Here is a 144,179-nt window from a genome sequence, read left to right as displayed (position 1 = left end):
CAAGGAATACACATTACAACATTCAACCTGTGGTGGGTGACTTCATTGCATTATGTAACGGAGCTGGGCCGGCGCCAAACCCTCAGACAGGAACACCGGGGAGACGTTTGGGTGCATGTTACACTGCACGCAGCCCTCTCCTTCACCTGCCATATTTGGAAACAAAAGCTTGGACTGATTCAACTTGATAACCGCAGCAAAAACCTGCTTTGTTCTTGTTTACATAAAAACACAAAAGTGTTGATGTTGCTCTTTAGACACAACATGACATCAGAAAGATGTCACACTACCTTAACCTCCTGGTGTGGCTCGATTGCTAGAGCAACTTGAGGGTTCCGGGTTCGAACCCCGCTTACGCCAGCCGAGTAACTGCCAAATTGTGTCCTTGGGCAAGATACTTTACCCACACTGGTTTACATGTAGCTTAAAGGTGTAGACAATGGGTTTCACTATGTAAAGCACTTTGAGTCTCTACAGAAAAGCGCTATATAAATATAATTCACTTAACTTCACTTACAACTACAACAGACTGTATCTTTTTAAACTGTACCAGGCTAAAATAAGTTAATTACTTGGTGGACAAGAATCCAAAAGGCCACGATATTAAACACTTAATACAAAATGCAGTTTATTATGTTGACCTGAACATAAGATTACCATATTTGCCAACACCCGTCATGCTTGCTTCTGTTAAAAACGTTTGATCCGCAAGTGCAGTTTGTCTGCTGAAGTGCGAACGCTATCTACTGAACTTTGGTGCACACCAAACAGATCAAATATGAACACTCCACAGACCAAAGACACTGACAACCAGAGGTGTGGACTCGAGTCACATGACTTGGACTCGAGTCAGACTCGAGTCATGAATTTGATGACTTTAGACTCGACTTGACAAAATGTAAAAAGACTTGCAACTCGACTTAGACTTTAACGTCAATGACTTGTGACTTCACTTGGACTTGAGCCTTTTGAATTGACATGACTTGACATGACTTGCTACTTTCCCCAAAACCCAAAGATGAAAAAGTTATTCGGGAGCGCTCCGTATTTTTCATTGTGTACTTGTCTATCAGCGTTGCGTGTGTCAGCTGGTGTGGTCTCAGTACAACAGCCAATCAAATTAGATCTACTTTGTTTTCATCACACAGCATTCATCCAATCAAATTGCAGGAAAACCAACGAAGAAGACATGTCCAAACCACACGCCAGTGAACAAAAAATGATACCTAAAATAATTTTGTTTGGGTATAAAAATTACGAGGTGGTCAACATAAAACGGTTTGCAGTATGCAACACATGCGGTTCGAAAATTACTGATGGAGAGGCAACAACTTCCAACTTCGTCCGGCATTTGAAGTTGCACAAAGAACGGTAAGTTTTGAATGTAAGATAACGTTTATTGGCTAAGTAACGTGACTTTTATTTGCTGTGTAGTTAAATCAGTGAGGCTGTAAACTCACTGCTAACGTTATAACGTTATTGCAAACACGGGAATCTGTTGCAGTTCACTACCTTATTCATACTTTTTGTTCAGTGATTTTTTTTTAAGCAGGGTTACGTTAGTCAATATATCACACGTAACGTTAGACGGCGGTCAGCAGCACCGCGTATTTTAGCCACCTAAAAAAAGACAAAAATAGTAAAATAAAGGTCAGTTAAAATGTATACTATATTATGAATATGTGTACCGTTTTAGCTAGCTTTCTGACATACTGTTGGTTGTTTACCTCAGTGGTCCCCAACCACCAGGCCGCGGCCCGGTACTGGTCCGTGGATCGATTGGTATCGGGCCGCACAAGAAATATTTTTTTTATTTTGTTTTATTAAATCAACATAAAAAACACAAGATACACTTACAAGTAGTGCACCAACCCAAAAAACCTCTCTCCCCCCTTTTGTTCTGGGCATTGAACATGAAGACTCTTCCTTCACTGTTCCGAGTGGCCATGAGAGTCTTGGCAGTGCCTGCCTCCAGTGCTCCAGTGGAGCGAGTTTTCAGCCATGGTGGCATCATACTACGCCCCCATCGTGCACAAATGACTGACAGACTCTTGGCTAATTTGGTCTTTTGCAAATGCAATGCAGCATAGGGCCCTGACATATAAAAAGTACAACTTTTTTGTTATCTTCACGTATATGTCATGTTTTTTCAATGTTAACACTTTTGTACAAATAAGTACATTTGCACTTTATTTTTCAATGTGTTTGTTCTGTAAAGGAATGAGTTAATGTTTAAAATGACTGGTTAATAGTGCTATTATAAAGTGCAATGTCAGCACAATTTTCTTTCCTGCAATTTAAAATGCACTTGTTTTAATAAATAAATACAGCGTTTGAAAAGCATACACAATCTGTGTTAATATATTAGTCTGTGGTTAAAAGGACTTGAAAGGACTCGAAACTCAAAATGCAGGACTTAGGACTTGACTTGAGACTTTCCAGTCTTGACTTTGGACTTGACTCGGGGCTTGCCTGTCTTGACTCGGGACTTGACTCGGACTTGAGGGCAAAGACTTGAGACTTACTTGTGACTTGCAAAACAATGACTTGGTCCCACCTCTGCTGACAACACAGATGGCGCACAGGCGCATAGCATTGGTTTGCTGGTTTGCATGTATAAACCGCCAGACCCGAACTTAAAAAAAACTGCAAAAAGAACTCTAGGGGTACGTTAAGCCTATTCATAAAAACAACATTAAACACTGTAATAAGTTTATTGCACAATCTTTAAGTTGGAACTGTGCGAGCCTGTTTCTGTTTGTCAGCATGTTACCAATATACAGTAGGGAGGGTATTTCTATGGCCCTATTCGTCACGGTTTACCTGACACATGAAACGTGACAAACTGGGGCTTGCACTATCCACTTAAGCCGCCAGACAGCAGTAAAGTGTTGAATATCCTAAAATTTGTTTTGTGGCAATTCCAACTTTGACCACAGCATCAGTTGCTATGTACGGTGGCACTTTCCATCATTTTTTTTTTTTTTCAACAAACTGCATTGCAAAATGATGAACCCCTCACCTTTTTCTTACGTGAGATCTACCCAGGAATGGGTTAGGGTTGAATGTGAATCCCTTACCTACTGTAATGTATGCAGAAACATGTATTATACATCATGACTTTCTACAGTCTACTGCAGTGGTTCTCAAATGGGGGTACGCGTACCCCTGGGGGTACTTGAAGGTATGCCAAGAGGTACGTGAGATTTTTTTTTTAAATATTCTAAAAATAGCAGCAATTCAAAAATCCTTTATAAATATATTTATTGAATAATACTTCAACAAAATATGAATGTAAGTTCATAAACTGAACATCAAATCAAGTAGGCTATTCCATTCATTACCATAAATCCAGAGTTTCCCCCATGCCATGATGGTTTGACCCTACCTGGCGGTGCCACACGGCACCAACTGTCAATCAACTATCGATGTAGAAAACAATGGAGGCTTGGTTGAAGAAATGCAACAATGTGTTGACAGCTAGATTTTTTGTGGACATGTTCCATAAATATTGATGTTAAAGATTTCCTTTTTTTGTGAAGAAATGTTTAGAATTAAGTTCATGAATTCAGATGGATCTCTATTACAATCCCCAAAGAGGGCACTTTAAGTTGATGATTACTTCTATGTGTAGAAATATTTATTTATAATTGAATCACTTGTTTATTTTTCAACAAGTTTTTAGTTATTTTTATATATTTTTTTTTCAAATTGTTCAAGAAAGACCACTACAAATGAGCAATATTTTGCACTGTTATACAATTTAATAAATCAGAAACTGATGACATAGTGCTGTATTTTACTTCTTTATCTCTTTTTTTCAACCAAAAATGTTTTGCTCTGATTAGGGGGTACTTGAATAAAAAAAAAAATTCACAGGGGGTACATCACTGAAAAAAGGTTGAGAACCACTGGTCTACTGTATATAATGTATTTAATGTTAATGTGACATTATTTGTGGCACACAGTAGGGCTGGGTGATAAACAATGTCGATAGATTAAAAAAAAAAATTCCCGATAGTGTTAATTTGTTCACATTCTATTAGTTGTAAGAGTAGCGTGCTAAAGACGCAACATCAACACACAAAGATCGTATGTAGCCAAGGTGAAAAATAGGTCTCACTCTGTCATGAGACTTGGCAAAGGGAAGTGTGTGATGTTGCTTTTAAATAGTGGGGGTAGGACAAATTATTTCCAACAAAAGGTGTAAAATGTTCATAATAAACTTAAAGACAGTCAGAAGTCAGAAGTGAGATTAGGGTTTGTATAATAATGAATGTTGTCTTGTTTTTGGCGTATGGAAGACAATGCTCCTTTTTGGGGGGAGGGGTAACGTCAGCTATCTGCTACATGATCTATGAAGGAATGGATGTGTTTCGCCCAATATACAAACCCCGTTTCCATATGAGTTGGGAAATTGTGTTAAATGTAAATATAAACGGAATACAATGATTTGCAAATAATTTTCAACCCATATTCAGTTGAATATGCTCCAAAGACAACATATTTATAAATAAATGATAAATGGGTTGTACTTGTATAGCGCTTTTCTACCTTCAAGGTACTCAAAGCGCTTTGACACTACTTCCACATTTACCCATTCACACACACATTCACACACTGATGAGGGAGCTGCCATGCAAGGCGCTAACCAGCACCCATCAGGAGCAAGGGTGAAGTGTCTTGCTCAGGACACAACGGACATGACGAGGTTGGTACTAGGTGGGGATTGAACCAGGGACCCTCGGGTCGCGCACGGCCACTCTGCCACTGCGTTGATGTTCAAACTGAAAAACTTTTTTTTTTTTTTTTGCAAATGATCATTAACTTTAGAATTTGATGCCAGCAACACGTGACAAAGAAGTTGGGAAAGGTGGCAATAAATACTGATAAAGTTGAGGAATGCTCATCAAACACTTATTTGGAACATCCCACAGGTGTACAGGCTAATTGGGAACAGGTGGGTGCCATGATTGGGTATAAAAGTAGATTCCACGAAATGCTCAGTCATTCACAAACAAGGATGGGGCAAGGGTCACCACTTTGTCAACAAATGGGTGAGCAAATTGTTGAACAGTTTAAGAAAAACCTTTCTCAACCAGCTATTGCAAGGAATTTAAGGATTTCACCATCTACGGTCCGTAATATCATCAAAGGGTTCAGAGAATCTGGAGAAATCACTGCACGTAAGCAGCTAACCCCGTGACCTTCGATCCCTCAGGCTGTACTGCATCAACAAGCGACATCAGTGTGTAAAGGATATCACCACATGGGCTCAGGAACACTTCAAAAACCCACTGTCAGTAACTACAGTTGGTCACTACATCTCTAAGTGCAAGTTAAAACTCTCCTATGCAAGGCGAAAACCGTTTATCAACAACACCCAGAAACGCCGTCGGCTTCGCTGGGCCTGAGCTCATCTAAGATGGACTGATACAAAGTGGAAAAGTGTTCTGTGGTCTGACGAGTCCACATTTCAATTTGTTTTTGGAAACTGTGGACGCCGTGTCATCCGGACCAAAGAGGAAAAGAACCATCCGGATTGTTGTGGGCGCAAAGTTGAAAAGCCAGCATCTGTGATGGTATGGGGGTGTATTAGTGCCCAAGCCATGGGTAACTTACACATCTGTGAATTAACCATTAATGCTGAAAGGTACATACAGGTTTTGGAGCAACATATGTTGCCATCCAAGCAACGTTACCATGGACGCACCTGCTTATTTCAGCAAGACAATGCCAAGCCACGTGTTACATCAACATGGCTTCATAGTAAAAGAGTGCGGGTACTAGACTGGCTTGCCTGTAGTCCAGACCTGTCCCCCATTGAAAATGTGTGGCGCATTATGAAGCCTAAAATACCACAACGGAGACCCCCGGACTGTTGAACAACTTAAGCAGTACATCAAGCAAGAATGGGAAAGAATTCCACCTGAGAAGCTTAAAAAATGTGTCTCCTCAGTTCCCAAACGTTTACTGAGTGTTGTTAAAAGGAAAGACCATGTAACACAGTGGTGAACATGCCCTTTCCCAACTACTTTGGTACGTGTTGCAGCCATGAAATTCTAAGTTAATTATTATTTGCAAAAAAAAAAAAAAAGTTTATGAGTTTGAACATCAAATATGTTGTCTTTGTAGTGCATTCAATTGAATATGGGTTGAAAAGGATTTGCAAATCATTGTATTCCGGTTATATTTACATCTAACACAATTTCCCAACTCATATGGAAACGGAGTTTGTATATCATCTGTGCATCAATGTAGTGATATATTACTTGTATAATGATCACATTAAAATCAGAGCACACTTACTTACTTACAGAATAATGTTTTAATCACACCTGCATGTCATTAGGTGACACACACATGTGTGATGCTGAACCAAAAAAAAAAAGCTTTTAAATAGGTAATTTCATGTTTTTTCTCAGGCTGTCAAACGATTAAAATATTTAATGGCGATTAATCGCATTGTTCATAGTTAACAAAATTAATTGTGATGATCGCAGATACATATAATTTGTCATGTACCCTGTACAGATCATTTTCAAGTTTATGAGTAGACAAGTAATTTGCTTTAATGAAATGTGTTTTAAACACCTTAAAAACAGAATTTGTATTCCTGCTTTAGGAGCACTTGCATTCAGAGCAGGAAAGACACCATGTTTAGACACCAGTTCCTCACATTAATAACACAAAATGTGGATTGTTACGCTCATGCTTTGATTGTCAAAGATGTTTGCTAATGTCATCTGAAAAATGTTTCTGATACTCCGCACATTACATTTTTCAGCCAGCTAGAAAACTCTCGCCTTTCTACAGAGAAGAAAAGTGTAACTTAAATAAACTAAGGCGAACTCGTACAGCAAAGTGACAGATTGTCATGGGCTTTGGATACAAATGAGGTTAGAGCACAAATGGTTTCCCGTTTTCTAATAAAACAACAATTAAATGAGATCAAGAAGTAGTTGAAAACATTTAATTTTTTTAGATAAAATGAATGTTTTTTTACTTTTTTTTGTTGTCTTTTCAAATGAGCAACCTGTGTTACAGTGATAAGAGCATAATCATTTAAAATCTAAAAAATAAGTCAGTATACCTCACCAGCCATAAATCTCACTGCACGTCAGGACAGTAGTTGAAAAAAAACTAAAAAAAAAAATATATAATAATAATAATCTTATGATTATTTGACTAATACTGCTGGAGAAGTGTTATAGGCCAGTGTTTTTCAACCACTGTGCTGCGGCACACTAGTGTGCCGTGAGATACAGTCTGGTGTGCCGTGGGAGATGATCTAATTTCACCTATTTGGGTTAAAAAAAATGCTTTCCAAACCAGTAATTATAGTCTGCAAATGATGTGTTGTTGTTGAGTGTCTTCCATATCAGTAGGTGGCAGCCGGTAGCTAATTGCTTTGTAGATGTCGGAAACAGCGGAAGGCAGTGTGAAGGTAAAAAGGTGTCTAATGCTTGAACCAAAAATAAACAAAAGGCGAGTGTCCCTAAAAAAGGAATTGAAGCTTAGGGAAGGCTATGTAGAACAAACCTTAAACTGAACTGGCTACAAAAGTAAACAAAAACAGAATGCTGGACGACAGCAAAGACTTACTGTGGAGCAAAGACTTACTGTGGAGCAAAGACGGCGTCCACAATGTACAACGGAACATGACATGACAATCAACAATGTCTTCACAAAGAAGGATCAAAACAACTGAATTATTCTTGATTGCTAAAACAAAGTTGATGCGGGAAATATCGCTCAAAGGAAGACATGAAACTGCTACAGGAAAATACCAGAAAAAGAGAAAAAGCCACCAAAATAGGAGCGCAAGACAAGAACTAAAACACTACACACAGGAAAACAGCAAAAAAGCTCCAAATAAGTCAGGGTGTGATGTGACAGTACACCTACTATGAGACAAGAGCTATAGTGATGCATGCTTGGTTATGCTTTAAAGTCATATCCAACAATTGTGACAACGACTTTATTGTCTACTGAGTTTCATTTTTTAATGATTTCTGCTGGTGGTGTGCCTCCGCATTTTTTCAATGCAGAAAATGTGCCTTGGCTCAAAAAAGGTTGAAAAACACTGTTATAGGCAACAAAGCTGAGGTGCATTACCACAAGCAGTCTGTGTCCGTGCTTACACTAAGCCCTAAATACGCAGGCTAATGTTCTCTATCTTTACTATCAACACGACCGTTTTTGTAAAAAGAGTAAAAAACCCGAATGGCCGTGCACAAACAAATGGAATCTGTACACTTCATTACTCAAGTATAGCGCTCTGACAGCAGTGACTCTGTTTATTGCACTTGAACACGGCCATATTTTGCTGTTAACCAGAGCCTGTGGTGAAAGTAGAGGCATCCACAAACTCCCCATCAACAACCCTAAAAAAAATAAAAAAATAAAAATAAAAAAAACAGCGCCATCCAGAGCACACAGTCTCAGTAAGCAGAGTACTGCAGACAGGAGTCGGGGTGTCTGCTCCAATTCTCCAAACCGGCATCACATTGCAGAGGAGAACCCATTAAGTCAGTGCTGGACTTTGGCTGACTCTCCGCTAGCACAGGCGTCGCAGCATACCACCGCACCCCTCCCTCGCCTTTTCCTTGTACCCCTCCCACGCACACTCCCACCCCCTGCCGTGCTGTCTGCCAGGAACTGGGATGTATATATGAGCCTCCGATGTAGCCTCCTCTGCGCTGCCAGCGAAAACAAGACATTCTGCCTATTCTTCCTCTCCATCTTGCTTCTCAGCATCACAATGGTCAAAAATCTGCCAGACGCTGCAGCCAACAAATCCACTACGCTTTGCCCCAATTCCCCTTTTGGCTTCATGGACACGGCCCAGGAGAATGTATATAGAAAGAGGCCCAGCAGCGTGTACACACTGAAACACTTGTTGCCTGTATTGTTGGTAGCTTGGAAATGGGGAATTGCATGGCCACTAGGGCAGTGTTTTTCAACCTTTTTTGAGCCAAGGCACATTTTTGGGGTTGAAAAACACCACACACTACCAGCACACCAGCAGCAGAAATCACTAAGAAACGAAACTCAGATGACAGTAAAAAGTCATTGTCGCAATTGTTGGGTATGACTTTAAACCATAACCAAGCATGCATCACTAGTCAGTGACACTAAACTTTATGATAGTAAAACTACACTTAATAATAGTGACACTACACTTTATGATAGTAAAACTACACTTTTTGATAGTAAAACTACACTATAATAGTGACACTACAATTAATGATAATAAAACTACACTTCATAATAGTGACACTACAATTAATGATAATAAAACTACACTTCATAATGGTGACACTACACTTTAGGATAGTCACACTCCACTTTATGATAGTAAAACTACACTATGATAGTAAAACTACACTTAATAATAGTGACACTGCACTTTATGATAGTCACACTCCACTTTATGATAGTAAAACTACACTATAATAGTGACACTACAATTTATGATAATAAAACTACACTTCATAATGGTGACACTACACTTTATGATAGTAAAACTACACTTTATAATAGTGACACTACACTTTAGGATAGTCACACTCCACTTTATGATAGTAAAACTACACTTTATAATGATGACACTAAACTTTATGATAGTAAAACTACACTTTATAATGGTGACACTACACTTTATAATAAAACTACACTTCATAATGGTGACACTACACTTTATGATAATAAAACTACACTTTATAATAGTGACACTACACTTTAGGATAGTCACACTCTACTTTATGATCGTAAAACTACACTTTATAATGGTGACACTAAACTTTATGATAGTAAAACTACACTTTAAAATGGTGACACTACACTTTATGATAATAAAACTACACTTCATAATGGTGACACTACACTTTATGATAGTAAAACTACACTTTATAATAGGGCAACTACACTTTAGGATAGTCACACTCCACTTTATGATAATAAAACTACACTTTATAATGGTGACACTAAACTTTATGATAGTAAAACTACACTTTATAATGGTGACACTACACTTTATGATAATAAAACTACACTTCATAATGGTGACACTACACTTGATGATAGTAAAACTACACTTTATAATAGGGACACTACACTTTAGGATAGTCACACTCCACTTTATGATAGTAAAACTACACTTTATAATGGTGACACTAAACTTTATAATAGTAAAACTACACTTTATAATGGTGACACTGCACTTTATGATGGTAAAACTACACTTCATAATGGTGACACTACACTTTATGATAATAAAACTACACTTCAAAATGGTGACACTACACTTTATGATTGTAAAACTACACTTTATAATAGTGATACTACACTTTAGGATAGTCACACTCCACCTTATGATAGTAAAACTACACTTCATAATGGTGACACTACACTTTATGATGGTAAATCTACACTTTATAATAGTGACACCACACATTAGGATTTCACACTCCACTTTATGATCGTAAAACTACACTTTATAATGGTGACACTACACTTTATGATAACAAAACTACACTTCATAATGGTGACACTACACTTTATGATGGTAAAACTACACTTTATAATAGTGACACCACACTTTAGGATAGTCACACTCCACTTTATGATGGTAAAACTACACTTTTTAATAGTGACACTACACTTTAGGATAGTCACACTACACTTTATGATGGTAAAACTACACTTTATAATAGTGACACTACACTTTAGGATAGTCACACTCCACTTTATGATAGTAAAAGTACACTTTATAATAGTGACACTACACTTTAGGATAGTCACACTCCACTTTATGATAGTAAAACTACACTTTATAATAGTGACACTACACTTTAGGATAGTCACACTACAGGGGCCCAACAATTAACTGGCGATACAGCAAATCAGTGTTTTTCAACCTTTTTTGAGCCAAGGCACATTTTTTGCGTCGAAAAAATCCGGAGGCACACCACCAGCAGAAATCATTAAAAAATGAAACTCAGTTGACAGTAAAAAGTCGTTGTCGCAATTGTTGGATATGACTTTAAACATGCATCACTATAGCTCTTGTCTCAAAGTAGGTGTACTGTCTCGACCTGTCACATCACGCTGTGACTTATTTGGAGTTTTTTGCTGTTTTCCTGTGTGTAGTGTTTTAGTTCTTGTCTTGCGCTCCTATTTTGGTGGCTTTTTCTCCTTTTTTGGTCTTTTCCTGTGGCAGTTTCATGTCTTCCTTTGAGCAATATTTCTCGCATCTACTTTGTTTTAGCAATCAAGAATATTTAAATAGTTTTCATCCTTCTTTGTGGGGACTTTGTTGAATGTCATGTCATGTTCGGATGCACTTTGTGGATGCCGTCTGCTCCACGCGCCGTAAGTCTTTGCTGTCGTCCAGCATTCTGTTTTTGTTTACTTTGCAGCAAGTTCAGTTTTAGTTTCGTTCTGCATAGCCTTCCCTGAGCTTCAATGCCATTTCTTAGCGGCACTCGCCTTTTGTTTATTTTTGGTTTAAGCGTTAGGTACTTTTTTACCTGCACGCTGCCCCCCACATATTGTGATCATGACAAACCATGTTCCCGAAATCTACAAAGCAATTTTAGTGTGCCACCTACTGACATGGAAGAGTATTACACGGTTACTCTGCCGAGCTCTAGACAGCACAGACACTCAACAACAACACATAATTTGTAGACTATAATTACTGGCTTGCAAAAAATATTTTTAACCCAATTAGGTGAAATTACATAATCTCCCACGGCACCCCAGGCTGTATATCACGGTACACTAGTGTGCCGCGGCACAGTGGTTGAAAAACACTGCACTAGGGTATCTGGCTTGTTTGGCAGAAGTCCAAAGTCCCTTAAAACACGGAATTGTTCCGCTTTTAAAAACAAAAGTGTGCGTTCCGTATTGTGCTGTCAAAGGACGCACTTTGTCCCGTGTTTCTATGACCTTAAAAAGAAAAAAATGTCCGTAGAATATCAATAGATTCCATCTAATACAGCTTTGACGACGGTTTGCTGCAGGCTAAGGCTAAACCAATGTATGCCAGCATGTCTGATGGCTCACCTGTCAAACCCATTGCAGTTCCACATTTCTGGTATTTGTTAGTCTTGCCTGAGCTGCTGTCACTCTGCCTCAGCGTGGCAGCAGCTAACTAGAATGATCTGCCAAGCTTCTGGCAATCGGACTACAAAAGTGACTTTTTACCAAAATTAAATTTTTCTGTTAAAAAAAAAGAAGCAAATTGGGGAAACCGAAGATTGTTTTTTTCTGAGCTACATGTGGCTATCGCACCTACGAGGTACGTGCTAACTTAGTCGTATAGCTAGCTAGTTCTTTTAAGGGTGTTGTTTAGTAAGTCTGCTCTTTGGTTGTTGTTGTTATAATGTCTTGTCCTGAAAACATTAGTGAGGTATCCAAGTTGTTAAACATAAACATAATGTGTCTAGCTTTATGATAATGACACTACACTTTATGATAGTCACACTACACTTTATGATAGTCACACTACACTTTATGATAGTCACAGTACATTTTATGATAATGACGCTACACTAGGGCTGGGCGATATGGCCTTTTTTTAATATCGCGATATTTTAAGGCCATATCGCGATACAGGATATATATCTCGATATTTTGCCTTAGCCTTGAATGAACACTTGATACATATAACAACAACTTGACTCCTATACAGAAGAGTACATTTGCATCCATTAAACCTTTTTAGACTGTATAACCTGATGAAGTCTGACAATCTACACAAGCATATATTTATACTATTTGATGTCAACAAGAATTGAATTAGATGTACAGATTTTGGACGAATACAAAAATATGGAAATTAATTGTTCAATAATATTGTTTTTGTGCAAAATAACAAATTAACATTAACAAAATGAAAAAATGTTCCTAAATAGAAATGATTCCTGCGTAAAGGAGCTGTTTGCAACATTTACACAGATGCCTACAGGGCACCAACTTTCCAATGTATTGTACACAGTATTTCCACTCTCTTACGGCTTCTCATACGTAATGACGTAATTACGTACATACGTAAGACATTCACGAGCAATAGCTTTAAGTAGGGCTGGGCGATATGGCCTTTTTTAAATATCTCGATATTTTTAGGCCATGTCGCGATACACGATATATATCTCGATATTTTGCCTTAGCCTTGAATGAACACTTGATACATATAATCACAGCAGTATGATGATTCTATGTGTCTACATTAAAACATTCTTCTTCATACTGCATTAATATATGCTACTTTTAAACTTTCATGCAGAGAAGGAAATCACAACTAAAACAAATCCCTATTTTTTTTCATACGGTGTTGATCTGGAAATGTTTGCCTCGGCATTTTGATGGTGTGGACGTGTGGCACCAAACGGAGATGTTGACGTGCGGAGTAAGCACTGTTCATTCTCTAGCTAGTGTGTGTGTGACAATCATTGGTACTTTAACTTTAACAGGTGACTTTTCAAATGATGCTACATATTAGCAGTAATGCTACTTTTTATAGCAACGCTTTCGCCCCACACTTGACAAATTACGGTTGTCTGTTCGACATATTCCCACTTGAAGCCAAACCACCGCCAAACGATGGACCCCCTGCTGTTTTTGGGGGAATTAATTATTCCTTCATTTGTTACCAGATTCGCACCTTTTTTCTCTTGTATTACCGCAAGCATCACAGCTAACGTGAGCCATGCTGCTACCTCTCCGCTCGGGGAGGGCGTATACGTATGTGACGTATGACGTGACAGTATGTGACGTGTGTAAGAAGGTGCGCTTGCTGTCTGTGAGAAGGAGAGACAGGAAAGAGTGAGTAGAGCATGTAGTTTAATGCCCGCAGCTAAAAGCAACTGCGTGAGAACGCATACTCGAATATCACGATATAGTCATTTTCTATATCGCACAGAGACAAACCCGCGATATATCGCGCATATCGATATATCGCCCAGCCCTACGCTACACATTATGATAGTCACACTACTCTTCATAATAGTCACACTACACTTTATAATAATGACACTACACGTTATGATAGTCGCATTACACTTTATGATAATGACACTACACTTTATGATAGTCACATTTTTTTTAATTAAATCAACATAAAAAAAATACAAGGTTTCCTTTCAATTAGTGCATCATCCCAAAAAACCTCCCTCCCCCATTCACACTCATCCACACCCACTCACACAAAAGGGGTTGTTTCGTTCTGCTACCAATATTCTGGTTTCCACAACATAGACAACACAGTCTCCAAGGGACACAGTCCCTGAAGCACACATGATTACACTACACTGTATGATAGTCACACTACACTTTTTGATGGTAACACTACACTTAATAATAGTAATACTACACTTAATGATAGTCACACTACACTTTTTGATATTTTCACAGTGACATTTTCCAAAGCAAAAAATATAACAAGAACACCATTGGCTAACTTATGTTACCATTAGTGGTTTAACACAACACATTTGTTTGACAGTTGTCTATATTTTTCAAAATTACAAAGTTTATAAAATAAAAACTTTTACCGGAGGAGAATAAAATGATTGGTGTTTACAGCGGTCACTCAGCCCGTCTCGTAAACCCGTACAAAGCAGTTCAAGTGCCTCGGGGCATGCCCACGGGCGCTCATCTCCTGCACGCGTCACTCCGGCGGCAGCAAGCAGCTGCTTTCCATCAGCACTCAACGCACCTGCGCTAATGAGAGGTCCTGCCTTCATAAGCCTGCTCAACCTGCTATCCGACGCCAGAACGTAATCATCTGTCCCCGTACAGTAAGCCATGTCTAACTCTATGCGCACTCTTTGCTCTCTGTTACTGATTGTCTCGTGTCCTCTTTGTCGCTCCAACTGCAGACCTCCGTTCCCGCGTTGACGAGCTGTGTGTCTCGTCATTCCTTGTTCCTCTGCTTCCCGGACTGCCCCTTGGATCTCGACCTCCCGCTTGGACACGGACCTCTTACGCCGGCTATAGCCCCCGACTTCCTGCTTGTCTCACGGACATTTGAGCTTGCCTTTCCTCCTCCACACACCCACACTCTTGGATTTTTGTCACACTCCATTCCCTTGTTTAATTTATATTTTTGTTTGTTATGATATATATATTGTATATATATAATAAATCATAGAGCTAAACTACTCCTCCTTGTTGTCTGTGCCGTCCACTCCTCCCGTACACAACACTAAGAGAAGCAACAAACAATTTGCCGTCATGTTGTTGTTATGGTAGAATATACATTCAATGACAGCTAAAACTAGCTATCCAAATTGCTATTATTAGCAAATAACACTTAAAGCTAGGGCTGGGCGATATATCGATATACTCGATATATCGCGGGTTTGTCTCTGTGCGATATAGAAAATTACTATATTGTGATATTCGAGTATACGTTCTCACGCAGTTGCTTTTAGCTGCGGGCATTACACTACAGGCTCTTCCCACTCTTTCTTGTCTGTCCTTCTCACAGACAGCAAGCGCACCTTCTTACATACGTCACATACTGTCACGTCATACGTCACATACGTATACGCCCTCGCGGAGCAGAGAGGTAGCTGCATGGGTAACGTTAGCTGTGATGCTAGCGGTAATACGAGAGACAGAAGGTGCGAATCAGGTAGCAAATGAAGGAATAATTAATTCCCAAGAAAAACAGCACAGGGTCTATCGTCTGGCAGTAGTTTGGCTTCAAGTGGGAATATGTCGAACAGACAACCGTAATTTGTCAAGTGTGGGGTAAAAGCATTGCTACAAAAAGTAGCATTACTGCTAATATGTAGCATCATTTGAAAAGTCACCTGCTAGAGAATGAAGAGTGCTTACTCCGCATGTCAACATCTCCGTTCTGTGCCACACCATCAAAATGCCGAGGCAAACATTTCCTGATCAACACCGTATGAAAAAAATGTCAACAACAAAAGGAGATAACGTCCGCAGGAACCTACCACATAGCGAAGGACATACACTATTTGATTTCCTATTATGCAGCTCATTTTTATTTGACAGTTATTGAAATATCTTGTGTGACATCATGCACAAAAGTGCACTTTATTTGTTTTAAACTATTGTAGTGGCGTTCTGTAGAAAAAGTGCACTTTAATTTAGTGTTGTTATATGTCATCTTAGTGACATCATGCACAAAAGTGCACTAATAGCTTGTTTTAAAATGACTGACAATTTTGCACTTTCTGTTTTGGAAATGACATGAATGTTTGTGCCACTGCTTAATAACAGTTTGATAAATACAGTTTTGGTCAATTGACTTAGTTGTGATTTCCCTCTCTGCATGAAAGTTTAAAAGTAGCATATATTAATGCAGTATGAAGAAGAATGTTTTAATGTAGACACATAGAATCATCATACTGCTGTGATTATATGTATCAAGTGTTCATTCAAGGCTAAGGCAAAATATCGAGATATATATCGTGTATCGCGACATGGCCTAAAAATATCGAGATATTTAAAAAAGGCCATATCGCCCAGCCCTACTTAAAGCTATTGCTCGTGAATGTCTTACGTATGTACGTAATTACGTCATTACGTATGAGAAGCCGTAAGAGAGTGGAAATACTGTGTACAATACATTGGAAAGTTGGTGCCCTGTAGGCATCTGTGTAAATGTTGCAAACAGCTCCTTTACGCAGGAATCATTTCTATTTAGGAACATTTTTTCATTTTGTTAATGTTAATTTGTTATTTTGCACAAAAACAATATTATTGAACAATTAATTTCCATATTTTTGTATTCGTCCAAAATCTGTACATCTAATTCAATTCTTGTTGACATCAAATAGTATAAATATATGCTTGTGTAGATTGTCAGACTTCATCAGGTTATACAGTCTAAAAAGGTTTAATGGATGCAAATGTACTCTTCTGTATAAGAGTCAAGTTGCCTTCATTCATCCTTTGTGAATAATTTAAAACTCATTTCACAAAAATTAAAAAAATAAGTCCCAAAAGTGTCCTTTTTTTTTCAGGGAGTTAGCAACCCTAGTCCAAAGCAACACTTTAAAAAAAACTGACACGTGAGATATCGAATAGGAAAACGAAAATGCAGTATTGGCATGCAGAAACATGTCTCAGAAATGTATAACTAATAAATATAACTCCTCTGCCTCCCCTGACCACACGCCACTGCTGCATGGTTGCTGTCATTGTTTCTTATCACAATGTTTCCTATACCCCATGACTTTCTACAGCCTGCCCAGCAGGCACAAGACATTACAACAACGTTGAGTACTTGTTGAATTAGGTCCTGAAACATAATGTTGAAACAACATGTTTTTGACGATGTTTAATCAATGTTGGGTTCCGATGTTATTTGACAATAGGAATTTTGGTCATTTTCTAACCAATTTTTTACAACACAAATACAACGTTGAAACAACATTCTTTCTGACGATGTTTATTTAATGTCAGGTTGTGACGATGATTTGACCTTTGAAATTTGGTCATTTCAATGTGAACTTAACGTTATACATCAACGTTGTCTCAATTTACAAAAGCAACTATTTTGTAGCGTTTTTCAAAGTCAGTTTCAAAGGATATGTATGTATAATCAACATTGTGTCAATGTACAGTGCATGCTGGGTGTGTAATATCTTTCATGCACTGGCGGTTGTAGCTTTAATGGTGCCCTGGACGGAACCCCCTCTCTTCACCCATTTTAGTTACCGTTATCTCCGCTTGCTGATAATGGAAAAACCCATAAATGGGCTAACAAAATTAGCAATGCGATTGTGGTCATTGTAACTTTTTACAGGCATTTAACAATATATATGTAACTCCCTCCAAATAGCACAGACACAATGGCTTTCTTGAACTGATTTATTTGAAGGCTTCCTTTCCCTTCAAATTCACCGTGAAAACTGAAATAAAATAAAGCACGTTATAAACGTAAAAATAACAACATGCACAGCATGTGGATCGAACATTTTACCGAAGTAAATACAAACAGAAGTGACAAACAAATACCTCGTTGGCCTGCATGCTTCTTTTAGGAGGAAATTGTGATCTGCAGGCTCTTATAGCCCAAACACTTAGAGTCCTTGTGACACTTTTTAGTCTTTGAGACAGTCAGTCTCTCTCTTTCTGCCTTCACATGGCATCAAAATGTTTACTCATACCCGGAAGTAGCTTCCTTACATCAGACGACAGACCAAACGAGACACTTCAAAATAAAAGTATGCCCAAACTTAACAAAAAGGCATGAAATTACATTTTTAACTTAAATATAGCCTTCTTATGAACTTTTATGCATTTTGATTTGAATTCCCTTTCTATGAACTTAACTTATTCTGTGGTTAGAGAAATAAAACAAATTATATTAACTATTAGTAGCAACAGTTACAATATATATATATATATATATATATATATATATATATATATATATATATATATATATATATATATATATATATATATATATATATATATATATATATATATATACCAGAACAAGCTTGACACCAAACATCATTTGCATAAGTACTTTCAGGCATATACTGTATATTGATTGATACTGTATATTACTGTATACAAACCCCGTTTCCATATGAGTTGGGAAATTGTGTTAGATGTAAATATAAACGGAACACAATGATTTGCAAATCCTTTTCAACCCATGTTCAATTGAATGCACTACAAAGACAAGATATTTGATGTTCAAACTCATAAACTTTTTTTTTTTTTGCAAATAATAATTAACTTAGAATTTCATGGCTGCAACACGTGCCAAAGTAGTTGGGAAAGAGCATGTTCACCACTGTGTTACATGGCCTTTCCTTTTAACAACACTCAGTAAACGTTTGGGAACTGATGAGACACATTTTTTAAGCTTCTCAGGTGGAATTCTTTCCCATTCTTGCTTGATGTACAGCTTAAGTTGTTCAACAGTCCAGGGTCTCCGTTGTGGTATTTTAGTCTTCATAATGCGCCACACATTTTCAATGGGAGACAGGTCTGGACTACAGGCAGGCCAGTCTAGTACCCGCACTCTTTTACTATGAAGCCACGTTGATGTAACACGTGGCTTGGCATTGTCTTGCTGAAATAAGCAGGGGCGTCCATGGTAACGTTGCTTGGATGGCAACATATGTTGCTCCAAAACCTGTATGTACCTTTCAGCATTAATGGCGCCTTCACAGATGTGTAAGTTACCCATGTCTTGGGCACTGATACACCCCCATACCATCACACAGGCTGGCTTTTACACTTTGCGCCTATAACAATCTGGATGGTTATTTTCCTCTTTGGTCACACGACGTCCACAGTTTCCAAAATCAATTTAAAATGTGGACTCGTCAGACCACAGAACACTTTTCCACTTTGTATCAGTCCATCTTAGATGAGCTCAGGCCCAGCGAAGCCGGCGGCGTTTCTGGGTGTTCTTGATTAACGGTTTTCGCCTTGCATAGGAGAGATTTAACTTGCACTTACAGATGTAGCGACCAACTGTAGTTACTGACAGTGGGTTTCTGAAGTGTTCCTGAGTCCATGTGGTGATATCCTTTACACACTGATGTCGCTTGTTGATGCAGTACAGCCTGAGGGATCGAAGGTCACGGGGTTAGCTTTTTACGTGCAGTGATTTCTCCAGATTCTCTGAACCCTTTGATGATATTACGGACCGTAGATGGTGAAATCCCTAAATTCCTTGCAATAGCTGGTTGAGAAAGGTTTTTCTTAAACTGTAAACTTAAACTGAGCATTTCATGGAATCAACTTTTAAACCCAACCATGGCACCCACCTGTTCCCAATTTGCCTCTTCACCTGTGGGATGTTCCAAATAAGTGTTTGATGAGAATTCCTCAACTTTATCAGTATTTATTACCACCTTTCCCAACTTCTTTGTCACGTGTTGCTGGCATCAAATTCTAAAGTTAATGATTATTTGCAAAAAAAAAAAATGTTTATCAGTTTGAACATCAAATATGTTGTCTTTGTAGCATATATTCAACTGAATATGGGTCGAAAATGATTTGCAAATCATTGTATTCCGTTTATATTTACATCTAACACAATTTCCCAACTCATATGGAAACGGGGTTTGTATATTATAGCCTTCTCCCCCATTGCTGAGAGAGACCGATGCCACTGGAGTTTCCGTATATTCTTTCTCGTTTCATGACCCCCGCTAGCTGCTCTATAAAATAAATACTGCCATGTTTATTTCTCCACGACATTTGAGTCACTACGAAATTGGATTAGTCTACGTAAAAAGAGGGTGACAATGGGGACATTACGACTTGGTTTGAGGAAACCCAAAATGAGGTAGGATAAAGTATTATTTTCATCTAGTATCGTCACGCACATAATAACAGTAACGTGTGACATGAATTGACATGAATGTCGCTAAAAGACGTCTGATATTTATTTAACAGTGTACAAAAGATACATTCTGCTACTTTTGGAAAGTGCATGGACAATTTCAATCGCAATCTGGGAAGTTACTGTGGAGAAAAATTCAACTAAAATTCACACCAAAGCATACCCATTACACATTATTTGGACAACAAGTGTTAAATGTAGATAAAAACTGTTATAGATGCCATGTAAACTTAAATACACACACAAATAAGCAACGTTATCTGGATCATGATTTCCATGAGGGGGCAGCACATATATCACCATGCATTGACAAAACACAAAAAAAATGTATGCACTTTTTTTTTTTTACTTTGACAAAACCCCTAGACAATTCTGCCCTAGGAAATAGCCCACGTGGACCATAACCATAACCGCCACTGCCTGAATGTCAGTGTGCGACATCAGTATTCATATATCAGTATTCTTGCTGAACGGACACTAAACTGCTGAGACAAGTCATAAATGGGAGGCAGCCAGTAGCTACTCTGCCGCACCCTGAAGGGAGCATACCCGTAAATCCGACTATCAAGGAGTCAGTGCCTCACCAGCCCTGAATGTCACCGCACTTCAACCCTAACTACAACCGGAACCTAATCATAACTTTCTTCCAAACTCTTAATCCCTAAGCAGCCACTTTTCAAAAAAAATGACAAGAGTTTCTAATTTTGGACCAAATTTGTTATTCTTGAGACATGTGATCATTCCAATGATTGCAGAGAAAGGAAAAAACAACACAGAAATGTTGTTATGGCTCAACTGGGAAATGAAAGTTTTCCCCTCACAAAGCCTAAAGAAATAACTTCAGCATAAGATCTTCCAAAAGCAGCATTAAATGATTATGTTATACACACCCTATTTTACATCTGTTTTAGTAGTTTGGGAAACAAATAAAACACGTCACAGGTTCATAGTACTTTCAAGATTACAACACAATATTTTTGCTAAACAATTCACTTATGACGTCCACACTGGAGACTACAGATCCAATGAGAGCCATATTGAATCACTTTACTAACAAAATAATGGTTAGTTTTAATTGACACTCTCTGAAGGGTGTTACATTTAACAGTGTTTATTATTCTAGTTGTAGTTTGCATTGGCGCAGAAGTGTATTGCATCATACTCAGAGCTGTTTCAAACTAAGCTAAGTAAAGTAACCAAAATATTAGAAGCACCTCACAGTATGATGTGGTGATGTTCTCAACAAAAAACCACAAATCTATTTACATGAGCTGCATAGAAGTGTATTGCGGAGAGGAAGTGTCATTCTATTGATCCCTGGTGGATACATCCATGCAGCAGGCTCACTGTGGACATAAACATTTACGAGCCTGCTTGTGTCCTCCTGAACGGAGCAGCTGAGAAAATAACGCTCCCTTTGCAACGCGGCAAGAGAAAAACTGTGAAAACAATACAATTCCGGCGCTAACATCCCATAGTGCTCATTAGGTTTGTCCCTACACGGTCATCACACCAACTCCTCATTCCATAAAGCAGCGCACCAAAAGATTTTAACATGCGGTCCATCACTGATTTACGACCGAGCATAAAAAGTAGGAGAGATGGTGGTGTAGCATGTCACTTCTTTGTCGATTTCACGCAGAACAAATATACTCAAGACTGCAGTCGAGCCATATTTACTTCCTAAAGCCAAATGTCGTGGGTTCTCAACCGCTGGGTTGAGTATTTACGATATGTACTGTGTATCCAGAGGATTTTTTACTTCAGACTGGCCCACTACAATCTGCGAACAGATAGGGTGCCATTGATGTTCATAGAAAAACACAAGCCGTCTTCTGTAAACAAAGGGCCGTTGGACCAGGTAATCTTGACAGACAAGCCACCGACGGCCAATCAATTATCACCTCTGTTGTGTTGTGTCTTTGTTCCGGCCTGGGAGAGTTGCAGTAGTTACCATGTCGGCATACTTGCCAACCTTGAGACCTCCGAATTCGGGAAATGGGGAGTGGGGCTGGGGGGTGTTGGGGGTGGGGGTGGGGGTGGGGGGGTTGAGGTACAGGCAGCATACCCCTTCCCCTTCGAGCTTTGCTGGATGAAATTAAATTCTTTTTTCCAATCATTTTGGAACTGGCAAGCGTATTTCTTCTTCTTACTCGTCGTCGCAATGTCTCTTCTTCGTTCTTCTGCTTCGTCTCCTTCTTGTTGTGTGTGCAGGTGCACTGAGCTCCAAAAGCCGTAGATGTTATTGTAGCGTCCCGGAAGAGTTAGTGCTGGAAGGGATTCTGAGTATTTGTTCTGTTGTGTTTATGTTGTGTAACGGTGCGGATGTTCTCCCGAAATGTGTTTGTCATTCTTGTTTGGTGTGGGTTGACAGTGTGGCGCATGTTTGTAACAGTGTTAAAGTTGTTTATATACGGCCACCGTCAGTGTGACATGTATGGCTGTTGACCAAGTATGCCTTGCGTTGTCATTAAACCAGTTAGAAGATCGTACAACGTGTCAGCATTTCTTGACATCTTCGAGTAAAGACCATTGTTAAACCCGTCCAACGCTACATTATTATGTGACTGGGCCGGTACACTGTTTATGTGGAGGAAAAGCGGACGCCTGGACAGCATGCGGCTGTTAAGGGGTGAAGGTTTCAGGTGAGAGAGGACGTTAAAGCAGTGGTTCTTAATCTGGGTTCGATCGAACCCTAGGGGTTCGGTGGTCGGCCTCAGGGGTTCGGCAGAGCCTCCGCCGCAGCGGTCAAGACACACCAGACTCATGAATTGATTAACGTGGACCCCGACTTAATTAAACAAGTTGAAAAACTTAGTCGGGTGTTACCATTTAGTGGTCAATTATACGGAATATGTACTGTACTGTGCAATATACTATTAAAAGTTTAAATCAATCAATCGTGGAAATAAAAACTTCTCCCTATCGGTGTATCTGTACTGTAAAGTTAAAATTTGAATGACAATAAAAAAAAGAAGTCTAAGTCTAAGTATTATGGATACCCCCAAGCAATGTTCCCTATGTATATATATACACTATATATATATATATATATATATATATATATATATATATATATATATATATATATATATATATATATATATATATATATATATATACATATATATATATATATATATATATATATATATATATATATATATATATATATATATATATATATATATATATATATGCATATATAAGTATACACTATATATATATATATATATATATATATATATATATATATATATATATATATATATATATATATATATATATATATATATATATATATATATATATTCCTCGCGCACTAATTGACTGAAAGAGCGCGCTCGCCTGACACTGATGTCACGTTATCGAGAAAATGCATTTTTAGACAATATGATTTGCCTAAGTGGCTAGGAGACATCGAGAGTAATAAGCGGTAGAAAATGGATTAGAAAGGACATATTTAAAAAAAATAATAACTAAAAAAAATATATACATTTTTTTTTTAAACTCCGGACTTACCGCGGGCCGGATTTTGGACGCTGGCGGGCCGTTTCCGGCAAGTGGCCCGTAGTTTGGGAACCCCTGCGCTAAAGGTTTGTACAAAATTAGTTGGACAGAATCACACCCTCTGCACCAAACCAACATTAAAGCTGCGTTGACTCAACTACCCTCTTACTTTGCGTCATTTATCAGCCTTTAAACTTCACTTTTACTTCACACTCACTGTCCTCATCATCTGCCTCGTACCCAGCACTGTTACCTTGCCAACAACAACCCTGCAACCAAGATGATAATAAGCAATAAATTACGACAAATCCAGTCTCAAAGCAGCCCAACAAAATCACAATTGATAGTGCTTTGTACGTCAAAATACATTCTTATGACTTTTAGTTTGGAATCCAAGCATTGATTTATTATGTAGCTAACCAATATGGGTAATCATGTACAGTATGTGAAAAGGGAAATTAGCTTTCATCGGGTCTGTTGTATTCCACTACACATTTGCAAGTGGTTATTTCATTAAAAGCTTAAACATAGAAGCCAGCAAGAATGTATCTGCTTTATTGACCCATTAAAATGATTTGCTGAATTGGCGTTACTGTACGATACAGCCATAGAGCAGCTAAGCTACACTGTTTTCTGCATGAGGCTGAATATTGTGCAAAATTTGGCAAACTATGCATTCCTGATTATATAATATCCATCCATCCATCCATTTTCTGCCGCTTGTCCCCTTTGGGGTCGCGGGGGGTGCTGGAGCCTATCTCAGCTGCATTCAAGTGGAAGGTGGAATACACCTTGGACAAGTCGCCACCTCATCGCAGGGCCAACACAGATAGACAGACAACATTCACACTCACATTCACACACTAGGGACCATTTAGTGTTGCCAATCAACCTATCCCCAGGTGAATATATTGCTTTAAAAACAAATATTTTTAAGTGACCCCAATTGAATACAGTTTCTACAAATTACTGATGTATTTGTACAAAATTTAACAAAATGTATAAACAGTACAAACAACACATACAATGCAAGCTTAACAAATACTGGATGTAAACCAAATTGGCCTGAACATAGAAATGTATAATAAACTGATCTGCAACATTTAAGGAAAGGGGAAATAAAATTGATTGCAGCCTATTTCAAACATGAAAAATGGTTCACAGGTCATTTTTTTATTGTGTTGCCGAGGGTCGCCCCACCCTGACTGCCCCGGTCCGAGGTGAGCTGCGCTTTGCGTGAACAAGCGCGTGTAAAATATCTAATTTATTAAAGATAAAGTGCTTCAAATCAAAATTTTACCAAACATATTCCTATAGCTAATTCCTGCTTTGTCACTTATAACATGTTTTCCCGTGAATTTGTTTTAGTATGAAACATGCATCAAATTAAAATCTAATTTTAAGATTGTTAACAGTATGCAATTGCAGTGTTATGGACAACAAAAGCATTTGACACAATTAACCCATCCATCAATACGTTTTCTACTGCTTGTCCCTTTCGGGGTCGCAGGGGGTTTCTGGAGCCTATCTCAGCTGCATTCGGGTGGAAGGCGGTACATACCCTAGACAAATCACCATCTCATCACAGGGCCAACACAGATAGACAGACAACATTCACACTCACATTCACACACTAGGGCCAATTTATCTTTGCCAATCAACCTATCCCCAGGTGCATGTCTTTGGAGGTGGGAGGAAGCCGGAGTACCCGGAGAGAACCCACGCAGTCACGAGAAGAATATGCAAACTCCACCATATTCTCTTAATGAGGGGTCCCCAAACTTTTTGACTCGGGGGCCGCAGTGGGTTAAAAAAATTTGGCCGGGGGCCAGGCTGTATATATATATATATATATATATATATATATATATATATATATATATATATATATATGGGTTAAAAAAATTTGGCCGGGGGCCAGGCTGTGTATATATATATATACATATATATATATATATATATATAATAAGCGGTAGAGAATGGATGGATGGATGGATGGATATATATATATATACATTGTCTTTATAACTGTTTTGTCATTTAACATCAATTAACATTGATGTTCATCAACATTTAGATTGTCACAGTGACGTGCAGTCACTAGAGGCAGGTGAGGCGGGGCCTCACCTGCCATCATGGAAAGAAAAAAAATGTAAAAAGAAAAAATGTTTATTAAATTGTTATATGTATCCAGTGATTATACTATAAAGTTATTTTCCATTTAACTTCACCCGTTTTAGATTATTTTTATTTAAAATCGCTGAATTTTCACATTTGCCGTTCAAATACTGAGAAGAGACGGTGCGGTGAACAGCAGCCAGTTGAGGCACGTCACTCAGTTGTGCCTCAACATGGATTGCGGACTCGGTTAACTGCTGGCCTGCTGTGCAGTGAGACCGTATTGCTATTTGAATTATATTATACATTTCCATAGTTTAGTTAGCTGAGGTATATGATGTACAGTGTATTTTGTCAACAACTGTATGTGTGTAACGTATTTCTTGTGCTGAGCGATCATAAAACGGCTGCAAAAGACGCACTGGCTGAGGCTCGCCTCCTGCACCCCCTGACGGGAGTGTTATATCAACTAAAGCCCACACTTAAACTTTCCACGTGCAAGATTGAATCTATTTAAAAAAGTTATTTCATAAGAAGCCAAAAAGTGCAAAAACAATAATGTTCGTGTTGGAGGAATTGTGAATGACTGCAGGGCCACAACATTAGGTACACCTGCAGACTGCAGGTGTACCTAATTCACAACTCCTCCAACACGAACATTATTGTTTTTGCACTTTTTGGCTTCTTATTAAATAACTTTTGTAACCTATTTTTATGGGCTTTCCTTTTTGTGATGTTAAGTTCCTGTTATGCGCTGTTATACAGTATATGCCTTGAGCTCTTATTTTGAAGGCGCTAAGAGCGGAAGTTATGACACGTTAGAGTGGAGCGGAAGTTTTTGAGAGAAGGTAAATAAAGTGGTCCTCGTGTAAACTGGAGCCTCCGTGTTTGTTATTTTGTAGTTTCATACAGTATAGGCGACATTTATAAACCCTCGGTTACACTTTTTTAAATAGATTCAATCTTGCACGTGGAAAGTTTAAGTGAGGGCTTTAGTTGATATAACACTCTCGTCAGGTGGTTCATTAATCCAGCACAACAGCGGCTCATGGACTTATTTTATAAGTAAAGGTAAGACCATAATAACGTTTTTTTTAAATTAAATGTGCTTTTTTGTGTGCTACAGTTTGTATGTGTAAAGTTAAAGTTAAGTTCAAGTACCAATGATTGTCACACACACACTAGGTGTAATGAAATTTGTCCTCTGCATTTGACCCATTCCCTTGATCACCCCCTGGGAGGTGAGGGGAGCAGTGGGCAGCAGCGGCGCCGCGCCCGGGAATCATTTTTGGTGATTTAACCCCCAATTCCAACCCTTGATGCTGAGTGCCAAGCAGGGAAGAATGCTGGTATGAGCTTTTAAACATAACCCGTTAACTGCTGCCAATCAAATGGTGAATAAGATACTCTTTAGGGTTCATATGTTTGTAAATCTGACTGTGATGAAGTCAGTGCCTCACCAGCCATGAACCTCACCGCACGTCACTGGATTGTCACGTTATCGATGGGAAAATTCATTTTTAGACAATATGATTTGCCTGAGCGGCTAGGAGACACCAAGAGTAACAAGCGGTAGAAAATGGATTAGAAAGGAAATATTAAAAAAACAAAATAAATAAATAAAAACTTTTTTGTTTTACTTGGGACTTCCTGTGGGCCGGATTTTGGATGCTGGGGGGCCGGATCCGGCCCGCGGGTCGTAGTATGGGGACCCCTGCTCTTAATTAATCAAAGAAAACGCTATGTCATCAAAGCCTTGAACTGGGAAGAAAGATACGTCACCAACAGGGAGCAATATGTGAAACCAGGCCAGGGGTCAGCAACCTTTTGCATCAAAAGAGTCAATTAAGCCTATTTTCACCAAATCAAAACCCACTTGGAGTATGGATTACTATAAACACTATTGATCACTACATTGACATTAATGCTACACCTACAGTTCATTTACCATATTGTCAAGTTATAGTCCTGTCTTGTTATTTTTTCATAGTTTGCATGTTATTTTGCAACTGGTTTTTTTCCTAGTTTTTCCCTATAGTTTCCCTAGGTACAACCCACACCTGTCTCCACCTGACAATTAGTCAAAATCCAAATTTGCTGGATTTTTGTTTTATGGTCTGTTGTGTTGTCACCACTTGAAAAAAAGAAATTAACTATAGTTAATGCAGGGACTGAATGTTGTTTGGTGGCTGTATCTCTCCTTGGCCACAAACAGGGTATTGTGGAAAACATAATATCACTTTGTTAAATTGTTGTTAATTATTCACCAATTGTAGTTAAAGTTCTGTGTGTTAGTAATCTTATCTGTACTGTAAAGTTAAAATTTGAATGACAATAAAAAGGAAGTCTAAGTCTAAGTCTAATGCTGTTATTATGTAACTGCATTATGCCAAACACTGGTTGTCACACGTCTCCTTTTCTTCCATGTTTCTCCTTTACTAGGTATTTCTTTGCTTTGCTCTTTTTATCTACAACTTGTTTATACTGCTGCGTTTAGGCAAGCTCTGTCGTCCCCTCCAAATACTTTTATGTAGCTTGACGTACGCCTAAAAAAAAAGTCTAACCTTGCGTCGCAGCGAAGCGGCAAAGGCTGTATGTAATGTGTTGGCTTTTAGTACTTGTCCTGTGTTGATGTCATTTTATCGTGAGGGATACTGCCCATCTTTGCAAAATGCCTTCCTTGTTTGCAGTTAAAGTATTGTAACACAGCAGCAGTTCCAATAACACACAATCCCTCTCTAGCATTGTTTATTTGCAACAAAGTAAGCTAACAAGCTAAATCATGACAAGTTAAAAGGGAACTGCACTTGTTTGGGAATTTTGCTGTTCACAATCATTATAAGAGACAAGAAGACAAAAGTTAGTTTTTTTTCGCTTTCAAAGATATAAAAATCGTAACACGCATTTTAGATGTACTAAGGTCTGACATGTTTAGTAACTTTACCAGTGACAGGAGCTAGACAAAGATGATGGTGCTTTGATGGACTTTCTTTTTTGGTCAAACGGTGGAGGAAGGGGCATCAAAATGAAAACAATAACAAGATTTTGGGGCTGTACATCTAATTTTTCTGTTATCAGTTACAGAGGTATTCGAAAATAACATTATTTATTAATGCCTTTTGACATATCAGGGCCATTAAATGATGATTATTTTTTTTGTCCTGTCCAGCTTCTCAGGCAAATCATACAGTTGATGTAAATGCCCATATCGGCTGTTCAGATTTACTTTACAAAAGAGAAGTGTAGGATACTTCTCTTGTTGCCTTATTTGTATTTGACTTTATTAAATGTATTTATATTATCACTTGGTGCAGCCGGGCCAGAGCAGGAGGGGATGGAAAGAGAAAAAAAGGAAGACAGAGGGGGAAATTGTGGGGACAAGAGGGGGATTAGACAGAGAGACAAAAACAACAACAGCAAACACAACAACAACAATAGAGCAACATCAGCAAATACGACATGTACAAATATGATGGTAAACGTGATAGCAAAGAAGCAGTTAGTGAAATGAATAATAATACAGAAATGACAATGAGCATTATTACACTACAAATGGAGCAATACAAATACCAATAGAAATAGCGCTATTGATAATGAATAATACCAATAATTTACCTCTATTATCAACAATACAGTTGTTCAAATGCAACAAAACATATAAGAAAGCAGAAAAATGGAAGGGAAGGAAGAGAAGCCAGCTATATTAACCGTGTAGATTGTTTAGTAACACTAGGTTAAGCTTTGTCAGTGTGCCATGTGTTATACCCAGTTTACCCTAGGGCAACAACGTTAATATATGTTTGATGAAACGTGATTATGTGCATGAGTGTATGTATGCATATGTACTTGTATATGTACAGTATGTGTGTATGTGTTTGTACAGTGAATGTATATGTACTGTATGTGTACCGTATTTTCCGCACTATAAGGCGCACCTAAAAACCACAATTTTTCTCAAAAGCTGACAGTGCGCCTAATAACCCGGTGCGCTTTATTACGATTCATTTTCATAAAGTTTCGGTCTCGCAACTTCGGTAAACAGCCGCCATCTTTTTTCCCGGTAGAACAGGAAGCGCTTCTTCTTCTACGCAAGCAACCGCCAAGGAAAGCACCCGCCCCCATAGAACAGGAAGCGCTTCACCCGCCCCCATAGAACAGGAAGCGCTTCACCCGCCCCCGGAAGAAGAAGAAAAAACGCGCGGATATCACCGTACGTTTCATTTCCTGTTTACATCTGTAAAGACCACAAAATGGCTCCTACTAAACGATCCGGGTCATAAAAAGACGCAATCTCTCCATCCGCACACGGATTACTACCGTATTTCACAGCAACTGAACCGCACTGTGGAACGGGAGCACGTACGGTGAATATTCGCTCCACAGGGAATGAGAAGTCATCCTTCACTGTGGTTCTAGCTTGCCATGCTAACTTCCACTCATGGTGATATTCAAAAGGAAGACCTTGCCAAAAGAGACCTTTCCAGCCGGCGTCATCATAAAAGCTAACTCGAAGGGATGGATGGATGAAGAAAAGATGAGCGAGTGGTTAAGGGAAGTTTACGCGAAGAGGGTGGTGCCGGGTGGCTTTTTTCACACAGCTCCGAAGGCGAACACACCTTCACTAAGACGGGCAGACAGCCTCGGACGACATATGCCAACATCTGCCAGTGGATCGTAAATGCTTGGGCAGATATTTCGGTCACAACTGTGGTCCGAGCTTTCCGGAAGGCAGGATTCACAGAACAACAGCGACACTGACTCCCGATTACTTCTACGAGACGGAACCGGCCATTTTGGATCCCACGCTAGCGCAACTTTTCAATTCGGACACCGAAGACGAAGAATTCGAAGGATTTACGAATGAAGAATAACTTCAGAAGGTGAGCGCTATGTTTATTTTGTGTGTTGTGACATTAACGTTCGAGCAACATTACCGGTATGTTGCTATTGCTCTACACCATTTTGAATTTTACTATGTTTGTGATTGCACATTTGTACATTTTGGGACAGAGTTGTTAGAACGCTGGTTTTCAATATATTATTAAAGTTTGACTGAACTATCTGACTGTTTTTTTGACATTCACTTTAGCGCAGCGTTTTTTTGACATTCACTTTAGCGCAGCGTAGGCGCGGCTTTTAGTCCGGGGCGGCTTATTGGTGGACAAAATTATGAAATATGTAATTCATAGAAGGTGCGGCTAATAATCCGGTGCGCCTTATAGTGCGGAAAATACGGTATATGTATGTTTGTACAGTGAATGTATATGTACAGTATATATATATGTATGTTTGTACAGTTAATGTTTATGTACAGTATGTGTATATGTATGTTTGTACAGTGAATGTATATGTACAGTATGTGTATATGTACAGTATGATTGTACAGTGAATGTATATGTCCATGTATGTGTATCTGTATGTTTGTACAGTGAATGTGTGTGTGGATGTACGAACTTTGAGTATGTAGGTATGTACTGTATTTGTGTATGTATGTGGGAGCGTAGGTACCTATGTATGTGTATGTATGAATAACTGTATGTATGTGAGTATATATGTGTATTTGTATGTAAATATATTTGACTCCCAGTGTGCGTGGGAGCCAGAGTACGGCCCCAGCCACCCAGAGAGCCCAACCCACAAATAGCAGGTGTGGCGCCCAGGGAACCAGGGACCACCGGCCCCACGCAGCCAGGCCGGCCAGCGACAGGAACCCCACAGCCAGGCCCACCGTGCCGCCCAGAAAAGCCAGCAGCAGGCCGTAGACAGACGCGCCCGACAGAGGACAAGGCACGGGAGAAGCAGGGGACAGCTAGCCCTCAAACCAGCGAGAGACCACACCCCACACGGGCAGAAAGGCGGGACGCCCCGCCCGAGGGGCCCAGAGAATCCCCGCAACCGGACAGGAAGACCGCCCCTGCCCCACCAGCAACCGGGCCCCCACGAGCCCACCCCCCACCCCCGGAGAGCACGGTACGGCCCGCCCTATGCCACCCCACCCAAGTCGGCCGCCGCAGGACCGCCCAGCACGGTGCCACGGGAACCACCCACCCCACCCGCAGGGACCCCAATGATGGAGATGGAACAACCAGCAACCACCCTGTCCAATACCCCCTGAGGGAGGGGAAAAATAAAAAATAAAAATAATGATAATAAAACTTTTTTTTTTAAATATATATATATGTATATATATATATATATAAAAAGATAATTAAATGAAGATCACAGACACCCTGACACACAAGTTCACTACATTAAATGATTACTTGACATGGGGCGGCATGGCGTAGTGGGTAGAGCAACCGTGCCAGAAACCTGAGGGTTGCAGGTTCGCTCCCCGCCTCTTACCATTCAAAAATCTCTGCCGTTGTGTCCTTGGGCGGGACACTTCACCCTTTGCCCCCGGTGCCACTCACACCGGTGAATGGAATGATGAATGATAGGTGGTGGTCGGAGGGGCCGTTGGCGCAAATTGCAGCCACGCTTCCGTCAGTCTACCCCAGGGCAGCTGTGGCTATGAAAGTAGCTTACCACCACCAGGTGTGAATGAATGATGGGTTCTACATGTAAAGCGACTTTGGGTACTTAGAAAAGCGCTATATAAATCCCAGGTATTATTATTATTATTATGAAATTGTTACATATGGCTCCTTTAAAATTGTGGATTAAGCAACAAAGCAATTAAGTAAACAAAGTCAAACAAAGTACACAATTTTTTTAACCCTTGTTTAGCACTGTTTACTGATGCGTGAGCTGTTTTTATGTATTTAGTGTTGTATGTTTTTTTTTTGTATAGACCTTAAGTCTGATAATAACAATAAAGTGAAACTGAAACTAAAACTAATATGATCCAGTTTAAGAAACTGTTAAAACTCAGTTTACAAAGTAAAGATTCCTGATAAACCTTGAACCTTATAATCTTATATGTCGATCACGTGAATCGTCATTTACTGTTTACTGTTTATTTATGAGAACCTTGTTTATTATTTATTTATGTATTTTTTTACCTACTTACTTACACGTGTGATGCATTGACTTGAGTATTCCTTCATTTATTTATACACTGTTTGTGTTACAGATTGAGTACAAACAAATGTGTTTGAAATTGCTATGAAACAGAAACGGGTAGGATTAAATAAACTATGCTTTCTCTTACTGGAAAACTTTGACCTACCATATTGTGACTGTATGCATGTTCCAAATAAACTAATACTATAACCAAGTTTAATTAATTTAAGTACGAAAAAAATAAAATAATAATAATAATAATAATAATGTGAAAAAAAAAAAAATAATAATGATAATAATTTCTTAGATCATCACCAGTGTATTGGGACACTTAGGACTAACATTCGGCAAAAGTATTGGGACACTTATAGACTACAAGTAGACAAAAGTATTGGGACACTTATGGACTACAAGTAGACAAAAGTATTGGGACACTTAGGACTAACAATAGGCAAAAGTATTGGGACACTTAGGACTAACACTGGACAAAATTATTTGGACACTAAGAACTACCACTAAACAAAAGTATTGGGACACTTAGGACTAACACTGGACAAAAGTATTGGGACACTTAGGACTAATCCTAGGCTAAAGTATTGGGACACTTATGGATTACAAGTAGACAAAAGTATTGGGACACTTAGGACTAACACTAGACAAAAGTATTTTGACACTTAGGACGAACACTAGACAAAAGTATTGGGACACTTAGGACTTACACTAGTCAAAAGTATTGGGACACTTATGGACTACAAGTAGACAAAAGTATTGGGACACTTAGGACTAACACTAGGCAAAAGTATTGGGACACCTAGGACTAACACTGGACAAAAGTATTTGGACACTTAGGACTATACCTTGACAAAAGTATTTGGACACTTAGGACTAACACTAGGCAAAAGTATTGGGACACTTAGGACTAACACTGGACAAAAGTATTGGGACACTTAGGACTAACACCATCGTGACCCCACTATGCAGAGAAGGTAGGTAATGTGCGGGTAAAGATATGTTGTATGGGTGAAGGAACGAAGCACCAGTGTGACCCCAGGATGCAGGGAAGGTAGGTAATGTGCAGGTAAAGATATGTTGAATGGGTAAAGGCAGGAAACACCAGCAAAAGGCGGGCCCGACCATTGACTGCGTGGGTTCCCTCCGGGTACTTTGGCTTCCTCCCACCTCCAAAGACATGCACCTGGGGATAAGTTGATTGGTAACACTAAATTGGCCTTAATGTGTGAATGGGAGTGTGAATGTTGTCTGTCTATCTGTGTTGGCCCTGCGATGAGGTGGCGACTTGTCCAGGGTGTACGCCGCCTTCCGCCCGATTGTAGCTGAGATAGGCTAGCGCCCCCCGCAACCCCAAAAGGGAATAAGCGGTAGAAAATGGATGGATGGATGGATCACCATCAAGGAGACAGACATTTTAGAGGCAAATGGTTTTTGAGTCGTGTATGTTGCAATAAAAACAATTTTCACAGTTGTAGAAATTCATGGTGTATTTTAGCAAGTTTGGGGTGCTGGGGAGAAAACACATTTGTAATTTGGGTGTCAAGCTAAAAAAAGGTTTGGGAAATCCCTTGTTGACTCAAGACATGACTGGCAAAAATTATTTTTGTTTTCAATTTGAGAAATTAAGTGGAGGGCAAAAAGAATGAAACCATAAAAGCCAGCATCTTTCCCATTAGTCATTAGTCATAGTCATGACATCCCCCCTAACACCACACACAGTGCCCAGATGTGGAGCCAATTAGACCAGCTCATATTGGTCAAAAGGCAAGGATTTATAAAACAAGGACTATAAAAGAAAGATGTGCTTAACCAGATACAGCTAAAATAAACATTGTGTTGAGAAATTGTTTTTGATAGCGTATTCTCTCAATTTGAAATGGATAATATTGTATTACTCCTTGCCATGATAATTAACCTGACTGGGAGATATAACTTTAAATGAATAGCGTTACTGATGCTAAACTGGTTGCATCATGCAACATGCCTGTCAGATGAGTGGTCTGAGAAATGCTCTTGCACAAGGAGCTTGGGGCGGGTGGTAGAGAGAAACTACACAGGAAGGCACAACAAGCATGAAAGAAAAATAATCCTCCCAAATGAGCGTAACTGGGGGACAGAATGTGTGCAAACCCGGGCAAGGGGCCAAGTCAAACAGCCAAAGGGGGGCAAAGGGAAAATAAGGAGTTCAAATGGAGTCTATGGATGGGCGGGGAGTGCACTCATTGGCATAAAGAAAGAAACAAAACCAAGAAGATGATAGGTGGCAAGTTTGGAATCGTGGGTGTGTTTTCGCTATTTGGGATCAGCTGCAGGTTCCACATGGAGCCACCTGTGTATTGGCGCTTAACATAAACGCCAACACTTTGCACACATTCAGGATAGTGCAGAGTGCATTCGGCATCTTCTCTTGCACACAAACACAGCCATTCTGGGTGCTGTTTTCCGGTGCAATGCTAAGACCTGCCAAGTCACACAGCTTGTGCAGCAGGGAGGTCCACAAAGCCAGAGGGAGATGGTACGTGACAGAGAGCAGGCCATGCATGGATGTTTGTACGAGTCGGTTTGGGAGTTCAAACGGGGCCGTGTTACTGATTACGTGAACTTGTACATACTGAATGTACACGAAGGGGAGTGACAGTGCGCTCTGACAATGACGTGCATGGTCCTGTTTGCTTTCCAGGGAGGAACAAGTATTGGAGTGCACTAACAGACAGAAGGAACATCTGATATGCACATGGTCATTTGGATTAAACCATTTGAATCAAGTTTTAATCAAGATATTGGACAAGTCAAGTAGCTGCCTTAGAAAATATACAGACATAAATGTGTACTCTCTTTGTTGATTTGTTAGCATGTGCAGCGTGCACACACCTGTACTTGTCTCTACCACAGAGAAGAAAGCAGAGGGCACACAAGCTGCACCAATTCCATTTCTCTTAACGCTGAACTGGATTTTCTCACTGAATCTCAGAGGGAATCAATTATTAGGCTGTGGCCCAGTTCAACCTGCAATAGGAAGCAGACACTTACTCCAGGTGCCTGCTTTTGGAGCACACACGTAAGACGTAAGGAAGCAGTGTTGAAGGCCACGGCGTACGTAAAGGAAGATTTGAAATGAGAGGGAAGGAAGGATGCAAAGAGATCAGGAGCTGGGAGAGAGACAAAGAGGTCCCCAGATGGAAGGATGAGGAGATGGGACGAGTGAGAGCATCTGTGCTTTTGAGTACAACGGCTCCCAGACAAGCTTTTCTTTCCTGGAACACCAAAGGACATCTCAGCACGGAAGAGATTAATATAATGTATGAGTCTTCCTCAGGTCGTCTTGCAAACATCTTTGTCTGAAGTTTGTCCGGTTTCAGGACTGCCAGAACATTACTTTAAAAAAACATATATTCTCTTCAGAACTAACTCCTTATAAGGCATTTATTTGAACACTAAAATACTTTCCTGGGCTTGTCTGAATCTGTGCATTTTTAAGGAAGTTTCAAAATGACTTTGGCCAAAATTGTATTTGTTTTTTTGCAATTCCATGATAATTAAAGAGAAGTGTACTATACAATCCCCTCAGAGTGCAGACCTCCACCAAGGCCAAACTGTTCAAAGTGAAAAATCCCATTGACATATTTGGGTTTGTTAGCAGACGGAGTCATGTTTCATGGTTGGTTGCAAACAGTTGGGGAGTACCATTATGATTATGTGGGGTTGGACAATCCCATTGCTGCCATAGTGATGAAATATACATTTATATAACAACACCTTTGTCCAAATCCGCAACAAAATGGTAATACTTGTAATTGCCTGTTGCCCAGCACTGAAACATTGCACCATTATAGTTCCAGATATCCCAATAGTTGTACTTCTGTTAAAATATATTGTTTCATAGCGGATAATGCCAGACAGCATAAGTGTCGATACAAATCACAAAACTGTAATAAAAATAATATCTTTGGTGCCTGATATTAGACTTAAAAATCAGTTCCTCCAGGATTTTGCACCTAAAAACGTCAGATTTTGAAGCAGCTTTTTCCTGATGTGTCTTTTCTTTTTTTCAATAATATTGCTGGTTTCAGTCAGGTGGAAAAGAAGAAAGCCTTATCATGTCTGCCTTATCATGTCTGCCCTATCATGTGTGTGTTCTTGACTGGGCCACACGTTATTTCTTCACACAATTCAATTAAAATTCACACAAAAGCATGCATAATTGCCTTATTGTCCACTGTCTGCTCTGTCATCAACAAGTTGCAGACATTTTCGGGTATGTTTTACGGTAAGACTAAAATCTAATATGTGGCGGTGTGGCTCAGATGGTGGAGCGGCTGACCAAAAACTTGAGGGTTTCTGGTTCGAATCCAGCTTCCGCTATCGTAGTCACTGCCGTTGTGTCCTTGGGCAAGATACTTGCTAATGAATGCTATTGCTGGTTGTCTCCACAAGCTGGATAGTGTGTACCATGGGGCACTGAGATTCATCACCAACTGCACTCCCCTTACTCACCATTGTGTGTTATACTCAATGGTTAACTGGACGTCTTTATGTGCTCGACGCTTCAATCATTGGTATGTGTTCATCTACAACAGTGGTTCTCAAATAGGGGTACGCGTACCACTGGGGGTACTTGAAGGTATGCCAAGGGGTACGTGAGATTTTTTTAAATATTCTAAAAATAGCAACAATTCAAAAATCCTTTGTAAATGTAAATAAAACCTATCTTTTTTTCCAAATAGTTCAAGAAAGAGCAATATTTTGCACTGTTATACAATTTAATAAATCAGAAACTGATGACATAGTGCTTTTTTCAACCAAAAATGCTTTGCTCTGATTAGGGGGCACTTGAATTAAAAACATTTTCACAGGGGGTACATCACTGAAAAAAGGTTGAGAACCACTGATCTACAAAACTATTCTGTGTATCACTCCATCTTATCTGTCTTGTCTTTTAACAAAGAAACAAGGAAGTCACAATCTTCGTTCAATGAATGTTCTGCAATTTGTCGTCCCCAAAGTAAGAACTGAACTGGGCAAGAAAGCATTTAGGTTTTCAGCACCGAAGGCTTGGAATAACCTACAATCAAATGGTCAACTTCAAACCCTTGTTACATTAAAGGTCTACTGAAATGCGATTTTCTTATTTAAACGGGGATAGCAGGTCCATTCTATGTGTCATACTTGATCATTTCGCGATATTGCCATATTTTTGCTGAAAGGATTTAGTAGAGAACATCGACCATAAAGTTCGCAACTTTTGGTCACTGATAAAAAAGCCTTGCCTGTACCGGAAGTAGCAGACGATATGCGCATGACGTCACAGGTTGTGGATCTCCTCACATCTGCACATTGTTTACAATCATGGCCACCAGCAGCGAGAGCAATTCGGACCGAGAAAGCGACGATTTCCCCATTAATTTGAGCGAGGATGAAAGATTCGTGGATGAGGAAAGTGAGAGTGAAGAACTAGAGGGCAGTGGGAGCGATTCAGATAGGGAAGATGCTGTGAGAGGCGGGTGGGACCTGATATTCAGCTGGGAATGACTAAAACAGTAAATAAACACAAGACATATATATACTCTATTAGCCACAACACAACCAGGCTTATATTTAATATGCCACAAATTAATCCCGCATAACAAACACCTCCCCCCTCCCGTCCATATAACCCGTCAATACAACTCAAACACCTGCACAACACACTCAATCCCACAGCCCAAAGTACCGTTCACCTCCCCAAAGTTCACACAGCACATATATTTCCCCAAAGTCCCCAAAGTTACGTACGTGACATGCACATAGCGGCACGCACGTACGGGCAAGCAATCAAATGTTTGGAAGCCGCAGCTGCATGCGTACTCACGGTACCGTGTCTGCGCATCCAACTCAAAGTCCTCCTGGCAAGAGTCTCTGTTGTCCCAGTTCTCCACAGGCCAATGGTAAAGCTTGACTGTCATCTTCCGGGAATGTAAACAATGAAACACCGGCTGTGTTTGTGTTGCTGCAGTCGCCCGCAATACACCGCTTCCCACCTACAGCTTTCTTCTTTGCTGTCTCCATTGTTCATTGAACAAATTGCAAAAGATTCACCAACACAGATGTCCAGAATACTGAGGAATTTTGCGATGAAAACAGACGACTTAATAGCTGGCCACCATGCTGTCCCAAAATGTCCTCCACAATCCGTGACGTCACGCGCTGACGTCATCATACCGAGACGTTTTCTGCAGGATATTTCGCGCGAAATTTAAAATTGCACTTTAGTAAGCTAACCCGGCCGTATTGGCATGTGTTGCAATGTTAAGATTTCATCATTGATGTATAAACTATCAGACTGCGTGGTCGGTAGTAGTGGGTTTCAGTAGGCCTTTACATTAGTTTAAAGCTTCTATGAAAGGATTGCAGTCTACCTTGTCTGTATGCACATGTGTTATGTGAGCAAGGTTTAATCTCGTAAATTTTATGTTTTATGTGTTGTTCACTGTTTACTGTTTTTAATGTAACCTTGCTGCTGCCCTCTTGGCCAGGTCTCTTTTGGAAAAAAGATCTTTGATCTCAATGGGATTTTGCCTGGTTAAATAAAGGCTAAATAAATAAATAAAAATAAATACTTCACCCAGCTTACTCTCACCCACATTGGTGTAAATTTAGCTCAAAGGGGAACTGCACTTTTTTCTGGAATTTTGCCTATCGTTCACAAACATTATGAGAGACAAGAACACACGTCTTTATTGGGGGGATTTTAAAGATGATAAAAAAAAACGCTTGGAAGATGCAACTAATGGGAGTCACCGTTGTGGCATTCAAAACCCTCCAGTTTTATATACACACTGCAAGTCTATATGTAATATAGTAACAGCCACGTTCATCACAATATGTCATATGTACAATATTTGCTGTATTTTGGTGATTTTAATCAATTAATTCTTAGGCGCATTTATTTCCGTTTCAATAGCAGCGCACGTCCAACAATGTGTGTTTCTACTCACGGAATCAAACGCGAGTGTGTTCTAATCATGGCAGATTCGGCAACAAACAACGAAGACGACTAATTTTGGACAAATTAGGATTCACAACCTTATCTTTTTGAATCTGAATTTATGGAGAATGAACTAATGCTTCTAGAAGCGAGCACGAAGGAAGAGTGAGACGTTGGAGCAAACGGAAGCCGAGAGAGTGAGGTGGAAGTGAACAGAAGCTGCAAAATGTGGAACTTGAAGCCAAGCTATTTTGATATAAATGGAGTGCTTACCCCTAATTAACCAGAAAAAACGTCCCCGGCCAGCTGGACCAAAGAGACAACTGTCCATCAAATGAGTCACTTTAATATCAATCATGACACACGCTTCCGCCATCCAAGTCACTGCCGTTGTGTCCTTGGGCAGGACACTTTACCCACCTGCTCCCAGTGCCACCCACACTGGTTTAAATGTTACTTCGATATTGGGTTTCACTATGTAAAGCACTTTGAGTCACTAGAGAAAAGGGCTCTATAAATATATTTCACTTCACTTCACTATATCCCTTGTCAGCATCCCTGTCAGTGTGAACAAGGACATGAAGAGATGAGTGGGTGATGAACATTTGATTGGTTCGACAGTTGACGTGCGGGTTTGAGCACTGCTCAGGGACAAGTTTGATTGGCCAAAATGACAAAGATTGGCGAAAATGTGCAGAGATTACAAAAGGTTGTAAAGTAAAGCATAATTTGAGCAGTGGTACCCAAAGTGTGGCCCGGGGGCCAATTTTGGCAAATTGAAAAAATAAAACAAAAATGCATTAATAATGCAATAAATTATTAGCAGTGCTGTCAAACGATTATTTAAAAAATAAATCTGATTAATCCCACTTTTGAAGTTTGATTAATAATGATTAATCACAAGTATTACTAGTTGTATTACTTGCATGCATAATTTCAATTAACTTGAAAAATTTATTTGTATAATAATAATAATAGTAATAATAATAATGGAATAGATTTATATAGCAGGAAGCAGGAAGTGACTGGAGGCGAGGCAGGAAGCAGCGTCGGACCCGCTAGAGGCGAGGCAAGAGCTGACTGCAATCAGTAACAAAAGTGTGTGTCTGCTGCACTGCTCAGAGAAAATGAGTCTCGGTGGGGTGTGATCTAAGCGCCTCGGGGTGACATCATCAATGCACTTAGTGTCCTGGCTAACAGCCCACAAAGCAACACAACGGAAAAATCTTCCCCGCCTTCAATCGTCTCCATCTTTCAAAGGCATCCCCGTTACAAATCCTCGTTTTGTTCTTGGCTTTGTCATGTATAAGTTGAGAATCGTAACAACGCCTTTTGGATTTACTAAGGTCTGACATGTTTAGTAACTTTACCAGGGGCAGCAGCTAGACGAAGAGGGCGATGCGTAACTGACTACTTGGATGTGACACACTCTCGGACTTTTTAATTGGTCAAACGGTGGAGGGCAGGACATTGAAATGAAAACAATATCACGATTTCGGGGCTGTAAATCTAATTTTGAAATAAGCATATCCCGGCTGAACTATTGTTATCAGTTATAGAGGTATTTGAAAAGAACATGATTTATTAATGCCTTTTGACAAATCAGGGCCTTTTAATGATGACTTGACATGAAATTATTACATATGGCACTTCTAATGTACAAAAAGTATCAAAATGACACCCGTATGTTTCAATTTTTTTGAATGTGGCCCTTACTGGAAAAAGTTTGGATACTTCTGTCTGATACGGTCTGAACAATTCTATATGATGTTGTAGAAGTGCCAAACAGCAGAAGATCTCACACTAATTCTTTAAATGTAGAGCATATTCATTTACTGAAAGAAGGATATTTGTTGTCAATGTGAAAGCTGCCACTTAAAAGAAAATATGTACTAGTATGTTTAATTGACTTCTGTGTCTTGTGCATTCCTAAGGTAACATTTCAACATGCAAGAGCTTTGATAACATTTCAGAGATACAATAATGCGAAAAATATCCCTTAATTATGCGGATATGAAAACGTAACATTCTGTTTTTCATTATTAGAGCAAAGCAAGTATTTAGACAAACAACTCTGAGAGAAGTGTTGGCTGGTGATCTGACGCTCTCATTTATAGGAAGTTAGCCGTCGAACATTTTGAAAAAAAAAAAAAAAGCTTTCAATAGCCAAAATGAGAAAACCACCATCCGTTAGTATGTTCTTGTTTCTCTGTCTTTACCTGACAGCACAATTTACATGGTCGTGTCATCTTTACAAAACGTTTATCTGCAACTTCCCTGCAATGTTGTGTTCTGAAGTGATCCACCGCCGTGACTGCTGACAGGAGATAAGGAGCATCTGACTTATTGCTTTGAGGAATGTGTGGCTTCAACGGGAAAATTGAAGACACTCTTTTCATGGAAGCATTTAAAGGTGGGGGGAAAGGGTGGGAAAACTAAGAGGAGAGAAGGCAAATATAAGAACAGGGAGGCCTGGATTACATATTAAGTCTCATTACTCAAGCCCACTCTCTCTGTGTAATAAAGTGAGAGACTGGCGCTGAGTGAAAAACGGAAAGAGCCCACAGTCACATAGTGAGATTGTGGGTGTCCATGTCTTCTTGGGGAACATGTGCCTCAGTGCCAGCTTGTAACAAAGGCAGCAAATTTTGAATTAAATAAGTGTCAGTGAACTATTGGCCTGAAAAAAGAGCAACCACATACCAACTACACCACATTTAAGAACGTGCCGCTCTATACGCAGCTTCATCCCTCATCTTGTGAAGCAGAAACAGCATGTGTGTGTTTGAGCATATATGAAGCTACATTTACAACTACAGGGAAACCATATGAGTGACTGAAAGCAGTCAAAGGTCACTGAAATCTCACAAACAATAGCTCATCCCAAATGTGTTTGATTTATGTTGAGGTCAGGGCTCTCATTAATCAAATATATATATATATATATATATATATATACACACTATATTGCCAAAAGTATTTGGCCACCCATCCAAATGATGAGAATCAGGTGTCCTAATCACTTGGCCCGGCCACAGGTGTATAAAATCAAGCACTTATGCATGGAGATTGTTTCTACAAACATTTGTGAAAGAATGGGTCACTCTCAGTGATTTCCAGCGTGGAACTGTCATGGGATGCCACCTGTGCAACAAATCCAGTCGTGATATTTCCTCGCTCCTAAATATTCCAAAGTCAACTTTATTACAAGAAAATGGAAGAGTTTGGGAACAACAGCAAGTCAGCCACCAAGTGGTAGGCCACGTAAACTGACAGAGAGGGGTCAGCGGATGCTGAAGCACATAGTGCAAAGACTTTCTGCACAGTCAGTTGCTACAGAGCTCCAAACTTCATGTGACCTTCCAATTAGCCCACGTACAGTACGCAGAGAGCTTCATAGAATGGGTTTCCATGGCCGAGCAGCTGCATCTAAGTCATACATCACCAAGTCCAATGCAAAGCGTTGGATGCAGTGGTGTAAAGCACGTCGCCACTGGACTCTAGAGCAGTGGAGACGCCTTCTCTGGAGTGATGAATCACGCTTTTCCATCTGGCAATCTGATGGACCAGTCTGGGTTTGGAAGTTGCCAGGAGAACGGTACATTTCGGACTGCATTGTGCCGAGTGTGAAATTTGGTGGAGGAGGAATTATGGTGTGGTGTTGTTTTTCAGGAGTTGGGCTTGGCCCCATAGTTCCAGTGAAAGGAACTTTGAATGCTCCAGGATACCAAAACATTTTGGACAATTCCATGCTCCCAACCTTGTGTGAACAGTTTGGAGCGGGCCCCTTCCTCTTCCAACATGAATGTGCACCAGTGCACAAAGCATGGTCCATAAAGACATGGATGACAGAGTCTGGTGTGAATGAACTTGACTGGCCTGCACAGAGTCCTGACCTGCACACGATAGAACACCTTTGGGATGAATTAGAACGGAGACTGAGAGCCAGGCCTTCTCGACCAACATCAGTGTGTGACCTCACCAATGCACTTTTGGAAGAATGATCAAAAATTTCTATAAACACACTCCGCAACCTTGTGGACAGCCTTCCCAGAAGAGTTGAAGCTGTAATAGCTGCAAACGGTGGACCGACATCATATTGAACCCTATAGGTTAGGAATGGGATGGCACTTCAAGTTCATATGGCAATATAGTGTATATATATATATATATATATATATATATATATATATATATATATATATATATATATATATATATATATATATATATATATAAAACTGTGTGTTAGGTTATTGAGAGAGTTTTGAGACTAACTGAATGCATGAGTGTTGCTTGCATGCATTATATTCCATCCGCTTCCTCCTTTGAGCAATTCAATTACATCCCACGTGCGACACACGTTGGCTATGATTGAATTCCGTAACAACACCATGACTGCAAATCGTTAGTTGCTTCTTTGGGCTTGGTTTTGTGTTAAGTTAAAGTAAGTTAAAGTTAAGTTAAGTTAAAGTTAAAGTTAAAGTGACAATAATTGTCACACACACTAGGTGTGGTGAAATGTGTCCTCTGCATTTGACCCATCCCCTTGTTCACCCCCTGGGAGGTGAGAGGAGCAGTGAGCAGCAGCAGTGGCCGCGCCCGGGAATCATTTTGGTGATTTAACCCCCAATTCCAACCCTTGATGCTGAGTGCCAAGCAGGGAGGTAATGGGTCCCATTTTTACAGTCTTTGGTATGACTTGGTTTGAACTCACAACCTACCGATCTCAGGGCGGACACTCTAACCACAAGGCCACTGAGTGTATGTGCATGTGCTCCCTGCGTGTACATGTGTACGAGACATCGGGTCAACAGGCAATTTTTGGTCAATATAATAAATAATTGTAAAAAAAATATAGACATTAAAAATACATATATGTTCTGTTAAACCACCGATGATAACAAAAGCTAGCAACTGGGGCTCTTGCCAATGGTACTTTAAGCAAGCTGCAAAAACAGCCATATTAAGTCTTTAAATTTCTTATTTTGACTCTCCCTTTCCTTAAATGACATTTGTTATTGCGTGTTATGAATTACTTTATTGAGACTTCTGATTGTGTCATGATCTGGCAGCTCTGCCACCGCCTATCTGCCTTTTGTTGCAGTGCCTGGTTTCTGTGTTACGGGGCAGGGCCACCTACGTACACAGCTGATACTCACTTCCTCCTGGCTATTTAAGCTCTCCAGTCCATTAACTGGGCGTCAGTAGATTCCTAATGGTTCACCCTTTTTAGTGGTGTTCATCTGCTTTGGCTCCACTCACGCTTCTCGTTTCCTGTGACTCTGCCCTGGTGTTGGTGCTAACTGTTTCCTCTCCAGACTTTGTGTGTGCACTTTCCGTTTCTCCACACCTTTTGTGTACATCCTTAGTTATTTTTCTTCACTCCTTTTTAAGTGTGTTTTTTGTTATTATTCTTATTATTTCTTCTCTGCGTTAGGCAGCTAAGCTGATAGTCACAAATCTACTGGCCAACATGGACTCTGCAGAAAAAGAACGCCTCCACTCTTCGCTTACTGGCTTTGGACAGACTCTCGATAATGACCCCCCCCCCTCCCCTAATTCACCGGTGAGTCGGACTGCTGCGAAAAGTTTCTTCATCAGTGCTCATTAGTTTTTGATCAACAGCCTGGCTCCTATTCCTCTGACTAGGCTAAAATAGCTTTTATCATGAGCCTGCTATCTGACGAAGCTGTGGCAGCTGGTAAGAATTCTCCCACATTGAGCATGTCACCGCCCTTGTTTACTGAAGACATAATGAAGGTGTTTGATCACCCCGTAAAAGGCAGAGAAGCAGCCAGCCACCTGCTGGACTTTAAAGGGGAACTGCACTTTTTAAAATGTTTTGCATATTATTCACAATACTTATGTAAAAGAAGAACACATGTTTTTCTTTTTTTGTGTGCATTCTAAATAGTAAATAAATGCGATCAAAAATACGTTTACAATGGAGCTTATGGTCGTCGCTCTATTCTGCCAAACACCTCCATTTAGGTATACAGGTATACGGTATGCACACTGTTAGTACATATGTAATGTAGTAACAGGCGCATTTATAATAAAATGTAATATTTATGTATTTTTCTCATTTTAAACATTAATTTAAAAAAAAGCATCATGACATTCGCTTTTTTTTTAACATCACTGATTAGTACTCACTGCAGACTTCATGAGAACCAACAAAAACAATAAAACATCACTCACTGTGCAATGTCTGCTGCCATTAGGATGCCGATTGATAGAAACCTGTTGTCTTGTTTAGATGAAGAATGACTCATAATCCTCACCCTGTACACCTCAGACTTCCAGTATAGTTCCAGGTCCTGCCACCTGCAGAAATACTCTGACGACTCTGCTGTGGTCGGGTGTATCAGAGAGGGACGGGACTTGGAGTACAGGACACTGATCGCTGACTTTGTGGAGTGGTCTCAGGTGAACCATCTGGTCCTTAATGTGGACAAGACCAAGGAACTGGTCATCGACTTCAGGAAGAGAGTGACCCCGGTGGAGCCCATCAAGATCCAGGGCCGGGAGGTGGCAGTAGTGGAGCAGTACAAGTACCTGGGAGTCCACTTGAACAGCAGACTGGACTGGAAGGACAACTGCAAAGCTGTTTACAAGAAGGGCATGAGCAGACTATTTTTCCTAGGAAGCTTATGTCCTTTAATGTGTGCAGCAAGCTGTTGGAGATATTTTATCAGTCTGTTGTGGCAAGTGCCCTGTACTTTGCAGTGGTTGGTTGGGGGAGCAGCACCAGCAAAATTGACTCAAACCGGATTGATAAACTGATCCGGAAAGCCGGCCAATCTATTGGCACGCAGTTGGAGGCGTTTGTGTCAGTGAGGGACATGAGGACACTGGACAAACTGCTGGCCATCATGGACAATCCTGCCCACCCACTCCACCTGACAATTAAGGGACAGCGGAGCTCATACTCCAACAGGCTCCTTCAACTTCCATCCAGCTGTATAATCCCTCGCCATACAGCAATAGATGACATTTGCCTATTACCTGACACCTGACATGTTAGCTACTTCTCTTTGTTTATAATGTTTATAACGTCTATTTTCTATTTCCTGCTGGATCTACTCTCTATTTTATGCTGCTGCTGTCACATATACTGTATATACTGTAATATTGTACATGGTCATTGGTATATATTGTATATATGTTATAGACATAACATAATATATCTGTATATATATTATTCTGTACACATATTATGTATATATTCGTATATATGTTAGATTTTTCATCGCTATATTAGTCTATTTATACCTGCATGTCCTTTCCATCCTTACACTTTCCATCATTGTAACTGAGCTACTGTGTTGAACAATTTCTCTTGTGGATCATTAAAGTTTGTCTAAGTCTAAAGTCTAAGTGTAACCAAGCGTCTTTTTGTGTCGTTCTTAGACTTAGACTTCCTTTTTATTGTCATTCAAATTTGAACTTTACAGCACAGATAAGAACAACATTTCGTTATATAAGCTCATGGTAGCGCAGGATAAAAAAGCAATAAGGTGCATATATAAATAAATAAATATATATAAATAATACATAAATATATATATATATAAAATAAATAAATATATATAAATATATATAAATAAATAAATAGATTACTGTACAGATAAATATATTGCACTTTTTCACATGCGTCCACGTTTATGGATGTATGTTATATTGTCTTTTTTATTCCAGCGAGTTAATCCATTTTGGGGGGAGTTGAGGTGATGATTTAATTATGATGCGTTCAAGAGTCTTACGGCTTGAGGGAAGAAGCTGTTACAGAACCTGGAGGTTCTGCTTCGGAGGCTGCGGAACCTCTTTCTAGAGTCCAGCACTGAAAACAGTCCTTGGTGGGGGTGGGAGGAGTCTTTGCAGATTTTCTGAGCCCTGGTCAGGCAGTGGCTTTTTGCGATCTCCTGGATAGGAGGAAGAGCAGTCCTGATGATCTTTTCCGCCTTTCAAAGTGTACCAACTTGTCGGAATACGTCCTCATCCTTCTACTATCTGGGTGAGAGGCATGATTTATGATTTACAATAGACTTCCACAAGAAAGGAAGCGAGGTAGCAGCTTACCACCCAATGATGTTAATATGGTATGGTATGCTCTTTATTGTCATTGCACAAGTACAACGACATTTTCACCTCAAAACCATTCAAGATCAGACAAACATTGTACAGGAACGTTGATGGGTTGCCGCTACAGCACCCGTAAAAGGTGGGGAAAAAGGTAGACGCTGGGGAAGGATGAGTAAAAAAAAAAGTTGATCTCAGACTGGGCTCCTGTGGGGGAGGAGGCACAGACTGGGGCCAAGCAAAAAATCTCAATAGGCGATAAGAAAACATAAACATTTCACACAGAAACCACAAGACTTGCAACCAGAGGCGTTGGGAAGGCATCCGGCCCGAAGCTGCCAGCCACGGGGGGCACTGCTCTGTTGTCCATGATACCACATGGGGTGAAGCAGTGGCAAAGGTTTGGATGGGGTTAGGGGCGTATGTGCATATGTGGACATTATCCATGGTGTGTGTGTGTGTGTGTGTGTGTGTGTGTGTGTGTGTGTGTGTGTGTGTGTGTGTGTGTGTGTGTGTGTGTGTGTGTGTGTTAGGCCTGGAGTCGCTCTGCAAGCGGTGGCAAAGGAACAGAGTTTATCTTTCCAGGTCTTGTTGACAGGGAAGGAGTTTGTTTCATCTTCGCTGCACTGTCCTCGAGGGAAATCTTGAAGTAACGACCTTGCCACATCTCAGCCAGGTAAACCAATCAAAATTACAATGGTTGTGTTTGAGCGAGCGAAAACAAATTTCAACTTTCCTCTCATAATTGTCTATTTCTGGTCCTTAAATTCAACCTGCAGAGTCTGTTATTGCGAGGAGGGGCGGCCCAGTCCGCTTCAAAACAGAACAATGGATAAAACTAAGGTAACTTGTTGGCATTGCAGCGAAAAACATTTTAATCATCGGCGCACATCAAGTTTAAAATACCATTTTAAAGCAAAACGCATACTCAAGGGTGGCAGTGTTGCCAATCCTTTTGGCGACTTTTCTTGTAAACAGCTACTAGCAACTTTCTTCTGGAGGTATTTGAGACTTTTTGTGTCTTGGAGACTTTTTTGTGTGTTAGAGACTCTGAGGTGAAAGCAAGCAGCAGTCATCGTCCTCAGCGAGCAGTGGCGGCTCCTGCCGGTCAGCTGGTGCTGATGCTCTGCTCACGCCGATAGCTACATGCAAGCATAAACAAGAAGCAGAGGTTAAATTAAATTAAACACATGCCTTTGCTAAACGGACAGCCACCGCATGCAGGAGATCTAACATCTGTAAAGAGCAAGTCCTGCAAGAAGATGTTATTCATATCACCACAGCTGATATGTCGCACAATACCTTGGAGAGGCTCAATTACAGCAAGGATGAACCAACTTTACTAGAGCATCAACTTGCAACTACAGACTAAATGTGAATTGATTTTGCTTCCTGGATAGCGTTGGACGTCTGTAAGTAATCACAACGAGCTGGGGTCGCATTGTACCAAAAAAAGAGATCAGCATTGTCATCTGAAAAAGGTAAACAAACTTGTTTGTTTCATTAACTGTTTAAACTAAAGAAGAGTACGTGGTGCACTATGTTAAGTTGTTTATGAGTGTGTTTACTACATTATTGATTAATAACTGTACTTTGTTTGCAAGAATATTGCAAACTGCAAAGACTTTCCAAATGTGTACTTAATTTTTACTATACTTATTTTCACCAAGTTTTGAGCAAATCAATGACTTGCAGTTCAGTAAAACATTTAAAAAATGTTCCTGTATGACATTCTGAATACTAAATTGCAATTGTACCCAAGTATTGGTGTATTTTCTTTGGAAACTTTTATTAATGCAAGCAAATAATAACCTGTGATTTATCATGATTAGTCACATTTATTGTGATAAATTCAATGTACAAAGTTGTGTACGTTATCTATGAATTTATCACTTATGGAGCCCAGTAACGAACATGAATGTGTTTGAAAATAAGGGAACATTTCTACAAAATTTCCCGCACACACATCACTAAAGTCACTAAAGTAGGTTAAAAATAAATTGTTTCAAATCCAAATCTCGATCCTTATTCATTCAAATTCTGAATTGATTCATAATTTTAAAAAATTGATTTTTAAATTTTTTTTTTTACTTAAGAAAAACATTTTTAAAACGTTTTTATGCCATCTCCATGCCCATTCGTAAGCAACCAAAAGGAGCTTTTGTAACCTGTCACCTGTTTTGAAAAGGTTTTAAATTTTTTATGCCAAGTAATATATTGTGATAATCGATTTGAATCCAGAATCACTTCTGAATTAAATTGACTCGTCACACTAAGAATCGTAATAGAATCAAATTGTGAGTTTGTTTTAATATTCCTATTTCTAATAGTCAACTGCAGTACAAGAGAGGATTTAGTTTTTTATTATTTACAACATTTTAAATAGATAGGCTCCAGCTCCGGGACGCTACAAGGTGGTGGGGCGGGGGTGTATATTGTAGCGTCCCGGAAGAGTTAGTGCTGCAAAGGGTTCTGGGTATTTGTTCTGTTGTGTTTATGTTGTGTTACGGTGCGGATGTTCTCCCGAAATGTGTTTGTCATTCTTGTTTGGTGTGGATTCACAGTGTGGCGTGTATTTCTAACAATGTTACAGTTGTTTATACGGCCACCCTCAGTGTAACCTGTATCGCCGTTGATCAAGTATGCTTTGCATTCACGTGTGTGTTCATACAGAAGCCGCACATATCTTGTGACTGGGCAGACACATTGTTAGAGTGGATGAAAAGCGGACGTGACGACAGCTCATAGAAGACGTTAAAGGCAGTTCCTTTAAGGCACGCCCCCAAGACTGTGGTCCAGGTGGACTACGAGATATAATGACTGATGAACACCTTCGTTTGATAATGAAGGTTGCCTCAGCTCAAAGCCTGAGCCCCGACATTAATGAACTAGCATCCAAGAAAAGATGGCAGGTATCTGGCTTGGGCACATCAGATTAGATCAGTGTGTTGAAAACTGAGCAGTTTAAAGCCCTGAATGGTTGGTTTATTCATTATTTTATTTTCAATGTTATTAGCCTGTGGAAAAAGTTAATGTGGGTATGTACCTCAGAAGGCTGCAAATAGAAAAGAGGAATTCAATTTTTATTGATATTTTTTAATTATTATTATTATTATTATTTGAAACTCGATTTTGCATGTCACTATAAAGTGATATAAGCCTTATTTGTTCAATATTCAATGCAAAACTTGTTTGGGTCCCTATTAAAAGGTTAATTTGTTCAACCTTGGCCCGCGGCTTTGTTCAGTTTTAAATTTTGTCCCACTCTGTATTTGAGTTTGACACCCCTGCGTTATAGAATCAGACCTGAGATGACGACATTTCCATTGTGATCTTCAAGGATAATTAGGACACTTTTCAAAGTAGAAATGTGTTGCCTTCTTTGGTTTCCACTGGAAGGTGCCAATTGGACTTCAGAACACTGAACCCAGGAAGCAAAGCGCATCACAGTTATGGTGCTGATCGGAGCCTAGAGGACTACCATGATCTCACTGCCACATTGTAGACCTTCATTGTCCAGTGCTCTTTCCTGACATTTTGTCAGGGCAAGTAAAGGCCACAGCAATTGAAATGTTCCTGTTGCGCAAATGTTGACTGTGCGCTACAGTATTAAAAACTACTCTGCATCTGGATAATCTGTTTTTACGGAGCTCCCCCAATAGTACATTTAGCAAAGAGTAGGGTTCTTCCTTTGAAGAATCAACTGATTTATTAGTGGAAAAGCATGTCAGCCTTCAGTGGGACAATGTAATGTCTGCTGACGCACACAATTTTACTGTCCATATAAATCAGAAACACGTCAGGCGTCTTTTCAGCTGGTGAGTTCAGCAGTAGATAACAAGTAGTCATGGCGACAGATGAGAGAGAAATACATGAGTCATCAAGTGCTCCTGAAATAATGGCAAAACACACTCCTGTACAAAGTGTTTAGAAATGTTTCACTGTAAACCTTTCCGCGCGGAAGGGGAAAGCCACCTTGTGCATTAAACAAAGTCAAGCTGTCCCATGACTGCTGCCAAGCTCATTGTCAGAGTTGTTTCTCTAAGAGGAGCCATTCCTCTGAAGTGAAGCAGCGGCGATACTCTGAGCAGATTACGTCCTCCCGACTTGTTCGTAAACAAAAAACACATGCTGCTGCATTATAATAAAATCATGACGATGACCACGGGCCTGATGGGAATCAGGATGTGACCTGAGCTGTATGCATCTATGCTGTCATTCCTTTCTCTATTTAGTCTTCTCTGTCTGACGTCCATGTACCCACAAGCATTACTCACCTCAACTGTAATCAGTCTGGGGTCCAATGTGATAAAGATTCAATGGAATTTAACATACCGTACCTGTAATAATTAAGGATGGGTACCAATCCGCCCGATTGTAGCGGAGATAGGCTCCAACGACCCCCCGCCACTCCAAAAGATAGATAGATAGATAGATAGATAGATAGATAGATAGATAGATAGTACTTTATTGATTCTTCAGGAGAGTTCCCTCAGGAAAATTAAAAAGGGACAAGCGGTAGAAAATGGATGGATGGATGGGTACCTTTCACATTTGAACAGATACCGTACCGATTCCCAGGTACTTGAGAATCGATACCGGTACTAAATGGCACCAATTTTTTGTACTTTGGTGTGTGTTAGTAAATGTTAATTGTTTATTAATAAAATAAAAATGCCTGATGTAACATTTGAAAATTAGACTTAGACTAGACTTAGACTTAGACTTAGACTTCCTTTTTATTGTCATTCAAATTTGAACTTTATAGCACAGATAAGAACGAAATTTCGTTACATAAACTCATGGTAGTGCAGGATAAAAAAGCAATAAGGTGCATATATAAATAATAAATATATATAAATAATATATAAATATATATATAAAATAAATAAATATATATAAATAAATAAATAAATACTGCGATGAGGTGGCGACTTGTCCAGGGTGTACCCCGCCTTCCGCCCGATTGTAGCTGAGATAGGCTCCAGCGCCCCCCGCGACCCCAAAGGGAATAAGCGGTAGAAAATGGATGGATGGATGGAAATAAATAAATAAATAGATTACTGTACAGATAAATATATTGCACTTTTTCACATGCGTCCACGTTTATGGATGTATGTTATATTGTCTTTTTTATTCCAGCGAGTTAATCCATTTTAGGGGGAGTTGGGGGGATAATTTAATTTAATTATGATGCGTTCAAGAGTCTTACGGCCTGAGGGAAGAAGCTGTTACAGAACCTGGAGGTTCTGCTTCGGAGGCTGCGGAACCTCTTTCTAGAGTCCAGCAGTGAAAACAGTCCTTGGTGGGGGTGGGAGGAGTCTTTGCAAATTTTCTGAGCCCTGGTCAGGCAGCGGCTTTTTGCGATCTCTTGGATAGGAGGAAGAGGAGTCCTGATGATCTTTTCCGCCGTCCTCACCCCTCTCTGGAGAGACTTCCAGTCTGAGGCACTGCAGGCTCCAGTCCAGACAGAGATGCAGTTGGTCAGTAGGCTCTCTATAGTGCCTTTGTAGAATGTGGTGAGAATGGGGGGAGGGAGCTGTGCTCTTTTCATCCGACGCAAAAAGTGCATGCGCTGCTGAGCTCTTTTTACAAGAGCTCCGGTGTGTAGGGACCAGGTTATATTGTCAGTTATCTGCACCCCCAGGAACTTGGTGCTGCTTACCATCTCCACTGCTGTGCCGTTGATGAAGAGTGGAGCGTGGCTGGACTGGTGCTTCCTAAAGTCAACGATGATCTCCTTGGGCTTGTTGACATTCAGGACCAGGTTGTTGGTTCTGCACCAGTCAACCAGATGTTTCACCTCCTCCCTGTAGTCCATGTCATTGTTGTCACGGATGAGGCCCACTACTGTCGTGCCGTCTGCATACTTCACAATGTGGTTGGTAGTGGACCTGGTGATTATTATGATAACAGTGCTGTCCAGTTATATTTTCTTATTTTATACTGTCTCTTTAGCAAGTATTATATAGTAGACTTTGCACGCAGTTGCAATTCCAAGATGTTAGATGGCAGTAGTGTAAAGACTACGGTGTGCCTAGCCAGGATGTAGTCTTTGAAATGTAACGACCAATCCAGTCTTATGTTGCACCCTACAAAGTATTTGTACTGCAAGTATTGTACTTATAACAAATTTGCTCTTTAATTGTAACATACATCTTAGTTGGTGTTTTCATTACCTAATTTTGAGGTGTAGAAAACGCCATGTAAATTGCTAATTCTAATCAGTAGCATGTATATGGCAAAGTCAATGTAATTTAGCATCAAGTTAGCGCATTTTGTAATAATGAAGCCCTATTTTATATACAAGCATTTTCTATAAGGCATACTTGCTTTTTGGCATGGAAAATTGCAATATTACTTGAGCACAGTCATGTTACCTAACTTTACCTTTTTACCTGTTTATTTTTAAATATTTTTTTGTTGAATCAATGTAATATACTTAAGGCCAACAGGCTATAAATGCCATGATGCTATATTTCAGTTTTGTGCTAATTCTATGCTATAAACTCGCTTATGTTACTTTCAGTCACGTTACTCAAATGAGTAATGTTCGATTAAAGGACTTTGTACAAAACATTTTTAAAATGTACCTGAGTTGGACCAGTACACATTTATTCTTATCAGATTTAGAGTTGGAAAAACGACAATTTATTTTGAAAGAGTTACAACAAGCAAATTACACCAATTTGGCGCAATGAAAGTTACATCATTACAGTGGTTTGGTTGTCTAATGTCTGAAGTAAGATAAAATAAAATAAAAACATTTTCAATACAGCCAATAAAACCTGAACATGGCATTTCTAATGTGTTCCTATAGGTGAAGAGCTTGTCCTGGCATAATAAAAATGAGATTAATGGACTCAAGGCTGTCAAGAGCTATTTTGTCTTTCCATTATTAGCTGTGAAACACCAGCAAGCAGATTTGGATAAGTGAATCCTTATTATTTGTCATACAAAATGCGCATTACAAATGAGTGAGAAACAAAGACAATCGCTACAATGAACATGCAATTCATAGAAGATGCAAGATGCAGCCAATCCCTATAGAGATCACGTGTGTTGTTTGTTGATAAAAGGCCAATCAATTCTGTTTGTGAGGTCTGAACTGCGATTATGGGACAAACGTGTGTGAGCGAGTATTGTTCCAATTTCCTAACATCACTGCTTGTAATCATTTGGATAAAGCGTCCCAGAACAGATGACTGGCACCAAATACGATGTTATCCAGACAAATGTTTACCTGTTGATAGCATAGCACATGCATGTGTTGCATTGTGTAACCCATGTATTAGGAAAAAGTAGCAGTAGACAAAGGAGGGGAACAAATGGAAAAGGAAGCAAAGAGGTAGGATGGAGAAGTTAAGTTTGCTGGATAATATCATCAGCTGGGAGACACTTTACAAAAAATGTGGGGTGTAATCTGTAAAACAGCAAAGGAAAGGAGCTCGGTGATCTATCTCCTTGCAGGTGAGGCCCTGCAAAGCTCTTGATAGGAAAACAATAAAGGCACAAGTCTAAGAAGTCAAGAAGAAACAAATGGCTCCACAATATAGTGATTAATCACAATTAAGGAGATGTAAACCGATATGGTGCATAACCCTAACACTCCATTTATCAGAGTGCTGACTGGGGTCTCGCATCTCCTGCAGTTTAAATTTGTCAGCTGAATATTGTAATGTCACTCCAACATACACCTACAGTAAATCATCCTGCAATGCACAGTTTGCTCATTGCAGTGTGGCTTTTTCACCCACACAAATTCAATTAAACCGGTCTGCCGCATTTATCACAGACGGGTTCAGTGGGCCCCATTCAGCAATAAGTTCTTAACTTTTCCTCTTATCTTTCTTCCTAAATGATTTCCTAAGAGGAGTCCATTCAAATTCATGACCTGTTCTTAAACGCCCAAAGTGTTCCCACCTGCTGTTCTTAAGTTGCTGAATGCCAAATGGTAAGCGCGTGCGTGTCTATCACAATTTGCATATAAACATGCCCTTATTTCCCCTTAATTTCAGAATTTGCATAGGTAAACGTCCTTAATTCCCCATATAAGGGCACAATTCCGTCGGAAAAGCCGAACATCAAACATACGGAGAAAACACAAACAAATTACAGAAGAAAAGTTCGTATTATCCCTCGGGGGAAATACATAATGTCAAAACGTAAGTTTAAGAAAGGGGGGACTGCTGAGGTAGCCTGAAGCGTTCAAATAGATATTTGTCACTTCATGCAAATAGGTCTACATGGTCGTGAAATATGCGCTCCCTCCCCAGGGTACGATCTGTGGCATCTTGGTGCGTGTGTGCATGTGCGTGCGTGTTTGCACGCGTGCATGTGTGCGTGCGTGCGTGCACGCACAATGCTCATTTTGCTATATGTCTGTCTGTCTGTCGTATCTATATCTGTGTATCCATCTATATTTGTGTACATTAGAAGAGAACTAATGTACACAAATATAGATGGATATATATATATATATATATATATATATATATATATATATATATATATATATATATATATATATATATATATATATATATATATATATATATATATAGAGATATATAGATATATATATGTATGTATTTATATATATATATATATGCAGAGCCGGCCCAAGGCATAAGCGTACTAAGCGCTTGCTTAGGGCCCCGCGGCCACCAGGGGGCCCCCAAAAGCAATTAACAAAAATTTCTTATTTTTTATTTTTTGCATGTACGAGTCTGACTGATGATTTCTAAATGATCAAAGATATATTATTGTACAAAAACACAATTTTAGGTCAACAGAGTGCTGCTGCTGATCTAGGCCTAGTGATTCTTCCTGCCTCTCTTTAAATGTAAAACTGCCTCTGCTGCACCTGTGACGTTTGCCGCCCGCCGTGCAATGCCAGTGCGCAGTAGGCATCAAAAGCGCAGATAGAGGCAAAACAATGTCACAAAAAAGGACATATCCTTCAGGTGCAGAAAAAAGGAAGAAGAAGAAAGTGGAAGAGGAGAAAAAATGCCATGATAAAGGTATGTTTGCATGACTTGGTAATAAAAAGTTTATCAAAGAGATTTGTAGCTGTAATTAGCTTTAGCTAGGTGACGTTAGCTAGCTAGCAATATGTTTTTAGCATCAGGTGCTAGCAATATGTTTTTAGCATCAGGTTACTAGTGAGATATGTTGTTTGCACAAATTGTTTGCAGCAGAGCACGGTAATTTATTTGAGTAAAATAAACATTATTTTTTACATCAACTCATAAGTTATGTGAAACTTCCCCAGGAGCATTGTTAAAATACTTTGGAGGCACAGAATCAGCCCAGAGCCAGTCCACATCCTCAGGCTCAACTGTGAGTGATGAATCAGGTGAGGAAAAGACTGTCACCATACAGTATACATTTAATTTCTTAGTATAAACATTACACTTGAAGGGAAATTAATATAGTCAAAGTATCTCATTAATATGTGTGCCTATATGTATGTATGTATTTCATCTTAGGTCCATCTCCATCCTCTACAGTGCTCTCTCACACACCTCCATCCTCTGTGCCCACTGTCCCCTCCATGTCTGAAACCACAGCTGATTTATCTAGTAAGTTAACTGCAAAACACCCTTTGTAATTGCTCATTGTACTGCAGAACATTCTGAGATTAATAATTATGTCCAACAGTGCACTTTAATGACCTTATAGGTCCTTCTTTTTTAGTCATTGTCTTTCTTTGGTCACTTCCTCAGCAACTTCCACCACAACGTCCCCTTCACACCATGGACCATCATCAGCTCCGCCAGTTGACCCAGCTGAGTGGCCTTCTTTCCTCTCAGATTCAGACAGGACTGAGCAGGTGATCAGAGGACCACTGTCTATTAAGGAGAACTTTTCATTCCCCAAACGGCATGATGGCCGAAGTTTTCATTATCATTATACCTACAGACAGCTAGTCAATGGAGAAAAAGTCAAGCATAGCTGGCTGACTTATTCAAGAAGTAAAGATGCAATCTATTGCTTTTGCTGCAAATTATTTTCCAAAAAGTCCTAAAAACTGGCAGCCGAGGGACAGCTGGATTGGGTCAACATAGGTGCACTGCTGAAACAGCATGAAAACAGTGAAGATCATTGTAGCAACATGGTGAAATGGAAGGAATTTCCCTTGCGTCTTTCAAAGGGGAAAACTATTGAGAATTTAACTTCAGTAGACTGCGCTCTCTTTGTACAAAGTAAACATTAAATATGAACAATTAACTAAAAATATAAACTAGTAATTAAAGACTAATATGTACAAGACTGATGAGACAAGATGACACTTTTACCGTAAATGCAAAGCTTTATCACTTGGACTGTTCAACCCCAGGCCACTCTTGTAGCTGAATGTTTTCTACATTTTAAGATTAGGAACCATATGTGGCACTCTGGACATCATTCGTTCATTCATTGGTATTATTTATGTTATAAACTGGGCCACCCCCATATCTTTATAAATGACATGTCATTTGTAAAGACATGCCAGGCTGACAATAGGATAATGTAAACAACACTGCCAGAGCCGCAATGAGTTTATAGTAGGTGTGTGAATGATCAATCAATATTATTGGCAGAAATAGAGGGCCCCAAAATCTAATTTTGCTTAGAGCCCCATGGAGGCTTGGGCCGGCACTGTATATATGTATATATACATATATATATATATATATATATATATATATATGTATCCATCCATCGATCCATTTTCTACCGCTTATTCCTTTTGGGGTCGCGGGGGGCGCTGGAGCCTATCTCAGCTACAATCGGGCGAAAGGCGGGGTACACCCTGGACAAGTCGCCACCTCATCGCAGGGCCAACACAGATAGACAGACAACATTCACACTCACATTCACACACTAGGGCCAATTTAGTGTTGCCAATCAACCTATCCCCAGGTGCATGTCTTTGGAAGTGGGAGGAAGCCGGAGTACCCGGAGGGAACCCACGCAGTCACGGGGAGGACATGCAAACTCCACACAGAAAGATCCCGAGCCCGGGATTGAACCCAAGACTACTCAGGACCTTCGTATTGTGAGGCAGATGCACTAAACCCCTCTTCCACCGTGCTGCCCATATATATATGTATATGATATTAATTTAACATTAGACGATAGAAGTAAGGGAACTCCTAAAAAACTTCGTAAGTGGGCCTAAGAACAAAATTTGTTCTTAAGAACGGTTGCTGAATGGGGCGCAGTGTGTGTATTTTGGAATGGGATGTCTGAAGCAAAGCAGGACATATTTGGCATAATGAAACAGTTTGTTTCATTAAGAACATTTGCTCTGAAGTTAAATTGGTAGTCCTGGAAAACAAGTATCCACTATGTGGACAAAAGTATTTACCATGGTATATACTCTGGTGTCTGGCGTCACGTAACTCGCTTACATGACGCCGTCTTGCTCCTCCCCCTGCGTACCCTGCAGACCCTGACGTACACCTCCCAAATATCCTACCTTGGAGTCTGATTGACTGATTGATTGAGCGGTGACATGGACCGCAGAGCTGTAATTGGTCAACTTTTTCCGAGGAGGGTCCCTGAGTACATGAGAGCAGACTTTGTGCTTGAAATGCACAAATTATTGTATAAAATAAAGCAACCGGGATTGAACATTTGCATGCAAACTGATATTGTGTACTTAATATCTCGGTGCACACTAAAAATAATTACTGATTGTGTTGTTGTTGCATCCAGTGGAAGTCACACAAAGTACAACACACTTTTTACCTTTCATTGCCAATCTTCTGTCTACATCTTTATGTCTCACACACACAACACTTCCTCATTCTGCTCTGCGCTGCTCTCCTGTGTGGGGAGAGGCTATCAGGTGACCACAGATCAGCCCCCTGCTGGCTCCACTATGGACTCTCACATTATTAACCGTATCCACTGGGCATCCATTGCACCGGTCACCCGGGGGGCCCACATCTGCGGTCCCTTCCAAGGTTTCTCGTGGTTCCCATTGAGTTGAGTTTTTTTCTTGCCCTGATGTGGGATCTGAGCTGAGGATGTTGTTGTGGCTTGTGCAGCCCTTTAAAACAATTGTGATTAAGGGCTGTATAAGTAAACTTGGATTCATTGAAAACTTTGATTGCCTGTCAATGATCTTTCAGGCACCATATGTTCAAGAAAATAGGGAACTTTGAACATCAATAACACGTTTGCTTGATTGATTGATTGATTGATTGATTGATTGATTGATTGATTGATTGAAGCTTTTATTAGTAGATTGCACAGTATAGTACACATTCCGTACAATTGACCACTAAATGGTAACACCCGAATAAGTTTTTCAACTTGTTTAAGTCGGGGTCCAAGTAAATCAATTCATGGTAACATACGTGAACATAAACATTAACACCAGAAGGTCGCTACAATAATTATTTAACCAACAACGTGGATCCAACGCTAGACACCAACGTTGTCTCAATTTACAAATACAACTATTTTGCAACGTTGTTTCAAAGTCAGTTTTAAAGTATGTATAATCAACGTTGTATCAATGTCTTGTACCTGCTGGGAAATGTCCCGTGCCTTGAGTGTAAATTGGGCGGAAGCACGGTACAACTAGCTAAGTGTCTCCTTTGATTAAATAACTGGAAGTAAATTAGCAAAGACTCGTTGTTGTATGGTTTGGAGTCCCAACCATACAATTTGGAAGTGCACTGAATGCCTTACATATTTCTCTGAACCTTTATCTGGATCCTTACCAAAATGTCTTCACTCGCCCATGTGCCACCCCAAAAATAAGTCAGCATTCATGGCATAATCTCAATAACCAATTAAAACATATCCTACTAAGTTAATTGATTGATTAATACCGTATTTTTCGGAATATAAGTCGCACCGGCTGAAAATGCTTATTAATAAAGTAGGAAAAAAACATATATAAGTCGCGCTGAAGTATAAGTCGCATTTTTGGGGAAATGCATTTGATAAAACCCAACACCAAGAATATACATTTGAAAGGCAATTTAAACTAAATAAAGAATAGTGAACAACAGGCTGAATAAGTGTACGTTATATGAGGCATAAATAACCAACTGAGAACGTGCCTGGTATGTTAACGTAACATATTATGGTAAGAGTCATTCAAATAACTATAACATATAGAACATGCTATTTGTTTACCAAACAATCAGTCACTCCAAATCGCTAAATCCCATGAAATCTTATACGTCTAGTCTCTTATGTGAATGAGCTAAATAATATTATTTGATATTTTATGGTAATGTGTTAATAATTTCACACATAAGTCGCTCCTGAGTATAAGTCGCACCCCCGGCCAAACTATGAAAAAAACTGCGACTTATAGTCCGAAAAATACGGTAATTGTTATTATGGAATTTCCTGTAAATCAAACTCCACGTGTTCTTACATTACTCACTTCCTGGTGACACTGTTGTTGTGTCCCAGATGTAGTTTTTAAACCAGATGGAGCCGCAATAACAATATACTGTTATTAACACAACTGCTAAGACGTTATAGGCCTCTTCAAAAAGCTCACACGGCTTCCTGTGGAAGCAGCAGGGATGTCATCAGAGGTCACAGAGCAGGTGACCGTTGGCCCCAACAACCAGCAGCAGATGAGCCAACGCAGTGAGAGTACAGGAAGAGGAGCATGTTTACATAGGGGTTCCTATAGCAAAGGTAAGGCCTCTTTAAAGGCCTACTGAAATGCGATTTTCTTATTTAAGCGGGGATAGCAGGTCCATTCTATGTGTCATACTTGATAATTTCGCGATATTGCCATATTTTTGCTGAAAGGATTTAGTAGAGAACATCGACGATAAAGTTCCCTTTTGGTCGCTGATAAAAAAAGCCTTGCCTGTACCAGAAGTAGCAGACGAGTAACGTGACGTCACAGGTTGTGGAGCTCCTCACATCTGCACATTGTTTACAATCATGGCCACCAGCAGCGAGAGCGATTCGGACCGAGAAAGCGACGATTTCCCCATTAATTTGAGCGAGGATGAAAGATTTGTGGATGAGGAAAGTGAGAGTGAAGGACTAGAGATTCAGATAGGGAAGATGCTGTGAGAGGCGGGTGGGACCTGATATTCAGCTGGGAATGACTAAAACAGTAAATAAACACAAGACATATATATACTCTATTAGCCACAACACAACCAGGCTTATATTTAATATGCCACAAATTAATCCCGCATAACAAACACCTCCCTCCTCCCGCCAATACAACTCAAACACCTGCACAACACACTCAATCCCACAGCCCTAAGTACCGTTCACTTCCCCAAAGTTCATACAGCACATATATTTCCCCAAAGTCCCCAAAGTTACGTACGTGACATGCACATAGCGGCACGCACGTACGGGCAAGCGATCAAATGCTTGGAAGCCGCAGCTGCATGCGTACTCACGGTACCGCGTCTGCATATCCAACTCAAAGTCCTCCTGATAAGAGTCTCTGTTGTCCCAGTTCTCCACAGGCCAATGGTAAAGCTTGACTGTCATCTTTCGGGAATGTAAACAATGAAACACCGGCTGTGTTATCCGGCACAACAGTCAGGGGGTGCATTCTACGGCGGGGTGCGTTATCCGGCACAACACCTGCCGCAATACACCGCTTCCCACCTACAGCTTTCTTCTTTGCTGTCTCCATTGTTCATTGAACAAATTGCAAAAGATTCACCAACGCAGATGTCCAGAATACTGTGGAATTTTGCGATGAAAACAGACGACTTAATAGCTGGCCACCATGCTGTCCCAAAATGTCCTCTACAATCCGTGACGTCACGCGCAGGCGTCATCATACCGAGACGTTTTCAGCAGGATATTTCGCGCAAAATTTAAAATTGCACTTTAGTAAGCTAACCCGGCCGTATTGGCATGTGTTGCAAGGTTAAGATTTCATCATTGATATAAAAAATATCAGACTGCGTGGTCAGTAGTAGTGGGGTTCAGTAGGCCTTTAATGTTTTCAATCTTGTTTTTCCCCCATAAGAACCCCAAATGATTTAGGTAGAATATCAGCACCCCTCGCGATCCCAAAATGGACAAGCCGTAGAAAATGGATGGATGGATTATCAATTTCAAAATCCACTGAACATGCTGTAGTTTACTAATTCAGACTTCAGTAGAAGCAATATTGTGGATGACAATGATCATGATAGCCAGTAGGCGGCAATCTTCTCAGCCACACACAGAGAACACCTGTGTGAGGGACTGAAGAGGATTCAAATTGCAGTCTGTTAATGCTTTCATCACATTGTTACTTCTAATGTTCTCAACAGTAAACATAATTTAACCAGTGTATGCTGTAGGGACGAGCTGCATAATATGTGACTGAAAAACTGATCAAATAGAATCAAACTGATGAGTAAGACCATCTGGTTTGCTCAGGGGTGTGCCAGTTGTAACAATGATTATGGTTCAAATAGCTTTTCTCTGTCACAACAACACAAATAGATCAGGGTGCATTGGTCGATCAACTCTTATTGTTGATGTTATTTATTACCTGCTTGGGTTGTTTGTCCGGCCTTTCATTTCCTCCCGTCCGGACAGATCCAGCTCCATGGAGGAAATTAATCCAACTCTGAGGAGGATATTACAGCTCAGTGTAAGATAACAAAGATGCAAACATACAACATGGCAGTGACGTGCGGTGAGGTTCATGGCTGGTGAGGCCATCACAGTCAGATTTATAAACATATGAACCCTAAAGAGTATCCTATTCACCATTTGATTGGCAGCAGTTAACGGGTTATGTTTAAAAGCTCATACCAGCATTCTTCCCTACTTGGCACTCAGCATGAAGGGTTGGAATTGGGGGTTAAATCACCAAAAATGATTTCCGGGCGCAGCGCCGCTGCTGCCCACTGCTCCCCTCACCTCCCAGGGGGTGATCAAGGGGATGGGTCAAATGCAGAGGACAAATTTCACCACACCTAGTGTGTGTGACAATCATTGGTACTTTAACTTAACTTTAACTTTACACATACAAACTGTAGCACACAAAAAATCACATTTAATAAAAAAAAAACGTTATTATGGTCTTACATTTACTTATAAATGAAGTCCATGCGCAAAAGCATCAATAACTTGTTTATAGAAATCTTCCTTATCTTTCTTCAGTTTTAAAAGTCTCTCTGTCTTGATGGAGATCTTCCTTTAAGTATTACCTCCTGCTTCGATTGAAAGTCCAGTTTAGAAAACTTTTTTATTTTATATATGTAATCCTCCATGTTAATAGTCCAGGCGAGAGGAAAAAATAAAAGATCGCTGCTAACTGTTGCTGCTTGTTGTCACTTTTTCTGCAGCCGAGTAGTCGCAAAAATGCTCCCTGGGATCACTACCGCCCTCTACCACCAGGAGGCGGGATTACTGCGAGCCTCACACAGTGTGTCTTCGCAGCAGTTTTATGATTGCTCAGCACAAGAAATACGTTACACACATACAGTTGTTGACAAAATACACTGTACATTATATACCTCAGCTAACTAAACTAAATGTATAATATAATTCATATAGCAATACGGTCTCACTGCACAGCAGGCCAGCAGTTAGCCGAGTCATTGCGCAATCCATGGTGAGGCTCAACTCAGTGACGTGCCTCAACTGGCTGCTGACTCACGCAAGTCTCTTCTCAGTATTTGAACTGCAAATGTGAAAATTCTGCGATTTTGAATAAAAAATAATCTAAAACTGGTGAAGTTAAATGGAAAATAACTTTATAGTATAATCACTGGATACATATAACAATTTAATTCTTATTTTTTCTTTTTACATTTTTTTTCTTTCCATGATGGCACGTGAGGCCCCGCCTCACCTGCCTCCCCTGACTCCACGTCACTGCAACATGGGCAATAACGTAGGCAAAATGTATTCACATTAAAGTGATTAGAAAAGGAGACTAATTAGCAGGGTTTATCCACTCAAATTACTCACATGAGGAAGTCTTAATTTTATGACCTAACCCCGTTTCCTGTTCAATTGTTTTTCTCCCTCTGCAGTTTTATCACTCCAAGTACAAATAGTACTTCAGTATCAGAAACCGTAGGTGCACCTGCACTATCTGATGAGATTTTAATAATTCAAAAAATACTTCACAGTATTCTTATGACTGTGTTTATTAGTTTGCACTTGCAGCAGTGAAATGCATGAAACCACACGAGGTTTTGATATTCAAAATTTAAATATTAGAAAGAGCTCTCATAATGCATGTTTGCTCACCACTGCAAACCACAACAGAGTAGAATGACAAATCTAATGTCAATCAAAACATTGATTTTATTTTTTTATTTTTTTCAATACTACATCTTAAAATGTGAAATGTAAATAGCGCTAAAACAAGAATAATAATGACAAGAGAAACTTGTTTTAAATTTGTGTTGTTTTGAAAAAAAAACAAATAGCCATCATTTCTCTTTTGGATGACAGTATGGTGGATGAGAGGCGCGCTGTGATTGGTCCACTGCGGTGGGTGTTTCCGCATTCTACAAAGAGCTGTCAGCAAAAGCGCAACGTGCAAAAGGACTGTCGCGTCGGAGAAGGAACGTTCCTCTGGGGAATAGCGGTGACTCCACACAGGAAGAAGACATGCCTTACATGCTCGTCAGCACGCAGATCAGACTGGTGCGTAAATATGGCTGCTTATGTCTGGTGTTGTGCTTTGTCAGGGAGGGTGGAGCTGCAGGTCCACTTCATTGTGTGGCATTGCAACAGTGCTATTCACTATGTTTTATCAATGCAAGGGCTTGCAATTTGCATGTAGAAAATCAAAAACGAGTGAAAATGTGCAAAAAAAAAAAACAAGATTATCCACTGGGCTATTGATAAACAAAAGTTGCACTTTCTCTTGGATGGATTGTGCAACATTGATTATTTATCAGTGTATACTTGAACAATACTGCAGAGTTATAAGCACACTATCATAAGTCATTGGAATTAAAAGCTAATACAGTAAATAAATTGTATTATCCCGTGTTTCTTTTGTTAACGCAATGCAATTCAATCGACATAATTGCCTCTAATACTTGGATCATCTATTTATAGGCAGTCTACTTATTTGAGGATTAGGATATGCACCTGCCAGATGCCTGCAGGTGAAACCAAATTTGAGTAGTGTAACATATGGCAGTTAGTGTGGCTGTGGGACGGTACTTTAGTAATAATAATAATGGATTAGATTTTGTATCGCACTTTTCTATTATTAGATACTCAAAGCGCTCACAGAGAAGTGGGAACCCATCATTCATTCACAACCGGAAGGCGGTAAGCTACATTCGTAGCCCTGGGGTAGACTGACGGAAGCGAGGCTGCCAGTTTGCGCCTACGGCCTCTCCGACCACCACCTATCATTCATTCATCATTCATTCACCAGTGTGAGCGGACCTGCAACCCTCAGGTTTCTGGCACAGCCGCTATACCCACTACGCCATGGGTGTCAAACTCTGGCCCTCAGGCCAAATTTGGCCCGCCGTGTAATTTCACTTGGCCCTTGAGGCGATATCAAATCAACACTAGAGCTGGCCCGCCGATTATATTCAGCGGCGGTGCCGCGGTAACACCTCATTCACCGCTAATTCTCATACTTGCCAACCCTCCTGGGAGACTCTCAATTTTCAGTGCCCCTCCCAAAAATCGTCACTCTTTTCACCCAGTCCAGCGAATGCTGGCCCAGTCACATAATATGTGCGGCTTCAGCACACACACGTGAATGCAATGCATACTTGGCCAACAGCGATACAGGTTACACTGACAGTGCCCGTATAAATAACTTTAACACTGTTAGAAATATGCGCCACACTGTGAATCCACACCAAACAAGAATGACAAACACATTTCGGGAGAACATCCGCACCCCAACACAACATAAACACAACAGAACAAATACCCAGAATCCCATGCAGTCCTAACTGGGGGGGGGGGGGGGGGGTGTATATTGCAGTCCGGAAGAGTTAGGGCTGCATGGGATTCTGGGTATTTGTTTTGTTGTGTTTATGTTGTGTTACGGTGCGGATGTTCTCCCGAAATGTGTTTGTCATTCTTGTTTGGTGTGGATTCACAGTGTGGCGCATATTTCTAACAATGTTAAAGTTATTTGTACGGGCGCCGTCAGTGTAACCTGTATCGCTGTTGGCCAAGTATGCCTTGTATTTACGTGTGTGTGCGTGCTGAAGTTGCACATGTTTTGTGATCGTGCCGGCACGTTGTTGGAATGGATGAAAAGCAGACGTGACGACAGCTCGTGAAGGACGATAAACGCAGTGCCTTTAAAACACGCCCTCAAGACTGTGGTCCGGGTGGACCACGAGATATAATGACTGATGAACAACTTCGTCGATAATGAAAGATGCCTCAGCTCAAAGCCTGAGCCCCGACATTAATGAACTAGCATCCAAGAAAAGATGCCAGGTATCTGTCTTGGGCACATCAGATTAGATCAGTGTTTTGCAAACTGAGCAGTTTAAAGTCCTGAATGGTTGGTTTATTCATTGTTATTTGATTTTCAAATTTATTAGCCTGTGGAAAAAGTTAATGTTGATATTTACCTCAGAAGGCTGCAAATAGAAAAGAGGCATTACATTTTTATTTAAATTTTATTTGATATGTCATTGATATTTTTTAATTATTATTATTATTATTTGAAACCCGGTTTTGCATGGCACTATAAAGTTATATAAGCCTTGCTTGTCCAATATTCAATGCAAAACTTGTTTGGGTCCCTATTAAAGGGTTCATTTGTTCAACCTTGGCCCGCGGCTTTGTTCAGTTTTAAATTTTGGCCCACTCTGTATTTGAGTTTGACACCCCTGCACTATGCCATACCGCCCCTGACACTTTGTGCCAACCTCACTTCCTAACGCGTTAAGATCTGTGCTGGACAGCCCGTGGTTTTTAGCTCAGTGGCTAGCACTGCTTAACTTAACTTTCAAACAGAGTTGTGGAAGCTTTATGAGTAACTAACATCCATCCATCCATCCATTTTCTACCGTTTGTCCCTCTCGGGGTCGCGGGGTGGTCGCTGGAGCCTATCTCAGCTGCATTCGGGCGGAAGGCGGGGTACACCCTGGACAAGTCGCCACCTAACATGCAAAACAGAAAATGCAACAGATGCAATGTAGCTTTGTTGTGCGCTACAACATTAAAGGACCCCGCTAATGCTGACAACATTGGTACTCACTTCATAGTTCAGGACCGAAAAGTGATGTCTACAGGTGAAATGTCCCCCAAAATTGACACAGTGATTTTAGGCATGTCTTCTGGTGAGTTTCATCACATTTTGGAACGCTCACTTTCAGCTCAAAAATGTGGGTGGGCCTGCATCATCAGCCTGCTGACGTCACCTACAAAAGACTGGACTGAATTTATACTGCGTAGTGTGTGTTTCGTTAGCATCCTAATCCTGAAATCGTGTTATTTTTGTGCAGACTTTGAAGAAATTAGCAAAATACCCTTGAGGGAAGAATGATTTAAGTCAGAATTTGCAAAAACATATTCTCTACATTGTGTTGTACAAGTTTTCGCCACTTTTTAACTGGGTGTCACCGGGACTTTGTGGTTCCACAGTTGGACAGACATAGCATTGGCATGAGTAATGAAGCTTTATCGTCTCTGTGGATGCGGTGGTTTAACCAATATTTTGCGGTTCCTCTTTGGCTTGGAGCATACACACCAGTGGCTGCATTATGAAGCTTAATGCTATTTCACGTCCTCTTCTACTGATGTTTTATTGCTGGAATCGTACCTTGAGTTAAGCTGAATTGCGCTTCAGAATATCTATCAATCAATCAAAGTTTATTTATATAGTCCTTAATCACACGTGTCTCAAAGGGCTGCACAAGCCACAACGACATCCTCGGCTCAGATCCCACAATATGCCAAAAGAACATAGATAGATACTTTATTTGTCTTCAAGAGAAAGTCACATTTTCTCAGATTTACAAGGGTTGGAACACACAGGGGCATGGAAAGTTTGAAAAAGAATCAAACATATTTAAAAATGTCATAAGCTTAACAAACTGGAGATAAGGAAACAGGATATTGTGTCTATATCAGTGATTCTCAAACCTTTGTAATCGGGCTCGGTCTAGTTGTATACCAAAGAATCACTTGATTAAAGTACAATGTTTTATTTTTTTATATTCAAACAGTGTAACTGTTCAAACAGTGTGTAATGTTACAGTGTCCAAAAATATTAAATATACTTGTTCAAAAAAACCGCTGCCTTGTTTTTAATGAATACTGTAGGTTCATTATGATGGTACTTGGAGGGCCAAGTTTTATCTAAGGTGGTTCTTGTTGAAAAGAGTTTGAGAACACTGGTCTACTTATATTTATTTTTTGTTCATAATGTTAAAGGCCTACTGAAACCCACTACTACCGACCACGCAGTCTGATAGTTTATATATCAATGATGAAATCTTAACATTGCAACACATGCCAATACGGGCGGGTTAGCTTACTAAAGTGCAATTTTAAATTTTGCGCGAAATATCCTGCTGAAAACGTCTCGGTATATGACGCCTGCGCGTGACGTCACGGATTGTAGAGGACATTTTGGGACAGCATGGTGGCCAGCTATTAAGTCGTCTGTTTTCATCGCAAAATTCCACAGTATTCTGGATATCTGTGTTGGTGAATCATTTGCAATTTGTTCAATGAACAATGGAGACAGCAAAGAAGAAAGCTGTAGGTGGGAAGCGGTGTATTGCGGGCGGCTGCAGCAACACAAACACAGCCGGTGTTTCATTGTTTACATTCCCGAAAGATCACAGTCAAGCTTTATCATTGGCCTGTGGAGAACTGGGACAACAGAGACTTTTACCGGGAGGACTTTGAGTTGGATACGCAGACACGGTACCGTGAGTACGCATTCAGCTGCGGCTTCCAAACATTTGATCGCTTGCCCGTACGTGCGTGCCGCTATGTGCATGTCACGTACGTAACTTTGGGGAAATATATGTGCTATATGAACTTTGGGGAGGTGAACGGTACTTTGGGCTGTGGGATTGAGTGTGTTGTGCAGGTGTTTGAGTTGTATTGGCGGGTTATATGGACGGGAGGGGGGAGGTGTTTGTTATGCGGGATTAATTTGTGGCATATTAAATATAAGCCTGGTTGTGTTGTGGCTAATAGAGTATATATATGTCTTGTGTTTATTTACTGTTTTAGTCATTCCCAGCTGAATATCAGGTCTCACCCGCCTCTCACAGCATCTTCCCTATCTGAATCGCTCCCACTGCCCTCTAGTCCTTCACTCTCACTTTCCTCATCCACAAATCTTTCATCCTCGCTCAAATTAATGGGGAAATCGTCGCTTTCTCGGTCCGAATCGCTCTCGCTGCTGGTGGCCATGATTGTAAACAATGTGCAGATGTGAGGAGCTCCACAACCTGTGACGTCACACTACTCGTCTGCTACTTCCGGTACAGGCAAGGCTTTTTTATCAGCGACCAAAAGTTGCGAACTTTATCGTCGATGTTCTCTACTAAATCCTTTCAGCAAAAATATGGCTATATCGCGAAATGATCAAGTATGACACATAGAATGGACCTGCTATCCCCGTTTAAATAAGAAAATCGCATTTCAGTAGGCCTTCAACCATATCAGTTTAAAAGTAATCATGTACCATGGTGTCAAAAAATTTGCAATTAAATGATCAAAATAATCCGCCCGAATGCAGCTGAGATAGGCTCCAGCACCCCCCGCGACCCCAAAAAGGGACAAGCGGTAGAAAATGGATGGATGGATGGAAAATAATAGTTGTATATGCCTTTAACCACAATGTCTATGCTGGGAAGTGGGCTCCTGGAGACATCCACTTCTGTGGATGACGTCACACCAAGTTACAAATACAGTTAGTTAGTTACTGTATCTACTGATTACTCAAAAACTAAAATATATAATGGGAAATGACTGCCAGATTAATTTTCAAAAGTAAAAAATTACCCAAAGAAAACGTGTTTGTTCAATTTGAGTAATCTGGACCCTATGGGTTCTTTTAGGTAACCCTCCTTTCCCAATGACTGCAGCCTACAGACAAGCTGTGCTGGTCTGTAGGCTGCATGGTAGCTTTTAGCTACGATATGCTCAGTTGGTAGGGTAGGGGGAACACAAGTTGGGGCTTGGGCATGTGCAGGGCTGGAACGCATGGGATGACCACTATCCATTGATGCCATGACCCAGATAAGTATGAGGTTTAGAGGAAGCCTGGGCTTTTATCTGCTGGCTAGAGCGGTAGACTGACCGCGCCAGATGACCACTGTTAACAAACATGAATTAAATAAGCATGTGTTGTCTTTCAGGAGAACGGGCCAACCAATGTAGGAGATGAGCATTCAGATCCAGCTGTCATGAATTACTTGGGAGCACGAAAAACAACCATGCTGGGAAACAACTTGTGAGTACTTTTTAGTGCTTTGCCATGGTCGCAGATAGACATTAAAAAGCACCTGCAGCAGCTAATCGTCTGGGCACTGTAACCTTCACTGCACAAGATGACACGTATACATCCTGATGTAATTATATTTGGAGGATGCATCATCCAACTCAGGGACAATAAATTGTAATAGCTTATATCCGAAGCTGCAATCTTCTTTGCTCCCAGGGGTTCTGTAAATGTGCTCACACAATGCCTCATTTCCATATGTGCAAAATAGTGTTGCCTTCATTTTGGAAATAAACATGTCCATACTGTCATTAGAGAAAAAACACATGGAAGCATAAGACCTCCTGTGCGGATAGAGGGGCTGCTTTGCACGTTTTGAATAAGCCGGTCGGCGTGGTGATGGTAAACAGACCAGGGAGGTGTTGTCATTGGCAACAAGATTCAAACGCTGCCGGGAACTGCATGAAGGTGTGGAGGGATGTGAACAAACAGCAGAACAGTTAACACCAGTCAGTCAGAACCTGAAAGACACATCTGTGGACAGTAGATAGTAACTCTTGTGTTTATCTCATTTAGTTCAGAGTACCATGTGGACGAGCCTCCTCGCCTGGTGTTGGACAAGCTGGAGAAAATTGGCTACCGTGTGCGGACAATGACGGGGGTGGGGCAGACGCTAGTGTGGTGTCTTCACAAGGAGATATGATGTGCTTTCCTGTCCATGTGTAATTGAATACAAAAATGCTACAAACAGGTGTGTTGATAAGTTTGTGTCTGCAACAATGTTTACAAATGATTTTTTGCTAATTATATTAATCAGAATCAGAATCAGAATAGTTTTTGTTGCCATTGTTTGAGAACGGGTTCACAAACTAGGAATTTTTTCGTGGTGCAATCGTGCAACATAAAACACATATAACACAGATTTGGTAATAAAAAGAGCTGTAACTGAGCTATCAGATCTTGTTATTGTTCATGTGCCTGAGGGCCGAGGGGAAAAAACTGTTCAGGTGGCGGGAGGTGTATGTATGTATACATGTAAACTAATAGTGTGCTTAATATACCGGTAGTAATTTGTACAAGATATTTGAACCAGTGAACCATGCTTTGTGCAGCAGGGGCACAGTCATGCTGGAATAGGAACACAAATTATGTCCAAAATAATTAAATCTGATGCGTCCAACCCCAGAAAATCTAGTACTTGTCCTGTAATGTTCATGGTATCCCATTTTGTTGTCAAGGTAAGTCACTTAAGTTATTTGATTGGCTATTTACACCATATGGCCTTAAAGGGAAACTGCACATTCTTTTAATTCTGCCTATCATTCACAATCCCTAAGTGAGACAAGTAAACATATATCCCTCTTTTTTTGTGCATTCTAAATCATAAATAACGGCTAGCAAGAGGTGGCTAACAATTAAACTAATGAGGATTCAATCTCTTCTGCCTATAAAGCCCTCTAAGAACATCCATCAACATTGTATATGCATACAGTAATCATATATGTACTGTAGTAATTGGCACAATCAAAATAACATGTTCAAATTACCGTATTTTGGTAATTTTTAGCATTGTTGGACCTTTCATTTTTTAGTGCTTTGATTTCACAGAGTGCAGCGCCACGTTCGCTATTTCTTTCAACAATTACAACTTCCACTAATCATGGTATATTTAATATGAGACCACGACTACTTTGGGACAAATGATGATCTAGAACCTGGTATTTTTGCACCTGAATCTACAGAGTATGAACTATAAGTTTTAGAACCTGGGTGCGAAGCAGATCCAGCTCTAGTGAAACACTAAGCATCGTGTAGCAGCGTTGCTAAGTGCTAACCAAGAAATACAAATTACGAACATTAAAAAACAATCACTTACTGTACAATGTCCATTCTCCCTGGGATGCTGACTGATGGGATGTTTGTATCTTTCAGCACAAAACTTGGGTTCCCCGTTTGGATGAAATAATCATTATCCTCACTCTTTAGGTAAAAAATGCTGAGAGCAAACGAGCGTCTTGCATGTCTCGGGTCTAAGATCATTTTCAAAGTTGACCAACTCCTCAATCCTATGGCCACAACCTTCTAATATACAAGTGTGAGGCATTATTTATAACATGGGTGTCAAACTCTGGCCCGCGGGCCAAATTTGGCCCGCCGTGTAATTTCACTCGGCTCTTGAGGCGATATCAAATTAACACTAAAGCTGGCCCGCCGATCCTCCTGGGAGTCTTCCAAACGCCAGCCAGCCAGCCAGCCAGCCAGCCAGCCAAGTGCTGGCCCAGTCACATAACATGTGTGGCTTCTGCACACACACACATTAGGATGCAATGCATACTTCATCAACAGCGATACAGGTTACACTGAGGGTAGCCGAATAAAAAAACTTTAACACTGTTAGAAATATACGCCACACTGTGAATCCACACCAAACCAGAACCCTTTGCAGCACTAACTCTTCCGGGACGCTACAAGGTGTGTGTGTGTGTGGTAGCGTCCCGGAAGAGTTAGTGCTGCAAAGGATTCTGGGTATTTGTTCTGTTGTGTTTATGTTGTGTTTCGGTGCGGATGTTCTCCCAAAATGTGTTTGTCATTCTTGTTTGGTGTGGATTCACAGTGTGGCGTATATTTCTAGCAGTGTTAAAGTTTTTTATACTGGCACCTTCAGTGTAACCTGTATCGCTGTTGATGAAGTATGCGTTGCATTCGATCGTGTGTGCGTACAGTAGCCGCACATTTCTTGTGACTGGGTCTGAACGATGTTAGAATGGATGAAAAGCGGACGTGACGATAGCTCGTAGAGTACGTTAAATGTTAATTTGTTCAACCTTGGCCCGCGGCTTTGCTCAGTTTTAAATTTTGGCCCACTCTGTATTTGAGTTTGACACCCCTGATTTATAATCTCGCACAATCTTTTACTAACTCAGAGGCGATGCAGCAGCAGTAGGTTTAGAGCTGTAGTCGCTACATTACCTCAGTGATCAAGGTGCTGTTACTAAAAATGGGAGTATTTTTGGCAGGTTTTTTAAAGGGCTTCATAGGCAGACTAAATGACTTCCATTAGCTACATTGTTAGCCGTCTAATGCTAACCGTATTTTACAAATTAGACTGCACACTGTGTTTTTGTCTCACATAAGGATTGTGAGTGACAGACAAAATCCCCCCCAAAAAGTGCACTTGACACCTTTCAGCTCCAATAGCTGGATGTTGAGGCACCAGTCAGCAATTAAAGCCACAAGGACTACATGAAAGACAGCAGCACCGTCATGTTCCACTGTACTTCCCGTTCCCAACCTATAGTGTATCTCACTGCAGGACTGTAGCATCCAACAAGAATACAAAGTTAAAAAACGCACAACGGTGCATCAAACATGAGGTGGACGCGGGCAAATACTGCGGCATGGTCATGCTGGACCTTCAGAAGGCCTTTGACACCGTTGACCACGCTATACTGTTGGATAAGCTCAGAGCAATCGGATTTGACAAAACCTTATCGAGCTGGATGCAATCTTACTTGGAGGGGAGGGAACAGGTGGTAGAGGTGAACGGCACCGTAGCCCCCCCCCCCTCTCAGTGAGCTGTGGAGTCCCCCAAGGCAGTATATTGGGGCCTTTACTGTTCCTAGTATACATAAACGACTTGTCATTGGCATGCGACTGTGAATTGTTCTTGTTTGCGGATGACTCGGCCCTGCTGGTATCAGACAAGGACAAGTCACAGGTGGAGAATATCCTCAGTGCTGAACTCTGTAGAACTTGCACCTGGCTTGCTGACAACAAGCTATCCATACACTTGGGTAAAACGGAATCCATCCTGTTTGGGTCCCACATCAACCTTAAGAAAGTCAATGACTTCACTATAAAAGTGGGTGACATTGTTATCACCAGGAAATATAAGGTCACCTACCTAGGTTCCATTCTAGAGGCTAATCTTTCCTGTGATAAAATGGCAACCAAGGTAATTAAAAAGGTCAACCAACGAACGAGATTTCTCTATAGAATCTCCTCTCTGGTCAACAAAAGCACCATGAGGATTCTAGCAGGAACTCTCGTTCAACCCTTTTTCGATTACCCTTGCACCTCCTGGTACCCTAGTACCTCCAAAACCCTCAAATCTAAACTCAAACATCCCAGAACAAGCTAGTCAGATTACTTCTAGACCTCCACCCCAGATCCCACCTCACTCCTACCCACTTCTCCAAAGTGGGCTGGCTCAGGGTGGAGGACAGAGTAAAACAACTTGCACTGAGCCTAGTCTATAAAATCTGCTACACCTCCCTGATACCGAAGTACATGTCAAACTACTTCCTTAACGTAAATGACCGCCATAATCACAACACCAGGGGGAGCTCCACTAACCACGTTAAACCCAGATTCCGATCTAACAAAGGTCTTAACTCATTCTCTTTCTATGCCACATCAATGTGGAATGCGCTCCCAACAGGTATAAAAGAAAGGGCATCTCTACCCTCCTTCAAAACCGCAATAAAAGTACACCTCCAGGCAACTTCAACTCTAAACTAACACCCTCCCCGGATTGTTAATAATCAAATGTAAACAATCAAATGTAGATACTTTTCTTATGCCTTCTGATCTCTCTCTCTCTCTCTCTCTACGTCCACTACTTGCTGTACATATTCTACCAAGTCAGACCTACACTGTTCCAATATCCATTTCTCTGTTCTCAATTGTTGATGACTGATGATAACAACCAAACCTACCCCCCCCTCCCCCCACACCCCGAATTGTAAATAATGTAAATAATTAAATGTATATACCCTGATGATTATCTTGTGTGATGACTGTATTATGATGATAGTATATATGATAGTATGTATCTGTATCATGAATCAATTTAAGTGGACCCCGACTTAAACAAGTTGAAAAACTTATTCGGGTGTTACCATTTAGTGGTCAATTTTACGGAATATGTAATTCACTGTGCAACCTACTAATAAAAGTCTCAATCAATCAATCAATCAATCACTTATTGCCAAAACTGGCATCGACTGACATCTTCAGCCGATCTAGCGTGATCATAGGTCATAAAGAAAGAAGATGCCTGGCAGATGTCAAGGTTGTGTTGAGAATTGTTAACAATAAATAATGAGTCAACAAGCTCATTCTGGCATCCGGTTTCGCATGCAGCACCAGCTACAGAACAATTTCCTTTACTTGTATAACCTTTACTGTCATTTGAACATATTATTTGTTTTTTGTTTTCCTTCTGTTGTTAAAAAGCCTACATATAAACAAAGCCATGTAATGAGGGGCTATTTCAAAAGGAGAGAAGGAGCAGATGTATCCCAGACCATCACGACGTTCCACAGCTGGACATTGTGTAACCAAGCCACAGAACAGAGATGGGAGTGGCAGGGATACACTGGATGCTGTGAAGCTGCCATGTGGCTCTTAAATAACGTAATTTCTGCAGAAAAAGCCACTGCTAGCTTGCCATTAAATTTAGAATTAAGGGGAAAATATCAGTGCTATGACCATTTGAAAGAATAGGCAATGTACCGGACACTCACTTTTTCAATCTAATGAATTTGTTTTATCATTGTGCATTCTGTATTTTACTCCCGCATCATCCTGATATGTGCTTTTATACTATACTTCTATACTGTTTATCTCATTTATAAATATTTAGAACCTGCAATACATGCATTGTTAAGTTAGTTAGAAAAGTAATATTGCAACATAAAATGTATTTATGTGAGAAAGAATTGGCACATTTGGAGAGAAATCTTCCAAATGGTTCATGGATGCATAGAGCAAACAGATGAGAGAAAGGTGTCAAATTGGAAACATTGAGGGGAAATGAGTGCATCTATTCCATAAAAATTGTGGATCGTCCCAGTCATTCTTTGTGGAAAAATGTATTAGGCCACTGATCAAAGGGTGTAACAAATAAGACATTTTAAGCCTTTCACTGATGAAAAACATGTATAATGAAGAAAATAAGTATTTGAACACCCTGCTATTTTGCAAGTTCTCCCACTTAGAAATCATGGAGGGGTCTGAAATTTTCACGGTAGGTGCATGTCCACTGTATGAGAGATAACCTAAAAACAAAAATCCAGAAATCACAATCTATGATTTTTTAACAATTAATTTGTGTGATACAGCTGAAAATAAGTATTTGAACACCTGTCTATCAGCTAGAATTAGTCCGCCTTTAAAAGTCCTCCTCCACTCCACTGTATTATCCTGAATCAGATGCACCTGTGTGAGGTCGTTAGCTGCATAAAGACACCTGTCCAGCCCATACAATCAGTAAGACCCAAACATTCAGCATGGCTAAGAGCAAAGAGCTGTCCAAAGACACCAGAGACAAAATTGTACAACTCCACAAGGATGGAAAGGGCTACGGAGAAATTGCCAAGCAGCTTGGTGAAAAAAGGTCCACAGTTGGAGCAATCATTAGAAAATGGAAGAAGCTAAACATGACGGTCAATCTCAATCGGAGTGGAGCCCCATGCAAGATATCACCTTGTGGGGTCTCAATGATGCTAAGAAAGGTGAGGAATCAGCCCAGAACTACACGGCAGGACTTGGTGAATGACCTGAAAAGAGCTGGGACCACTGTTTCCATGGTCACTGTTGGTAATACACTAAGACGTCATGGTTTGAAATCATGCATGGCACGGAAGGTTCCCCTGTTTAAACCAGCACATGTTAAGGCCCGTCTTAAGTTTGCCAATGACCATTTGGATGATCCAGAGGAGTCATGGGAGAAAGTTTTGTGGACAGATGAGACCAAAATTGACCTTTTTGGTCATAATTCCACTATGCTTGTTTGGAGGAAGAAGAATGATGCGTACCATCCCAAGAACACCATCCCTACTGTGAAGCATGGGGGTGGTAGCATCATGCTTTGGGGGTGTTTTTCTGCTCATGGGACAGGACGACTGTACTGTATTAAGGAGAGGATGACTGCAGCCATGTATTGTGAGATTTTGGCCAAAAACCTCCTTCCCTCAGTCAGATCATTGAAGATGAGTCGTGGCTGGAACTTCCAACATGACAATGACCCAAAGCACACAGCCAGGAAAACCAATAAGTGGCTTCATAAGAACCATATCAAGGTTCTGGAGTGGCCTAGCCAGTCTCCAGACATTAATCCAATTGAAAATCTTTGGAGGGAGCTGAAAGTCTGTGTTACTCAGCGACAGCCCAGAAACCTGACTGATCTAGAGAAGATCTGTGTGGAGGAGTGGTCGAAAATCCCTCCTGCAGTCTGTGCAAACCTGGTGAAGAACTACAGGAAACGTTTGACCTCTGTAATTGCAAACAAAAGCTACTCTACCAAATATTAATGTTGGTGTTCAAATACTTATTTTCAGCTTTATCACACAAATAAATTGTTAAAAAATCATAGATTGTGATTTCTGGATTTTTTCTTTTTAGGTTATCTCTCATACAGTGGACATGCACCTACCATGACAATTGCAGACCCCTCCATGATTTCTAAGTGGGAGAACTTGAAAGAAAGTTAAACTCCAGCCCAAGATACAATTTATAAAAAATATTTGCTTGTAAAGCGTAAATTCGTTATCCTTACAAAAACAAATATTTGTGTACTTATCAAAACAAACAGCCTTTTAAAAATAGGTTGTTATGGGCATCTTTCTTAAAGTACCAGGAGAGCGGAAAATAGAAGTTGACTTTATATGCTTAGTTGTGTTTCATTGTATCCATTAAATCATATTCAATCGTAATTACAATCTGCTATGTTTGTAAAAATATATCGTTTGAAATGTCACAAAATGCCACAAATTCAGTCAGCCATTTTGAATATTCCATTCCGAACACCTTCGGTAATTTCCGCTGACTCTACGTCACTGGAGTAACGTTTCTGCACTATGACCAAATAGATTAGTCATACTGGAAATGTGCTGTTTATCATTCACAATCCTTATGTAGGTCAAGAACACAAATATTTAGCTCTTTTTAAGCATTCAAAATCGTAAATAAATAGCTAACATTTGAGTCAACAGATCGAGAGTCCTCTGTTGCGCTCATTATTTCCCTCTCTAAAAACATCCAGAAACCGCCAACAACACTCCACTTACATTTTGTGACCTGAAAATTAACCAAATATGAGTGATATGGTCGTTATAAGCGCCAACGCAGAAAGACTATTTTAGCGGCACATTGATAGCAGTGAGCTAATGCTATCTTATGCTGCTGTTGTTGACACACTATATGCCGGCGGCTGCTTTTACTTTGTCTCAAACTTGCTAAGAGTATATTCTAGATTATAATTCATGCATCTCTCACCTGGTAGTAGACAAATATGGTCATGGACTGACAGACTGGTCGACTTTCACAACTTCGAGGTGGCGAAAAATACACATAAAGACGCTCGTTGCAGCAAGTGAGAATTGTGATTTAATCTTAATCTAAATAGAATTATGTGAGCGTCCCGTCGACATCCCAGTGAGATTGGAATTATAACAACAGTAAGTGTTTGTTTTTGTCATGACGTGGACTTTGGCGGGGTTTGTTTTCCCGAGTTGCAAAGAATTCGGAGCGGACATGGCGTGAAGGTAAGGACATCTTTATTTTAACACCAACAAAAAAGTGTAAACAAAAGCGCGCACAAGGCGGAGGTACAAACTTGGCTAGTGAAAGCAAAAACTAGCACTTGGGCAAAAGCTATGGACATGAAACGAAAACACTTAGTGTAACATAAAAATAGACAAAACTCACTTGGCATGGAACTATGGCATGGATCGCGTGATCATAGGAATAACAAGGGTAGCGTGAGTAGTAATGTCGCCACGCTGACTTCCTGGCAACTATCTGCTTAAATAGTCGTGAACATGATTAGCAACAGGTGCGTGAGTGCAAACGTGAAACAGGTGGAACTAATGGGTTGCTATGGTGACCAAACAGGTACTAAAAAGAGTCCAAAAACCAAACAGGACATAACTTAAACAAAACATGATCACAGACATGGCAGTTTTATTCTGGTTTAACATGGTCAGTTTGTACGTTTAGCACTTAAAAATGATACGGATACTAGTGTCACAATAAAGCTGCACTCAGGCAGCAGTCGGCTTTCTAAAACGTATTACTTATCCTCTTTGTGTTAGGGCTCAAAAATCTAAGGTCTTGTATCATATTTTTCCCCCAAAGTAATCGTTATTGGCGTTCACTAAGTCTGCTTGATTAGCATTGTTGTTGATGAGGAAGGGATCTTTGGTTTCTAGCGCGACGTCACGTAATCACGTGACTGGCTTCCTCATTATCCCTCAAAATGGCTCGGGAATCTCTGTGAGATTGATACTATTTTAATCATATCTATTTCTTCGCAAACTTTGGAAGTCTTTTGGTGTCATAAATCAGATATTTATGATACTAGCTTAAATATAGAGGCAACTTGTTTTTCCACTCTATTGGTATTTTAAACTCTGGACACAGGCCAGCTAATAAAGTAATCATCCCGTATGTATTTATTGAGATTTATCAAAACAGTGTCATTTAAATTTTTCATATTGAATTAAAATTAAATGTAAAAATAAATATGCTGTTAGTAACATTCGGGCTTGATACACTGCCACAGCTATTCATTTATCAAAATGTATATTATTACAGTGGTAATGTAGGTGTAAGCTATAGAACTGCACACAGAGCGGTTTATAACGTGGTTTAGTTACAAAGTAAAGTTCTACATTAGTGCAAAGTACAATCAAATCATATTGTCTTATTATACCTCTTTGACTCTGTCAGCCAATATCTAATTTAAATGCAATTCTTACATTGAACCCTATGAAATGTGCAATAGTATCTAATTCAGTAGCCAATGAGTTTAGAAAGCATACCGTTGCATTCAAAATTCATGTACAGTGTATTGTATTTTTTTGCTGAGTAAATTAGTTAAATATAAACAACAACAAGAATAAATAGGTTAAACACAACTAATATTGCAAGCAGTCACTACTTACTGAAAGTGACCATCTACCGGTAATTTAAGTTTTAACATTTTGCATATAAATGTAATTACAATAAGAAAGAAATAGCGAAAAAAAGATGCCCAAACGGCTTCATGTAGCACCCAATGCTGCCACAATATTAAGCTTATTATTAATATTAAGTTTTTAAAATGTGAGGAACAGTCATGCAAAGCATCTAGAGTCTACTGGCCTTAATGGTCTGTAGTGCATAAAAATGTTCAAAAATATTTTACCTTGTGTTCAAAAATCGGCTGATTTGTGTGGGAGAATTCGACAGTCGCATTGCACATACTGTGCTGCTTTCACTGACGTACATGGACAAGTAGATGGACATGATGATATATATAAATAATGATTGTCTGTGGTATTTGTACAAAGCTATAAAGGTCAATAAATAACCAATGCTTAAATGTTCATATAGCATAGTGATGCATTAACTACAACATATATATTTAAAAAAATGGTTACTCCTAAATTACTTGATTTTAGGAGAAATTGGATAAAACATCAAATAGATTAAATAAAGCACCTTGGGTCAGTAAAAATGTTTTTTGGTTATACCTGAAACAAACTACCGTATCTTTCGGACTATAAGTCGCAGTTTTTTTCATAGTTTGGCCGGGGGTGCGACTTATACTCAGGAGCGACTTATGTGTGAAATTATTAACACATTACTGTAAAATATCAAATAATATTATTTAGCTCATTCACGTAAGAGACTAGACGTATAAGATTTCATGGGATTTAGCGATTAGGAGTGACAGATTGTTTGGTAAACGTATAGCATGTTCTATATGTTATAGTTATTTGAATGACTCTTAACATAATATGTTACGTTAACATACCAGGCACGTTCTCAGTTGGTTATTTATGCCTCATATAACGTACACTTATTCAGCCTGTTGTTCACTATTCTTTATTTATTTTAAATTGCCTTTCAAATGTCTATTCTTGGTGTTGGGTTTTATCAAATAAATTTCCTCAAAAAATGCGACTTATACTCCAGTGCGACTTATATATGTTTTTTCCCTTCTTTATTATGCATTTTCGGCCGGTGCAACTTATACTCCGGAGCGACTTATACTCCGAAAAATACGATAAATGGTTGTGGTCCAGCTTATGCAAACACTATTATGTAGGCATCACTACAATACGGTTGCCTAAGACTTTATGCAGTATAATTCATACGTGCACTCCGAGTGTAATCTTTGGGACCACATGACTTAACTCTGAATCCTACCAGCACCTTCACTTCTTCACTAAAGTAGAAACACATCACACCAATCGATAAACGTTCTTTGGTTGTTAAAGATTTATTTGCCTGATGAGACACTGAACAAAACCTTAAAACGGATGTCACGTTTACTGGCTGCAGACCGGAGCCGGGCCAGGTCCTATAGCATTAGGACATGGCAGCGTCTTCCTCATCTTCCTTCTGCATTTGATCAATGAGCCGCTGACGCTCAGCAGCTTGCCTCATCTTCATCATCACCACACTTTCATAGTCGCGCTCATTGGATAGAGAGCCCTGTTGAGGAAAAACAAACACAACAGGTTACCCAGAGAAGTGAATGTGTGAAGATGCAGTGAAGATATGTTTGTTATGACAATTGTTACGCAATACATTGCATCAACATACTCCGTACCTCATAGAGAGCTTAGTTTAGTGAGCATCAAATAAACTAATGTTTTACTATAAAGTAATGTTGTCATTTGGCCTATTAAGTGGGACTGAAACTTCTTTACAAATAATGCAGACATCCATCCATCCATCCATTTTCTACCACTTGTCCCTTTTAGGGGTTGCGGGGGGTGCTGGAGCCTATCTCAGCTGCATTCGGGAGGAAGGCGGGTACACCCTGGACAAGTCGCCACCTCATCACAGGGCCAACACAGATAGACAGACAACATTCACACTCACATTCACACACTAGGGACAATTTAGTGTTGCCAATCAACCTGTCCCCAGGTGCATGTCTTTGGTGTGCAGACAAATTCAATAAAATTATTATCCTCGTAAATTTCACTTTGTGTTAGGTAGACAGAGTCCCTTCAGTGTGTCTTTATCGATTAAATAATAAAATGTACGCTACACGTAAAAAAAATTAAAAAAAGAGACTCAGTCAGAAATCTATCAAATCTATTCTGGTCGCCTCATTTGAGACACCTGGAAACATCCAGTGAGATGAGCTAAAAAGTACCATAATGCCACTCTGAATGAACAAAAATCAAAATGCACATTATTTACCGCTCATCGAGGTCCCTTTCGAGAGAATTGGGATGGACCTCATCGGACCATTCTACCCGAGCACACGGGGATACCGCCTTGTGCTAGTCCTGGTGGATTACGCAACGCGCTATCCCGAAGCAGTGCCTCTGCGCTCTATATCTGCCAAGAGTGTTGCGCAAGCTCTGTTTCAGGTTATCTCCCAAGTCGGAATCCCGAAAGAGATTCTGACTGACCAGGGCACGTCCTTTATGTCACGCACGTTAAAGGAACTATACGGGTTACTGGGAATTAAGGCCATCCGCACCAGCGTATACCATCCACAAACGGATGGGCTGGTGGAGAGATTAAATAAAACGCTGAAAACCATGATCCGTAAGTTTACGCACGAGGACAAACCAAATTGGGATAAATGGCTGGATCCCCTGATGTTTGCAATGCGGGAGGTACCTCAGGTCTCCGTAGGTTTTGCGCCTTTCAAACTATTATACGGAGTGCTGGACATAATTAAAGAAAGCTGGGAGGAGGGTCCGAGCTCCAGCAAAAATGAAATTCAGTACGTCATGGACATGCGAGCAAAACTCCACACGGTGGGGCACTTGTTACGCGAGAATTTGCTGCGCGCCCAGGAGCGTCAGCAGCGCGCGTATAACAAGGGGACCCAGCTACGAAAATTTTCACCAGGAGAAAAAGTGCTTGTATTGCTTCCAACCTCAAGCTCTGACTGTGAGAGCCATGTGGAAGGGGCGTGGTCCAGGAGGCAGGAGCCGGCTGTGAAAGCAGATGACAGGTGAGTGGATACCTCAGCTGGAACGAGTTATCTAATCACCTGTCTCTTTATTAGCAGTGTTGGGGACCGCAGAGGGGGAGCTGAAAAGCTGGAGAGGAGAGCCGCAAGGCGAGAGCGAGAAAGAAGAACAAAAAGACAAAGAAGAGACTTTAAAAAAAAATATAAAAAGAAGATTGTAAACCTGGCAACCACGCTTGGCTCCAATTATATCGGTCCTAAAAGAACCCCACGACACGAGTCGTTCTCAAAAATAAATTAGAACCATTACCATTACCATAATGAATCCCAAGAGGTTTGTTTTTAATATACAGTGGTACCTTAACTTACTTATGCTTTAAGTTACAAGCATCCACGCAGCCGGTTGAAGTTGTAAAAGTTCACAGCCCACAGCCAGATCAACGCAATCCAGCTCTCCACCACCAGCACTGAGAAAGTTAGCGTGAAGACGAAGAAGCGGATGACTGAATAAAAGAAACAAACTATTAAGCGAGTCAACCTGACCGCAACACCATCAGTCCGCATCAGACAAGCCACAAAGGCTGGTCAAACAACCAAATAATGGTAATGTATCCATGAAAATATGGACAAGCTGCATTTCAGTTTGTTTTGTTTCATCCTGAGTCAACAAACTAGACCAGGGGTCGGCAACCTTCACCATACAAACAGCCATTCGAGCCCATTTCCCACCATTTCCCTAAAATTACGATAACGGCACTTACACTTATGAAATAGCATTTTTGAAATCAAACACTTGACAGAAAACAACTCACCAAGTTTATTTGGTTGCTTTTCGCAGCAGTTCCAAAACTGCTTTTTTTCGGTCATCTCCAGCTGAGTATTTTTTCGCAAATGCTGTGTATTTGTTCTGGAAATGTCTTCAACATTTGATTTTTTTTGTTGTTTGCCATTTTCTCCCCACATACTAAGCACACACATGAACCAACCTCGCCAACAGTGAAGGCAAATGAATATGTCCATGAAGCATTACATGTTGTATTTTCCGTCAATTGCAGCTTGGATAGGCTCCAGCACCCCCGCGACGGACAAGCGGTAGAAATGGATGGATTGATTACCGGATGTTGACCACTAAAAAACAATACAATTGCTTGGCAACAAAAGGGTGTGACATACATTTCGATCGACAAAATATTAAAATACGTTTTACTTTTATATTACAAGATCACAGAACTCTCCAAAATAACAACTGCAACATTAAAATAAATAAAATATAATTCATTCAATTTAAATAGCTATTAATTATTGAAATTTTGTGTCAAAGGCAAGCCAAAGGGAGCCAGTGTAGAGGCATTAAAGAGCAGGTTGCAGACCCCTGAACTAGACAATTGAGCATTACCCTTGGTACACAACCACAACTTACTGTCAACTCTGACCTCCAGTCCGTCACTCAAAAGCGTCCATGGGAAACATAACCAACAATAACAGTTCCTATTGTTACACAACAGAAAAGCAGCCCGTAGGAGACACCCACAAAAGGTCAGCTCCCCAAGGTAAATGTTCAACAATATTATTACATTATTTCATAACATTTCTGCATTTCTGCATAGGCATCAATTTGGTGAGATTTGTCTTATTTCCAGCATAGAAGCAAAGCTAAGGATAAGGAAGTGGGGCTAGTGAGCTAATAAAGAGATGATGAATAACCAGGATAGCAGCCATGAGATGCTTAACGGCATCATCTAGTACATGTTAGTGTGTTCACAGCCTTTTCACACTAGTAAGTTAGAATACAGCCTGTTTTGTACTGTTGCAGGCGTAGCATTTAGTAGGATGTCAGCGTTAGCTAAGTTAAGGTAGCTGCCGGTTACGAACAACGTGCATTATTTGGGGGAAAAAAACAATACCCCTATTCATATATATAGTAACTGAGCAGACTTAAAATATTTCTTACATTAATGCACAGCGTATTAATCTACAGTGGCTCATTTCAACTCTGTTAAAATGAGTGTACTTACACAATTTTCCTATTTGTTCCAGTGTATACCACTTTTTCCTCCCTCAATCCTTCTTTCGTAAATTAGATTATGTGTACCCCACAGGTTACACATAAGCAATATTTGCAGAGACCTAAATCGTCGAGAGGATTAGTACTACCAAACTTTAGGTTTTACTACTGGGCCACTAACATTACAATTTTTTAATATTGGCTGCAATATGAAGCATTTGATCCTCCTCTGTAATGGCTCATAATGGAGGCAAACTCAACCAAACCAGTATCTCTTAGGGCTCTGGTTGAGTCTCCCAATCAATCATTAACATTCGCTTTTACAAAAAATCCAATCATAAAAACCTCATTTAGGATTTGGGTTCAGTTTAAGTGCTATTTTGGTTTACAGACTATTTCTAGTCTTGCACCCATCACTGCTAATCATGCTTTCCCTCCCTCTCTTGTCAATAGTGCATTTTTAAGATGGTCAAGTCTGGGGATCAATCACATTAAAGATTTATACATTGACAACCTTTTTGCCTCCTTCCAGCAACGTTGTGATAAATTTTAAATCCCTAATCAACACTTTTTTTGACATCTTCAGATCCGCAGTTTTCTAGATTTACCAACTGACAGTTTTAGATGTGTTTCTGGCATCGCTTCCAACTTTAAAAGGATCAAATACACGTATTTCTAACCAATTTTTTTCTTTTACGCCCTGAGTCTCTAAATTCAATTAGGTCACTTTGGGAGGATGATTTAAAAGTGACCCTATCTGAAGGGAGCTGGACCAAGATTTTAACTAGAGTTCATAAGCCTTCTATTTGTGCTCGACACAGCCTTATTCAGTGCAAGCTAATACATCATACCTGTTATACCAAGGTCCGACTGGCTAAGATGTATGATGGAATGTCAGTATTATGTAATTGGTGTCAACGGTCTCCAACTAACTTAATATAAATGTTTTGGCTTTGCCCATCCCTATGCAGTTATTGGGCTGAAGTTTTTAATACTATGTATTTGGCGAAAAGATCGAACCGAATCCTCTAAATGGACTATTTGGGGTAGCCCCCTGTCATCTTCTCTTAGTAAATGCAAAAATAACCTTGTAGAATTAACTACTTTATTGGCTAGAAGACTCATTGTGTTAAATTGGAAAGGCAACAGCGCTTCCTTACAAAACCCGCTGGTTTAAAGATATTTTTATTTCTCAAACTGGAGAAGATTAGGCTGACACTGAATGGCTGTTCTATGAAGTTTCAGGAAGTATGGGGTGGTTTCCTAAAATGGGTGGTTTCCTAAAATATGTAAAAAAAACTGATACAAATTTTACCCCAATTGAAAAGTAACTGAAATGTAGATCATTGAGGAGCTTTTTGTCTGCTTTTGTGTATTGATGCACCGTGTTGTAGACATTCAGGAGTGCAGTTTTCTGTGGCTTAATGTCAATATTTGCCTATACTTATTTGACTGATGCTGTATTTTTATGGGTGGGCTACTTGTTTGGGGGGAGAAAAAACATTTGATGTTTGTTGTATCACTGTTGATAGTATATGTCGAAAAAACTCCAACAAATGTTAAAAAAAAAAAAAAAAAGAATATATTTAGTTTGAAACAAAGTTCGGTTGACTTACCTCTGAAAGGATGACCGTCTTCTCTTTCTAATGTAAAATTCCAAGGTTTTGCACACACTTACAGTTAATTTGTCTGTGATGGTTCTTCTGTATAAAAACTAACTCAATTGATGATCAAAATACAGGACACGTTCGGCAGCTTGCTCCAATCCCGTCTATTGGACATGTTCATATGGATCAATGCCACCAATTATTTTTAAGGTGGCAAGCATTTGGAACAAGGTTCAGTTTGTTTTGGTACAGTCCCTTCCTTTTTTTCTTTCGTACGGTCCATTTTTAATCTAGTTTGTTGCACAATACCGCTGGTTGAGTACAGCCCCCACAATGCTTTGCGAAATCATGTGCCCTTTCGAGTCCTATTGATTTTTACACAATATTTCTTACCTAAAAGTATATTTTTTTATCTTACATGTGGAAATTGTGGTGTTTTGAAGAGGCTAGCATGGTCAAAATTTACTTGAATTAATTTCAATGGGCGTGGCAATTACGATTCGAGATACAGGTGTTTTGAGTTACAAGATCGGTCATACAAAAAATTAAGCCTACAAATTCAGAATCTCACTGTACTGACAAACGTCCCATGGATTCAACTGAGCAATAAAGCTAACACCCACTGTATGTTTGATTTCACAACTGTTCTGCAGGCTTTAATCTCTAGCATCATTACCATGACTGCAGAAAGGGTGAACATCTAAGTGGCACCAGGCTGCAGAGCAAGTGTGACAGGGTAATTCTATTGCCGGAGGTCATTATATTAAAAAAATCGGGGCCCGAATTAGCCCTGGCAGTGGCTCGACCTCTTACAGTCGATGCCTGATTGCTTTGCGGGCCTTGGGCTTGGACCTGCATGGCCAAGACATTCTGCTAGAAGCAGGGGAATCGGCGATGGAGGCCACTGGCTAATGGCTAATCAAGAAGACTGTAACGCAGGCCAGACGCAATATGCACACAATGTGCGTGCGGTCACAGATGCCACACACAGGGCAGCACACACACAACATGGCACACAAAAAAGGACTATACAACGGAAGATGCTTTTAAAAGAATGTAATTACTGTGACTACGTGCATAATTGACTATGTCGTTTTCAAATTCTGAGGCCAAATATCCTCGGCGAAAGCCATTGTTTTACATGATCATATCCAGATAGTCTGTGGGGCCAAGGAAATGTCTCTTTAACAAGACATTGTACTGCAGGAGAGATCAAGTGAGCCTGTGCATGAAGGTCTGGAGAGAGAGCACAAGTGATCCGAAGAAGAGAGGTAGGTTTGGTCAATGCACTCACAGAACTAAGGCATCTGGAAAGCATCACGGGGACTCCAACATCCATGTGCTGAGAAAGAGGGTAAGTGTTGAGGAAAAGGAGAAAGGCAGTGAGGGGAAGTTCCTCCCTTCTCCCCTCACCATGCGGCCCCTGGATTGAGGAAAGCTGCTATTATCATTCCAGTAATGTGAGCTCAAGCCCTTGTCTGACACGTAACTATGAAATATCACGCAAACACCATTAGATAAAATAAATCTCTCTTGCATCCTCAAATTAAACAGGACACAAGATAGAATACAAGCAAGCTGGTGGAAAAGCTCCCTCCCCTTTTGCAATGGTAGTTCAATTCCACCACGCCTTCTAATGGTCGGGATTGTGATGTGCAAGTCAGAAGACGTATGACCTTTTCATTGCCAGCTACAGTATATACTTTGGTTGTTTACTAGGCCGCGTGACACATTTCTTGTAATGATGAGGCATGTTTCCTTGCCCAATGTGCAAATTAACAATGAACATGTTTAGCCAGTGCATCACCCTGTAAACTCAATGTTTGCTGTGCGCATATATTACATACATCTGCATGTAGTAATAATGCCGGGCCACAGCGTGAGTAGGAAACCACAAAACACAAACAAAGTAACTGTGTGCAAAGTCAAGTGAGGTGGGTACAAGGCCACGGCAAAAAAGCAGAATGGTAGTAAAACACAAAAACACACATAGAAACAAGCTAAGGATTAGCCCTGTGACATCAGCACTTGGCTAGGCCTCAAAACAGCACACCCCGGGCTGACCTCAGGCCAGTAATGAAATCATGAAACCCTCCAATGCTATGAATCAGAGTGTGCAAACACACACACGCAGTCTGACACTACCTCTCAGACACAGCAGGAGGCAGCTCACATTGCAGGTGGCCAGTCTGCTCCCTCGGCACAAGTTTTTCGAGTAAACTGCACATTACTCAATTGTGTATGTGTTATGTGTGACTATATACTGGTGTGAGTGCCAGTTAGTGAACAAAGCAGTAATTGGGCTGAGAAAAGAAAACTGCAGAATACTTGGGCAACAAAAAATATGGAAAATACACAAAATATCTTAAACTACTAAGTCCTTCAAGTTGTACTAAACTACTGTAGTGGGTGTTATTCCAACAAGAAGCTATAACAGTATTTTAAATGTATCCAAAAATGTATGAAACATACTGTATGTCTCTAAAATCTGGTTCTGGGGTGTCCAAAGTAGGACCCGCGGGCCACATTTGGTCCGCTCAGTCATTTTGTTTGACCGCCAAACGAATGTTTCCCAACTTTAATATATATTCATACTGACCTCTTTCAAGCTAACAATCAGTAATGGCCAGTTGGCAAAGCTAACTAATTCACATCTTTCGAATGTGACGATCGATTATTAACTTATATATGGCAGCATAGTGCTAAACTTCTCACTCATTGGCTGCTGTATGCTTAAAATTGCTGTTTGAAACCCACGGCCCATTGACACATTTTCCATAGGAGACAAAAAGCTTGTTCACCCCTGGTCTAGTTCAACAGAAAAGTAAAAATTGTATCTGATTTCATAACTGTTTTTCCCCCAAATGGAAAAAAATGTAAAAATATTCTAAACTTTGTCGCTGCACAAGCATTTCGGCAACACTTTTAATTAGCACAAGTCTTTAAAAAAAAGTATTTTTTTTTTTTTAATGATTCACGGCAGCATCATTATAAGCATGTTAAGACAAGTTAAGGCAATGTTTTTTTTTGTTTTGACATTTTATTTTTAACATTAGTATTTTTTTCTGATTATATACATTTTCAAATGTTACCAATGTCCATACAGTTCATAGAGATGTTGTGATTATTACTTTTTCCATGATTTCTTGATACAAAATGTGTTTTCAAATCAAAACAAATGGTAGGTCAAACGGTGTCCCCAAACGGATTGGGTTTGAACAATTCTTAAATCTTTTAATCCTGAAAAACAACAGACTTGATGTAAAGAAGATAATTAATGTGTTATGAGCAAGTCGTCAAACATAGAAGTTGTGTGCATAGTTTTTCCTCATGGATGATCTCAAATTTAAATGAAGTGAAAAAGGACTTTGTAGTCAAGCACTCTAGATAAATAATAAACAATTGTTGTATCCTAATCCTGCATCCCAAGAGGTAGTCAGGTTTTATTTGGCAATAGATTACTCATTAGATACTTGAAGCTCAATATTCACTGAGCCAATAACAAACTTCACAGGCATAGTTGCCAAGAGATATAACGGCTGACTAAAATGACCAGAGAAACTTATTTGCCTAATGCATTTGGGTGAATTTAATCAAGGAACTATTTATCTAGTGGCGTGTGTGTTGGCTTTCTAAAACTGTCCCACTGTGCTATGGATTGAATAATATACAAGAGGTGAAACTTTATTTAGAGACTTTGCACATATAAAATGCAGTTAAATTAAACAGGTAGAGGCAATGGTAATGCATATGCAACATTACTCATTCCGAAACTCGGCAGACATAAAACACCAAATGTCTGGTCAATTACAGTGTTTTTGTTAGTAAGGAACAAACTACATAGAGATTAAGACTTAAAACTACATCCTGCATTTAACAATTTACATGCACATCTGAGAACATCTGGTTCCTGAGTAGAATTCCAGCAACACAAGTGCCTTTGATAGGGCAGCAAAAGACAGTCATATTCTGCAGACATGGTCTCTGTAAATACATACTGCAGGTCAGTTATAGGAAGCAAGTTATACAAGGCAGATGTTTTAAATGTATGATGCACAATGTATAGTGACATACTTGGAATCAAGAGACATTTTATTAGTCATGTCTAAATAATCCCGTCACAGCTGTAACAAAAAATGTCCAGAAGGCAAGAGCAACCTCGTACTGGTAATTGCTGTTGCGTGTGGACGGCCAGTTTTGTAACGATGAGAACAGTAAAGGGCGACGCATACATGAAGACCTGTATGCATGCCGTCACAGTATTGAACAGAAGGGAGGGCTTTGGAAAGAGCTGTTTGGAAACTGTTAAAGCAAAGGAAATAAACAGTAAAAGAAGAAATGGCAGCAGAGGCCTGAACTCCTGGGGCCCTAGCATTTCTCTGTATGATGGATGGGCTCAAGGATCCCAGAATAGCAAGTTGTAAGGGTCTGGCTTCTTTAATATCCAACAATACATTGTTACAAAAGCAAAATTATGTCTTTCACAACTTAGCCTTGCAGGAAAAGCTCTCTGATTGCAACAGATATCCTACTAAAGCAAGCGCAGCCGTGAGACTGGCAATAATGCACTCTCAACCTTGGAGATGTGAAAAAGAGGTCAGGCGTTATAAGCAAAGGAAAGAAAAGATGGAATGAAAGGTCCAAATAAACAAACAAGTTGTGTCTGTTTATTCTGTATTGCCATGTTAACATGGCTCCTCACACGGTTTAATGTGCAGAAAAAGTAGCGGAATGTATCCACACCGCATGTGGTTTAGTTGAAATCTCTGCTGTTAGTCTAAATATCATGATTTAATGATTACTAATGATCTCATGCCAGGTGACACAACTGTACATCTCAGCCTATTATTGACGTTCCACAGTAACTGCAAAAATTTAGTGACCCACACAATATGCACAATACATGAAATGCACAGTAATGGTCAATTTCTGACATGTATAATGAATTTGTACTGTATTTAGTATGATTTAAAACCTCAATCAGATATACAGTCTGGATGAATGGAGCAAAAGCTCAAATGACTTCATTAAGAGCTCTTGTTGAAAGGTCAAAATAAACTGTCCAGGCATTTATTACTCTAGGGTGGACGATTAACATCGAACCAATAAGTATTGGGCCAATATGAGAAATCAATTTATAATATTACACAGATAAAACTACAAACCCCGTTTCCATATGAGTTGGGAAATTGTGTTACATGTAAATATAAACGGAATACAATAAATTGCAAATCCTTTTCAACCCATATTCAATTGAATGTACTACAAAGACAAGATATTTGATGTTCAAACTCAAAAACTTTTCTTTTTGCAAATAATCATTAACTTAGAATTTCATGGCTGCAACATGTGCCAAAGTAGTTGGGAAAGGGCATGTTCACCACTGTGTTACATGGCCTTTCCTTTTAACAACACTCAGTAAACGTTTGGGAACTGAGGAGACACATATTTTAAGCTTCTCAGGTGGAATTCTTTCCCATTCTTGCTTGATGTACAGCTTAAGTTGTTCAACAGTCCGGGGGTCTCCGTTGTGGTATTTAAGGCTTCATAATGCGCCACACATTTTCAATGGGAGACAGGATTGGACTACAGGCAGGCCAGTCTAGTACCCGCACTCTTTTACTATGAAGCCACGTTGATGTAACACGTGGCTTGGCATTGTCTTTCTGAAATAAGCAGGGGCGTCCATGGTAACGTTGCTTGGATGGCAACATATGTTGCTCCAAAACCTGCATGTACCTTTCAGCATTAATGGCGCCTTTACAGATGTGTAAGTTACCCATGTCTTGGGCACTAATACACCCCCATACCATCACAGATGCTGGCTTTTCAACTTTGCGCCTATAACAATCCGGATGGTTCTCTTCCTCTTTGGTCCGGAGGACACAACGTCCACAGTTTCCAAAAACAATTTGAAATGTGGACTCGTCAGACCACAGAACACTTTTCCACTTTGTATCAGTCCATCTTAGATGAGCTCAGGCCCAGCGAAGCCGACGGCGTTTCTGGGTGTTGTTGATAAACGGTTTTCGCCTTGCATAGGAGAGTTTTAACTTGCACTTACAGATGTAGCGACCAACTGTAGTTACTGACAGTGGGTTTCTGAAGTGTTCCTGAGCCCATGTGGTGGTATCCTTTACACACTGATGTCGCTTGTTGATGCAGTACAGCCTGAGGGATCAAAGGTCACGGGCTTAGCTGCTTATGTGCAGTGATTTCTCCAGATTCTCTGAACCCTTTGATGATATTACGGACCGTAGATGGTGAAATCCCTAAATTCCTTGCAATAGCTGGTTGAGAAAGGTTTTTCTTAAACTGTTCAACAATTTGCTCACACATTTGCTGACAAAGTGGTGACTCTCGCCCCATCCTTGTTTGTGAATGACTGAGCATTTCATGGAATCTACTTTTATACCCAATCATGGCACCCACCTGTTTTCAATTTGCATGTTCACCTGTGGGATGTTCCAAATAAGTGTTTGATGAGCATTCCTCAACTTTATCAGTATTTATTGCCACCTTTCCCAACTTCTTTGTCACGTGTTGCTGGCATCAAATTCTAAAGTTAATGATTATTTGCAAAAAAAAAAAAAAGTTTATCAGTTTGAACATTAAATATATTGTCTTTGTAGCATATTCAACTGAATATGGGTTGAAAAGGATTTGCAAATCATTGTATTCCGTTTATATTTACATCTAACACAATTTCCTAACTCATATGAAAACGGGGTTTGTAATTATAGCTCAGATGACCGATAAAATTAAATAAAATAGAAAAACTATCCAATGATTACTTGTACTGTGCTGCAGATGGGTTATGGTGAGCAGATTTAGCACTCCATTTGTTCTATGTGCATGCTGTAAACCTTTTGTAAAAACTTCCTCTGAGCTCATAGCGCAAACAACCATGGTGTCAATCGTGTGGGCCTTTACAATTTCAGTGAAAGATTTCTCGCATGCGGTTTAAATCAAATGTTCGGCAAACATTGAGAACAGAGAAAAAACATTAAGTTTCAATACATCAAACCTTATCAGCCACCTAAAACACCAGCATTGCTACAATTGTATTTGGATAGGCTAAGAAAATGCCTATCCAAATACTGCTAAAGCTGTCCCAAAGCCAGCTTGTTCCTTCTGGCGCTGCGTTTGAAAAGTGCAAAAGGTTTTCCAGAGATGACCCAAGGGCTAACGCGATCTGTATTTTTTTTCGTGGAATTGGTGCTGCTTGACAACCAGCTCTTTACTATGAATGTTACAATTTCCACACTGTGCGGAAGTATGAACCTGTCTATGTGTGTGCGTCTGTATGAGTGCCGGGGATTCCTCCGAAAATTAGGCTATATTTTGGTTGTATATATTCTTATACTTAGAATCCTGGTTTATTATGTTTGTTTAACGTTTGACATTAGTTTGGTATCAAATTTGTATAGACTTAAATCATAGTGATCGCCGGTGGCCCAAAAAAAAATTCAACTCAAATTCAACCCGTTTTAACAGAAGGTACCCAAGATAAAACTATTGGATAAAAGGTATACTGGGTGAATACTTATCTAATAGTGCTAATGTGAAATTGTATCAAAATCTGATCATGCGACATTCCGTATTTTTCGGACTATAAGTCGCTCCGGAGTATATGTCGCACCAACTTCCCTCCGCCTTCGGGTGGGGGGACGGGTCCTGACTGTTGTTTGTGCTTATGCACCAAACAGCAGTTCAGAGTACCCACCCTTTTTGGATACACTCGAGGGAGTACTGGAAAGTGCTCCCCCGGGTGATTCCCTTGTCCTACTGGGGGACTTCAACACTCATGTTGGCAACGACAGTGAAACCTAGAGAGGCGTGATTGGGAAGAATGGCCGCCCGGATCCGAACCCGAGTGGTGTTTTGTTATTGGACTTTTGTGCTTGTCACAGATTGTCCATAACAAACACCATGTTCAAACATAAGGGTGTCCATATGTGCACTTGGCACCAGGACACCCTGGGCCGCAGTTCCATGTTCGACTTTGTAGTTGTGTCATCGGATTTGCGGCCTCATGTTTTGAACACTCGGGTGAAGAGAGGGGCCGAGCTTTCTACCGATTACCACCTTGTGGTGAGTTGGCTGCGATGGTGGGGGAGGATGCTGGACAGACCTGGCAGGCCAAAACGCATTGTGAGGGTCTGCTGGGAACGTCTGGCAGAGTCTCCTGTCAGAGAGAGTTTCAATTTCCACCTCCGAAAGAACTTTGAACATGTCACGAGGGAGGTGCTGGACATTGAGTCCGAGTGGCCCATGTTCCGCACCTCTATTGTCGAGGCGGCTGATTGGAGCTGATGCCGCAAGGTAGTTGGTGCCTGTTGTCAATCCTCAAACCCGTTGGTGGACACCGGCGGTGAGGGATGCCGTCAAGCTGAAGAAAGAGTCCTATCGGGTTCTTTTGGCTCATAGGACTCCGGAGGCAGCGGTAAGATACAGATAGGCCAAGCAGTGTGCAGCTTCAGCTGTCGCGGAGGCAATAACTCGGACATGGGAGGAGTTCGGGGAAGCCATGGAAAACGACTTCCGGACGGCTTCGAAGCGATTGTGGACCACCATCCGCCGCCTCAGGAAGGGGAAGCAGTGCACTGTCAACACCATGTATGGTGAGGATGGTGTTCTGCTGACCTCGACTGCGTATGTTGTGAATCGGTGGAGGGAATACTTCGAAGACCTCCTCAATCCCACCAACACGTCTTCCTATGAGGAAGCAGTGCCTGGGGAATCTGTGGTGGGCTCTCCTATTTCTAGGGCCGAGGTTGGCTGAGGTAGTTGAAAAGCTCCTCATTGGCAAGGCCCCGGGGGTGGTTGAGATCCGCCCGGAGTTCCTTAAGGCTCTGGATGCTGTGGGGCTGTCTTGGTTGACAAGACTCTGCAGCATCGCGTGGACATCGGGGCGGTACCTCTGGATTGGCAGACCGGGGTGGTGGTTCCTCTCTTTAAGAAGGGGAACCAGAGGGTGTGTTCCAACTATCGTGGGATCACACTCATCAGACTTCCCGGTAAGGTCTATTCAGGTGTACTGGAGAGGAGGCTAAGCCGGATAGTCGAACCTCGGATTCAGGAAGAACAGTGTGGTTTTCGTCCTGGTCGTGGAACTGTGGACCAGCTTTATACTCTCGGCAGGGTCCTCGAGGGTGCATGGGAGTTTGCCCAACCAGTCTACATGTGCTTTGTGGACTTGGAGAAGGCATTCGACTGTGTCCCTCGGGAAGTCCTGTGGGGAGTGCTCAGAGAGTATGATTGTGGCTGTCCGCTCCCTGTATGATCAGTGTCAGAGCTTGGTCGGCATTGCCGGCAGTAAGTCGGACACGTTTCCAGTGAGGGTTGGACGCCGCCAAGGCTGCCTTTTGTCACTGATTCTGTTCATAACTTTTATGGACAGAATTTCTAGGCGCAGTCAAGGCGTTGAGGGGATCCGGTTTGGTGGCTGTAGGATTAGATCTCTGCTTTTTGCAGATGATGTGGTCCTGATTGCTTCATCTGGCCAGGATCTTCAGCTCTCACTGGATCGGTTTGCAGCTGAGTGTGAAGCGACTCGGATGAGAATCAGCACCTCCAAGTCCGAGTCCATGGTTCTCGCATGGAAAAGAATGGAGTGCAATCTCCGTGTTGGGGAGGAGACCCTGCCCCAAGTGGAGGAGTTCAAGTACCTCAGAGTCTTGTTCACGAGTGAGGGAAGAGTGGATCGTGAGATCGACAGGCGGATCGGTGCGGCATCTTCAGTAATGCGGACGCTGTATCAATCCGTTGTGGTGAAGAAGGAGCTGAGCCGGAAGGCAAAGCTCTCAATTTACCGGTCAATCTATGTTCCCATCCTCACCTATGGTCATGAGCTTTGGGTTATAACCGAAAGGACAAGATCACGGGTACAAGAGGCCGAAATGAGTTTCCTCCGCCGGGTGGCGGGGCTCTCCCTTAGAGATAGGGTGAGAAGCTCTGCCATCTGCGGGTTGGGGAGGAGATCTTGCCCCAAGTGGAGGAGTTCAAGTACCTCGTACTTGTTTACAAGTGAGGGAAGAGTGGATCGTGAGATCAACAGGCACCTTCAGTAATGCAGACGCTGTATCGATCTGTTGTGGTGAAGAAGGAGCTGAGCCGGAAGGCAAAGCTCCCAATTTACCAGTCGATCTATGTTCCCATCTCACCTAGGATCATGAGCTTTGGGTTATGACCGAAAGGACAAGATCACGGGTACAAGTGGCCGAAATGAGTTTTTCCGCCGGGTGGCGGGGCTCTCCCTTAGAGATAGGGTGAGAAGCTCTGTCATCCGGGAGGAGCTCAAAGTAAAGCCGCTGCTCCTCCACATCGAGAGGAGCCAGATGAGGTGGCATCTGGTCAGGATGCCACCCGAACGCCTCCCAAGGGAGGTGTTTAGGGCACGTCCGACCGGTAGGAGGCCACGGGGAAGACCCAGGACACGTTGGGAAGACTATGTCTCTCGGCTGGCCTGGGAACGCCACAGGATCCTCCGGGAAGAGCTGAACGAAGTGGCTGGGGAGAGGAAAGTCTGGGCTTCCCTGCTTAGGCTGCTGCCCCCGCGACCAGACCTCGGATAAGCGGAAGAAGATGGATGGATGGATGGGGGTCATAATATGCAAAACCCACTTTTCTTAACTGTTGGCACTTGCTTTTGAAAAAAGATCTCTATAAATTCCGAAAATGTTAATTTAAACCATGCAGGCTTAGCACAAATATTAGTATATCATCTGTGCCTTGTTCCAAATGAGCAGGTAGGAATTTTAAACAATTGTAACGTATTTTTTTCATTGTGATGTCAGCGGATATTTTCATACATGGTAATGGTTTCCCGGGAGTCCTCTGCGCGAGTCTGCCGCTTTTATTTTCCAAAGCAGCAATTGTAGTCTAAACAAAAATATGTCCACGGTGTGAACCGATGACTGAAAATGCTCTGTTATTGGTTATATTAACCAGCACAGATCACTACACAATCTTTGACCCTCATTTTTAAGAAGTGCATGGTTAACCTACTCTGAGGCAGACATAACACGTAACCTGTATACGTATAGCTTTATGAACTGTAAGGCATTGCAAGAAAAAGCTAAAAAAACAATCCCTTGAGATGCTTAATTTCAAGCTTTGTTCGAAGGTGTCTTATACTTCCCTTCACTGCAAGACAGATTCTATCTCGTCTATATATGGTTGAATGCTAAAATCCTTTGCTGTTGCCATTTCTAACAAAAAGTAGGGTATAGTTCTAACTTTTAATGTAATTGCTGTGCATCGCTAAAACAGCTAATTTTCCCTCTTGTGATTCTAAGGTACCCTCTTTGTAACAGTTAATTAAGCACTGACCAAGACAAGATGTTCTTTTCTTTTAGAATGTATGTTTTCTTTGTAAAGTTTGTCTTTAAACATTATCAACATACATTAGTAGTAGTTGTGTTGCCTCACCATTCATTATAAAGCCCATTCATTTTCTCACTATGGTAGCCCTCACCCGACTTGACAAAGATGATTAGAGGCAACTGTTAGCTTTGTCTCGCATTGTTGAGTCTCACCCGGAGGTTCAGTTAGGTCACACTGGAATTTCTTTGTAGTTTTTCATGTGACTATCTTGCCACAGTGTTTGTACGGCCTCTTGTGGAGTTTAATTTGGAGCGTTGACAAACATCATATCCATTTTGAGTCATCACACAGCAGACAGGCGTTGATGACAAATGCTTACTGGGTTGTTTCTCATCTAATTCCATGAAATGAGATTGCATAGGGAACAATGTTTTAGAAGTAAACAACAAAGTTTCAGTTTTAAGAAGAGAAAGTTGTTTATCTAAACATCAGTTTACCATACATTGGAGTAATTCATGGAAGGTATCACAGACAAAACAGTGTGCCAACCTGTTTGTTGCCACCAAACCATGTTTCTCGGGTGAAAGAGCAACATAAATTAAAATCTATACAGTAGGAAGAGGAAAACACACAAATGAGCCAAAAGAAAATACAGCAAGGCCTCAGTTTGGGCTACTTGAACCAGTCAAAGCAATATCTGGAAACAGTTTTATGTCCTGTGACAACAAAAATACGCAGCATCCCAGATTTCAGACTCAACATAGCTTCATCAACCACACTGACCGCTATGGTAAGGAGGCTTATGCAGAAATCCAGGGAGGGCTAAAGGCATTGGCCCAGAAGCTATATAGCATGACAACAAACCTAAGAGACGAAGCCCATCCATGGTGAGATGGGGGTCATGTGATCTCACTCCCAAATACCTCAAATATCACTAGCTCTTCAGCCTGATTGTAAATGAGAGCATGAAAACAAAATGTGTGGTTATAGGTTGATTGGGAGGGCTTCATAAATGTTCTGTTTCACTCTCGAGTAAATGTTATGATAGTTTCAATTGTGTGAGTAATTATATCTGGGGTTCTGGCATCAGAGCACGTAACGAGAGACCAAGAGGGGTTCACGCGGCAACGCCTGTTATTTATTAGATCATTTATTTATCAGTCTCCTTTGCACCCCGTATGCTTAAATTTTGTGAACAGGACAGAGTATGAAAAAGTTCATTGTTTTATAAACAATATCTTAATATCATAGCCAGGTTGTAAGCTCAAATCAATCAATAGAATACAAACTGAACTAAAAAAGCAGATGAAAAGGCATTTAAAATAAAGTTGCAGTTTCTGCCAGTAACAGCTTAACAAAGGCGCTTACCCTGTCATTCAGGCAATGGTAAGGTTGTTATTTGGGTACAATTTCCATTCATGTATCACTAAAACATTCCAAAGGCAAGAGACTTGAGAATTGCAAGTGTAACCAGTTATCTCTTGCTCTTATCTCTATTGTGCAACCCTTGCTGCCTGGACACGCATGTCTATGTGCAATACTGTGGATTACACAGGGAAGCTGTAGGCCTCCAGTCAGGCAGAAAGGGCTGTGGAGTGGTACGGCATAGGGGCTTTAGACAAGCCAACAGCAGTCAGGAAATCATGAAATCAGCAGAGCAGAGGGACAATGACATGGAGATTAGAGATAAGTTAACCCCTTTCTCTGCATAGCTGGCCTCTATGCTCACTCACTGTGACTTCCTGCTTTTTACAAAGGCACACACACGCTATGGCACAATCTAAAAAACAACTTGTTGCAGTACACAAATTCTACTACTCTCACCCTTTCCCTCTCAAACACACTATGCCCTGGGCAGCAGTTGTGTAATTCTGGCTATCTCAGGATCAGTAACTTAATCAGCAGCTTCAAGGCTGCGCCCACTCTCTTCAACAGGTAAACAGAGCTGCCGTCAAGTATGCGACAGGACTTGCGTTGACACTCAATGACTAAACGACCAACTCACATCGCAATTTGGATTATATCGTCTGATGGCTGGCAATAGTCATCCAATGGAATAAGCATATCGTACACACCTTTACCTGGAGGCTTTGATGTGCTTGGACTCTGACCTAACCTGGTTCCTCACTTATCCAAAGACTTTCAACTACATCTGTGTAAATCCACAGTGAAAGAGATGTTGGCAGAGCTATGGACTAGTGAAGAAAAGATAACAGCTCAAATGGACTGAAAATCAAAAGGTAAATAACATTTTAAAAATCTCAATGCAAAAACTGTGTTGTGTCACTGAGGAAAACCCCATTTCATCAAGATTGGTTTGTGTCCAAAGACTGTGCACTGAGGTCTTGGAACAAGCCTTGTCATGTCAGAAAAGAGTTTGTCAGTGTTCAGGTACAGTCAAGTTTCACATCAGACACTAGTATGCAAGCATGGAAGTCAAACATCCAGTATTTGCTCAACAACTTAGGTAAGAACTTATCAATATTTTTGTGTTCTATTGTTAATGATAGATCTATAAGACACCTGTAAGAAAGAATCCACTTTTAATCATTTACTATGGAATGTTAGTTAATATTTGAGGGTTAGATTACCCGTCTCAAAGGTAGATTTTTATGCATTTATGGCAGCGTTTCGAGATCATTTGAAGTGTTTCTTGGCCAATCAGTTTTAATAGGCTTCTTTAATTTAATTCCTTGACAAAAACTCATGGCTAAAGCCCTGAATTTCCTCCTTGGCCAAACTGACATGTTGGGATCGGAATGCTGCTGTGTCCGTGCACTCCAATCTCCTGCTGCTACTAAAGTGCCGATAAAACCTTTACGGGCCAACAAAACCTGTTTGCTGTAGTGGTTTACAAATTTACAAAGTGAGTGTTTCAAGTCACGAACACAGATCTAATGTGGGCAAAGCTGTTTGGGGGACAGTAAAACACAGACCTTGAGATGATTATCTCATTTACATGCCAGTGTTGTAAGTTTTTTTTTTAAATTCAATAAATATTTCTTAACATTTAGTTTGTTGCTGTTTGTGTTAATGCAACTAAACTATTCATTTGAAAAATAAATCGACCAGCATAGTTACAAAATGCATTCTTAGTTTTAATTATTCATTAATTAAACAATATTTTAATAATATATTTATAGATTATTAGTGAAACATCCAGATGACAAAATGTAACTCTGAAAATAGCATGCTAAAATTAGTTCCAAATTCTAATTAACATTGCAGAAAAAAAACACTAAATAAAATTAGGATCTCCACTAACATGCAAGATACTAATGTGTGTTGATACTCTTACTGGAAGTCTTCACTGGAAGATACACTGCCTGTTTTTATAGGAAAAACATTGATTCGAAAAGTAAATATTTAAAGATTTCAGCTTCAATGCATGCTTAGAACACCCCAAAGTTGCTAAATAATTAATTCCATTAAACCCAAATTAAGTGGAGCAGGTGCAATCTCTAAAAAAATGTTGTCGATTCACTTTGAGCCAACTGATACCGCCCAATCTTACATGATGACAGACAGTTATATAAAGCAGGCTGCTTATGTTTCTGTAAACGGCAGAAAATATCAAATGTCCACCATTATAATTAATGTTTTTGTTTTTTGTTGCAGATGGCAATGATTTACCATTTAAGTGTGAAATACTGAACAAAGGAATACATACAAAAGGCTTCAAGGACTTCTGAGATCAGCTTAATCAGATATATAAAACATTTAAATCCTCATTAAAGACTGTCAAGATGCCACTTAAAGCATCCTTACACAGAAAACCAACCTCCAGAATATCAAAGCGCAGAGAGGTGCTCTCGGTCAACATGATCAGTCTACCATTGGCTGATTTCCGTCATATTTCACATATTGGAAATGACGTCAATAGAGACAGCTTTGGAGACCTATCTTTTTTAAAAATGAGCCACAGTCTGCTTTTACAAAGCTCCCTAAGTGAGCAAAACCTTTTCTTGGCCTGCTCTCCGCCACCAAAGCCCCCTCGTCTGAATATGGAAGCAGAGGGATCCGAGAGCCTGGACTGGTCTGTGGGCCACCAAGAAAATACAGGTCAGAAGAGGAAAAAATGCAGCTCTATGCCACTGCTGGACAGCGAGGGAGGTGAGGAAGGTGATGAAGGAAATTTAGAAATGGGAGAACGATACCAAAAAGAAATGAACATTGGGACTAATCAGTCCTACAGCGTTGGATGGGACAACCTAAGTAGGGACAGGGATGGACATTCCACAGTAACCAGTGACATACTAGAAGTGCAACAGAAAGAGGAAGACAATAGCTTTTCCTTTAGCCTCGACCTGGGTCCTTCCATCTTGGATGATGTTCTACAGGTGATGGACAAAATACAATAATAAATAAGTTTTGATGCAGTACAAGGACAAAATATTATATGGGAGTGATCAAACTCTAGCCATGCATTATAATCAGCATTATCTTTTCATTGAGTTATACATTTTATAAATCAGATTTTGCAACTTAAAGGAAAAGCAAGTCAATGAACAAGAAATACTGATAAATTAGCAGACAATTGCACAACAACAACAAGGAGCATAACAGATGTGTTAATCTTATAGAATTTTGCTTCATGTTTTCCTATATGAGTTAGTGATTGAATGTTGAACTTTGAATTGTACATTTTCACCTTTCTTTTTTTCTTTGCTATTGTTACACCCCCAAACCACACTGTACAATACTTGACGGCTGTTATGGCTTAAGTAGTGTAGTATGTAAGAAACGAAAAGCTGCGACTGGAGTCCAAGGTCCTCGAGCTGTGATGTCTTGGCTTTTGGCGTGCTTGCCAATATGTTGTGTGCAAAGGGCAATTTCTTCTACGCACGCATCTCAGAGGCCCCACTTAAAAGGTACACCAAGGTGCCCCCTATCTCTCATTTCCAACAATGTAGTGAAAACAAACACTAAGCTCTGCTTCCAATAAAATCCATCCATAGCCAGTGGTGGCAGGTTTTGCTACAAACCAAGCCAGGCCACAGGTCCAAGACCTCAAAAGAGGAAAAAAAACAAGATTGCTAGCTGTTTTCTTAGCCGCAAACATAGTCCAATGTACTAGTGAATGGCACACAAGAGGGAAAGTGGTAAATAGTAAAGTGATACTTCCATATGTGCATGGGGTGTCGAGGCAAGACGACCAGAGACACCAGTTAAAACTGCAGATGATGAGGATTTAAACACAACCTTCTGACCAAACAAACCTCCATCATGTGAAAAATATATGACTATATGTCACATTATAAAGACACGTTTGCCCACGTGTGAAAGGGAAGAGCACATATACAAATGTGGACACAAATAATATGAAGAAGAGACGATAAAGCCTCAGTCAGTTTCTTAGACGTTTTCAAGGAAGGCTGGGGGGTAAAGCCACAATGAGCACATACCAAAGTGCCACACGGTTCATGTACAAACCACAAGTGTCCCGCTGCTAGGAAATTGGCTTAGAATTCTATGCATGTCCAACCGAAACAGCAATGTTGTGGGAGAGTCTGCACTATATTGGTTTGGATCATTCACTATTTTAAACTAGATGTCATTGTTCCTGATTGCTATTATTCTAAATCAGAAAACACATGAAAAAAATGCACTGTTTTGTATTTTTGGAGAAGTAAAAAAATGCATATTTCAAAATCCAAGGCTTATGGTTTTGTGGTGGAACGACTGTTGTCAACACTTACAACAGTGGTCTTTGGTGGCTATGACTTATCTAAGATTTTGAAACGGAACACAAGTAAAGAGATAGGTCTTTAGCACTTTTCCCATTGCCTGCAAAAGTGGTCCTTTTTCAGCATTTCTTAATGCAGCTGTTCTGTACAAACGGCACTGACACCAGATTTGGGGACAAAGTCAACCTGACAATTTTATATAATAGGAGGTGGGACGCCATTTCTGTATAAAGGCATGGTTTGCCACCAGACTTTAACGCCAATGCACTGTTGTGTTAAAAGCAGTTATCTATCCAACAGGAATGGCACTGAAATCAGAAATCATATCTTGTTATCTGAGTATTTGAATTCTTGATCTACTTTTACGCCACTGGAACTGCTATGTTATGAGATTGCTGTGTGAAAGAGCTGTTTGTTACATTTCTGGAAATTCAACAGGCCTGTCAAGCAGGGTATCAGTGTTGTTACAAATAAGCTACTGCAGTAAGCACAACTTCTAGTACGCTTGCATTATTGTTCCAGGATGGGGAATGGCACAAACTACAGCTCAACAAGCCGTATGAGTGATGGGAGAAAAGAAGGTCAATGTTTGCAGTCCAGTAATCACATCTGTTGCTGCTTCTCTCCATACAAAACTCTAAATTTGCTGTCACACAGAACACCAAAAGCACTGTCATCTCCCTCCAGTGTAGCGCTTTTGATTTATGATTTTTGTCAGGGACTAACTAAACACTAGAAATATTGTTTTGGCAAATGAAGGATATGTCCTTCTACTCTGATCACATTTCTCAGAACAACTCGATGCTAATGAAATATATTTCTGTGTTTCACATACACATGGGCCTTTTGTGAAAGTGATATTGTTTGAGCTGTCTCTCAAGTTATGTCAGAACATTTTATCAGGCAAAGGAGTGTTAGGACCAAACCAATCTAAAACAAATATTTCTTTGTGCGATAGTCACAAATAACAGGCTGTAACACAATCATTTTGACATCTTGACCATACTAAAATCTGACCAAATAATTTAAAGTCTAATGAAAAAATGCAAACATTTCTTTATACACTCTAATCTGAACCAGTCATTTCTTTTTATAAACCAGAATTTTTGTTTATTAAGGGCCGTAACCTATATTGACACTCTGCAATATTTAGAATGTACTCCAAAACAAAATGAAGCTGAATTCTGAACTAAACCCTAATTTTATGCAAGAAAGGTTTGGGGTATAATTGTGTTTTTTTGGAAAATGTGGTAATAAAAAACAAAACAAATTGAGTGCATTCTACTCATAATACATTGGTTGTTAATGTTTTATTTAATCTCCTGCTTTATCAATTAAAAACAGAATACTAGCATGAGATGTTAAAGGGGAACTGCACTTTTTTTTTTCGTTCACAATCATTATGAAAGACATGACGATGGATGTTATTGTTTTGCATTCTTAATATTAAATAAATGTGATTAAAAGTTTGCTTACAATGGAATTAAATTCTGCCTATAAAGCCCTTAAAAAAACCTCCAAAACCTCCATTGAAGTTTTATATACATGATGTAAGTATATATATAATGTAGTAACTGGCACATTTATAATAATACATTTATAATATTTACGTATTTTGCTCAAGTTTGCTTTTTTTTTTTTCTTTCTTCATCACTGATTACTAATCACTGCAGAATTTATGATAGCCAGCAAACATAATAAAACATCACTTACCGTGCAAGGTCTGCTGTCATTAGGATGCCGAGTGCTACAATGTTCATATATTCCCATTTAGGTAAAGAATGTCTCATAATCCTCACAAAGAAATGGGGTAGAGTGGCGGGAAGAACCAAGCATCTTTTCGTGTCCTTCTGGCCATTTTCAGGTCCTGAATGGCTGTCAAAGTGTCCCAACTTGTCCGAATACCTACTCAGACTTCTTCTGTCCAGGTGAGAGGCATGATTTATGATCTACAATAAACAGGGACCAATGAAGCAAGAAAGCAGCAGACCACTCGATGATGTAAACATAGGGACACACAGAAGTGATCACGGCGCCGCCGCTATAACTAGTTTGTCTGCGTTAGCACTTATAATAACAATATCACAAATACTTTGTTAATATATAAGACACGAAATGTAATTGGAGTAATGTTGCCGCTTTTTGAATGGCTATTTGTTGGATTTTATGGGCAAAATAGTGGGGCTCCCATTGGCTCTGCTGTAAGCGGTCTTTTGCTTACATTTATTTAATATTTAGAATGCATTAAAAAAAAATCCATCCGTCGTCATGTCTTTCATAAAGGTTTGTGAACGATAGACAAAATTCCAAAAAAAGTAAAAAATACTGTAGCTTTTTTTGATGAATGCCGTTAGAATAAACTACATCACTTAGCCTGACCCACACTGGATTCTAAAACATCTAAAAAGGGACTGATTTCCACTGTGCACTTTATTTGTATTACTGCAAGGTCAGCTTCCCTTATGCACTTGATACCTTACATAAGATGCATTTCCTTCAGACTTTAAGGGGTAATTTGGGTGAAAGTGTAATTTTAAAGTACTAGCACTTTGACGAGCTGGAAAAACAATCCCAGAGGGGCAGAAATGTTGCATCTGGTTTGTGTCATGACAAGTCGGCAATGCCTCTCCAGTTGTAGAAGGAAGAATCAAGCATGGACATGTGCAAATGTAATTTTTTTTTATGATAGACTCACTTATCTAGATCATGAGACAATACATTTTTAATCAAAATATACATCAGACACTGGTGTATAAACATTACTTTTATGCAGGGACAAGGTACACAGTTTGATTTGTGTGATGTTGCATTGTAGTGTATTTTGTATGTAAGTAAGATATCAGTTTCATGTAGGATTTTATGAAATGTTGAGACTAAAGATATGAAATACTATTATTTTAACAGTGAATTAAAAGCTACAAAGCAAAAACCTACTTACTAATTTAAATCATGACAGTTGGAAGATTTCCATATCCCTTTTAATTCTTTAATTATCGATAATAACAAAAACAGTGTTACAGCAGCAGTGTGCCTTTCTATTGAGTCCTGTCTGATTTATGGAAAAGGAACACAATGACAGCAGCAGGCAGCAGGTGTTGTGTGTGAACAGTGGGACAGTACAGTGCACAAATACATGGGTAGGCAAGGAAAACCTCGCTCTTTTAGGTTCCATCATAGGGCGGCGACTTATTGCAGGAACGGCAGAACTGAAACAGAGGCTGAAGTCCTGTATGCGTGTATGTGCGCGTGTGTGTGCGTGCATGTGCATGTCAGCTCCCTGTAGAGAGTACTATATTTTGACTGATGAGGTTAAAGAAGCCATTCTTTACCAGAGCTTCTCTTGTGTGTTTGCAGATGGCTGATGTGAAGGGGTGATAGCAGAATGAATAACAGAAGAGGGATCTGATTGTTTGATTTCAGATAATGTCCAATGAGATGGGTCCTCTGCGGTTGAGGTCACTGACCTTAAACCAGATGTGGATCAACAATATGTCATGTTGGGCCTCTTTAGTGAGAATACTTCTCAGAGAGGACTAATTTGAAAATCCCCCTTCCACGGTGTTGTTTTCAGTCTCAGGAGCAGAGTTCAAATGTATGAAGCAATCGGCTTTAGATATCAGCAACGCAAACTAGGTTACTTTAATAACATTTTAAAAGATTAGTCTAACAATTCCCAGTGTGCAGCCTAAATCTTCCATGGCAAATGGACTGCAAGGAGGGAAACACAGTTTGCTAACTATGGAGGTACACAGAAGTGGTGGGATAATTGAAGTCATTAATTTAATTTAATTTCACATATACTGAAAGTTTGTGTGTATTAAAACATGTGCAAACTTGACAGCACGCGCAAAGCTGATCTACTAAACTTGTGCACAGAGGATGGCTTCTCTTAAACAAGCAAAATAAGGAGCGCAATCCATTTCATACATTACTTCTCATTAACTTCCAAAGACGCATTTATCCAATGATTCTTTAGTTTCGCTGCAATGGAACAACCCATTCTATGCTCCCCAATTGAAGTTAATGGACACTCGGATGCAACAATGTTTAATGCACTGTGACGCTACCGCAACTAATGAGAAGAATGTTTTGTCAGCTGTAGCAAAAGTAACTAATTCTGAACAAAAGTTGAACGCATTCTGGCGAATATTTAGTCAAACAAATGTAAACACAAAAGTATGTAATTCACCACTTTTTGTTTTATTTTAGGGGAAGGTTCCCTTGCAGTCTCAGAGCCACAGATGGATGGTCAAAAAACTAAAAATATTTGACATGGTCTATTCAGCGATATCATTTTTATTATTATATCTGCAGAACGACTTTAGGGGCTGATTAACAAACCCCAAAACGGTTTAAACTTGAAAAATTCTCTGTCAGTGGTTTATATTTCAAGATTGCCGATATGCTCATTTTGCTGTCAATCAAAAAGAGATTCAGCCTCTGACAGATCATCCAAACATTATGCGGAAGTCCGGCGTCCAGGCCAGCCAAGGCCGAGCCCACTTTCATTAACTTCCAAAGACGCATTTTTAGAATTATATCTGCTGAATGACTTTAGGGGCAGATTAAACAAATTATGTTGATATGTTTTGGTGTCTGTTTAACTTTTTAATGATGTTTTTTTTTTAATATACAGCAGTGATCCTCAACAGGCGGACCGCGGTCCATGTCCGGACCCAGCGACGTGTCCGTCCGGATCCAGCACGAATTATAGTAAAAAAAAATTAAAATTAAAAAATTTAAAAAAATGTTTTATTATTATAATTATAATTATTATAAAAATATATAATAATTGTATTTATCTGTGAGTTATCGCTAGCGCAAGTCAACGTTCTTTGTTGTTTTTAGTCAAATATCTCCACGTTTCGTTTACATTTCTCGTGTCTCACTCACTCCGTCTCTCTCTCTCTCTCTCAGAGAGAGAGAGAGAGAGAGACGGAGTGAGAGCGAGAGAACGCCACTCTGATTGGCTAATTCCGGGGTATGGGTTGTCATCTCTATCACAACGACGCGCTGATAGGCTGTTACCACCTGGGTCATACACATGTGCACAGTGCATATGGAACCTTTCGCTGCAGGCACACAGTTGTCTCATATCGCTACTTCGCTAACTGTTCACTCGTTAGTCACTGAATGTGAATCAAATCTCAATGGCATGCTCCAAGTTGGCTCAGGCTGGTAAAAGAAAGGTGGACAGGGAAAACCGACGTTTCAAGGAAGAATGGACAGAGCAATATGTTTTCATCCTACCTACTGCAAGTACCAGACCAATGTGTCTAATATGCAACAGTACTGTTGCTCTGGTGAAAAATGAAAATCTGAAACGTCACTATCTGAAAGAGCACCGCGAATTTGAAGAGACATTTCCTCATGATTCAGAGCTAAGAAAAAAAGAAATCACGAGGCTGAAAAAGTCATATGACACATCAAGCAAGATTTTTGTTAAATCTATGACACAACAACAAATAGCAACGACAGAGCAGTGACGTGCCGTGAGGTTGATGGCTGGTGAGGCACTGACTTCATCACAGTCAGATTTACAAACATATGAACCCTAAAGAGTATCTTATTCACCATTTGATTGACAGCAGTTAACGGGTTATGTTTAAAAGCTCATACCAGCATTCTTCTCTGCTTGGCACTCAGCAGCAAGGGTTGGAATTGGGGGTTAAATCACCAAAAATTCTTCCCGGGCGCAGCGCCACTGCTGCCCACTGCTCCCCTCACCTCCCAGGGGGTGATCAAGGGATGGGTCAAATGCAGAAGACACATGTTTTCAAAGTTCTTATTTATTTTTGTTTCAAAGAAAATATTTCATGTATTTTATTGGATATTTGTTTTATTTTTGTTAATTTTAAGAAAATGTTAAACTACCTACCTCCTGCTACTATATAAGCTTGACCGATAATAAACGGACCCAGCCTGTTTCAAAAAAACATTTGTGGACCTTCAAGATTTGTACTTGAGGACCCCTGATATACAGTATCCATCCATCCATCCATTTTGGGTGCTGGAGCCTATCTCAGCTGCATTCGGGCGGCAAGCGGGGTACACCCTGGACAAGTCGCCACCTCATCACAGGGCCAACACAGATAGACAGACAACATTCACACTCACATTCACACACTAGGGCCAATTTAGTGTTGCCAATCAACCTATCCCCAGGTGCATGTCTTTGGAGGTAGGAGGAAGCCGGAGTACCCGGAGGGAACCCACGCAGTCACAGGGAGAACATGGAAACTCCACACAGAAAGATCCCGAGCGCAGGATCGAACCCAGGACCTTCATATTGTGAGGCAGACGCACTAACCCCTCTGTAATATACAGTTTATGAAAGAACATTTTTTAGCAAAATGCATTTTCTAGTGCCTGGATCATTCCAATGCACGCTCACAGTTAGTGCCAGAATCTTCCAAAACGCACCTTCATCATCATCATCATAGCAGTCTGTCGGGCGCGACAATGACTGTTTCATTTTGGTCGGATCATAGACCTCCACTCAGCCCTGTCTTTTGCCTTCAGCTGCCAAGTTGCAGTGTCGATTTTCAGTTCCCGCAAATTCCGTTTAACGGTGTCCTTGTACCGTAGCCTTGGCCTCCCTCGGTTTCGTTTCCCTTCCTCCAGCTGTGAGTAGAGCAGATGCCGAGGGAGCCGCTCGTGACTCATTCTCTCTACATGCCCAACCCATCTAAGGTTCGTTTGGGTTAAGATGTCATCCATCGATGGCAGTCCAGCACGACTTAGGACCTCTGTGTTGGGGATTTTGTCTCTGCAGGAGATGCCCATGATGTTCCGAAGGTGGCGCATCATGTAGGCGTGAAGTTTCCTGACTTGCAACCTGTAGAGGGTCCAAGTTTCAGCACCGTACAAAAGTGTAGCTAGCACAGTTGCTCTGTACACCTTGCACTTGATGCAAATAGAGACATGCCTGTTATTCCAGAGTCTCTCCCTTAATTTCCCAAACACAGCACTCGCTCTTCTCATCATCAAGCTTGGCATTTTCTGTCACTGTGCTTCCGAGGTACTTGAATGCTCAGCATTGCACAAGTGGGTCTCCCATGACACAAACCTCCCCTGGTAGGGATGTGGGCTCATACTTGGGTGGCTGGTACAAGCATTTCGTCTTCTTGATGTTTATTTTGAGGCTGAACTGACTAGATGTTGCTGCAAACTTGTTCACAAGATCTTGTATGTCGTCTACATTGTGCACAACTATAGCACTGTCGTCCACAAACAGCAATTCTGTCACAACCTTTACTGTTGTCTTGCTCTTTGCTCGAAGGTGAGCAACCTTGAACAGATCTGCATCTTTTCTTGTCCGGATGTAGACCCCCTTTGATGTGTCCTTGAAAGCAACCTCAAGCATGGCTGATAGGTAGAGTGAGAACAGGGTTGGTGCTAGAACACAGCCCTGCTTCACTCCATTGCTGACTGGGAAGTAGGGCTGCGAATCTTTGGGTGTCCCACGATTCGATTCAATATCGATTCTTGGGGTCATGATTCGATTATAAATCAATTTTTTCGATTCAACGCGATCCTCGATTCAAAAACGATATTTTTCCGATTCAAAACAATTCTCTATTCATTCAATACATAGGATTTCAGCAGGATATACCCCACTCTGCTGACATGCAAGCAGAGTAGTAGATTTTTGTAAAAACCTTTTATAATTGTAAAGGACAATGTTTTATCAACTGATTGCAATAATGTAAATTTGTTTTAACTATTAAATGAACCACAAATATGACTTATTTTATCTTTGGGAAAATATTGGACACAGTGTGTTGTCAAGCTTATGAGATGGGATGCAAGTGTAAGCCACTGTGACACTATTGTTCTTTTTTTTTTTTTTTTTTTTTTTTTTTTTACAAATGTCTAATGATAATGTCAATGAGGGATTTTTAATCACTGCTATGTTGAAATTGTTACTAATATTGATACTGTTGTTGATAATATTCATTTTTCTTTCACTACTTTTGGATTGTTCTGTGTCGTGTTTGTCTCTCCTCTCAATTGCTCTGTTTATTGCTGTTCTGAGTGTTTGGTTTTGGAATTGGATTGCATTGTTATGGTATTGATTTGTATTATTTTGTTGGATTGATTAATTTAAAAAAATAAATAAATAAAAAATACAAAAAATAAAAATAAAAATCGATTTTTTGAAAAATGAGAGGCGATACTGAATCGTACAACGTGAGAATCGATTTTTTTCCCCACACCCCTACTGGGAAGTTCTTCGAGACAGATCCACCCAGTGCCACATTTGCCTGCATGTCCGTATAAAGCGCCTCAATGAGCTCAACAAACTTGTCTGTACATCCGTACTTCTTGAGAACTTGCCACAATCTTTGAAACCGTGTCAAAAGCTTTACTGAAGTCAATGAAGACCACATAGAGCGGCATGTTCTGCTCAATACACTTTTCCTGCACTTGTTTCAGACAAAAGATCATGTCCATTGTGCTCCTTCCTCGTCTGAAGCCACATTGAGTTTCTGGAAGTACCTCTGGCGAGATCTGTTCATTCAACATATTCAGAAGCATTCTTAAGAAGATTTTACTGACAATGGCTAAGAGTGAGATGCCTCGATAATTCCTACACTCTCTCCTGTCTCCTTTCTTGAACAGTGGTACAATGCTGGCATCCTTCCACTCCTGGGGTATCTGATGAGTTGCCCAAATATCTTTGATCATCTTATGCAGACAGGTCAACAACTGGGCACCCCCAGACTTCCACACTTCAGTTGGAATGCCGTCACGACCTGGGCTTTATCTTCCTGCATTATGTTGATTGCTCTTGTTAATTCGTTAATTAAAATGCACCTTCAGCGCACTAAAAAAGTGTTTATGCATTGCAGGACTGCTTCTAAAATGCCTAGAAAAAGTGGTACTGTATTTTTCGGACTATAAGGGGCACTTTAAATTATTTCATGACAGTGCGCCTTATAACCTGTGCACCTAATATACGGAATAATTCTGGTTGTGCTTACCGACCTCGAAGCTATTTTATTTGGTACATGGTGTAATGATAAGTGTGACCAGTAGATGACAGTCACACATAAGAGATACGTGTAAACTGCATGACGCCAGTAAACACCGCTTGATGGATTGTTCAAGCATTATGGCTACCGTACTCAGACGTACTCTGCTTCAACATACTAGTATTATCATGGTGTGTGTGTGTAAGGACTGCAAAATGGCACCAATTAGGAGACATTATCTGGTGTTTTGTTTTGCAATATTATGCAAAAACAAATGTTCTTACCTTCTGATACCTGCTAATGTGTATTTGGGATTTACATAAGTCCTGAAAATTTGCGCGTGTCCACCATCTTCTTTTTCTCTATCATCTTCCGCTGTTGTCATTTCTATTACAAAATAGCGTAAAGTTCTAACTTATATCCGTCAGTAGACTTGCTATGGAAGCGCTGTAGTGAGTTTGCATAATTCACCCACAGAACTTTAGTTATTAGAGAGTTCCGGTAGGACAGTTTTTCACGGGACACATTACCGGCATTGTTGTTGCACTAGCGAGCCACGGATGAAGAGATGCTGCTCCATTATTGATTTAAGTAAAGTCTGAATTTCATTAAAACAGTTAGCTACATCTTTTGACACTTCTTCGACTCCCGTCCTTGGTACAACAAAGATGATGGGGAGTAGACGGTGTAGAACATGGGTGTCAAACTCTGGCCCGCGGGCCAAATTTGGCCCGCCGTGTAATTTCACTTGCAGCCCGGAAGAGTTAGGGCTGCATGGGATTCTGGGTATTTGTTTTGTTGTGTTTATGTTGTGTTACTGTGCGGATGTTCTCCCGAAATGTGTTTGTCATTCTTGTTTGGTGTGGATTCACAGCGTGACGCATATTTCTAACAGTGTTAAAGTTATTTATACGGGCGCGTCAGTGTAACCTGTATCGCTGTTGGCCAAGTATGCACTGCATTTACCTGTGTGTGCGTGCTGAAGTCACGCATTTTTTGTGATCGGGGCGGCACGTTGTTGGAATGGATGAAAAGCAGACGTGACAACAACTCATGGAGGACGATAAACGCAGTGCTTTTAAACACGCCCCCAAGACTGTGGTCCGGGTGGACTACGAGGTATAATGACTGATGAATAACTTTGTTCGATAATGAAAGATGCCTCAGCTCAAAGCCTGATCCCCGACATTAATGAACTAGCATCCAAGAAAAGATGGCAGGTATCTGGCTTGGGCACATCAGATTAGATCAGTGTGTTGCAAACTGAGCAGTTTAAAGTCCTGAATGGTTGGTTTATTCATTATTTTATTTTCTAATTTATTAAGCCTGTGGAAAAAGTCAATGTTGATATTTACCTCAGAAGGCTGCAAATAGAAAAGAGGCATTACATTTTTATTTAAATTGTATTTGATATGCCATTGATATTTTTTAATTATTATTATTATTATTTGAAACTCGATTTTGCATGTCACTATAAAGTTATATAAGCCTTGCTTGTTCAATATTCAATGCAAAACTTGTTTGGGTCCTATTAAAAGGTTAATTTGTTCAACCTTGGCCCGCGGCTTTGTTCAGTTTTAAATTTTGGCCCACTCTGTATTTGAGTTTGACACCCATGGTGTAGAAGGTGAGCCACGTAAATAACACCGCTCACAAAACGGCACACCCTGAAGCGACTGTCAGAAAGCGCCTTGAAGATGGTCTGTAAAACAATATATGCAACATTTTGACCAAAGAACCACCATTAGATGTTATGTAGACCACAAGGAAGTGTTTTAAATGTAAAAAAACAAACATAATATGACCCCTTTAATGCGCCTTATGATCCGGTGCGCCTTTTTTATGAAAATAGACCTTAATAGACCTGCTATCGGCCGTGCGCCTTGTAATGCGGTGCGCACTATGGTCCGAAAGATACAGTACATATTAGTTGCACGTTTCAAAACGCCGCAGGGCGCATGTTAACGTGGATATGCAGTAAATGAGTGTCTCCATGGTGAAAGTGGTATAGTATACGGAAAAACCTCATTTAAATATTGCAATCTGCACCAGTTATCAATTGTAGTGTACACGCAGTCTTTGTAGCGCAGATGCAACACGCCCACTAATTGCTTGTATTCCAACAAGTGATTTCTTTCCGGAAGTGAAAACCAGTTGTAGTCAACCAAGCCAAAATGGCTGTTATACATCAAGCAGAGTACACACGGGGCCTATAAATTCCTGAAAAAAGCAGATGCAAGCAAAAAATCCAACTATGCAATAGAATAGCTCCCTATACTTTATCAAAAAGTAGTGCTCCAGACGTTATGACAAAACAGATGAAAACTTAGAAAAGCACAGAAGTCTACAACTTATTTGTGTGGGGCTGGGTCAAGGAAATTGGTATCAAGACTCTCCCGGATAAATATGCATCGTTTTTACTTGGGTAAGGTTGCATTGCATGATTTAACTTCGTGTCTACTGCCATGTTTATTGCTGTTGTTTTAACGCCGTTTAAGAGTATGCGTGTTTTCCCATCTTTATCAAAATATAACTATAGATGTCAACATTGTGTATGTGCTGAAAGCTTCATTTATGATCATTGCCTTTGGTAAAAGTCTAACTCTTTTAGGTTTTGCTCACATTTGATTTATTTCATTTAGACCTGCCGAGTTGGTGCTTTATGGAACACTGGTAGCAAAAATGTGTTTTAAGAAGTACAAATATTATCAAGATAATACATAAATCTGAAACACTAAATAATAAAAGTATATCAAACAAACCTTTAACGGAGTGGTCAGTGCACTCTTCCGCCATTCTTGATTAGCTGTCGAGGAACTCTGAAGAAACATTTATCCTTTTGCGAAATAAACGGTTCGTACACCCGAAAACAGCACAAGTATATTGCATTTTTCTTCGAGAAAGGCTACATGGCGCCTAGTACCCATTGAGAATAGACGCTGGCTTGACCACCACACGGCTTCAATGAGCCGGATGTGACGTAATTTTGAATCCAAGCAAGAGTACATGCAATTTTATAGTTTGCACACGTGTGGTATTATGATCTTGGTAGATTCGGCCCTTGGTTTGAGCAAGTTAAAAATATATATATTTTTTAAAAACTTCATATAAAGCAGAAAATACTGCAAGTTTTAAACATTAAGAGACAACACTGTCCAACAGCTAAAAAAAGTGCATATTTCTCCACAGTTTCATACCTAACTATATTGCAGTTAGAATAATCAAAAATATGGTTTAAGTTTCAGGGGCTATGCAGGGGCCGATGGCAACCATTTAATTCAGTTTGCAAAATTAATGTTTAGCACAGTGCAACTCCCGGGTTACTGGCCCTTCAGGCCAGCACAATTAATGACCAGCGGACCCAGAAGTTTCAAGCCAGTACTGGCCCACAGCCTCCGTACTTCAAAGCAAATAAACTGAGGATCATTTCACCAAACAAATGATTCCAGGCCAGGCAAGAAGAGCACAAGGCTGGCTACACTCTTTGCACCAAGGATACAAAAAATAAAACCACAGAAGGTTTACATATCTCTCCTTCCGGGACAGTGTTTAGGAAATGGTGTTTGTGTTGAAAGCGGTCTCCATGGGAAAATATTGCTAATAAAAAGATGGTGGATGTACATCATGAGAAGTGGAGAGGTTACTGTATAATAGGTATGTAAATTATACCTGTGCAGACATGAACTCAGATGCAGAAGCAACTTCCGGCTGTCCCTCAAGCCAGGAAATCTTCAATGGGTTTTCACTCAGGCCACTTTCATTCTTCACAGCCAGCTCCTGAGATATCACATACAGTATATTACAGGTTGATGACATGGTGGTGGGGGAGAAACAACTTAGTAGCGTCTATACATAGTAAAATAAGCCAAATTAAAGGACATATTGGATAACTGCATGTGAAATAAACATTTGACTTTACAAGGGCTTGCATGGCATGTAACCAAAAATCAAGAATGGAACTCGAAGATGGGCAGACAGAGGCAACAGAGAAGGTGTCTCTAGACACCAGGCGACAAGCAGAAATGATGTATGGGGTAAAAGCACATGTCGTGGTCAGGAAGCAACAAAAAAAGTGCATGACAACAAAAGGCCTCCAGAACCAGACAGTGTGGAAGAATGAGTAAAGCCCTACATCCGCAATAAGATCTTAACTTCACAAGGTAACGGACCAAAAATAGGTTGAGGTAACAGAGACTATCCAGAGGCTAAGGCATCTGTCATGGGTGTCATTATCAGAATGAATCAAACTGTACTTACACAAACCTTAAGGAATCAGCATTCAAGGAAAAGTAACTATGATAATTAGGGCTGTAACGATAAACAATAGTAATGGTAACCACAGTAAAATTCCCGACAGTTAGTATTACTATTGTAAATTAAAATTATCGAAAAATTGGGATTTGATAACAGCACTTTAGGCCCTTCTCCACCGCAGGAACTTTTACAGGAATTTGCTCATTTAACTTGGTAAATGAAACACTCCTCTGCGTTTCCACCAAAAACTACTGGGGTAAATAAAGTTTCACAGGAACTATTTTAGTTCCTAGCAGCTAGGTAGTACTGTTGTCGAACGCTGATTGGTTGAATACAGTTAGGGCGGTCCTAAAACTTTTTATTCAACATTTCAGCCGCCATTAGAGTATGCAGGAACAAGTTGTTTATTTCTTGTATGTTTCTATTACAAAATATTTGACAATAAAAAGAAGTTAGAACGATATGAGCTTTCGTGTTGTAAGAACTTTTGTGAGGCATCTGTTTGGTGAGGAAGGCATTTTAGGGGAACAATCTTGCCGTGTTTTTTACTCCGCTGTAGTGTTTGAACCAGTTTGCCGTTTGAAGCAGTTTATTAATTTTGACAAACTTCCCTTTGATACGCAAATCTATGAGAAGTGGACGGAGTCTTTTAAACGGCTTTGTAGATGAATAGCCGGTATTCAGCCGGATTTCGAAGCGCCGACTATAGCTGCTCACCGAGACTCGGCAACCTCGTTGGATAAATATGAAATAGAGGAGTCAGTAAACAAATGGAACAAAGGTAAATCACATGAAATAGTTCATATTTACTTTGTTACATCGTGTAACACTCGTCAGCAACACGCCTTTTATGGAGTAATCACCTCAACCCAAGTGAACCGATTGTTAATCTCATGTGTTCATGTTGTCCTTGTGAGATAAACACCGACATTTATTATTCACACATTGTTATTTACAGCTGAAAAGTAACACAGGTGCCCGCCTGACCCTCATGAACTCATCATATACTGAGGGGCAACTTTCTGACTTTTGGACACTGTGGACAAAAGCCTGACTTTTTATGTCAAATTTTATATTGTTTTGTATCTTATTGCGTGTATTTATTTTGCTTAAACATTAGTAGTTGTGGTGAAGAAGGAGCTGAGCCGGAAGGCAAAGCTCTCAATTTACCGGTCGATCTACGTTCCCATCCTCACCTATGGTCATGAGCTTTGGGTTATGACCGAAAGGACAAGATCACGAGTACAAGCAGCCGAAATGAGTTTCCTCCGCCGGGTGGCGGGGCTCTCCCTTAGAGATAGGGTGAGAAGCTCTGCCATCCGGGGGGAGCTCAAAGTAAAGCCGCTGCTCCTCCACATCGAGAGGAGCCAGATGAGGTGGTACGGGCATCTGGTCAGGATGCCACCCGAACGCCTCCCTAGGGAGGTGTTTAGGGCACGTCCGACCGGTAGGAGGCCGCGGGGAAGACCCAGGACACGTTGGGAAGACTATGTCTCCCGGCTGGCCTGGGAACGCCTCGGGGTCCCACAGGAAGAGCTGGACGAAGTGGCTGGGGAGAGGGAAGTCTGGGCTTCCCTGCTTAGGCTGCTGCCCCCGCGACCCGACCTCGGATAAGCGGAAGAAGATGGATGGATGGATGGTTAGTAGAATAAGTATTACCAATGTTTATTTATTTACATGGTATCAATGTAATAAATAAACTGTACCACTCCTCTATGCAGTATATCATCAGCCTGAATTGTATAAAATATCCTGAACTGTGAAATGCGATAGAAACCCAAACCACACAAGTCTACAGAAACCTCTAGTTCCAGGAACTTATAAGTTCCTGAACTTTTGGTGAAAAAAGGCCTTTTTATAAACTCACAAACCGATTAGCACTAGATCGCCAGTTAGCTTAAATGCTAATAGAGGCATTAACATTCTTCCCCATTAAGAAAATAATATATGAACTATACTCCGAGGAATACGACATACAGGGAGGGGTTTACAACAAAAAGTGAACTAGTGTGGCACCACATTAACCGGCAGTGAACCAAAGTGAACACTCAATATTAATTTATCATTAAAAAACATTTGAAAACTTTCACAAATTAAAATGGAAGAACAGAAACACATTTAAACCCCCACATGAAAATATGGCTCTTGAGAAGCAATAACTATATTTAATGTTAGTCCAAAAAGGTTAATTAGGACTTTAAAGAATCATGCAATTTGTTATTCTTATAGCCAGACCTGTGTGTTTATTTTCGTGCTTGACGGGTTCGGCTATAACTGTGGCCTTCCTCAGAGGTTGTCACATGATGTTCGGAAATAAACACACAGGTCTCTCTATAATAATATCAAATTGCAATATTTAATGTTTCTTCTGCCAAGAAAGTGTATTGTGTGTTTATTCATTGTAGTTTTTTGTTTTTTTTAATAATAAAACTTGGTGAAAATATTTCAGTGTGTGTATATCCTTTTTTCAGCACATTCAACAATACCGTGATTATAATAACTGTGATCATTTTAGTCAAAAAAACGTGATATGAAATGCTCATATTGTGTCTATTTCAATATGTATCAAAATTATACAACGGAAAAAGGACTGTCAGAAGAGAAGGTTGATACTTACAGCTGCCTTTACAGTTGCATATTCTACCACAGCGCTTCCTCTCTTCTTACTTGATATGATCACATTCAAAACATCTCCGTACTGATAAGCAAAGAAAGTCAAAAGAGAGGAAGAGAAGAGCAGACAAATGTAAATTGATATTTCATTTTATTGCAAAACCGCAAAACATGTGTGAACCAGAACATATAAAACACCAGTAAATTCAACTGAACATTAGCGTAAACGTTGAAGGCTTCAGTCTGTACACATACAGTAAATGAGCAATTACGGGAAAGAAAAGGAGAGGTCGTCATAGTTCTTCCTTGGGAAGAAACTACACTTGATGAATAAAATCAAGTAGTTGTCTTTCACCCATGTCACTGTCAGTAAAATTTAGGACCGACAATAAACAGTGGTCAAAAACAAGAGTAAGGAGTGAACATCTCAGCGATTAACTGACCTCTGTGACAGATTCAAAGAAGGCAGGCTAAACACATATTGTACCAATAATTAAACTAGAACTATGCTGAGCACAGCCCCAGCATCCATCAATTAGAAAGCAAGGGCTTAATGGTTAAGTAAAGGAAGAAGTAGACCTTTCAGGATTTACCATTAAAATGCAGCATTGTGGGAAAAGGGACTGACGAGGGATGTAAATGCTCCAAAGCAAGACAACAGTGGCAAAAGAGACTCTTGGTGCAGTTTTATAAAATTCCCCCCCCCCCCCCCCGATAAAAGAAAACAAGAGGTATTATTTTAAACAGCATAAGAACACGTACGCAAACGTCTCTGACATACCATACTTGTACTTGTGGCTATTTCTCTTACTTGAAACATTAACTGTCAGCCATTACGGATTGCCATGTCAAACAAAACCCTTTTTTCTCATTAACTTCTAAAAAAGCAAACATACTTATTTTCTTTTGTCTTATGCCCTTTCCACCTGGTTTCCTATTGAGTTTGTGCCAGGGAGAAGTTCAAACACCTTTTCCGCATGGCATGACGTCAGTGACACTTGCCCAATCCTCATTTCAGGCCAGCCTTTGCCTAACTGATAGCTCATGAGAGGTACGGAAGAATAAGGTGGTGCATGTGTTGCATGAGAAGAGCACATTTCCTCATTCCTCCCTTGGCACTGCTTCATCACTGGTAAGAGGGGCATGAATAATGACCTGCACGTCTTTAAAAGAGCACTGCAACATTGCCCTCACCACTTTCACCGCAACTAAACTTAATGGACTTTGTTTAAAAAGAAGGAAACAAATTAAGTCATGCAGACCTCAAATGCGTGCAATTTGTATGTTACTTTGGATCTTTTGATACACATTAAAATGCATTGTGTTAACATTTTTTTTAAATCAGTAAATTATAGACTGTATATGTGAAGGAGTATTTTGACTTTGTTGTGGCAACTGATTCTATAAGTGTCTTGCTCAATATTTTTAATCATTTTATGCAGAGATACAGTGGAACCTCAACTTAAGAGTGCCCCAACTTATGAGTATTTTGAGATGAGAGCTGTCTCTCAGATAATTGCTATGATTTGAGTTACAAGCATCCCCGCCATTAGCTGGTGTAACAAATGTCACAGTGAACCCCATAAGATCCGGCGAAAACATCTGGTCTTACTCGCTGGCATTAGCTTATAGCTAGAGATTGACATATCTTTGATTTTCCAAAAAAACATGGTAAGGAAGAAAGGGAGTGTGAAGGGACAGTGCTGAGAAGAAGTAGACAATATTAATTGAACTAAAGAAAAAAAATCATCAACAACATGACAGCATGTAGCCAAATTGGCAAAGCAAACCGAGCGTATCACTGCTAGGATGCACCATACGGAGGCAGGAGAAGTCGATAATGCCATTCAAGGATGTTAAAATAATATTCAAACAGCAGACCATGAAAACATTGAGAAACTGCTGATGGTGTATTTGACAAAGAAGCAGCTCAAAGGAGATACCCTAGAATTCCACTCTCCAAGGTAGTAAATGATGTACTTCATAAAACTACTGTAGTTGTTATTAATAGCACATTGTATTGTATTGTTTTTCATACAATATTTCTCATCTAAAAGTTAGATTTTCTTTTTAAAAAAAGGCGTTTTAAATTTTGTGAGGGCTAGCACCAATTAAAGTTATTTTAATTAATTTCAATGGGCGGTGCTGATATAAGATATAAGTTAAGAGCTCCATTACAGAACCAATTAATATCGTAAGTCGGGATACTACTGTATTATAATGTTATAAAAATAATAATAGATTTTATTTGTATTGAACAACAAGTCTCAAAGTCTTTTAACCTAACCCTAAATTGTACCAGGTGAAAGTAAGAAGTCCAAATCCATTTGTTTTTGGATGGTGACGGTTAAACCTAGGGATGTCCGATAATGGCTTTTTGCCGATATCCAATATTCACATATTGTCCAACTCTTTAATTACCGATACCGATATCAACCGATACCGATATCAACCGATATATACAGTCGTGGAATTAACACATTATTATGCCTAATTTGGACAACCAGGTATAGTGAAGATAAGGTACTTTTAAAAAAAATAATAATAATAAAATAAGATAAATAAATTTAAAACATTTTCTTGAATAAAAAAGAAAGTAAAACAATATAACAACAGTTACATAGAAACTACTAATTAATGAAAATGAGTAAAATTAATAATTAAAGGTTAGTACTATTAGTGGACCAGTAGCACACACAATCATGTGTGCTTACGGACTGTATCCCTTGCAAACTGTATTGATATATATTGATATATAATGTAGGAACCAGAATATTAATAACAGAAAGAAACAACCCTTTTGTGTGAATGAGTGTAAATGGGGGAGGGAGTTTTTTTGGGTTGGTGCACTAATTGTAAGTGTATCTTGTGTTTTTTATGTTGATTTAATAAAAAATAAAAAATAAATTAAAAAAAAAAACGATACCGATATTAAAAAAAACGATACCGATCATTTCCGATATTACATTTTAACGCATTTATCGGCCGATATTATCGGACATCTCTAGTTAAACCCCAAGAAAAACAATTCACTTATTTTCACAAACATCTCTTTTATAGGGGTGACAATCTTCTTTCCCCATCTTTACTGGAATTTGTCATTGATCAGTCAATACCTTTTGCAGAAGTTTAAAAATGAACTCTTGACAGTAGCCTCCATTTGTCTCTTCATCTTTTTTACACTTCCACTTTAACTAAAAGGAGAAAGAAAACGACAGGTTAGCCATGATGACGTGTAGAGTAAATAAAAGGGTGTGATAGTGATATCTTAAGATTAAGAGCTGCAGGGCATACAGTATGCATACACAATAATAGGATGAAGCACAATACATTACAAAACTACTCAAAACTTGACATTAGAATTAAGGAGTTGAAACAATGAATTTGTCTGAAACAGTTTCATTTTCTGGGGAAATATTGTTTCTGTATTTCTAAATCAGACTTGATTCCTGATATATTTAAGTGTTGTTTTACAGACGATTGCTTTAACAAACATCTTGCAATATGGCCACCACACTACGAGTTCCAGTGCTGTGCTGCTAAAACAGATCTTGCTTAACTACTCCAATCAATCACAAATGGTTATGTCCAGGCAAATATCACACAAACATAAAACACTATTATTAATGGCAAGCACAAAGTGCTGATTCTGTTCCAGCTCTCTGCTTGCTGTCAAAGAAGAAACATAATTTCTGGGAATCTGCATGTTTATGCAACCTCTTTTAGCCATAATAATGGTGCAACTGAAATGTTAAGGATTTGCTTGAAGTGATGTCTAAGGTTTCAGCTAAAAACTCTCTCTTGGTTTAAAATAAAATAAAATATTTCAGATATAACTGGGAACATGATATTATAAATAAACGCCACTTTGCAAAACATAGCATATCATATGAGATGTGGCCTAAGGAATGTTGACCATACATAAAATACAGTGTTTCAAACAAAAAAAAGACTCAAAATGCCTGAATTACGATGCACGAATGCTCAGTATCCATGAATATGGCCCCTCACAATGCCCACCATGGGGCTGCAGTTTGTTGATATAACTGAATAGAAAGGTGTTAGAGAATTCCCTCCTGTACTGGAAAGCTATTAAGCTTTAAACCAGATTTCATTTTTAAAATCATCGGCTAACATCAATTATAGCAATGACATTAATAGTAAAGGCCATTACCAGGATTAAATCTAATAAACCCCATTGTAAAACATCTTAAATTAGGGGCGAAAAAAAACGTATTGCCTAGGGTTTCAATCCATCCATCCATCTATCCATTTTCTACTGCTTGTCCCTCTCGGGGTCGTGGGGGGTGCTGCAGCCTATACCAGCTGCACTCGGGCAGAAGGTGGGATACACCATGGACAATCCAAATGCAACAAAATGCATAAATACCATGCTATTGATGGGATGTTACCGACGTCACGTTCGGCTCACATCCCGCCCAATGAATACGCGTGGTGGTCAAGCTAGCTCCGTTTTCAATGGGTACTAGGCACCAGTTAGCCTTTCTTGAAGAAAAAATGCCCTATGCTTGTGTTGTTTTCGGCTGTACGAATCGTTGAAATCATGTTAACGTTAATTCTTATTACCCATTTAAGTATTATCTTGATATTATTTGTAGTTCTTAAATACACGTTTGCTACGAATGTTTCAAAAAGCATAAACTCTGCGAGTCTAAATAAAATAAATCAAATGCGAGCAAACCTAAGAGTTTAGCTTTTACCAAAGGTAGAAATCATAAAGGAAGCTTTCAGCACATACACAATGTTGACATCTATAGTTATGTTTTAATAAAGACAACGAAAAACACCCTACTCGTAAAAGAAACGTACAATAGCAACAAACATCAGTAGATGCGAAATTAAATCATGAAATGCAACCTTACCCAAGCAAAAACGATGCATATTTATCCGGGAGAGTCTTGATACCAATTTCCTTGACCCAGTCACACATAAAGAAGTTGTAGACCTCCATGCTTTTCCAAGTTTCTGTCTGTTTTGTAGTGTAGAATGGCGTCTGGAGCACAATAGTTTGATATGTCTGAGAACGCGACTAGTGGATAATCCTTGATATCACTCGACAAATCTTTTTTTGATAAAAGTATAGTGATCTATTTCATTGCATAGTTTGATTTTTTGTCCATATCTGCTTTTTGCAGTAAGATTTAAGCCTCTTTTTTACTCAGATAATTTGCGTGCTACTTGCTGTACAACAGCCATTTTAGCTTCGTTGGCCACCACTGCTTTTCACTTCTGGGAAGTGTCGGAATACAAGCAATTCCTAAATCCTGTACTTAGGGCGCATTGTTCAAATCAGAGGAGAGGCGTGCACTGTTGTTACTAAAGTAGAAGCACTTCGACTGAACAGCAGGTGGTAGTAATGTGCCTTTTGCTAAAATAAGATTAAGGCTACCATATTTTCTACTCACCAACACACCCATAATAGCCTAAATATCTTTGTCAAAAAGGAAAAAAGTGGATAACTAGTGAAAAGATTTCCAAGTTTTTCCACTGCTTCTTATTTATTCACATATACTGAACAACAATATAAATGCAACACTTTTGCTTTTGCTCCCATTTTTCATGAGTTGAACTCAAAGATCTAAAACGTATACTATATGGACAAAAGACCTATTGTTCTCAAATATTGTTCACAAATCTGTCTAAATCTGTTTTAGTGAGCACTTCTTCTTTGCCAAGATAATCCATCCCACCTCACACGTGAGGCATATCAAGATGCTGATTGGGCAGCCTAAGGCACACAAGTGCAATAATCATGCTGTTTAATCAGCATCTTGATATGCCACACCTGTGATTTTTACAGATTTCTGAACAATATTTGAGGAGTAACAGGTCGTTTGTGTTGCGTTTACATTTTTGTTCAATGTAGATGAATGTGAAACCTGTGTGCTTAGTGTGTAATCAACAAGTGTCGGTGCTCAAGGAGTATAATATTCAAAAATACAATATTTTGAAAGCACAACTAAGACGAAAGAAGATTGATTTGTATTTTACTATATTTTGACAGTTTAAAAAAAAAATTGTATCAGTTTGAACATCAAATATGTTGTCTTTGTGGCATATTCAACTGAATATGGGTTGAACATGATTTGCAAATCATTGTATTCCGTTTAGATTTACATCTAACACAATTTCCCAACTCAAATGGAAACGGGGTTTGTACTACTTGCAAAGATTTACCTTTAGTTTTGGGGTGACGCTGGTCCTGGAACATCTCTCTACACCAGAGCCTGAAAAAAACATGAAGAAGATAGGAATTAATGATGTTAAAGTTAAAGAAAAAACTGATTTGTTGAGGCAGCCACAGACTGTGCATATGGGTAGCCATTTAATTTGAGCTGTCACGTTGGGATTGCAACAGATCTATGATCTACAGAATGCCTCTATAGAGAGCACTGCTCCAGACTTTTGGGGGCCTGACTGCGTGCAAGTTGAAGATGTGCTGACTACGCATGAGTAATTGCCCAGCCACAAAAAGAGGTCTAATCTCGCGCCAACACTCCCAACTTCCCTTACCTTCACACACATCCATAGAATTGATTTATGTGTCTATGTTTTCCCTCCAACATTGAAACACGGGGGCTTCATGCAAAAATATGATCATGAGGTCAGGTTTGATGTTTGAGTAGTGTGTTTGTGATGTTTGGCATTCCTATATAAACATGCCAAAATGTCTTGCTGCCAAGGACATAAAAGCCCTTCATTTGAACACGTTGTGCCAAAAAATCCTACGTACATTTAGTTATTGTTTTTAGTGTCACTATTATCTGGTGAACAACAGGCTGCCTGAAGAAAACTGACAGTTCAACTGACAGTTTGATTATAAAAAGTTCACTCATACGGAAAGAAAGAAAAATGCTAGTGGGAATTCAACTCATGCAGGCAAAACCAACCTACATGGTGCTGTGTTGTTTAACCCGCAAACAAGCATACTGGATCCTGGTTATACATTGAAAATAGAAGTACCTCTCTGGGTGTATTTACCTGTGTTCTGCTGTGCTTCTCTTTCTCTTTGGATCTGCTCACTGATGAGCCTCTGTTCTTCCTCAAGCTGTCTGGAGCCCTCTTCCCTCAAACGAGCTATCTGGTGGGGAAAAAAACATACAATACAGCAATGTAACAACGTGATGTGTTGGAAAAATATTCATTTTGATTCTTCATTTAACAACAGTATGAATTCATGTCTGTCCCCGAGTTTTTCGAAAATTCCAGAGGAATGCAGACAAATGCCACTATATACATACATTATTACATACCGGTAAATATACACATATATAGCTATACATATACATATGCATATACATATACAAACATATGTATACATATACATACTATATGTATGTGTGTATATATATACATATGTATACATATACATTCTATATGTATGTGTGTATTGACTTTGTAGTTGTGTCATCAGATTTGCAGCCTCGTGTTTTGGACACTCGGGTGAAGAGAGGGGCGGAGCTTTCTACCGATCACCACCTTGTGGTGAGTTGTCTGCGATGGTGGGGGAGGATGTCGGACAGACCTGGCAGGCCCAAACGCATTGTGAGGGTCTGCTGGGAACGTCTAGCAGAGTCTCCTGTCAGAGAGAGTTTCAATTCTCACCTCCGGAAGAACTTTGAACATGTCACGAGGGAGGTGCTGGACATTGAGTCCAAGTGGACTTGGACTCAACGTGGATTGGAGCTGTAGCCGCAAGGTAGTTGGTGCCTGTTGTGGCGGTAATCCTCAAACCCGTTGGTGGACACCAGCGGTAAGGGATGCCGTCAAGCTGAAGAAAGAGTCCTATCGGGTTCTTTTGGCTCATAGGACTCCGGAGGCAGCGGTAAGATACAAACAGGCCAAGCGGTGTGCAGCTTCAGCTGTCGCGGGGGCAATAACTCGGACAAGAGAGGAGTTCGGGGAAGCCATGGAAAACGACTTCCGGACGGCTTCGAAGCGATTGTGGACCACCATCCGCCGCCTCAGGAAGGGGAAGCAGTGCACTGTCAACACCATGTATGGTGAGGATGGTGTTCTGCTGACCTCGACTGCGGATGTGGTGGATCGGTGGAGGGAATACTTCGATGACCTCCGCAATCCTTCCAACACGTCTTCCTATGAGGAAGCCTGAGGAATCTGTGGTGGGCTCTCCTATTTCTGGGGCTGAGGTTGCTGAGATAGTTAAAAAGCCTTGGTGGCAGAGTTCCTTAAGGATGCTGTGGGGTTGTCTTGGTTGACAAGACTCTGCAGCATCGCGTGGACATCAGGGGCGGTACCTCTGTGTGAGGGGCGTGGCCTGCGGACCTGCAGCGAGGAGGGACGTGTCGGGACCGGCTTCGAGATTAGCGACAGGTGAGTGGATGACACAGCTGAGTGTGTTTGTCTGATCACCTGTCGCTCTGTTAAAGGCAGCAGTCGGGAAGAAGAGAGGAGGGGGAGCACGAGCGAGAGCGAGAGCGAGACAGACGAACCAAAAGACACTTGCTGAAAAGCACGGAGACAACCAATTGCAAAATAAAGCATTGTTCTACACGATGAACGAAGCGGTCGTGTCCATGATTGGTGTCCAGAAGAACCCGGAAGTAAGGGACTTCCACAATTTGGCGCCCAACTCGGCTGGACCACTGGAGGCAAGGGAAGACGACACCCTGACGGCTCTCGCGGGAGCGCTCTCTGAGCTGGCAGCGACCACCCGCCAACAGTGCCAGGTCCTGCGGGCGTTAGCGGACCAGGGGGGCGGCGCACTGTCAGTGCCGACGACCGTCACCATCCCCCGCATGGGAGAAAAAGAGGATCCCCATGCCTTTTTGGACATTTTTGCGGCCACTGCGAGAGCATGCGCGTGGACGGAAGAAGAGTGGGGGGTGCGGCTCTTGCCGCTCCTGACGGGGGAGGCGCAGCGTGCGGCGCTCAGCCTGCCGGCGCCCTCCAGAGTGCGCTTTGAGGACCTGAGGAGGGCGGTGCTGGACCGGACGGGAGGCACCACCGAAGATTACCGACGACGGTTCCGGTCCATGCGTCTGGGGAAGGAGGACCGGCCATTCGCCTTTGGCCAGCGGCTCCAAGAGGCGGCGACGCGCTGGCTGCAGCCGGGAGAGGGAGATGGCCGACTGCTGGACCAGATCTTACTGGAACAGTTTGTGGAGGCGATCCCGACGCGGACGGCGAACTGGATCCGGTACCACCAGCCCCGGGACCTCGCAGCAGCGGTGACCCTCGCCGAGAACCACCTGGCTGTCCACCGCGAGGAGCAACGGACACCAGCGGCGCACGGACCGAGCGTGCGACATGAGAAGGAGAGAGAACGACACATTCCCCACTTTTACCCACGTGACCCTCCCCCTACTCTGTCTCCGCAGGTCCCGGCTGCTGCTTCCAGAACATCTCCCGCGCAGACGGCCCCTCAAACGCTTGGGCAGGCGTGCTGGAGGTGTGGGCGGCCCGGTCGCGCGCGTCAAGGACCTCCGCAGGTGGAGGTGGGACGCGTGAGCCGGGTGGCCGCTCCTTCAGTGCCCTCCCCCGGCCCGGGGGTGACGTACGGTATGAAGGTAACGATACAGGGGAGTACATACCAGGCGATGGTGGATTCGGGCTGCGGGCAGACCATGATCCACCAGAACCTGGTTCGACCCGGGGCTTTGAGGCAGGCAACACGGCTAAAAATCAGGTGTGTTCATGGGGATGTGCACGAGTACCCTATGGTGCCAGTAGAAATTTGGTATGAGGGCCAAAAGCATAGGGTCGAGGTAGCTGTAAGTACGCACCTCTCGCACCCCGTAATCTTGGGTACAAATTGGCCGAGGTTTAACCATTTACTGACACAATGTGTGGGGGTGCGTTCACGGACCGTAGGAAAGGGGAGCATCCGCGCGGTTCTCAGTGGTGACGCGGGTCCGTCCGATACTGCCGAGCGGGAACCGGTGGGGGCTTCGCGGGAAGCCCCCCCCGACCCCCCACTGGCACCCTATGGAGGATTTTCCACTCGAGCAGTCTCGCGATGAAACTTTGCGCGCGGCCTGGGACCAGGTGGATTACATCGACGGTCAGCTGGTGCGCCCGGGAGCAGCGCGGGTGTTCCCTCACTTCTCGATTATTAGAGATAGATTATACCGAGTGAGCCGTGACACTCAGACCGGAGAGGAATCCACCCAATTGTTGGTGCCAAAACGCCGCAGGGAAATGGTTTTCCAGGCGGCGCATTACAATCCCATGGCTGGCCACATGGGGTATAATAAAACACTCAATCGGGTCATGGTCCGATTCTATTGGCCGGGCATCCGGGCAGACGTGCGCCGCTGGTGCGCTGCCTGCCCGGACTGTCAGCTGGTGAACCCGGCGGCCACCCCAAAGGCGCCTTTGCGCCCATTGCCGCTCATGGAGGTCCCCTTCGAAAGAATGGGTATGGACCTCATCGGACCATTCCACCCGAGCACACGGGGATATCGCTTTGTGTTAGTCCTAGTGGATTACGCAACACGCTATCCCGAAGCAGTGCCCCTGCGCTCCATCTCTGCAAAGAGTGTAGCGCAGGCCCTGTTTCAGGTCATCTCCCGAGTTGGAATCCCGAAAGAGATTCTGACTGACCAGGGCACGTCCTTTATGTCACGCACGATAAAGGAACTGTACGGATTATTGGGAATTAAAGCGATCCGCACCAGCGTATACCATCCACAAACAGATGGGATGTGGACTACGAGGTCCGGCGCTCGGACCGGGGCGGAGCCACCCAAATTTATCATATAAACCTCCTGAAAGCATGGAAGGAGGCGGAGCCTGTTTCCATGGTAACGGTGGTTAAGGAGGAGGGGGAGTTCGGGCCGGAGGTCCCGCGCGCTGGTCCGCCCTTTCCCCTCCTCTGTGACGATCAGCTCACGTTAGCGCAGAGAGCAGATGTTGCTAAACTGCAACAGCGCTTCTCTGATGTGTTCTCCCCTCGGCCCGGGCGCACGACCCTCATCCAGCATCATATTGAGACCAGCCCGGGTGTTACGGTGCGGTCTCGGCCCTACAGGCTCCCCGAACACAAACGCAAAGTAGTTCGGGAGGAATTAAAATCCATGCTGGAGTTGGGGGTAATAGAAGAATCCCACAGCGCGTGGTGCAGTCCCATTGTTCTGGTAGGGAAGAAGGATGGGTCTGTGCGGTTCTGTGTGGATTACCGCAAGGTGAACGAAATTTCACGTTTTGACGCGTACCCAATGCCTCGGGTCGACGAGCTCCTGGATCGGCTGGGCGCTGCTCGTTTCTTCACGACACTGGATTTAACCAAGGGCTACTGGCAGATTCCCTTGTCACCAGAGTCCAGGGAAAAAACGGCCTTTTCCACTCCGGAAGGTTTGTACCAATTTGTGTCACTTCCGTTTGGCTTGTTCGGTGCGCCCGCCACGTTCCAGCGCCTCATGGACCGTGTGCTGCGACCCCACGCTGCATACGCTGCGGCCTACCTGGATGATGTCATCATCCAGAGTAGCGGCTGGGATGAACACATGCGGCGGGTGGGGGCAGTGCTCGAGTCCCTGAGACAGGCAGGGCTCACCGCCAACCCGGCGAAGTGTGCAGTTGGCCGGAGGGAAGTACAGTATCTGGGGTACCACTTGGGAGGAGGGCAGGTGCGGCCGCAGGTAGATAAAACAGCGGCAATTGCGACCTGCCCAAACCCCAAGACGAAAAAAGAGGTGAGGCAGTTTTTGGGTCTACCGGAGGTTTATCCCCCGGTTTGCAGACCTTACCAGCCCAATAACTGACCTCACCCGAAAGGGTGCTCCAGATCTGGTCCAGTGGACGGAGCAGTGCCAGCAGGCGTTTGAGAGGGTTAAGAAGGCCCTCTGCGAGGAGCCGTTCCTGCACATGCCTGATTTTTCTCTCCCGTTTTGTCTGCAGGCTGACGCGTCGGGCAGAGGACTGGGAGCGGTTTTGTCCCAGCAGGTGGAGGGCGTCGACCGACCCATTCTCTACATCAGCCGGAAGCTGTACGAAAGGGAGGCAAGGTACAGCACAGTGGAGAGGGAGTGCCTCGCCATCAGGTGGGCGGTCGGGGCCCTCCGATACTACCTCCTGGGGCACTCATTCAGCCTCTGCTCGGACCACAAACCCCTCCAGTGGCTCCACCGCATGAAAGATGCCAACGCGCGGATCACCCGTTGGTATCTAGCTTTGCAACCCTACAACTTCAGAGTGATTCACAGACCGGGGGCACAGATGGCTGTGGCCGACTTCCTTTCCCGCTCCCTCACTGAGGGGGGGAGTGGGCGCGGCCGGACGGCGTCCCGGCCTGAGTCTGGCGGTGGAGGTATGTGAGGGGCGTGGCCTGCGGACCTGCAGCGAGGCGGGACGTGTCGGGACCGGCTTCGAGATTAGCGACAGGTGAGTGGATGACACAGCTGAGTGTGTTTGTCTGATCACCTGTCGCTCTGTTAAAGGCAGCAGTCGGGAAGAAGAGAGGGGGGGGAGCACGAGCGAGAGCGAGAGCGAGACAGACGAACCAAAAGACACTTGCTGAAAAGCACGGAGACAACCAATTGCAAAATAAAGCATTGTTCTACACGATGAACGAAGCGGTCGTGTCCATGATTGGTGTCCAGAAGAACCCGGAAGTAAGGGACTTCCACACTCTGGATTGGCAGACCGGGGTGGTGGTTCCTCTCTTTAAGAAGGGGAACCGGAAGGTGTGTTCCAACTATCGTGGAATCACACTCCTTAGCCTTCCCGGTGAGGTCTATTCAGGTGTACTGAAAAGGAGGCTACGCCGGATAGTCGAACCTCAGATTCAGGAGAAACAGTGTGGTTTTCACCCTGGTCGTGGAACTGTGGACCAGCTCTATACTCTCGGCAGGGTCCTTGAGGGTGCATGGGAGTTTGCCCAACCAGTCTACATGTGTTTTGTGGACTTGGAGAAGGCATTTGACCGTGTACCCTGGGAAGTCCTGTGGGGAGTGCTCAGAGAGTTTGGGGTATCGGACTGTCTGATTGTGGCGGTCCGCTCCCTGTACGATCAGTGTCAGAGCTTGGTCTGCATTGCCGGCAGTAAGTCGGACAAGTTTCCAGTGAGGGTTGGACTCCACCAAGGCTGCCCTTTGTCACCGATTCTGTTCATAAAGTTTATGGACAGAATTTCTAGGCGCAGTCAGGGCATTGAGGGGATCTGGTTTGGTGGCTGCAGGATTCGGTCTCTGCTTTTTGCAGATGATATGGTCCTGATGGCTTCATCTGGCCAGGATCTTCAGCTCTCACTGGATCGGTTCGTAGCCGAGTGTGAAGCGACTGGTGTGAGAATCAGCACCTCCAACTACGAGTCCATGGTTCTCGCCCGTAAAATGGTGGAGTGTCATCGCCGTGTTGGGGAGAAGACCCTGCCTCAAGTGGAGGAGTTCAAGTACCTCGGAGTCTTGTTCACGAGTGAGGGAAGAGTGGATCGTGAGATCGAAAAGCGGATCGGTGCGGCGTCTTCAGTAATGCGGACGCTGTATCGATCCGTTGTGGTGAAGAAGGAGCTGAGCCGGAAGGCAAAGCTCTCAATTTACGGTCGATCTACGTTCGACCGGTAGATCGTACGTAGATCTACCGTTCGAACACGTCCTACCGGTTAGCCGATCCGGTGAGTCATTTATCAATGACAATATCGAGAAGATGCTGACAGGACACGTTTCATTTCATTCCGTCTAGTCCTGATTGTACAAAGCCTCCTTCCTGAAGCTTCTTTTTGGAACTACCTCAAGTTGAAAAATGGTCCCAAGAAGAATGTTGTCGTTTTTATGGTCATGAGCTTTGGGTTATGACCGCAAGGACAAGATCACGTGTGCAAGCGGCCAAAATTAGTTTCCTCCGCCGGTTGGCGGGGCTCTCCCTTAGAGATAGGGTGAGAAGCTCTGCCATCCGGGGGGAGCTCAAAGTAAAGCCGCTGCTCCTCCACATGGAGAGGAGCCAGATGAGGTGGCTAGGGCATCTGGTCAGGATGCCACCCGAACGCCTCCCTAGGGAGGTGTTTAGGGCACGTCTGACCGGTAGGAGGCCACGGGGAAGACTGGAGAGGAAAAGTCTGGGATTCCCTGCTTAGGCTGCGGCCCCCGCGACCTGACCTCAGATAAGCGGAAGAAGATGGATGGATGGATGTGTGGGTATATATATATATATATATATATATATATATATATATATATATATATACATACATACACACACACATATGTATGTATATATATGTATGTATGTATATATATATATATATATATATATATATATATATATATATATATATATATATATATATATATATATATATATATATACACACATATGTATACATATGTATATATATATATATATATATATATATACACATATGTATACACATATATATATATATATACATATGTATACGTATATATATATATATATACACGTATATATATATATTTATTGATTATTTAAACATACATACCGGTACATACATATATATGTGTGTGTGTGTATGTGTAAATAATCAATAAATATATATATATATGTATATATATTTATTGATTATTTACACATACACATATATATGTATGTATGTATATATATATATATATATATATATATATATATATATATATATATATATATATATATATACACTGTATATATACACACACATACACACATACATACATACATATATATGTGTGTGTGTGTGTGTGTATGTGTAAATAATCAAAACATCTTAGCAAAGACAGAATGACTGATATGTTTAACTGAAAATAGAGCAGTGCCCCCTCGTGGTAAGCTTCTCTTCACCAAGGCAATAAGTCATACAATAAGTCAACCTGAACGCATGCAGACCATGTTCAGCTTGTCTTAGAAGACGTTTTGCCGCTAATCCAAGCAAGATAGGGCCTGGCGGTTCAGTGAAATATGTCTTTTTAGCCTATACTGTACATTTGCGCTTCTTTGGATACTTATTTTACCTCTTCTTCAAGTGTTCTTGTGATTTGCACTTCAACTTGGGTCTCAGCCTCTGCTTGTCGTTCTCTTGTCTCAAGGTCTGTCAAGGGCCGAATGAAGGAATTTAGTTCAATGGCTCTCCAAATAAAACATCATAAAAACAACATAATATATCCAGATCTTACTTGAATATAAATAGTGATAAATTAGGTTCTGGCCATGGGGAACTCACCTAGCTTAATTTTCTTTCTTTTGTCATCAAGTTTGCGGTTACGTTCTTCTGCTTGTTTTTTGGCAGCGCAAATCTTGTCATAGGCGGCCTGAAAAAACAATCATAAATGTCAGCATAAATGAAGTGTGCATCTATGCTTGTGTGTATATCATGATTTGTACAAAATGTCACAGTGGACCTACCTTGGCAGGAGCATCAGTAAGCACCTCCAGAGCCTGGGACAACTGGTGGAAAAGCTCAGCTAGAGCAATGTGGAAAGAGAGGTAATGAGACGAAAAATGCAAAGTTTCTTTAAAAAAATTATAAATATACAAAACTGTTCAATTTGTCATTTTGAGGCATTGAATAGTTTTTTAAATACGATTTGACAGGGCTATGACTGATGTCAAAAAGTCACAACATTTTCAGTGACTCAACCTTGCAATGCTGAAGCCCCATGTCTTCCATTAGAGCGCCGAGAGGGGCCAATACCGCAATCATCGCTACCACGCAATATTCCCTACCGCCTCAGTTGTCATCTGACACACGCACAAAAGCATACAAGACCACAAGTGCTCCTTATCATGCAACCACCACACTGCTGCACTATACCAGCCAGGTCTAATTATTCTCTTATGGGAGGCCTGCTAAAGCGATATGGTTACTACCAGTGGGGATTGGCAAATTAAAATTACCAGGAGGCTCTGGGTGATCATAGAACCAGCAGAGCAGGTCAGGTTACCTACACACATATAAAAGACTGGAATGAAATCCAACTGGGGGAGACGTGCCATGTCCATGAGGCAGCTCAAAGTTAAACTGTCACAACATGGGAAGTGGAAGGGAGAAAAATAGGGGTGGGAGTGGGTGCTGTCTTTAATGAACACTCTTGACCCCAAATTTACCTCTCAAACACATGCAACCTTCCCCAGAGAGGCTGCACATCCCAGATTGGCTGCAGTCTCGTGCGATTGGGAACAAAGTCTGTCCATATGTGGGTTCAAGTGTTGAGGCTCTCCAAACCGCTTCTTTTCCATTTCTGGGAAACCGACCCCCTGCTTTTACATTATCCCTCTCAAGCCCCAATGCCACCAATTTCCCTGTTTTCCCTGCCTCACATAATCAGAAATTGCCTGAGCCATCAAAAAGCCACATAAACCTCACTTGAAAACCTGACCAGCTTTTTTTCTAGGTGCCTTTCTGCCCTTATAACAAAAAGGTATACAAGCCAAGGTAAACAAAGGTATTCCCTGTACGATTATGGATTTGCTTGTTTGCAATGGAATACCAGATGGCTTAAAAGGCAAATGCAAGGCGTAATTTGGCTGATTCTGTCTAGCTCAAAAATTGGGTTCAACGAAGATGCAACTTAACTTTGTTTCAATATCTTAATAGACCTTTGTCGAGGTCAGTCAATCAAAATTCCATGAAAGCCAATCAAGATTCCAGTTTGATTATGTGACTTTTTGGTTCATTGGTTCTGGAGGAAGGGGAAACAAACCTTACCTGCTTTTGGGTTGTCTGGGTTTTTGTCTGGATGGCACTTCAGAGCTTTCTGTCGATAGGCTTTCTTGATCTACAAGAAGTGAAGAACCCTTAGAAAAAGGTATCCACTTTAGGGTTGAAATTGTTTAAGACAAAAAAAAACTATTCATTTTAGCACAGGTGTTGGCCATACAGAAGTACAATTTATAATCATAACTATGGCTTCTTTAACTGAAAAAAAATGATAGTCCCTTTGAAATAAAGACAAGAATAGTTAGACTCTGACATAGTAGCACCCAGGTGAAATTTGGTCTGTGTTGAAATAAAAATAATTGAATGTATTCTTTGGATTAAATCAACACCTGAGCTGATCCTCTGTTTTGTGTCCTTCTGACACATTAATGGACTGGAAACACCGCAGCACATTCCTCAGTAAACTACCCACGCAAGGTCGGGTTTGCAAAGTAGATGTGTGCCGAGTTGCAACCGAACACTAGTCCACCTGTTATGCAATTCATACACAGACAGACAGCCACAGTTACGGCAAGAACAACAACGGCTGGTAGCCAAGGCTTCTAGGATGCTACAATAAACTAACTCAAGTAATTTAATGTCAAAAAGGCGTACATTAAATTGGAATGTTAACTAATCCTTGGTCGTAGAAATGGGCAATATAGCCTAAAATCTATATTGCGATATGTGCGGTATTGCAGCCTTCTGTGATAACGATATACCTGTATATGGCGGTGTAACAACATAAAACAAATGTTTTAAAATATTTCCTACTATTGGCTCAGATTTTAATATTTTAAATTCTGACTTTAAAGTCCTCCTGTGTCTAGGGACTTATTTCCTGAGTTTGTAAATAATAACAATTTTGTGATAATAAAAATATCGATTAAATCACGGTAGTATTGAACATATGGAAATATTATACTCTCTTTACGGTCTGTATTTGTATCGATAGGCCCAAGACCACTACCTTAGCAGTTAGCATGGCTTATTGTAGCCTCCTACGTTGTGTAGCGAAGCATGCATAGCTATCCCTTGTCCTTCAATAATACTTAATACCATGGGATTGCAGACTTAAAAGCAGATTTGCATTGTGGAGGATCATTAGCTGCTAGCGAGAATGCTACATTGTGTTGAGGATGCGGCCATTCGCTTGACGCTGCCATATTTGCGGGACACAGCTACAACATGTCATCATTCATCAACATGCATTATCAAGGTATAACAATTGTATTAAAAGCTTTATTGTCCGCCAAATTCATATTATTCATATTGTATGTAATCTATATCACACAATCAGAATTGGTCATCATATCTTTTATTAAATCCTATAATTTGAGAATTAATCTCCAAATAAACTATGTGACACAACAGAGCTTTATTCTCATAAGTATCTTTCTCCACTAAGGTTTTGGCCCAAAGGTGTTCACATCTCCTACAATCAACTATATCACAGTTCTGCATGTTTTCACATAGCCCCTTTAGCATAAACCAATCTCCTGCCAGTATGTCATAGGTCAAAGAAAATGAAGCACCTCTCATTAGTCCTTTACAGCACACAACTTGCCCCCCTGGCATGTTTGTAACTTTTCCTTGTGCCTTGTTGAGCTGACTTTACATAAGTGTAGACCAAAAGGACAAATAATGTATCACGCTGTTATTACACCTCCTTTTTTTCCCTTGTACAGTTTAAACAATAAATAACTCAAGACGCTGCCTTTGAGAAACCAGTCATCATTAAGAAATATTTAGTCTTGATGCTTGGCAAACAGCCGTCCCGCAGTTCTAAACTGCCATGCAAAGCGAGAGAATGGCGCCAAACACATATGCTTATTGTTGTGTAAAGTTTCCCTGCACTTTAGCCTCCCTCTGCATATTTCTTCTTCTGCTGTTTGCTTCTTGTTGTAACTAACAATAAATCTGAAGTTGGAATACATATCTAATCTACTGACATTAAAATGGGGGGCGAGGGGGCTTAAGCAATGGTCCCCTTCAATCCATGATCGTTGGTTTTAACTTAGCTTTTGTGTCCAGGAAAGTTCGTAACACTGTGTGGTCAGCAGTGGGATTCATATGAAATGTTAAGCAACATGCATAAAGAAGGTGAGGTATTATATACTAAACATAATTCACAGTAGCATAGACAGTCAAAAAGCCCAAATCTGAAAAATTCCAACAAAGCATTAGCAACTATATTTGTCAAGATATTTGTCATCTGCTGCAAACGATTGTATCTATAGTCACAATGAGTATGCATTTAACTACAGTCCATTGACCATGCATTTAAAATGGTAGTTTTTTGGGGGGGGTTTTGTGCAGCCATACTAATTAGTAATTACATTGCACATTCAATATTTTATTTTCATTTGAGCAACCCCACTCTATTTATGTGCGCTTTCTGTCTCTCTTTGCATGATGGCAGAACTTTGAAGTAAACCACAAGCAGAAAAAGAACAACAAATGCAGGGAGGGCCTGCACATCTTAAAGCAGACAAACAGTAGCCTAATGGAGTGGGCCTGGTGAAAAACAGACTCAGTGATGCCCCAAACCCAGCCTGCTTCAGCCTCAAATGCGTGTTCACATCTTGTCTTCATTAAAAGCATCTATGGTGCCAATTACAGTTGACAAACTGGTCCTGGTAAATCCAGAGCATAGAGCTGGCAGGGCCCAGAGCTTGTGTAACTGATTGTCTGCCAAGGGCCAATCCTCCTTAATTACAACACTGCCATTTACAGGACTTTATTAGCTGATGGACAATATCAACAGGCGAGGAAGAACACGGTGAAGGAATGATGGGGACAACGGCAGGTTGAAGAAGAAATAAATAGAAAAATGGAGACTGGAGACAAAAATAAACAGGATTACAATCAATGCAAATTTGCAACACAGCATTGATGCTATCACATTAATGTCATTAGAGAAACAGGAACTTTGAGAAACTAATACAAATAGAGGGGCAGGAGAAAAACTATCTGATAATCTGTTGAGAGTTGAATTGATAAGACATGTATCAGTGATCCCACTGTTTAGTCTAGAGATGTAAGGATATGAACATTTTATATTACTGTTATCGTGACCAAAATGATCACAATATTGTTGAATGTGCTCAAAAAGTACTTATACACGCACTGAAATCTTTTGACTAAATTATAATTTTTATTAATAATTAATCAATAATCTTAGTTGCTCTAACAGCAATATGTATATATGTTTAGTTTGGTGTATGTTGTTAATATGTCTTGTTTTAATGTTAGCATTTAAGCTAGCGATCTAGTGCCAGTCAGTCCGTAAGTTTAATAATAATGGATTAGATTTATATAGCGCTTTTCTAGACACTCAAATCGATTCTCAGTGAGAAATGGGAACCCATCATTCATTCACTCCACATTCACACATTTTATCAAAGTGCAGTTATCGGTCACAGTTTTTCGATCATTTTATTTTAAAATGGTAATACAAACCGTTGGGAGTTTTTACCACGGTTATCAATACTGTTTATCGTTACATCCCTAGTTACAACTATATGCTTCAGTGGAGGGTTTTAGCATGCATGTACATGTACGAGCCAGTCTGCCCCACAACAAGAGGATAGACAAAAAGAAGGAACCCATTGACCACAACTTTTGACTACAACTGGAAAAAAATGGCAGACTCGCACAAAGCTTTTCAGGTAAACTGCTACCATACATAAAGATATCTGCTGACATAAGTAACTAAGGCAAAATACGTCATACAATCATCTCAAATTCAGCTCGTTTGGAGCAAGTTTGGAAAAAGGCAAGATTGTTTCATAAATATCTCCGACATGCCTCCAAGGTCTGATTTCAAATTTCTGGGACTTATGGGGCAATAAACAAAAACAAAGTAGCTTTTGCATAATAGGGCCCCTTTAAGACAATCAAACAGCAGTTATCATAATCAGCTCATTTTTAAATGTTTCAATTAAAAATAGATTTTATTATCAAAAACAATTAATATTAATAATTGATATCGTTGAGTGCTGGTATTGATTCCCAGGTACCGAGAATTGGTACGGTATCGGTTCAAATGTGAACAGTACCAATCCCTAGTCACAGTACTGCCAGACTGCCACTGTTGCCTTCATTTACCAAGAAATAAGTGAAAGGTTAAATCATCATTTGGGTATTTGTGATCTAAGGTTTGTTGCTAAATGAGCACAGATTTTGACATTGGAAACAAGCCCTCTGTTGGCCATCCAAGAATGAAAAGTACATGCAAGATACCCGCAGCCTTAAAGTTACAGTTACACGCCAATCACAGTATTGGAATCTAACGTGCCAGCTTCCACAACATTCATCCGTCGCCCAAACACACCAGGAAATCAACAGAAGTGACGGTAAAACAGAAGCCATGAAAAATACAACTCCTCTCCATAATGTCAACCCAATAGCGTTACAAGCCCACATAAACATGCTCTGGGATGAGCCTCTTCCCATTTTTGTGATAAACAACATGACTGATAGCAGTGGTCGATAAACAGGCCAGACAATTGCCCATCTGCCGACATCGGTCTTCATCAGAGAATAGTTAAAACCCCCAAAGACTAAATGTACTTCCCACAAAAATGTCCCATCGCTGGCAGCAATCAACAGACCTCACACAACCAGTCTACTGTCTTTTATTAATTATTCTGGCCCCAGCACCACGACCACTAACTTCTTGCAGCATAATACTCTAGAAGACTTTCAATTCCAATTAGGGAGATTGACTTTTGGCAGCAATTCTGATTTCCCATCAAGCCTGTGGATTTTAGACATTGGATGCTGCAAAGGCAGATGGTCAGGAAGGGGCTCCATTCATAACGGTCAACCGCTTTGGAATGTGAAAATTGACATCCATCCATCCATTTTCTACCGCTTGTCCCGTTTGAGGTGGCCGGGGGCGCTGGAGCCTATCTCAGCTGCATTCAGGCGGAAGGCGGTGTACACCCTGGACAAGGCACCACCTCATCGCAGGGCCAACACAGATAGACAACATTCACACTCACATTCACACACTAGGGCCAATTTAGTGTTGCCAATCAACCTATCCCCAGGTGCATGTCTCTGGAGGTGGGAGGAAGCCGGAGTACCCGCAGGGAACCCACGCATATTCTTCTGAAATGACTGTGGTCATCAAATTGCAGACATTACTACTAATAACCAGCTCAGTGGCCTAGTGGTTAGAGTGTGCGCCCTGAGACTGGGAGGTTGTGGGTTCAAAACCCGGCCGAGTCATACTAAAGACTACAAAAAATGGAATCCATTGCCTCCCTGCTCCGCACTCAGTATCAAGGATTGGAATTGGGGGTTAAATCACCAAATGATTCCCGGGCGTGGCCACCGCTGCTGCTCACTACTCCCCTCACCGCCCAGGGGGTGGAACAAGGGGATGGGTCAAATGCAGAGGATAATTTCACCACACCCAGTGTGTGTGTGACTATCGTTGGGACTTTAACTTTAAATGGAAGTGTTTATAAACACAAATATGTTTAATATTCAGATGTTTAAACTGCAAAAAGTACATATAAGCATAAAATATATGCTGTAACATCCCGTCACATTCATCCCTTCCTCGTTTGTCGCTTTTTTTCTCTTTTTCAAACTCATTTTGGTGGAGGACTATCATGACCCCTGAAGATTAAAACTAGTGCAGCGTCGCCACCTAGTGGTTGCTTCCATCATCCGCATGTGATACAGTTTAAGGATTTATATTCGGATTGCATTTTCACGAAGACTCGACCGACTGTTTTACAAACAAGACATATAGTTGTCACGTAAATGACAAGAATGTGATCTGACATCTCGACAAGCGATGCCTAATACGGGCTGCATTACTGTTCTTGTAGCGTACAGGGCTTTTATAATCACACAGCTCGTAATTTATTTTGACAAGAATTGATCCACCGGGCAAAGAAACACACCATCAACTAATAATCACCAGGCGTCGTGGCGAATAAACAGAAGCTTCCATTGTCATGCAATGTATGCATGTTCGAAATAAACTGAAACTGAAACTGAACTAGCTGGTCAGCCGGTATACACATTACCTACCTCCTTCGTTGTAGCAGTGTTTTCAATTCCAAGCAAACCATAAAGGTCCATTTTCAGAATGTCCTTGGCCTTTTCAGACATCTTGCCAATAGTAAGTTTCACTACGTACACTAAAATATCAGTAAAAACAGTGGAAACAGCGCACTGCTCGACAAATGCTAATGTTTATTGTAGTTGGCGCCATGAATTTGACGTAATCAACCTTTCACCTCTGGCTCGCGGTGCACTCTGGGAAATTGTGTTTCATTTAGTTTAGCAGCGCCAGCTCACCCTGCTGGTGGTTGGAGGCCGTTTGGTGGTCAAATTATAGAATTATAATTAATTTGTGTACATTATCAATCAATTAAATGTCTTGACTTTGAAAAGGTTTTTTTCCCAAGAATTACCTATTATATTAGACTTAGACTTAGACTTCCTTTTTATTGTCATTCAAATTTGAACTTTACAGTACATATAAGAACGAAATCATATTAACGTTTATCTACAATACTAGTATTAGTAAAGTGCAGTACTACTGTATAAAAGACAGTACTGTCCCAAACAAGCTACTGCAGAATTGTTTTGTAGGTAGCAAATCTTGCATTATGGTTCCAAATTTGCTTACATTTTTTAATTTTAGTTAGTTTTTTACTGCTGTAAGTTGTTGTTTTTATTGTCTGCATTTT

At 40.7% G+C, this 144,179-nt stretch overlaps 3 protein-coding genes across 6 annotated transcripts; 2 read left to right on the top strand and 1 right to left on the bottom strand.

Moving 5' to 3' along the window:
* The first annotated feature begins 65,519 nt into the window (after window positions 1-65,519).
* On the top strand, window positions 65,520-72,373 carry gchfr (GTP cyclohydrolase I feedback regulator). The gene is made up of 3 exons (XM_061967993.1): window positions 65,520-65,666; window positions 71,342-71,436; window positions 72,001-72,373. The coding sequence occupies exons 1-3, from the start codon at window positions 65,631-65,633 to the stop codon at window positions 72,125-72,127; spliced, it is 258 nt and encodes an 85-aa protein (XP_061823977.1). The 5' UTR covers window positions 65,520-65,630; the 3' UTR covers window positions 72,128-72,373.
* Window positions 72,374-82,673: 10,300 nt separating this feature from the next.
* dnajc17 (DnaJ (Hsp40) homolog, subfamily C, member 17) lies at window positions 82,674-143,718 on the bottom strand. Of its 3 annotated transcripts, XM_061968712.2 has the most exons (11): window positions 143,515-143,718; window positions 137,470-137,539; window positions 136,167-136,225; window positions 135,985-136,072; window positions 135,776-135,852; window positions 127,833-127,932; window positions 127,029-127,078; window positions 123,947-124,024; window positions 120,835-120,915; window positions 117,633-117,740; window positions 82,674-82,911 (listed from the first exon to the last, which is right to left on the bottom strand). In XM_061968712.2, exons 1-11 carry the CDS (start codon window positions 143,593-143,595, stop codon window positions 82,786-82,788), a joined length of 918 nt encoding a protein of 305 aa, XP_061824696.1. In that variant the 5' UTR covers window positions 143,596-143,718; the 3' UTR covers window positions 82,674-82,785. The 3 variants fall into 3 exon arrangements, with proteins under 3 accessions (XP_061824696.1, XP_061824697.1, XP_061824698.1); XM_061968713.2 differs by lacking the exons at window positions 120,835-120,915; window positions 123,947-124,024; XM_061968714.2 differs by lacking the exons at window positions 117,633-117,740; window positions 120,835-120,915; window positions 123,947-124,024.
* On the top strand, window positions 101,249-105,162 carry LOC133611687 (cdc42 effector protein 3). Of its 2 annotated transcripts, none has more exons than XM_072913675.1 (2): window positions 101,249-101,538; window positions 102,917-105,162. In XM_072913675.1, exon 2 carries the CDS (start codon window positions 103,045-103,047, stop codon window positions 103,657-103,659), a length of 615 nt encoding a protein of 204 aa, XP_072769776.1. In that variant the 5' UTR covers window positions 101,249-101,538; window positions 102,917-103,044; the 3' UTR covers window positions 103,660-105,162. The 2 variants fall into 2 exon arrangements, with proteins under 2 accessions (XP_072769776.1, XP_061824699.2); XM_061968715.2 differs by lacking the exon at window positions 101,249-101,538 and adding an exon at window positions 101,671-101,765.
* Window positions 143,719-144,179: the final 461 nt, after the last annotated feature.

Source organism: Nerophis lumbriciformis, linkage group LG08 (genome assembly GCF_033978685.3).
Source record: "Nerophis lumbriciformis linkage group LG08, RoL_Nlum_v2.1, whole genome shotgun sequence".
NCBI lineage: Eukaryota > Metazoa > Chordata > Actinopteri > Syngnathiformes > Syngnathidae > Nerophis > Nerophis lumbriciformis.
Note: the sequence above shows the minus strand (reverse complement) of the source record. Positions and strands in the feature narration are given on the sequence as shown.

Excerpts from the sequence above, each read along its gene's own strand:
- gchfr (XM_061967993.1), top strand. The coding sequence starts at position 65,631 with ATGCCTTACATGCTCGTCAGCACGCAGATCAGACTG. Across the intron at positions 65,667-71,341 it reads TCAGCACGCAGATCAGACTG|GAGAACGGGCCAACCAATGT; the intron begins GTGCGTAAATAT and ends GTTGTCTTTCAG. Across the intron at positions 71,437-72,000 it reads ACCATGCTGGGAAACAACTT|TTCAGAGTACCATGTGGACG; the intron begins GTGAGTACTTTT and ends TATCTCATTTAG.
- LOC133611687 (XM_072913675.1), top strand. The coding sequence starts at position 103,045 with ATGCCACTTAAAGCATCCTTACACAGAAAACCAACCTCCAGAATATCA.
- dnajc17 (XM_061968712.2), bottom strand. The coding sequence starts at position 143,595 with ATGTCTGAAAAGGCCAAGGACATTCTGAAAATGGACCTTTATGGTTTG. Across the intron at positions 127,933-135,775 it reads CAAGAACACTTGAAGAAGAG|ATAGCTCGTTTGAGGGAAGA; the intron begins GTAAAATAAGTA and ends TTTCCCCACCAG. Across the intron at positions 124,025-127,028 it reads GCGTCACCCCAAAACTAAAG|TTAAAGTGGAAGTGTAAAAA; the intron begins GTAAATCTTTGC and ends TTCTCCTTTTAG.